Source organism: Argentina silus (assembly GCF_951799395.1).
Source record: "Argentina silus genome assembly, chromosome: Y".
Taxonomy (NCBI): Eukaryota; Metazoa; Chordata; class Actinopteri; order Argentiniformes; family Argentinidae; genus Argentina; species Argentina silus.
In genome coordinates this window covers 41,051,369-41,195,547 of record NC_139654.1, presented here as the reverse complement: position 1 = coordinate 41,195,547, position 144,179 = coordinate 41,051,369, and the positions used below count along the sequence as shown (strand labels likewise).

The 144,179-nt window shown below is 43.6% G+C and overlaps 1 protein-coding gene, 1 long non-coding RNA gene and 1 pseudogene across 3 annotated transcripts; 2 read left to right on the top strand and 1 right to left on the bottom strand.

Moving 5' to 3' along the window:
* Nucleotides 1-23,518: 23,518 nt before the first annotated feature.
* On the top strand, nucleotides 23,519-24,826 carry LOC310824126 (uncharacterized protein; the record flags this gene model as incomplete). Its single annotated transcript, XM_083696972.1, has 2 exons — nucleotides 23,519-23,759; nucleotides 23,960-24,826. The coding sequence occupies 2 exons, from the start codon at nucleotides 23,519-23,521 to the stop codon at nucleotides 24,394-24,396; spliced, it is 678 nt and encodes a 225-aa protein (XP_083553098.1). The 3' UTR covers nucleotides 24,397-24,826.
* Nucleotides 24,827-54,431: 29,605 nt separating this feature from the next.
* LOC310823823 lies at nucleotides 54,432-58,159 on the bottom strand. The gene is made up of 3 exons (XR_014554970.1): nucleotides 58,071-58,159; nucleotides 57,470-57,748; nucleotides 54,432-56,667 (listed from the first exon to the last, which is right to left on the bottom strand). It is a non-coding gene; the product is annotated as an uncharacterized lncRNA (long non-coding RNA).
* Nucleotides 58,160-67,423: 9,264 nt separating this feature from the next.
* On the top strand, nucleotides 67,424-132,016 carry LOC310824125 (cytochrome P450 3A30-like; annotated as a pseudogene). Its single transcript has 15 exons — nucleotides 67,424-67,428; nucleotides 74,686-74,785; nucleotides 74,914-75,027; nucleotides 75,506-75,594; nucleotides 75,705-75,853; nucleotides 76,140-76,267; nucleotides 76,390-76,465; nucleotides 76,658-76,818; nucleotides 79,552-79,771; nucleotides 79,975-80,137; nucleotides 84,668-84,701; nucleotides 109,155-109,315; nucleotides 112,097-112,316; nucleotides 112,519-112,681; nucleotides 131,969-132,016. The product of its transcript is annotated as a cytochrome P450 3A30-like (transcript).
* Nucleotides 132,017-144,179: the final 12,163 nt, after the last annotated feature.

The following is a 144,179-nucleotide window of genomic DNA, read 5'->3' as shown; positions in this document are numbered from 1 at the left end:
CAAGTGCTGTTGATTTTGCTCTCTCCTATGCACTCAACAATTCAAAAAGTAGTCTTTCAACATACACTAATCTCAAAGACCCCCCCCCCCTCTCTTGCTCTTTTCCTCCAGATAAGAGTTAATGATGACACAGGTCCTCCTTCACCTCCACATCAAAAGGACAGAGGAGTGACAGAGGAGGAGGGGAGACACAGCCTCCTGTCCTAGTCATCCCCATGCCCCTACCACTCATCCACCCCATATCTATCCATGGAGGAGTTTGATCCTCATGTGTTTGCATGAGCTCCATTTACCAAGTGGAGTCTGGCTCACAGCAGATAGGGAAAAGGGGGCTACTGTTGAGATCATTGATGTTTTTTGACATGTCCATGAGAGGAGAGAGAGACCACAAGACGCTATATGAAAATAAAATCCCTTTTGGCTCTAGAGATATTTCAGTGATATGCTGCTAGTGGTGAGGTGATAAGAGATCTATTTTTTCACCTTTTGGTGTGACTGTATCTTCTCAGACTTGCATTAGTGGTCCTTGGGGACTACGTGGCGTGACATAGCAGACTACAAGAGGACAGTATCATTCCTGGTATTAACTTTCCCCGAAGTCATGTCGTATTCATTTCATTCCTAATGACAGGGACACCCCCCTCCTCCTCTCCCCCCTACACTGGGGCATGTCCCCTCAGCTCTGTGCCCAGTTGCTGTAAACTGTACCAACCTTCCTTTTTACTGTTTTTAGATCTCAAACTCTCTACGTTACTGTACATGGATACAAGCTACTGAGGAACTCTTCACTCACAAATAAGCAATTTCATGGTTGGATTGAGAAGAGACTGCAAGGCACAAAAAATATATTACTTTTATTCCGTTAGCCCAGCCAGAAGATTGTGTGCACATATGAAGTTGTGGCTTGGATTCTTGGATGGAAAAAGAAGTAAACTACAAAACAAAAGCTGAAAATAATTGTTTTTTGTATTTATTTATTTTTAAAAGGACTTCTATGGACTATTTTAAATGTAAAAATGTGTACAATTATGACCAACACTGCATCTTAAAGTAAGAGCAATCTTCACATTTCCTTGTTTTTTTTCTCCTGCTTTCTACATCATACAATCATGTATTAACAGAAACTACGAAAAAATAAAAGACTGCAAGGTATCCCTAAAATATTTATGTAATCTGTATTTTTATTATTTTTGTCTAGACATTATATTTGTATTATATTATTAAGAGGAAAATATGGCTCTGTTGAAAACATGGATAGTTCTTTTAGATGGGAGATTTAAATTTGATTGATCTACTGTTTAAAATGAAGGGAAAGATTAAAAATGTGTTGAAATTAGTTGGGGAATATTGGCCAAAACCACAAAACTGAAAATGTTGAAATATCATTAAAGAAGCTTGCTGGAAACACTGATGATGGTTGAGCATTATTCCCTTTAGGTCAGGGGTGTCCAAACTTTTTTTAAAGAGGGCCAGATTTGATAATGTGAAGATGCTCGGGGGCCAATGGTCCCTTCTGACATTTTTTTTAACAATAAAAGTTACATACAAATGCACTGTTCTATAACTATTTTATTTTCATTGTCACAATTATCATTTTTTTAAATTGCAATGGAACCAAATGTAAGCCACTCAAGGCGTGAACAAATCTAAAAAAGAAATACAAAATTCTGCCTTTCTTTCACATCTGGAGTCAGATAACATAGAACAAACTGTATGGAATACCTTAAACTTCCATTTAGTTGATAAAAATCTTAACCTCATGTTCATTTTAAACATGACTTATTATGAGTAATGCAAAGTCTGTTAACATTTAAGTTTAAAACATATGACTTGCTCTTGTCTTTCACAAGATCATTCAGAAAGTAATATTTTTACAGGTACATAACATCAGCAGGCAAACCTATTCAAAAGTTTAATACAGTTATAAATATATGCACTTGGACTTATGGCACTATAAGTCCAAGTGCATATATTTATAACTGTGCTTTTGGCTTTTCACTGTTAATAGTGGCAGATGTTACCATTCAAAACACTCCGAATTTCAGATTGACCAAGAAACAGGTAACTTACTGACACTAATGAGAAGGGTGACAATGAGATCTGGATTTCAGTAGACAAGGCCAGGTCTGGTTTGAGGGCAGTGGTTGAGATGTGTAAAATGTCACTGTGGGGGGACATGCAGCGTTCGGCCTGTAGAGGGAGCTACAGGACCGTGGCCGGGGTTGTGTCGGCGAGACTTTTGTTGCACACCTGCTGCGAATTAAGTCTCGTCGGCGAATGTTTAAGATGTGTGTGCTTCTGCCATTTCAGTAGGCGAGCTAAGCTGGAGAAGGCGAGGCGATCGAGGAGAGCCGAGAGCTGAGACGGGAGCGAGAGACGTTTTGACGAGACTGGAAAGCCCAAACACTTCCAACGGAATACTTTATGAATAAACGGGACCAATTCCCTTATCGTGATACTGCGTCTGCCTCTGTGTATAAACGGACTTTGTTACATTGGCGCCCAACCTGGGACACAGAATAAAGGCAAGATGGACACGCTAACAGCGGCAATATCGAGGATAACGCTCGTCCTCGAGCAACAGACGGCCCTGCAGCAGACCCAGCAGGCGACGCTGGAGGAGCTGACGGCGGCGAGGGTCGCGGACAGGGCCCTCCTCCAGGACTTCACCAGGGCCGGCGGGCACCAGGTCCCCCCAAGGTCCAGCTGCAGAAGATGGGGGACCTGGACGACCCAGAGGCGTTCCTCGCGGTGTTCGAGGGGACAGCGAGGATCTCGGGGTGGCCGGACCGAGAGTGGGCCTACCATCTGCTGCCCCTCCTGTCAGGGGAGGCGCAGCTCGCGGCCCACAGTTTGCCGGCGGCCGCCCAACGGGATTACCAGTCCCTGGCCCGGGCGATTCGGGACCGCCTGGGCCTGACACCGGAGGAACACCGGCGCCGGTTTCGGGCCATGACAATGGAGGAGGGGTGCCGGCCCTTCGCCTTCGCCCAGCGGCTGGGGGACAGCGCATGGCGGTGGCTGGACCCCGAGAACAACTCGGCGGTGGAGGTCGGGAACCGGGTGGTAATGGAGCAGTTCCTCGCGGGGCTCCCGGCCCGCACCGCCGCCTGGGTCCAGTACCACCGCCCCCAGGACCTCAAGACAGCCGTGGGACTGGCCGAGGACCATCTCTCCCTCCCACCGCGGGGGCCACAATGACCAACCCCGGCCCCGCGGCAAGGGGGGGGGGGCCAACGCCCAGGAGGAACCGGAGGAGCAGAAGGAGAGAGGCCGGCGCCTGCCCCGAGGACGAGATGGCAGGGGCCCACCTATCCGGAACCGACCCCGGCCCCACAGGGAGCACCTCGAGCGACAGGGGGGGTGTGTTGGCGGTGCGGACGGCCGGGCCACGTGCAGGCCGAGTGTCGGGCGATGGACGTGGGACAGGTCGTCCGCATCGGCGACATACCGGGCCCTCCCCCCGGACCAGGAGCGGCGTATCGTATTCCGGTAAGGATACAACATGATACGCACCAGGCATTCTTGGATTCGGGCTGCATGCAGTCCATGATCCAGGAGCGCCTGGTTCGGCCGGGGGCATTGTTGAAGGCATCGAGGGTGCGGGTGAGGTGTGTGCATGGGGACATTCACGAATATCCGGTGGTCGCTATCGAAATTCATTTTGAGGGGAAAAACCATAGTGTACAGGCGGCGGTTAGCCCACGCCTCACGCATCCCCTGATTCTAGGTGTGGATTGGGAGGGGTTTCCTCAAGCGGTAAAGAGGGCTACCGGGATGCGTGCACGACAGCTAGGGAGGTGTGTGGCGTGTAATGTGCTCTGTGCCGAGGCGGCGCCTCGCGACACTGCCGGGGAGCCGGAGCCTCACCCCGAGACTTCCCCGCCGAACTATCCGCGGCTAGGCGACTTCCCCCTCGAGCAGTCTCGTGACGAGACCCTAAGATCAGCCTTTGACCAAGTGATAGCAATTGATGGTACTTTGATACGGCCAGACACGGCGCGCGCCCACCCCTATTTTGCGATTATCAGCGACAGGTTATATCGAGTAAGTCGTGACTCACATAGTCAGGAGGAAGTAACCCAGTTGCTGGTTCCCCGCAGCCGCCGCGAAATGGTCTTCCAGGCGGCTCATTTCAACCCCATGGGGGGCCATCTAGGGTATGACAAAACACTGCACCGTATAATGGCTCGATTTTATTGGCCGGGGATTCGGGCAGAGGTGCGTAGGTGGTGCGCTTCCTGTCAGGAATGTCAGTTAGTAAATCCCCCGGCCATTCCACGGGCCCCCTTGCAGCCCTTACCATTGGTCGAGAACCCGTTCGACCGCATTGCGATGGATATTATCGGGCCATTTGACCGGAGCACACAGGGTTATCGATTTGTGTTGGTCTTGATAGATTACGCCACCCGATACCCCGAGGCAATACCTCTGCGCAATATCTCTGCCAGGAGTGTAGCGCAAGCATTGTTTCAAGTCATCTCCCGCGTGGGAATCCCGAAAGAGATTCTCACCGATCAGGGCACTAATTTTATGTCACGCACCCTCAAGGAACTGTATGGCTTGTTGAACATCAAGGCGATTCGAACCAGTGTTTACCACCCGGCCACTGACGGCCTTTGTGAGCGGTTCAATCGGACCTTGAAGTCAATGATCCGGAAGTTTGTCCACGAGGATAGTCGGAATTGGCATAAATGGCTAGATCCCCTGTTGTTTGCGGTGCGGGAAGTTCCCCAAGCTTCCACCGGGTTTTCCCCGTTTGAATTACTCTACGGGCGTAAGCCCCGGGGTGTCCTAGACCTGCTTAAAGAAAATTGGGAGGAAGGGTCTAGCGACAGGAAGAGCGAGATCCAGTACGTCCTCGACTTGCGCACAAAGCTCCACGCCCTAGGGGCTATCTCACGTGAGCATTTGCTGCAAGCCCAGGAGCGTCAGAAACGCCTGTATGACAGGGGGACTACCCTACGAGAGTTTACACCGGGAGACAAGGTGCTCGTACTGTTACCCACCTCCAGCACGAAATTACTCGCGAAGTGGCAAGGGCCGTTTGTGGTCACACGTCGCATGGGGGACGTGGATTATGAGGTTGTACGCTCGGACCGGGGGGATAGCTTGCAGGTGTATCACGTCAATCTCCTAAAAAAATGGAACGACGTGGTCACGGTTGCTCTGGCTACGGTAATTCCGGAGAGAGAGGAGTTCGGTCCGGAAGTCCCAAAATCGAAAGTTAGCACTCCGGTCGATATTGATAACCATCTCTCTGCTAGCCAGGCCGCGGACGTTGCAGATTTGCAGCTTAAGTTCGCTGACGTGTTCTCTCCCCTGCCCGGTCGGACTACGCTCATCGACCACCATATAGAAACGCAGCCGGGTTTAACGGTGCGCACGCGTCCCTATAGGTTGCCGGTGCACAAACGAAACGTTGTGTGCACGGAGTTGGAAGCCATGCTGGAGCTGGGTGTGGTCGAGGAGTCCCGCAGTGATTGGTGTAGCCCCATCGTGCTTGTCAACAAGCCAGATGGGGCTATACGGTTCTGTGTGGATTATAAACGGGTTAATGCGGTCTCCAAGTTCGATGCATATCCGATGCCCCGGGTCGACGAGCTCTTGGACCGGCTTGGTACGGCCAGGTACTTCACGACATTGGATTGCACGAAGGGATACTGGCAGATTCCACTCTCGCCGGTGTCCCGGGAGAAAACGGCATTCTCCACTCCGCTCGGGTTATTCCAGTTCACCGTGCTCCCTTTCGGGTTGTTCGGAGCCCCAGCCACTTTTCAGCGCCTCATGGACCGTATTCTGCGGCCGCACGCCGCCTATGCTGCGGCCTACCTAGATGACATTGTTATTCACAGTGACACCTGGCCGCAGCATGTGCGGAGTGTGGCTGCTGTTCTGCGGTCCCTGAGGCAGGCGGGGCTAACGGCCAACCCGAAAAAGTGCGTGATCGGGCGGAGGGAGATCCGGTATCTGGGGTACCACTTGGGACGGGGGGAGGTGCGACCGCAGATTGAAAAGACTGCGGCCATCGCCGCCTCTCCCCGGCCCAAGACAAAGAAGGAGGTGAGGGCCTTCCTGGGGCTGGCGGGATATTACCGCCAGTTCGTACCAGGGTTTTCAGAGCTGGCCAGTCCCTTGACGGACCTCACCCGGAAGGGAGCCCCGGATCCGGTCCAATGGTCGGGCCAGTGCCAGGGGTCGTTCGAGGCCCTTAAGGGGGCTCTTTGTGGAGAAACGGTCCTGTATGCGCCTGATTTTAACCTCCCTTTCTCCCTACAGACGGACGCGTCGGATAGAGGGCTGGGAGCAGTGCTGACCCAGCGCGTGGAGGGGGCCGACCGGCCGGTGCTGTACCTGAGCCGCAAGCTGTCGGAGAGGGAGGGCCGGTACAGCACCGTGGAGAAGGAGTGCCTGGCCATCAAGTGGGCGGTCGGCACCCTCCGCTACTACCTGCTGGGTCGCGCCTTCACCCTCTACTCCGACCATGCCCCCCTCCAGTGGCTCCACCGCATGAAGGATGTAAACGCGAGGATCACCCGGTGGTACCTCGCGTTGCAGCCCTTCAACTTTTCCGTCGTGCACAGACCGGGGGCGCAGATGGTCGTGGCAGACTTCCTCTCCTGTGCAGGGGGGGGGGAGTAGGCCGTCGGGTCCCCGGCCTGTGTCGGGCGGTGGGGGTATGTGGGGGGACATGCAGCGTTCGGCCTGTAGAGGGAGCTACAGGACCGTGGCCGGGGTTGTGTCTGCGAGACTTTTGTTGCACACCTGCTGCGAATTAAGTCTCGTCGGCGAATGTTTAAGATGTGTGTGCTTCTGCCATTTCAGTAGGCGAGCTAAGCTGGAGAAGGCGAGGCGATCGAGGAGAGCCGAGAGCTGAGACGGGAGCGAGAGACTTTTTGACGAGGCTGGAAAGCCCAAACACTTCCAACGGAATACTTTATGAATAAACGGGACCAATTCCCTTATCGTGATACTGCGTCTGCCTCTGTGTATAAACGGACTTTGTTACAGTCACGTAGGTGGAAGTCACTTAGTCTTGACCTCAAGCAGTTCTTGTTTAAGTTCATGACAGATAACGTCTGCTCACACAAATATGTATATGTATAGGGCTTTAGAGCGAATAGAATTGATTGCCTTTACCACGGGTTTCATAACATGATCAAATTTGAGATGTTTTGCGCAGAGAGCCTGCTGGTGAATTATACAGTGGAGTATAATAGCGTTACCTCCTTCTTCGCTGACTTTGTTGCAGATCAATGTAGACAATCCACTTCGTTCACCAACCATGGCAGGCGCACCATCGGTAATAATCCCACTAACTTTACTCCATGGTAGTTTCATATCGTCAACAGCTGTACAAACAGAAACGAATAAATCCGTTCCTTTTATGTTCATGTCATCGTCAACTCCTCTCAAAAAAATCAGTAGCTGCGCAGTGTCAGATGCATCTGTGCTTTCATCGCAGGCTAATGAAAAATAATCAAAAGTCACTCCCCTGTTGTCTCTGAATATCTGATGATAGGTCCTCTATTCTCTGTGCCACAGTGTTACGAGCCAGGCAAACATTAGCAAATTCTTGCTTCTTCTCGGGGCAAATGTTCTCCACCATTTTCATGACAGTCTTTGATAAACGTACCCTCTGTGAAAGGTTTGCCATATTTGGCGATTAACATGGCCACTTCGTAGCTTGCTTTGGTGACGTTTTCATTTGACTCACAGGCCCGCGTGAAGAGTCGCTGTTGTGAGGCCAAAGCAGCTTGGAGTTGCTTCACTTTTTCAGCGCGCTAACTCCCTGTTACCTTGTCGTATGCGTTAGCATGTTTTGTCTGGTAGTGTCTCTTTACATTGAATTCCTTAAACATGGTAACAGTCTCTTGACAAATTAGACAAACACAATTGCTCCGATTTTCAGTGAAAAAATATTGTAATTCCCATCTCTCCTGGAAGCGTCGGCCCTCACTGTTAACTTTCCTCTTTTTATTTACAGGCGCCATGGCAGAAACTAGCGAGAAGTGTTCACAGCAAGGTCACAGAGCCATATAGAGTTAGAGTTCACCATGCGGTGAAAGGAGAAATTGCATTTTGAACCTTTTATGATTTATTTATTCAGTTTGACAGTCCTAGCGGGCCATAAAGAATACATTATAAAACCGAAGCTGCGGGCCGTGTGAAATCTGACGGCGGGCCGTGATTGGCCCGCGGGCCGGACTTTGGACATGCCTCCTTTAGGTAGATGTGAATATTACCTGTAAGTTAAAAGGCAGATGTTCATGTTTTATTGTTTGGGTACTGCAATGAATGTATACCTCCTACTCATAGTTCTGTAGATAGTAAAGACTACTTCTCACTACAGTAAGGCACTCACTGGAGCTAGGTCTTTCGCATACGATCAGCACAATCTGCAGCGCAGTAGACAATGAGCTTTCAGTTTAATGTTTGATTTAGCTACAGTGACAGCAGTAAACCTTTCATCACAAGTATTTAATTCCCATCTCTTGCTCTTCTTGTTACTTTTCTTCTTCTTGAAAAGTTTGGGGTCGGTGGATGTGCTGGTCTACCTGTGGACTGCGGGGCCGGTGAGCGACGCGATATGTGAGCTTCGTGCAGCATATCGCCCCCCAGTCCGTCCCTGGGTGTGATGAATTATTCAAACACTGACATAAGCACGCTATGGACGCTATGGACGCAGACATAAAGTTTACTCAGTTGACTTTGCTCAATCAACACAGGCACATTGTTGTATTCAATGAATATCATTGATTTTAAGGATACACAGCTCAGTTTCAGAAGACAGGATACTAGAAGACAGGACTACTGAAGAAGGTGAGTTCATCATTATCTCGATGTATAACTTTGATTAGTGTTAATACAAGAGGAGGGTTTGCAAAACTTAACCCTAAAGTAAGAGGGGAAGGGTGAAACTTGTTCTGCCCACACTCTTGAAAATGTGCAGCACTCCAGTAATATGCCATCTGTGATATGCCATCAGCTATCAGACAGGGCCCAAACCAGAGGGCTCAAACCAGACAGGGCCCAAACCAGACAAGGCCCAGCCCAAACCAGACAGGGCCCAAACCAGACAGGGCCCAGCTCATACCAGACAAGGCCCAGCCCAAACCAGACAGGGCACAAACCAGAGGGCTCAAACCAGACAGGGCCCAGCTCAAACCAGACATGGCCCAAACCAGACATGGCCCAAACCAGACAGGGCCCAGCCCAAACCAGACAGGGCACAAACCAGAGGGCTCAAACCAGACAGGGCCCAGCTCAAACCAGACATGGCCCAAACCAGACAGGGCCCAGCCCAAACCAGACAGGGCACAAACCAGAGGGCTCAAACCAGACAGGGCCCAGCTCAAACCAGACATGGCCCAAACCAGACAGGGCCCAGCCCAAACAGGGCCCAAACCAGACAGGGCCCAGCCCATTCCCCTATTCTATTTGGATGGCCCAAAAAAAGTGTTCGTCTCTAAAGCTTCCTAAGCCTTGTACTTAAACCTGTTCATCTGTCACTTCTTTAATCTGTCTTATTTAACAATGTGTCTTATTTAAAGGTACACTATGGAAGTTTTAATTACAAATTCTTTACCTCATGTTTTGTTTTGAGTGTTGAGTGTGTAGTTATCATACTGCTCTGATTATCAATCAATTTCTTGCCTGATTGAACCAGACAATCCTTCGCTGATGCCCATAGACATGGAGACGGGCACCCCTTTCTGTCCAATGAGGTAATCTTTGGATATGTTCAGACTATTTAGGGGACCCCTTTTGGCTCAAGAGCACCCCCAGTGGTGAAATATTCAATTATGTAACTTCAATGGATAAATGTTTACATGGAGTGCACTTGATGTATCAATGTATGTCTGGAAAGAGTCAAACTTCCCCAAACACCATTGACGTAAACACGCATGCCGGAAGTATTCTTGATCACTGCTACACCCCCTTCCGTCATGCCTACAAACCCCTCCTTCGACCTCCGTTCGGTCAGACCACTCCTCCATCCTGCTCCTGCCCGCCTACAGACACAAGCTGAAACTCCCGACATCCACCATGAGAACGATCCAGATTTGGTCCAAGGAGTCCGAGGCTACAACACTACCTGGACGACGCGGACTGGGACATCTACCGCAAGATGAATGATGACATCCACGAGTACGCGCAAGGAGTCATGGGATTCATACAACATGGAATTCAGGAAGTTGTCCCCACAAAGACTGTCCAGCTGTTTCCAAATCAGAAACCGTGGATCCGGTGACATCACCAGCGACAAGAAAGCCCGCTACGACCTCTGCAGAGTGATCAAGGTACCCAAACGGGAATACAGCAAAAGGATAGAGTCACAACTATGCAGCAACAACTCATGCAGCATGTGGTAAGGGCTACACACCATCGGACTTCAAAGCTCTCTCCCGGACGAGCTGAATAGCTTCTACGCCCGCTTCGAGAACTCCAACGCCATTCCACCAGAGAGGACACACACCGCGGTCAGCGCTGCCAGCGCTCTGGTCATCACCGAAGCAGAGGTGCGCAGGCAGTTCGGGCGCGTCAACATCCGCAAAGCGGCCGGACAAGACGGCTTCCCAGACCGGGTGATCATTGTGTGCGCAGCGCAACTGGTTGGTGTGTTCACGGACATATTCAACCTCTCCCTCTTTACAGGAACAGTCCCCTCCAAGTCATCCACCATTGTCGCAGTGCCGAAGAAGAACAAGGTAGCATGCCTAAACGACTGGCGCCCTGTCGCTCTCACTCCCATCGTGAGCAAATGCTTTGAGAGGCATGTCAAGGCCCAGATCTGCAGCATGCTCCCTTGCACCCTGGATCCTCACCAATTTGCCTACAGGCAAAACAGATCCACTGACGACGCCACTTCATTACCCATAAGGCCGGTTGTAGTTTAGACTTTAATACCCATAAGGCCTGTCGTAGTTTCGACTTCACTACCCATAAGGCCTGTCGTAGTTTCGACTTCACTACCCATAAGGCCTGTCGTAGTTGAGACTTCACTACCCATAAGGCCTGTTGTAGTTTAGACTTGCCTGTTGTAGTTTAGACCTGTCGTAGCTGCAAATGACGGGGATCAGATGCATCACAAGGGTTTTGGTGTCAATGTTAATGGAAACATGTGGAGGCTTATGTTGGAGAAATCATTTCATTTCATTTAGAAAATAAAATACGCTATAGAAGCTATTAATAGTAGATATTTATTTAACTCACAATCCATACAATACAGTATATCTCGCAATAGTTATACAGATGTGTGTAGGCCCTGTCAATAGTTATACAGGTGTGTGTAGGCCCTGTCAATAGTGGCAGTATGCAGTTCTTTCATGGCAATCTTAGCATTAGCATCCGGGGGGATATAGGCTGCCGTGATAACAGTGGATGTGAACTCTCTGGGCAGATAGAAAGGTCTCCACTGAACCATGAGAAACTCGAGGTTAGCTGAGCAGTGACTCTCGGTGATGGTAGTGACCGTGCACCACGTCTTGTTCACATCAATGCACAAACCTCCACCTCTGGTCTGACCGGAGTCCCCTGCTGTTCTGTCTGCTCGGAGGACGTAGCGCCCTGCTAGCTTAATAGCATTGTCGGGTACCTCGCTGTTGAGCCAGGTTTCCGTGAAAACCATCATGTTACAGTCCATAATCTATTTGTGTGTGGTGATCCGCAGCCGCAGTTAATCCATTTTGTTCGCCGAGGAAAAGCCTTGGTAGTGAGAGTCGATGTGGAGTTAGCTTGAGCCTAGCTCTCAGCACACCTCGGCTACCACGCCTGTGTTTACGTTTCCTAGCCGGTCTGGGGTTACTCCCGGTCGGTGTAGCGGAGGTAGCTGCTCCCGCTGTTTTGGCAATCTCAGGTATTACGTTGATAAAGATGTCTGGAATGCAGGAACCGATGTCCAAAAGTTCTCGTCGGCTGTACGATATGTACGCTAAACTGTTTTTAGCGAGAATACTTGACATAAACAAGCAAATAACCACTAATTCGCAAACTCTGGTTTGCTCCAAATTTGCTCCAAAACCACCTGCTAATAATTCTGAATAAGAATTGGAGACTCACTCAGCCTTCTCTTGATCTAGATTCTAGACTGACAACAATGAATCATCCTACCATCTACCCCACATGTTTGGTCTGGTGATCAAGAAAATGTCTGTCAGCTCTTTTAAGACACTGAAAGATAGATCTTTGTCTAATTCTATGTGATTACGGCAATTATAGGTTAGGCCTATGTGCAAGGGGGAGATTGAGTGATTGCATTTTGATGCTTTTTTAATTTTTTATAATGATCTGCCGTTCCGTCTTCAAAAACCATGTCATCCGCCCGTGAAACAAAACCGTCGACAAATACTGTGTTTAAAGATAGTGTATATACTATTGATCTCCTTTTCGTAAAGTGGTGCATGATGTCTTGACGGCACACCCTCTTCTCAGTTTAGAATCAAATGTTTGCAAGCAATTGTCTTCTGTAAGATGAATCTTTTTCAGCTGTATAGCGGTAAAGCAATCTTAATTGCAGTTTTCCGAGATAATTCCCTGCCTTCTGTGTATCAACTATTGTATTGTTTTTATTGTAAAGTGGCGGATGCCTCCTTTCCTTAACTTTATATGCAGTACGGTCCGCTGCGAACTTTATTTACGGCCAAACCACCCTGAACACGCCCTTAGTGCAAAGGAGTCTGGGAAGCCTGCAGCCAGCGGAAGCATTGGAGTTTGTTTGTTTGAGTGAAAGTTAGTTCAGTTTTTTGTGTATTCCAACAGCTTGTGCTGTTTGGGGGGGTATTTGTCGACGGTTTTGTTTCACGGGCGGATGACATGGTTTTTGAACACGGAACGGCTGACAATAAGGCACGGAAAATGGAAAATGGTCAATTGAAGGAGGGTGTGCGTTTGGAGGGGAGAGCGGAGAAAATGAGAGCGGAAAATAAGCAGTGAATGCGGAGGAAGACGAGACAGGTGGAGAGAAGGAGACAGCGACGGAGGGGCCGAGCTACAGCAAAGACTTGACAGTGTCAGTCGAGCTGGTGGGAGAGGACAGGATAACGATGATGGAATTACTGAAAACGACTAAAGATATCTGTGGACTGGTCTTGGGATGTCGATTTACCGGAGTTAATAAATATGAACTGACGAGGAGTCACCCCAACGGGAATAAGAGACTGATGGATGGTTTCAAAATGAAGAACACAAGGATTATGGCGAAAGATTTAACCACTGATGAGATGGTGGTTTCGTTCTTGGGACTGCCGGTTTATATCACGGACTGGGACATTTTTAAAAAACTTTTGGACTGGGGAGTGAAGGCAATTTCGCCTATTTAGAGGAGGATGTGTGAAGGCACTCGTTTTGTCAAGGTAAAGTTCACGGAAACTGTTAAGTCCTTACCGTATTCAACGAGATTTGAAACAGAGAAGGGTGCCGAATATTTTCGGGTGACACATGACAGACAAGTGAAAGTGTGTCGCATGTGTTTACAGCCGGGACACATTGATAGATAGATAGATAGATAGATAGAAACTTTATTTATCCCAATGGGAAATTCAGGTTCCAAGTAGCATACAGACATAGGGGTATCACACATAACATACACATACAACATACAACATTAGCAGCATTTTATACAGGCGAGGTGCAGTTGTAAATGTCTTTGCAGTTAGGTGAGGTGCAAAAAGGTAAGGCAGACAGTGCAATTATAGCATTAAATACTAAAAACTAAATACGGGCTACATAAATATGGACTATTTAAAAGTGCATTTAGTCCAGGCTGGTGGAGGGAGGTAGGGGCTGTGTATGAGACCTAGCATAGCTAGTAAACATTGTAGATAATGAGGTGAAACAGTGACATGATACATGATAGTGATATGATACAGAGGGTGGAGGTTATGCAGAGAAGTCCATCTCTTTGCCCTTGATTGACCTATTGTAGAGTTGTATGGCTCTGGGGACAAATGATTTAGTCAGTCTGTCAGTTTTGCTTGTCAGTGCTCGTAGCCTCCAGCTGATCAAGCTCTTCTGCTGGATGATGGTGTGGTACAGTGGGTGACCTTCATTGTCCATGATGGTGAGCAGTTTGCTCAGAGTTCTTTTTTCCATTACTGAAGTGATGCTCTCCAGTTCAGCTCCCACAACAGAGCCAGCTTTCCTTACCAGCCTGTCCAGTCGCTCGGCATCCCTCTTCTTAGTGCTTCCTCCCCAGCACACCACTGCATAGAAGAGAACGCTGGCGACCACAGACTGGTAAAACATCCCTAGGAGTTTGCTGCAGACATTGAAGGACCGCAGCCTCCTCAGGAAGTACAGCAGGCTCTGTCCCTTCTTGTAAATTCAATGTTGGCCGCATGGCATTCCTGTGCAGGTGACAATGGTAATTTTTCAAAACGACAAGGATATTTAAACACATGATTATTTGTTTGGCCTCTGCGACAGACCTCATCGAAATGACACTTTAGGGTGTACATATCAAGTCTTCCCAAATGGTCTAGCGGATAGGCATCTGCTTTGTAACGCAGGGCGGCCCGGGTTCGATTCCCGTCATGGCAAATGATTTTTGTAGAAAAATAAAATGAGTCCCGACGTGTGCAACAGAACAGTTTGAAATCTCGTTACATTTGCATCGTCATGAACATGACTTACATCAGGCTAACTCATTTTTTCTTTGTTCATTTTAAGTGTAGAAACAATATTTCGTTTGTGACCATTTTTTTCTGCCGTTTTGACAACAGGCTCATGACTAAAGAACACACGGCTGTCTGCTGATTGACGCTTGACTGTAGATTTTCGCTTTGTGTCAAAAGGACTCCCTAACGCACACTTTTTCAAAGTAGGTGAATTCATCAGATCTGTTTGAAACATTGCATTTTATCCATGCACGACGACTGCTTAGATACTCGCAGCACAGTTGCCCCATATAAATTGCCCATGAGCGCGGAGCTTGTCTTTGTCACTGTAGCAACTTTGCTCCATCATGGGGAGAAGCCGGTTCGATGCCCCTGTAAGCACATGTTTCTCTAATTCCTTTGTTTCAGGCAAGCCACTGTGACGTCAGACGCCTTTACGCATACAGCTTTGTGATGCTTAGACAGTAATAACATAATTCATGTTTACATTTCTTTAATTTTCGACGCATTGTCGTTATTCGTGACGCATCAATGACCAATTGATTATATGGCAATGCAATGAAAAAAGCGTGTGGAAAACAGTGTTAATGACAGATTTGAGAAGCACATTTCTTCAATGTTGGCCGCATGGCATTCCTGTGCAGGTGACAATGGTTTTTTTTCAAAACGACAAGGATATTTAAACACATGATTATTTGTTTGGTGTGCTCTATGGCCTCTGCTACAGACCTCACCGAAATGACACTTAGATATCTTAGGGTGCACATATCACGTCTTCCCAAATGGTCTAGCGGATAGGAATCTGCCTTGTAACGCAGGGCGGCCCGCGTTCGATTCCCGTCATGGCAAATTTTTTTTGTAGAAAAATAAAATGAGTCCCAACGTGTGCAACAGAACAGTTCGAAATCTCGTTACATTTGCATCGTCATGAACATGACTTATATCAGGCTAGCTCATTTTTTCTTTGTTCATTTTAAGTGTAGAAACAATATTTCGTTTGTGACCATTTCTTTCTGCCGTTTTGACAACAGGCTCATGACTAAAGAACACACGGCTGTCTGCTGATTTTTTTTTCTCCCACATTCTTCCTTACTAAATTCTCAAAGACCGCCCATACATTAACCCTCTTCCCCTCAAACCTCGCCATATTCCTCCTCACATAGATTGCATACCTTGCATTCGACAACACAAAATTCAAACACCCCACATTCAATCCCCTCTTCCTATCACATAAACCGAATAACAAAAACCTCCTCCACTCCTGCCTCGCCACCAACTCCACCCCCCAGTGCTCCTCCACCAATCCCCTCAACCTATCATGAAAACCCACCACCTCTATACAATCAAATAACAAATGCATCAAATTTTCATCACTCACACCACACACATCACACACCCTTGACACTAACCGATCCACCTGGTGCAACACTACCTTCGTAAACACCCTATTGTGCCTAAGCATGAAATCAAAATGAGTGCACTCTATGCTATTGTACTTAACCGCTACATTCCTCCAAATTTTCTTCACGTCCAACCCCTGAAACACCTGCACCCACACCCTCTCAGCTGCCGGCTCCCTCACTCTGCTTTCTAATAAATTCCAATAAAACTCCCTCACCTTTACCCCTGAAAAATCCCTCTCTGTCTCCCCTTGCCCTACCCGTAGCTTTGGTAAACTAGCCTGTTCCACTACACCTACCTCCCTATCCATCCTCCTATTCCACTCCTCCGGTACACTCAGTTTAATCTTCCTATACATATTTACTATCATTCCTCTTCTAACCCCCTCATCCTTCTCCCAAACCAGGTCGACAATTGCCTGTTCTGGCAAAAAACCAGGCACCACCTCATATCTATAATCCCTCACTTTAATCAGACCTGCCCTTCTGAAACAAACCATATCCAACATCCTCCCTTCACTTCTCAAAACCGGATTCAATAAAACCGGAATATTCAACATCTCTCCACTCCTCACACACTCATACCTTACCTTAACCAAAAACTCCCCCCACGCCCCAAACACCTCTTTGTAAAAATCTGGCACTCCCTCATACATACCTGCCTTCATACACATCAATAACCCGAAATCGCCACACCCCCCACACCTTTCCACCCACTCCCTAAAATACCCTTTCCACCCATGCCCTTCCTCCCCATATAGAAATCTTTTCACTCTCCTTACCCTCAAAGCCCTCATCTTCACCTCCAAATCCACCAACCTCAACCCTCCTCTCTCATAATCCGCTATCAACACATCATAAGCAATTTTCACACCTTTCCCCCCCCACAGAAAATCAGACACTAACCTCCTACATTCCTTTAATACCCACTCTGGCACATTCAAAACACTTAACACATACACAAACTTTGACATCAACAAAGCATTCACCACCACCACTTTTCCCCTCAGTTTCAAAGCTCTCATCTTCCAAAAATTCAAAGTGGTTTTGATTTTATTCATCACCTCAGCCCATGTAAACACACACGCCTCCCGCTCATCCCTCCCAAAATAAACCCCCAAAACCTTCATCCTGTCGTTGACAGTTTTCAAATCAAAAGTGCAATTCCCAACCTCCACCCGACCCAACACCATCATTTCCGACTTTTCCACATTTACCTTGGCCCCTGAGGCCCTCCCAAACACATTCACACACCCCATAATTCCATTTACACTCCCCATATCAAGCACCGTACAAGTTGTGTCATCCGCATACTGGTGAATTACACTGACTCCTCCCCCCGGCATATCCACACCCCTAATATCCTTCTGTGCCTTGATATAAGCCGACAAGGGTTCCACTGACATACTGTACAACAGAGCTGATAAAGGACAACCCTGCCGTATAGATCTGCCCAGGGGGAAGGAGTCAGTGAGCAACCCCCCACATTTTACCCTGCTCCTAGCATTTCCATATAACAGACGTATCCATTCCCTCATACCAACCCCAATCCCAAACCTCTCCATTGCTCTCAACAAAAAAGAATGCTCCACCCTATCAAAGGCTTTATTAAAGTCTAAACATAACACCACTCCCCCCCTCCCCCTCATATCCTTTAACACATCTCTCAGTGTAGCCAATGTATCCGCCACATCCCTCCCCGGGACTCCATAGGCCTGTGTAGGTGCAATTATGCTCGCCATAACCTTATTCAATCTATTTGCCAAAACCTTTGCTAATACCTTATAATCACTGTTCATCACAGACAGTGCCCTATAATTCTGTAACCTGGTTTTCTCTCCCTTACCTTTATATAGCAACGTAAGCACCCCCAGGCCCATAGAATCCGGCATCACCCTCGTGCTCTCCATACATACATAAACCTTATACAGTATTGGAGCCAGGATGTCAACAAAACCCCTGTAAAACTCAGCTGTCAGCCCATCCGAACCTGGACTCTTATCTAAATTCAGCCCCATTATCGCTATCTTTATCTCCTCCACCCTCAAGCCTGAGTCACACATCTCTGCATCTTCTGCTGACACCCTGGCTTCCAACACACCCAACACCTGGTCCATGCAGTCCCGATCCACTCCCTCTGAAGTATATAAATCCCTATAAAACGATTCCATCGTTTCCATAATCCCCACCAAATCATTCACCATCACCCCTTCCTCATTTATCAATTCCCCAATTCTACTTTTCTCCTTCCTTCTCTTCTCTAACCCCAAAAAATATGTTGTGTTCCTTTCCCCCTCCACCACATACCATGCTCTACTCCTTACCGCAGCCCCCTCACACCTTTCCCTCTCCAAACCCCTCAACTCCTCCCTCACCCCCAGATACTCAGAAATATCATGCCCAGGTATGTTATCAATCTTTTCCTGTTCCCTCCCCAACCTCATCCTCAACTCCCTCTGCACCCTCACCCTCTCTCTCCCCAACCGCTTTGCATAGGCCACAGCAACCAATTTCAATTTATCCTTCAGTCCCTCCCACCACTCACACACATCACTCTCATATGCCCTATCTAACATTGCCAACCTCACACATTCCCTCACCCCCTCCCCAAACCCCTCCTCCTTAAGTAAACTCGCATTAAAACACCATGACCCCCCTCTTCCCCCTGTCTGTACTGCCCCCAGCCGGAAAGACAGCGCATCATGGTCGCTAAATGCCACCAAACGATATCCCGCCTCTCCCACCAGGTGCACTACCTCCCTCTTCACCAAACATAGATCAATCCGTGACTGTTTTAACACCCCCATCACACTCTGCCGTCTGGAGAACCCTTGAACCCCTGGATTCCCCTCCCTCCACACGTCCACCATTCCACTACTATCCATCAAGTCCATCAGTTCTGTCCTGGATGTATCCGCCCTAAAATTCATCCCCCTTGACACGTCTAATCTATCTAGCTTAACATTGTAATCACCCAACATAATGCAATTCCCCACACAGTGTTGCTTAATGGTCTCAAAAAAAACTTTCCTCTCCACCTCCTCGTTTGGAGCATAAATAGTGTACAGTGTATATGCACCAATGCTTGGTGCTCAAATCCCACACCCACCACCCTTCCATCATCATCACCAAATAAAAACCGCTCATTCTCCACCACCCCTGTCTTAATCATAACCGCCACCCCACAAGCCCTCACAGTCCCAGTGCTGACAAAAACCTTTCCCTCCCACCTCCTCCTCACTCCCTCCATCATGTCATCAGTCCAATGAGTCTCTTGCAGGCACACAATGTCCTCTTTACATGCGGCCAACACCGTCTCCAGCTTGCCCATTGACCTGAGACCATTAGCATTGATTGTAACTATAGAGACCGTAGCCATCAACAATTGCCAAAGTAAGATCATGTGCATCATCTCCGTCCACCGCCATGCCTCTTCCCCTTCCCTTTCCCTACATTCTCCACTGTGTTACTCCATGGCTTAGCCCTTACCCTCTCCACTTCAACAATACTTACATCGTCCTCACCCTCTTGTCTCTTCCGCTTGTCGTCCATCGCCCGGTCTCCTGCCGCATCCCCCCTCTCATCTGTCCCAGGTTCCACCGCTTTCGCCTCTCCAACCCTTGGAAGCCCCTCCGGAGCTACTCCCAAATCCACACCTTCGCCTCTCACATCGCCCTCCACACCATCCAGCTGCCCATCTCTGCCTGCCGCATCCAGGCTAGCACCAAGAATCTCCTTGTCCCCCAGCGATCCAGTCAGCGGCTGCGATCCAGCTACCTCTTCCTCCCCCTGGGTCTCCTCCACGATCAGCTCGCATTCCTCCCCGCCCTCCTCCAACTCCTCCTCGACCTCCTCGCTGTCCTCCTCATCTTCTCTCTCTCCATCTCCATCTCCCTCCACCTCCATCTCGTTCACCGTCTTATCCTCGCCCTCTCCTCTCCTTCTCACTCCAGCACCGTCCTCCCTCCTCTCATGGCACTCCCTGGCGTAATGCCCCTGCACGTGACATTTGTAGCAAACGAAATCAGGACAATCTCTAAGAACATGTCCGGGCCTGATACATAGTCTGCATACTCTCTCCTGCTTATCGTGGATCACCCTGAAGTGCTCCACTCCTTCAAGGGTTATAAACTTCGTAGAGTAGGGCAGCGACCTCACCGTCTCCGTGAATTTCATCTTTAGAAACCGTGTTCCGTCTGCAATGTCCGTCCCCGGCCACATCCTTCTCTTTATTGGAGACGCCGCTGACACTCCCCACTCCTTCAGCCTCTCCAATATGACTCCATCATTCATATAAACTGGCAGATTTAAAAAGGAGACCACCATCTTGTCCACCACCAAATCCTTTGCCAGAATGTTTGCCTCCTTTATCTTAAATCCATCCAACAACTTCTCCTTCCCTCTCATCGAAGTCAGGGTCACCTCATACTTCTGGTCTCCCTTGAAGCGACACCCCTCCACCTTCCCACACACCACCGTTATTCCTCTCAATAGCTCCATCATCGAAATCTTCTGTTTCCCCTGAATCTCCACCGCCACCGTTAGCTTTTTCTCGTACTTTTTCTCTTCATTTCCCGTTTGTCTATTATCCTTTCTCATAGTCGGTTCAATCACGCCGGTCGACGCCATGTTATCCATTTTTCAATCTCCGATCCCCGAACAGCACAAGGCTGTCGGGGAACTCACTTAAACTTAGAAAAAAACAAGTAAATAAAGATTTCACTTTCCTAAACGCTCTCACTAGCTTCTCTCTTCTCTCTCACACTCCTCCACGCACACTCACTCCAAACACTGTGATTGGCAATCGCTCACAGCTGTGTTCAGGGTGGTATGGCCGTAAGCGACATTCCCAGCCATCTGCACTGTATATATAACGTCAAGGAAAGGAGACGCCCGCCACTTGACAACACAAACAATACTGCAGTTGATACGCAGAAGGCTGGGAGTTATCTGGGGAAAAGACCAAAACTGCAATTAACATTGCTTTACCACTCCACAGCTCATAGTTCATAGTTGTCAGTCTAGAATCGAGCTCAAGAGAAGGCTGAGTGAGTCACCAATTCTTAGCAGGTGGTTTTGGAGCAAACTGTATAAACTGTTCAAAACAGCAATATGAAACTGGAGCTGTACTAACAATATGAAACTGTTCAAACTACAGTGGTGCTACAATAGTACACCCTACTGGTCGAAATAAGGAAAAGCTTACTGCACCGGGTATTCCCAGGCAAATGCTCCTCCAAGTCCCTATCCGATCCTCAACCGACCAATGGTTATGCGCCGTTTAGTAAAGTTGATGCAGTGGTTATGCGCCGTTTAGTAAAAATGATCTCTAACCCACCAATCATTATGCGAGGAATTTCAAACGTCATCTAATTTATACGGCTCCGGCGGCCACTATCGGTGAATCTCATTTACGACGTCCCTGTTACTCAGGTAAGTTTCATCCTCTTCATCCTTTGCTAGTTAGACATTTGTTAGGCATGTATAAAGCTGTGCCGATTTTGTCAAAAGATAAAATATTGTCTGGAAATCAGCAACTGACCATACCATCGTTTGCGGGATTTGGCTTGTTAATGTGTAATGACAACGTATTGACAACCTGTCAGTAGGCTAGCTGGCTAGCGCTAACAGCTAACGGGTCCCATAAAAAGTGTACCCACACACTTAGAACAACGCTTTCTTAAAGGAATAATCCATAATACGTTGCAATTATTTTGAGTTGGGGGCTATCAACAAAGTTTTCTGTCATGGTTCATCCGCCCCCCCAAGCCGTGTCATCCGCCCCCCTCCCCGCCACCAGTGTGCTGAACGAGCGGGGCCAGTTCTTGACGACAGTGGTGGTGGCAGCTGAGTCCGAGGGGTGCTACGCGCGCATGGCGAGAGGTCTCATTGCCCGGTTTCGACGTGCCAATGCTCCTGCGCCAAAAGTCTTGCAGACAACTGCTGTCGGTAAGTTTAATAACAATTCCATTGAAACCTATGATGAAATTCATAATCCAAGTGATGTACATATCAGTTAACTTCATATAATTTTTTTGCAAGACACACATGGATAACACAGTTATAAAAACATGTAACACATGTACACAAAATGTTGATATAATTTCATTGACAGCGGTTCATCCTTCCTGGAGAATCTGTTTGGTGACTGGGTTGCAGAGGGGTACTGTGGTCAGACTGGACATCCGACACCGGCTGCACCGCTGGGATGCTGTTGTCATCAAACAGAGCCACGCCAAGTATGGGGTGTTCATGAGTGCCTTGGCAGGTGCGGTGCTCGCCTACAACAAGGCGGACATGATGCTCCTAGTCCAGGCGGTCAGGAGTGGCAACCAAGAGCTGTACGCCAGGTATTCGGACGAAGAGATGATGGCGTTCCTCAAGCCTCACCAGGTCAGGTTGTATGTCAGGCGCATTACCCGTGGGGTTGTGGTAAGTGTGATATTGATCCATGTTTGAATTTCATGAATAAGAAGCAAACATACTTGCTTATTTGTCAATATGGATTCAACTGTACTGGACTAAGGTGTCACTCAGATCTAGTTTTGAAAATACATGTAAAATCATTAGGAGTAACGACTGATTTAACACTGTGACGGCCCGCTGGCCTGTGCCTTTCCCTTCACCATATTTAACCCTCTGTTTGCCCTCGTTGTTTCTGTGAGTGTTCCAGGTGTGCAGACTCTACCTGTGTCATGCTGTTTCCTTTGTTTTGCCTTTGCTATCTTTTGTCTTTGTCATTTGGTTTTGGTGCAGACGTTTCGCACATTTGTTTGTTTGATAATTGCACCATATGGGAAAATAAAGCCAGTTTTGTTATTGGTAAAACCTACTCCGTCCATCAGTTGTGTTACACTCATTCTAGTTGTGACAACACTCAAAGCTGAGAATATATATGTTACAGGAGACCGCTTTGGTGATTGAGTCCATCATTGCAGAGTTCAGGGGACCAGCAGGCCTTGACATTGACGGAATCCACCTGTTCAAGTCGACAGAGGCAGTTGATGCTCACTGGGCAACTGCAAGCAAGCATCTCAGTTGCATGCAGGTGGGTTCATGTCTTTGCAGTCATCGTGTGTCATTATAAAACCATTCAAACTTGTATGGCAAAAATTTCAAAGGACACCAGAATAAATAAGGAACTTGCAATTCGTTGTGCTTTACAGTATCCCCCTGGCATACAGCTCTATGTTTCTGTGAAGGTGGTGGTGCTGAATGGCGTTCGGCTGAACAAGCACAGGTGCCGGCGAGGCAGTAACTCTTTGGAGGGGTTGCACGCACACCTGTACAATGCCATTCCTTCACAGAGATGTGGGATTATGCCATTCCAAGTGAGTAATTAAAAAAAAAAAAAAAAAAACACTTCGATATAGCGTAGTTTCAATGATGCATTTTATTTCACAGTTTTAGTCATCACTTCTAAGCATATACAATAACAGTCAAAATGGTCATGTGTTTCAGGTATACCTGATGGCCTTTGCTGTGCAGTGGAACAACCGCATGGCATCACTCCGGGTTGCTGGTGGTCAGACGTCGTGCATGGACGTGCGACAGATCCAGCGCATCAATCAGCAGGCCGAGGTTCTCTTCGGCAAGGATCACGTCCTGGAGCCCAACTTTGCTGCTCCAATGCCCGTCCCTGATGCGTACGAGCACCCAGACGAGGAGGAGCTCCTTGGCGTGGAGGATGCCATGTGCCAGTCCACCAGCTTCACTGCTAGGGACTACTATGTCCAGAAAGGTACAGTACTTAATCACACACTTACGCAAGGTTATCCATAGTTTTTCATGCATATTCTAGCAATGACGACAAACATGGTATAAAGTTAAGTTTTAAAAAGCAAAGAAGCAAAGAAACCGTGCATATTATTGAATGAATCCACAAGTGGTTGTTGTAACTACGCAGACACATTTGTGATTAGTACAATTACATATTTGCAGTTGAGGAAGAGCAGTCTCGTGAGGAGTCGGAGTCGGAGTCGGTTGAACAGGAACAAGGTGAAGATGAGGAGATGGCAGACGAGGGTCTTGGCATGTCTGCAGAGTCAGAGGAGGATCCTATCCACAGCGTCTGTAGGAAGCATGCCGTCCTAACCCAGGCAGAACAGGTGGAGGAGGAGGATAGTCCTGCTCTGCAAGATGTGCTTATGAGCCAGAGACATCTGCATCTGCCAGGAATAGAGGAAGTGGAGGCACTGGCCTTGCTGCTTCTAGAACTGGCAGACAACAGCGACCTCCACCTAGTGCCAGCCGACCTCAGGCAGAAGATCGCCACCGCCGCCAGCTCTCTTCACGAGCACGACAAGACCGCCGCCCTATTCGTCAAACAGTATGAGTCCAGGTGGGGCTACACCTTGTTTGGTCGGTGCCTTGTTTGAGTCAAAGTGTTTCAAAGTGTTTTAGCAAGTAGAGCAATACAGTCAGCCTATTTATTTATATTGTAGTTAAAAATGCACTTTGTTGTATCTTTTTTATACAAACATGTTCTGGTCTATGTCCAATATCCGGTCCAATCTAACCTCTGTTTCAATCTAACACAATTCATTTACATACCCTTTATTGTTAGTTTATGTTCAATTAATCTGTGTTTTTGTCATGCGTGTCCTCGTGCCGTTTTTTTGCGTGCATGTCCTTGTGATGTTTGTATGTCTTTGTCAGCTCCATGTTTAACTAAATGTTTGCAAATGTTTGTAAATGTTTGTCTCTCATCATCTCACTCATGGCCTGTACCTTGACGTGGTGAGTGGGCTTTCAACTAAACAGGTCTGCCTACTTGTGTTTGTGTGTCATAAAAATAATATATCTGTGCCCCATACATGGAATCTGAGTGCATATGTAGTAAATGGAAAAATGTGCATGTTGAAACCTTTACATTGGGTTCTTTGTAAATTTTGAATGCATTTTCGTTTCACAAAATGCACTGTTCTCATGTCTTATTCAGTAACTGTTGGTGACCATCTGCGGCATTTTAGCAACCACACTCTCGCAGTTCGTTGGGACGAAACACATTCTAGTTAAAGAATAAAACTGTAATACTATTTGGTAATTTGTGAATAACACTTTTAAGTAATAGTATAAATAAAAGTATTATAAAAGTATTTCAAGTATTTTGGAGTCTCTGTATGCTTGGGTTTCAGAAAAAAAGAGGAGGGTGGGACATGTCAAAAATGATTGTAGGTCAAACACCTAGAGTATAAGCTCTAATAAAATACTTTTACCAACACCCAGTTTATTAATTATGGGCTGTATGGTGAGTAGGATGGTGGGGCATATCTCATGTCACACATCATAACACGAGGTGCAAGCATTCATAAATGGTATGGTTTGTATGATCAGTTTCCCCTTATAAAGGGGAAATACACTATGCTATTTTTTGGTCAAAGCAATGCATCAATGGTGATCAAGTATTATAGACTACAATTTAATCTGACTCCAATAAGATTAGTAGGTTGACCTCGAATGTAGTTTATCAACTAATAACACATGAGTAAGGCTAAGAAGGGCTACGGAGGAAAGAGATATGAATGGTGGTTTATTTAACAGTTACCAATAACCTTAAATGTAACCAAGTAAACCAAATGAAAGAAATCAAGTTACATAGGTTAAAACCGGATAAAACAGAGAAGTTGTCTTTGTGTCTTCTCCCAGACTCAGAAGTGTCAATATGCATTGCTAATTAGATTGTGCTGACTGCACCCCCTGGGTGGTCATTACAATGAGTCGTGTGAATGGCTCAGATGTCTTCCAGACAAAGTGAGAGTGCATTAAATACATTCTTACACCCTTTATAGTTCAGGCCAAAAATGTAATAATTGTACACTTTTCCACCTAAATATATAAATCTCATCAATCTACATCAACTCAAACTATACAAATAATGCAAACAACATTCAGCAGCCAAGTGGATTTCAATCAATTCTTATACATGACATTTCTGTAAATAGAACTTCAGGCCAGTGAACACCAGGGGGCATCCTTCTTTCTGATCATTTTTGATCCGATCCCAGGTTGAGCAATAGGGACTTGGGGGGGTCATGGGCCATTCCCAGGCGGTCTCCCATCCAAGTACTAGCCCGGCCCGACTCTGCTTAGCTTCCGAGATCGGACGAGATCGGGCGCGCTCAGCGTGGTATGGCCGTAAGCGAAGGAACCAGCCCTCTGCACTGTATATAAAGTCGAGGAAAGGAGACGCCCGCCACTTGACAACACAAACAATACTGCAGTTGATACGCAGAAGGCAGGGAGTTATCTGGGGGGGAAAAAACACCCAAACTGGAGCTGTGTTCACACTACAGCACTGTTCAAACTACAGTGGTGATACAATAGTACACCCTACTGGTCGAAATAAGGAAAAGCTTACTGCACCGGGTATTCCCAGGCGGTCTCCCATCCAAGTACTAGCCCGGCCCGACTCTGCTTAGCTTCCGAGATCGGACGAGATCGGGCGCGCTCAGCGTGGTATGGCCGTAAGCGAAGGAACCAGCCCTCTGCACTGTATATAAAGTCGAGGAAAGGAGACGCCCGCCACTTGACAACACAAACAATACTGCAGTTGATACGCAGAAGGCAGGGAGTTATCTGGGGGGGAAAAAACACCCAAACTGGAGCTGTGTTCACACTACAGCACTGTTCAAACTACAGTGGTGATACAATAGTACACCCTACTGGTCGAAATAAGGAAAAGCTTACTGCACCGGGTATTCCCAGGCGGTCTCCCATCCAAGTACTAGCCCGGCCCGACTCTGCTTAGCTTCCGAGATCGGACGAGATCGGGCGCGCTCAGCGTGGTATGGCCGTAAGCGAAGGAACCAGCCCTCTGCACTGTATATAAAGTCGAGGAAAGGAGACGCCCGCCACTTGACAACACAAACAATACTGCAGTTGATACGCAGAAGGCAGGGAGTTATCTGGGGGGGAAAAAACACCCAAACTGGAGCTGTGTTCACACTACAGCACTGTTCAAACTACAGTGGTGATACAATAGTACACCCTACTGGTCGAAATAAGGAAAAGCTTACTGCACCGGGTATTCCCAGGCGGTCTCCCATCCAAGTACTAGCCCGGCCCGACTCTGCTTAGCTTCCGAGATCGGACGAGATCGGGCGCGCTCAGCGTGGTATGGCCGTAAGCGAAGGAACCAGCCCTCTGCACTGTATATAAAGTCGAGGAAAGGAGACGCCCGCCACTTGACAACACAAACAATACTGCAGTTGATACGCAGAAGGCAGGGAGTTATCTGGGGGGGAAAAAACACCCAAACTGGAGCTGTGTTCACACTACAGCACTGTTCAAACTACAGTGGTGATACAATAGTACACCCTACTGGTCGAAATAAGGAAAAGCTTACTGCACCGGGTATTCCCAGGCGGTCTCCCATCCAAGTACTAGCCCGGCCCGACTCTGCTTAGCTTCCGAGATCGGACGAGATCGGGCGCGCTCAGCGTGGTATGGCCGTAAGCGAAGGAACCAGCCCTCTGCACTGTATATAAAGTCGAGGAAAGGAGACGCCCGCCACTTGACAACACAAACAATACTGCAGTTGATACGCAGAAGGCAGGGAGTTATCTGGGGGGGAAAAAACACCCAAACTGGAGCTGTGTTCACACTACAGCACTGTTCAAACTACAGTGGTGATACAATAGTACACCCTACTGGTCGAAATAAGGAAAAGCTTACTGCACCGGGTATTCCCAGGCGGTCTCCCATCCAAGTACTAGCCCGGCCCGACTCTGCTTAGCTTCCGAGATCGGACGAGATCGGGCGCGCTCAGCGTGGTATGGCCGTAAGCGAAGGAACCAGCCCTCTGCACTGTATATAAAGTCGAGGAAAGGAGACGCCCGCCACTTGACAACACAAACAATACTGCAGTTGATACGCAGAAGGCAGGGAGTTATCTGGGGGGGAAAAAACACCCAAACTGGAGCTGTGTTCACACTACAGCACTGTTCAAACTACAGTGGTGATACAATAGTACACCCTACTGGTCGAAATAAGGAAAAGCTTACTGCACCGGGTATTCCCAGGCGGTCTCCCATCCAAGTACTAGCCCGGCCCGACTCTGCTTAGCTTCCGAGATCGGACGAGATCGGGCGCGCTCAGCGTGGTATGGCCGTAAGCGAAGGAACCAGCCCTCTGCACTGTATATAAAGTCGAGGAAAGGAGACGCCCGCCACTTGACAACACAAACAATACTGCAGTTGATACGCAGAAGGCAGGGAGTTATCTGGGGGGGAAAAAACACCCAAACTGGAGCTGTGTTCACACTACAGCACTGTTCAAACTACAGTGGTGATACAATAGTACACCCTACTGGTCGAAATAAGGAAAAGCTTACTGCACCGGGTATTCCCAGGCGGTCTCCCATCCAAGTACTAGCCCGGCCCGACTCTGCTTAGCTTCCGAGATCGGACGAGATCGGGCGCGCTCAGCGTGGTATGGCCGTAAGCGAAGGAACCAGCCCTCTGCACTGTATATAAAGTCGAGGAAAGGAGACGCCCGCCACTTGACAACACAAACAATACTGCAGTTGATACGCAGAAGGCAGGGAGTTATCTGGGGGGGAAAAAACACCCAAACTGGAGCTGTGTTCACACTACAGCACTGTTCAAACTACAGTGGTGATACAATAGTACACCCTACTGGTCGAAATAAGGAAAAGCTTACTGCACCGGGTATTCCCAGGCGGTCTCCCATCCAAGTACTAGCCCGGCCCGACTCTGCTTAGCTTCCGAGATCGGACGAGATCGGGCGCGCTCAGCGTGGTATGGCCGTAAGCGAAGGAACCAGCCCTCTGCACTGTATATAAAGTCGAGGAAAGGAGACGCCCGCCACTTGACAACACAAACAATACTGCAGTTGATACGCAGAAGGCAGGGAGTTATCTGGGGGGGAAAAAACACCCAAACTGGAGCTGTGTTCACACTACAGCACTGTTCAAACTACAGTGGTGATACAATAGTACACCCTACTGGTCGAAATAAGGAAAAGCTTACTGCACCGGGTATTCCCAGGCGGTCTCCCATCCAAGTACTAGCCCGGCCCGACTCTGCTTAGCTTCCGAGATCGGACGAGATCGGGCGCGCTCAGCGTGGTATGGCCGTAAGCGAAGGAACCAGCCCTCTGCACTGTATATAAAGTCGAGGAAAGGAGACGCCCGCCACTTGACAACACAAACAATACTGCAGTTGATACGCAGAAGGCAGGGAGTTATCTGGGGGGGAAAAAACACCCAAACTGGAGCTGTGTTCACACTACAGCACTGTTCAAACTACAGTGGTGATACAATAGTACACCCTACTGGTCGAAATAAGGAAAAGCTTACTGCACCGGGTATTCCCAGGCGGTCTCCCATCCAAGTACTAGCCCGGCCCGACTCTGCTTAGCTTCCGAGATCGGACGAGATCGGGCGCGCTCAGCGTGGTATGGCCGTAAGCGAAGGAACCAGCCCTCTGCACTGTATATAAAGTCGAGGAAAGGAGACGCCCGCCACTTGACAACACAAACAATACTGCAGTTGATACGCAGAAGGCAGGGAGTTATCTGGGGGGGAAAAAACACCCAAACTGGAGCTGTGTTCACACTACAGCACTGTTCAAACTACAGTGGTGATACAATAGTACACCCTACTGGTCGAAATAAGGAAAAGCTTACTGCACCGGGTATTCCCAGGCGGTCTCCCATCCAAGTACTAGCCCGGCCCGACTCTGCTTAGCTTCCGAGATCGGACGAGATCGGGCGCGCTCAGCGTGGTATGGCCGTAAGCGAAGGAACCAGCCCTCTGCACTGTATATAAAGTCGAGGAAAGGAGACGCCCGCCACTTGACAACACAAACAATACTGCAGTTGATACGCAGAAGGCAGGGAGTTATCTGGGGGGGAAAAAACACCCAAACTGGAGCTGTGTTCACACTACAGCACTGTTCAAACTACAGTGGTGATACAATAGTACACCCTACTGGTCGAAATAAGGAAAAGCTTACTGCACCGGGTATTCCCAGGCGGTCTCCCATCCAAGTACTAGCCCGGCCCGACTCTGCTTAGCTTCCGAGATCGGACGAGATCGGGCGCGCTCAGCGTGGTATGGCCGTAAGCGAAGGAACCAGCCCTCTGCACTGTATATAAAGTCGAGGAAAGGAGACGCCCGCCACTTGACAACACAAACAATACTGCAGTTGATACGCAGAAGGCAGGGAGTTATCTGGGGGGGAAAAAACACCCAAACTGGAGCTGTGTTCACACTACAGCACTGTTCAAACTACAGTGGTGATACAATAGTACACCCTACTGGTCGAAATAAGGAAAAGCTTACTGCACCGGGTATTCCCAGGCGGTCTCCCATCCAAGTACTAGCCCGGCCCGACTCTGCTTAGCTTCCGAGATCGGACGAGATCGGGCGCGCTCAGCGTGGTATGGCCGTAAGCGAAGGAACCAGCCCTCTGCACTGTATATAAAGTCGAGGAAAGGAGACGCCCGCCACTTGACAACACAAACAATACTGCAGTTGATACGCAGAAGGCAGGGAGTTATCTGGGGGGGAAAAAACACCCAAACTGGAGCTGTGTTCACACTACAGCACTGTTCAAACTACAGTGGTGATACAATAGTACACCCTACTGGTCGAAATAAGGAAAAGCTTACTGCACCGGGTATTCCCAGGCGGTCTCCCATCCAAGTACTAGCCCGGCCCGACTCTGCTTAGCTTCCGAGATCGGACGAGATCGGGCGCGCTCAGCGTGGTATGGCCGTAAGCGAAGGAACCAGCCCTCTGCACTGTATATAAAGTCGAGGAAAGGAGACGCCCGCCACTTGACAACACAAACAATACTGCAGTTGATACGCAGAAGGCAGGGAGTTATCTGGGGGGGAAAAAACACCCAAACTGGAGCTGTGTTCACACTACAGCACTGTTCAAACTACAGTGGTGATACAATAGTACACCCTACTGGTCGAAATAAGGAAAAGCTTACTGCACCGGGTATTCCCAGGCGGTCTCCCATCCAAGTACTAGCCCGGCCCGACTCTGCTTAGCTTCCGAGATCGGACGAGATCGGGCGCGCTCAGCGTGGTATGGCCGTAAGCGAAGGAACCAGCCCTCTGCACTGTATATAAAGTCGAGGAAAGGAGACGCCCGCCACTTGACAACACAAACAATACTGCAGTTGATACGCAGAAGGCAGGGAGTTATCTGGGGGGGAAAAAACACCCAAACTGGAGCTGTGTTCACACTACAGCACTGTTCAAACTACAGTGGTGATACAATAGTACACCCTACTGGTCGAAATAAGGAAAAGCTTACTGCACCGGGTATTCCCAGGCGGTCTCCCATCCAAGTACTAGCCCGGCCCGACTCTGCTTAGCTTCCGAGATCGGACGAGATCGGGCGCGCTCAGCGTGGTATGGCCGTAAGCGAAGGAACCAGCCCTCTGCACTGTATATAAAGTCGAGGAAAGGAGACGCCCGCCACTTGACAACACAAACAATACTGCAGTTGATACGCAGAAGGCAGGGAGTTATCTGGGGGGGAAAAAACACCCAAACTGGAGCTGTGTTCACACTACAGCACTGTTCAAACTACAGTGGTGATACAATAGTACACCCTACTGGTCGAAATAAGGAAAAGCTTACTGCACCGGGTATTCCCAGGCGGTCTCCCATCCAAGTACTAGCCCGGCCCGACTCTGCTTAGCTTCCGAGATCGGACGAGATCGGGCGCGCTCAGCGTGGTATGGCCGTAAGCGAAGGAACCAGCCCTCTGCACTGTATATAAAGTCGAGGAAAGGAGACGCCCGCCACTTGACAACACAAACAATACTGCAGTTGATACGCAGAAGGCAGGGAGTTATCTGGGGGGGAAAAAACACCCAAACTGGAGCTGTGTTCACACTACAGCACTGTTCAAACTACAGTGGTGATACAATAGTACACCCTACTGGTCGAAATAAGGAAAAGCTTACTGCACCGGGTATTCCCAGGCGGTCTCCCATCCAAGTACTAGCCCGGCCCGACTCTGCTTAGCTTCCGAGATCGGACGAGATCGGGCGCGCTCAGCGTGGTATGGCCGTAAGCGAAGGAACCAGCCCTCTGCACTGTATATAAAGTCGAGGAAAGGAGACGCCCGCCACTTGACAACACAAACAATACTGCAGTTGATACGCAGAAGGCAGGGAGTTATCTGGGGGGGAAAAAACACCCAAACTGGAGCTGTGTTCACACTACAGCACTGTTCAAACTACAGTGGTGATACAATAGTACACCCTACTGGTCGAAATAAGGAAAAGCTTACTGCACCGGGTATTCCCAGGCGGTCTCCCATCCAAGTACTAGCCCGGCCCGACTCTGCTTAGCTTCCGAGATCGGACGAGATCGGGCGCGCTCAGCGTGGTATGGCCGTAAGCGAAGGAACCAGCCCTCTGCACTGTATATAAAGTCGAGGAAAGGAGACGCCCGCCACTTGACAACACAAACAATACTGCAGTTGATACGCAGAAGGCAGGGAGTTATCTGGGGGGGAAAAAACACCCAAACTGGAGCTGTGTTCACACTACAGCACTGTTCAAACTACAGTGGTGATACAATAGTACACCCTACTGGTCGAAATAAGGAAAAGCTTACTGCACCGGGTATTCCCAGGCGGTCTCCCATCCAAGTACTAGCCCGGCCCGACTCTGCTTAGCTTCCGAGATCGGACGAGATCGGGCGCGCTCAGCGTGGTATGGCCGTAAGCGAAGGAACCAGCCCTCTGCACTGTATATAAAGTCGAGGAAAGGAGACGCCCGCCACTTGACAACACAAACAATACTGCAGTTGATACGCAGAAGGCAGGGAGTTATCTGGGGGGGAAAAAACACCCAAACTGGAGCTGTGTTCACACTACAGCACTGTTCAAACTACAGTGGTGATACAATAGTACACCCTACTGGTCGAAATAAGGAAAAGCTTACTGCACCGGGTATTCCCAGGCGGTCTCCCATCCAAGTACTAGCCCGGCCCGACTCTGCTTAGCTTCCGAGATCGGACGAGATCGGGCGCGCTCAGCGTGGTATGGCCGTAAGCGAAGGAACCAGCCCTCTGCACTGTATATAAAGTCGAGGAAAGGAGACGCCCGCCACTTGACAACACAAACAATACTGCAGTTGATACGCAGAAGGCAGGGAGTTATCTGGGGGGGAAAAAACACCCAAACTGGAGCTGTGTTCACACTACAGCACTGTTCAAACTACAGTGGTGATACAATAGTACACCCTACTGGTCGAAATAAGGAAAAGCTTACTGCACCGGGTATTCCCAGGCGGTCTCCCATCCAAGTACTAGCCCGGCCCGACTCTGCTTAGCTTCCGAGATCGGACGAGATCGGGCGCGCTCAGCGTGGTATGGCCGTAAGCGAAGGAACCAGCCCTCTGCACTGTATATAAAGTCGAGGAAAGGAGACGCCCGCCACTTGACAACACAAACAATACTGCAGTTGATACGCAGAAGGCAGGGAGTTATCTGGGGGGGAAAAAACACCCAAACTGGAGCTGTGTTCACACTACAGCACTGTTCAAACTACAGTGGTGATACAATAGTACACCCTACTGGTCGAAATAAGGAAAAGCTTACTGCACCGGGTATTCCCAGGCGGTCTCCCATCCAAGTACTAGCCCGGCCCGACTCTGCTTAGCTTCCGAGATCGGACGAGATCGGGCGCGCTCAGCGTGGTATGGCCGTAAGCGAAGGAACCAGCCCTCTGCACTGTATATAAAGTCGAGGAAAGGAGACGCCCGCCACTTGACAACACAAACAATACTGCAGTTGATACGCAGAAGGCAGGGAGTTATCTGGGGGGGAAAAAACACCCAAACTGGAGCTGTGTTCACACTACAGCACTGTTCAAACTACAGTGGTGATACAATAGTACACCCTACTGGTCGAAATAAGGAAAAGCTTACTGCACCGGGTATTCCCAGGCGGTCTCCCATCCAAGTACTAGCCCGGCCCGACTCTGCTTAGCTTCCGAGATCGGACGAGATCGGGCGCGCTCAGCGTGGTATGGCCGTAAGCGAAGGAACCAGCCCTCTGCACTGTATATAAAGTCGAGGAAAGGAGACGCCCGCCACTTGACAACACAAACAATACTGCAGTTGATACGCAGAAGGCAGGGAGTTATCTGGGGGGGAAAAAACACCCAAACTGGAGCTGTGTTCACACTACAGCACTGTTCAAACTACAGTGGTGATACAATAGTACACCCTACTGGTCGAAATAAGGAAAAGCTTACTGCACCGGGTATTCCCAGGCGGTCTCCCATCCAAGTACTAGCCCGGCCCGACTCTGCTTAGCTTCCGAGATCGGACGAGATCGGGCGCGCTCAGCGTGGTATGGCCGTAAGCGAAGGAACCAGCCCTCTGCACTGTATATAAAGTCGAGGAAAGGAGACGCCCGCCACTTGACAACACAAACAATACTGCAGTTGATACGCAGAAGGCAGGGAGTTATCTGGGGGGGAAAAAACACCCAAACTGGAGCTGTGTTCACACTACAGCACTGTTCAAACTACAGTGGTGATACAATAGTACACCCTACTGGTCGAAATAAGGAAAAGCTTACTGCACCGGGTATTCCCAGGCGGTCTCCCATCCAAGTACTAGCCCGGCCCGACTCTGCTTAGCTTCCGAGATCGGACGAGATCGGGCGCGCTCAGCGTGGTATGGCCGTAAGCGAAGGAACCAGCCCTCTGCACTGTATATAAAGTCGAGGAAAGGAGACGCCCGCCACTTGACAACACAAACAATACTGCAGTTGATACGCAGAAGGCAGGGAGTTATCTGGGGGGGAAAAAACACCCAAACTGGAGCTGTGTTCACACTACAGCACTGTTCAAACTACAGTGGTGATACAATAGTACACCCTACTGGTCGAAATAAGGAAAAGCTTACTGCACCGGGTATTCCCAGGCGGTCTCCCATCCAAGTACTAGCCCGGCCCGACTCTGCTTAGCTTCCGAGATCGGACGAGATCGGGCGCGCTCAGCGTGGTATGGCCGTAAGCGAAGGAACCAGCCCTCTGCACTGTATATAAAGTCGAGGAAAGGAGACGCCCGCCACTTGACAACACAAACAATACTGCAGTTGATACGCAGAAGGCAGGGAGTTATCTGGGGGGGAAAAAACACCCAAACTGGAGCTGTGTTCACACTACAGCACTGTTCAAACTACAGTGGTGATACAATAGTACACCCTACTGGTCGAAATAAGGAAAAGCTTACTGCACCGGGTATTCCCAGGCGGTCTCCCATCCAAGTACTAGCCCGGCCCGACTCTGCTTAGCTTCCGAGATCGGACGAGATCGGGCGCGCTCAGCGTGGTATGGCCGTAAGCGAAGGAACCAGCCCTCTGCACTGTATATAAAGTCGAGGAAAGGAGACGCCCGCCACTTGACAACACAAACAATACTGCAGTTGATACGCAGAAGGCAGGGAGTTATCTGGGGGGGAAAAAACACCCAAACTGGAGCTGTGTTCACACTACAGCACTGTTCAAACTACAGTGGTGATACAATAGTACACCCTACTGGTCGAAATAAGGAAAAGCTTACTGCACCGGGTATTCCCAGGCGGTCTCCCATCCAAGTACTAGCCCGGCCCGACTCTGCTTAGCTTCCGAGATCGGACGAGATCGGGCGCGCTCAGCGTGGTATGGCCGTAAGCGAAGGAACCAGCCCTCTGCACTGTATATAAAGTCGAGGAAAGGAGACGCCCGCCACTTGACAACACAAACAATACTGCAGTTGATACGCAGAAGGCAGGGAGTTATCTGGGGGGGAAAAAACACCCAAACTGGAGCTGTGTTCACACTACAGCACTGTTCAAACTACAGTGGTGATACAATAGTACACCCTACTGGTCGAAATAAGGAAAAGCTTACTGCACCGGGTATTCCCAGGCGGTCTCCCATCCAAGTACTAGCCCGGCCCGACTCTGCTTAGCTTCCGAGATCGGACGAGATCGGGCGCGCTCAGCGTGGTATGGCCGTAAGCGAAGGAACCAGCCCTCTGCACTGTATATAAAGTCGAGGAAAGGAGACGCCCGCCACTTGACAACACAAACAATACTGCAGTTGATACGCAGAAGGCAGGGAGTTATCTGGGGGGGAAAAAACACCCAAACTGGAGCTGTGTTCACACTACAGCACTGTTCAAACTACAGTGGTGATACAATAGTACACCCTACTGGTCGAAATAAGGAAAAGCTTACTGCACCGGGTATTCCCAGGCGGTCTCCCATCCAAGTACTAGCCCGGCCCCCCATCCTAGTACTAACCCGGCCCGACCCTGCTTAGCTTCTGAGATCGGGTGTGTTCAGGGTGGTATGGCCGCAAGCGAAAGTCCCAGCCCTCTGTACTGTATATAAAGTCAAGGAAAGGAGACGCCCTCCACTTGACAACACAAACAATGCTGTAGAGGCCTTTACGGAGTGCTTGCTACAGTGTAGCGTAGCGCGAACCGCGTACTAGTCGCACAAGTGACGCAGAAGCATGTAGAGGCCTTAAGTGTGCTCATCCATCACTCACTCGTTAACAACATGGCTTCGCTACTTTTCACAAAAGTATAAAGAAAAGGAGGAAATGAAATGAAATATATGTAGTCGGTCGTTCTTTTGCAAGGGGGCAATGGGTGGGGCACGGGTATGCAAGTAGCAAGCCCCTTACCTTGACTATGACAAAGTAATTAATGCTAATGTAAAAATATATGAAACATTCGCCAATTTGATTAATTTAGATGGTCACCCCTCACCAAACCACTGCTGCTCCAGATGGTTTGACATCATCTCAAACTTCCTTCACTCAGTTTTTTCTGTATTATTTACAATATTGCTGTGAAAAGTGTATGCTTGTTATGTTAAGCAATAAAAGCAATGCCAGTTATGTTCTTAAGAATTGTCTTCTTTCCTCCAAAAAGTATAGATAATGTTATCAATATAATATAATAATCTACTCCTTAAGCAGTATCGATAATGGTATAGAATCGATAAAATCCTAACGATACCCATCCCTAGTTATGAATAGCTTAATTCATAACCACTTATAAAAATGCGTTTTGCATAAATTGTCTGCCAGGCAATTAAAAGGGACAGGCATATTTGAAACTTTGCAGCTGCTTTAATCATAATGATTAGTCAGGCTGCTCAGTATTATTGCAGATTGGGACCTACATAAATCTACTGCATATGTATGCATGTATGCTTGTTTTGGCTTACATCTCTTACATAACTTTCCAGGTATACTTACGAAATATCTGGGACAGCCCACCAATGCACAACCCGGGGGCCCTGCTATTGGGAAAGGAGACAAGGTACAGACCCTCCATCTGCATAACAGCCTGCAACAGGTGGGTCGAGTCAAGTTTATTTATTTACTGTGAAATTGTGTGTTGAGTTATTATTATTGCATATTACAGTTGCACTTTTATTACCAATAACTACATTGATTTTGCCTGCAGGTGAATGGACACCAATCATACCAGCAGCCCCATGTTTAAGTACAACACAACCTACAGATGGAGAGACATCCACCCCATCTACCTCCACTGAAACACAGCCTGCACCACGTGAGCCCTGTGAATTGCACAATGCATTAGCACTTTTATTACCAATATATAAGTTATATGTCTAAGCAACACACACACAATGGGTATATAACTATATACATCTGTGTTTGACTTTACCTGCAAGTGAAAGGACACCTATCATAACACCAGCCCCATGTTTATGTACAACCATCCACTCCATCTACCTCCACTGAAACATAGCTTACAGCAAAGTCCTCTAGGACTCTAGTAAGTCCTCTAAGGCAGCACCTATAGTTCCTGCTGACTGGCCAGCCCTGTCTGATAAGGTGAGAACAGAGTTTGTAAGCAGAAGACCCTATCAAATAAAATCTGAATTAACTTTTCCGAAAAGAGAGAATGGAAGAAGTTGCCACCACCACAACTTTTACAGCACACTAGTAAATGGGGGAAAAATCATGAAAAGCTGTCTGGAAATATAATAAAGAAAATGTTTGTTCTAAAGCAAGTGTGGTTTGTGTTTTTGCTATCATGTTTAGATTTGAATGGATTACTGTATGTTTGTAGTGGGAAGGGGGTGCGGGGTTGATGAGATAGTGAGGTGGCAGCATCAGAGGGCAGGTTGGAGGAGTTTGGGTGGTAAGATATGCAGTGTGCAGGGAGTGTGGTATGCACACATAAGGAATTTTGTGGCATACGCGCACAGAGGGGCCTCTGGTATGCAGCGTGTAATGTGTAAGGAACTTCAGCGCACGCTGAGGGGGGGCGAGGCTACATATCTCGCCTATGACTCCAAAAAGGAAACCCCATGTGAAAAAAACAATACACTAAAGCATATTAGAAACACATGAATGTGTTTCTGTACGGTTTTGGGGATTGTTTATGGTAATTCTACATATCTATTTTGCTTTTGGCCTGTAAGGATTGGGATGGATATGTTACACTCGAACATCAGCGGAACCAAATGACGGCGCTCAGAGATGGTGGGGGGTTTAGCCCGAAGGCGTATTTAATAATAGAGGGGGAAAAGGGGTAGGGGAGAGAAGGATAATCCAAAAGAGTAATCGTGGGTCGGTCCAGGGTTCGGCAGGCAGGCGGGTAGTCGGACGAGCAGGGGTGTTCGGCAGGCAGGCGGGTAGTCAGACGAGCAGGGGTTCGGCAGGCAGGCGAGCAGGGGTTCGGCAGGCAGGCGGGTAGTCAGACGAGCAGATGTTCGGGAAGGCGGGAGGTCCAGTAGTCGGGGAGGGGGCTAGGTCCGTGGAGGGGTCGACGAGGGGAAACACCAGGGAGGACGGAGTATCTGGATAAGCTGTTTTGGGATCAATGTTTGGGGGCAACTTTCTACCAGGAGTGCCTTGACATAGTGCATCCATTCATGTCATGCACTTATCGAGAGTGGTTGTTGGGGAGGGAGTGGGAACCCAACAAATCCCACACTTTACAGTAATTCTTGTGCTTTAATTATTTAAGTATTATTAGGTTTATAAAAAGAGCAATTGAAGTAACAAGCTTGTTATGGGAGTTATTGTAAATTATCCTAAGTGTTGACATGTCAATTAGATAGGAATAAAACAGTATGTCATATTTTTTGTCTTTTATTTATCTATCTGTGATTAGCTGGGGGATGTTGTAGTAGATGTAGATTGTGTGATCTTCAGTATCAAGGGTCAAAACACAGTATGTAAAACATATATCTTGTACTATTTTGCAGTACCTCGTCTAAAGCGGGCATTATCTTTAATATACAAATGTTTATAAATGACCTGCTACAAAGATTCAGTCCAGATTAGTAGTGCCATGTTTTATAAGCCCCATTACATTAGCCTAGTTTGTATTTGCATGTCTCCAACACAGGAAAGGTAGACCAAAAACGTTTTGCTACATTTTGTCATTGTAGAGGTGGGCTATCGCAAATAGTTTAGAGGCAAGAGCTGTGAAGGATGTTTGAAAATACCCATCCTTCTGTGGTTGAAATTAATGACAGCGCTGACATTTGTGTTCCCTCCTTGTAACAAACTAATCACTCAAATTAAAATTGTTTGTGATTGCAGAGCTTCGCATAATCAGCGTGCTAGATAGACTTATACATATTACAGAATATCTCCTAAATGTAACAGTTTATTAGATAGCAGGTTAGATCATGAATTACAGGGAGATGAAGAGTGGAAATTGTTTAAATATCATGTTATCTTAACAGGGACCAACTTGTGTTTTTACAATATCCTTGTCCACCGTCACACTTTTTGTAATAGTCATCAAGCATTCTCTCATATGCACAGCAGCAACGCACAACAGTGTGGAGAAACGGGGGAAATATTTTAGTTGTAATTTGGCTTTGATAATGCAACCTATGGATTATAGAATAAAGTTATGAATGTTCATGCAATATAGGCTGGGTAGAGAAGATACAATTTTCTGTCCCATGCCTCTACTGTATGGTTGTGACAGAGACGCTTATATGAGAGTAGTCTAATGTCCCGCTTCAGGTTTTTACCACCAAGCCTACTTGTATTTCAATTTGAATACATTTACTGAAATTTCTAAAAACCTGTTTTCACTGTCATTCTGGGGTATTGTGTGTGGATTGATGGCAAATTCTTTTAATTTAATCAATTTTAAATTGAGTCTATAACACAACAAAATGTGGAAAAAGTAAAGGGGTCTGAATACTTTCCGAAGGCACTGTAGTGTGTTTGTCAGTGGCAGAGCTGGTGCATATTCAGTATCAGTGTGGGTCACATGTTGAAAGTGTAAAGCATGATTCCAGTGGATGCAAGTCTATGACTATGATAACTTTGCTCTGTTATTTCCTGGGGTAAACCACCAAATTAACAACAACAAAAGTCTAGGAATCGTGCAATGATAAAAAGGATCTTTGCAGGCTGAAACAACCATATGTAGATAGTTCTGGTGAGCAAACATATCAATGTGCTGTGGCGCCCGCCCCGTGCCAAAGCCCATGCGCGAGTGTGGGAAGGTGGTAAATGGAGTGTATATCTCGCCTCGCTTTGTCTCTGCTGTTTCTGCTGTCCCTCTCTTGCCCCGTGTTGTCTTTGGCAGGACCATGTATGGAGTTCCTGCGCCCCAAGGGGCCACAGCTGCAACCCGTGGAGATAATCACCGTATGCCCATACATGGAGTTCCTGCTCGTCAAGGCACAGCTGAAGGGCATCAGCAGGAGCAGCAGAGACCGTACAAAAGGAGCCAACGGAGCACCCAGTGGAGGGAGTTGCTACGGCGAACCAAGGAGCAGTTGATGAGAGAGAGAGAATAAGCCAAGTCACCATTGTCCAGTGTATGACCCCTGACCATAGGAGAGACCCCTTGGAAGCCCGACCCCGAGAACGTCCGAGAGCCCGCTACATTGCCAACCTTCGCCTGTCTGACTACCCCGCTGCCGCCCCGACCTGGAACGTAAGAGGACCACCCACCGTGTACCGAACCCCCCTGCTATCTTCACGACACGACGCCTTCTCACCCCCACCCTCTCTCTATCACTTCCCTCTCCCCGCTAACCGAATAAATATCTTTGATTATAATTCTGGTGTGGACCTCTCTGCTTACACTGTGTTTGGGTCCGTGACGCGCCCGCACACCCCGGCGGCCGTCACAGTGCATATCTTATTTTTTTGGCATTGGTTCATATTCATATTTGGATTGGGTAATACAAGACCCACCACATATTTCACTGGGGGATTCCTAGGCCTCCCCTCGCATACCAAAGGCCTAGGAATCCAAGGGAACAAAAAAGGATTTGTGACTTGGGGATTTTCTCAGAGAGAGGGATTGCTTAGCAGTGTTAAGATGGGGAAAGTAGTAGCATGCCGGTTTGCCTCTGGTTGAAGAACATCAGTGTCTCATCTCAGGTATGTAGGTATTGATAAACATTTTTTTATGAAGAAGAACTGCAATGATGGCTCAGTAACTTTACGTCATGTTTTTATTACTGTACCAAACTTAAAGGTTTATGATCGCTTTCCCTGTTATTGGTTATTATCACTAAAACCTATAGTTTTTTAAAACTGGTGTACTGTTTGAGCCAGTTATCGTGTTCTCGCGTAACCAATCACACACTCCCAAAGACCAAAAAATCTAGTGTGTCCTAAACAACAATTTTCAAATGCAATGCTTTTTTTCGTTTCACACGGTTTTGTTTATTTAAGTTGATGGACTTTTGCATTAGACATCACTTCCCCTCGGTGTGTGTCAAGATGGTTTTGTTCACATTGTAAATTTCCATTATCACCCAGTTACCTCAACTTGAAATCCTCAAGGAAATGCTACAAGATACCAAAAACGTTTTATTATTTTTTTTTTTAATCTTTGCTTTCAAGCACATAATGTACGTTGATGTATTTCCACTGTGCACATTTTCTACTTTGCACAATTTGTACAGCTGTAATGAAACTGTTGTAAGTGTGCAAATAGAAATGTTCCACATTGTGTGGACAATAAAGTATTTATGTACTATACTATTTCTATTCTATTAACACATGAACCCAACCCTAACCGCACCCCCGGATTTTTCCCGGAAACCTTGTTACTGTTACTAGGTCTGATTGAATATGTATCCAGTAAAGTTTGTCTCTTTGTGGGTATGGAGTGTCCCTTTGTACTAAAAGTATCTGCTCACTGCACACACCAGCAGTGGGACCAGTGCGGGCAGAGGTTGCAGCACACCTCTTCTTGTGGGGGTTATGCTCCCCACAGAGACTACAAACTGTGGTTTTGGCAGAGGAGGAAGTGGCTTGCCTGTGGTCTAATAGAAAAAAAGAGAAAAAACAACTTATTTAATTTAAAAGCAAATCATTAAGTACACGAAGGTGATGCCATGGGTGGTGCAGCAGAGGCAGAAGGAGATGATCTTTTATTCTCGGTTGCAGAGGGGAAAGGTTAACTCATGTTAAACAGAGCAAGTTAGGCAAAAAGCATACATGACAACCACTTTTTACTTGTACATGAATAAGTGTAGAGTACACCTTGCTACAAATGTCTACTTTTCCACCTTACCTTTGGAGGAAGCTACCGAGGTGGACTTCCTAGTGGTCTGGGCTAAAAATGTTAAAATTGTTAGACATAATTTATTACATAAACAGATGAATGATAACTTCATTATACAATGTCATGTGGTTACCTTTGAAGGTTTCTGTACCTTCACAGGAGGTAGGATTCATGCCGGAAGAGACAGTGACAGTGGCATGGACACAGGAGGTGGGAGAGGCAGTGGTCCCAGAGGAGTTTAGACAGGGTTGGTGGTGTCTTCCTAGGTGGTGGTGGTGTGAAGAGTCACCGATGGTGGCTTGGAGGAGTTGGTGGTACCAATGGAGTTAAGGGGTGTTGATGGCATGACCTGGGAAGTAGGCACATAGCCTGCTACTGCAGCTGGGTGCCCCTATGGTTGTTACACAGAAGGTCTGAGGAACCAAACGACGGCACACAGAGAGCCCGAAGGCGTATTTAATAATGGTAATAGTGAACGGGGACAAGTGGATAATCCAAAGAGAGTAGTCGAAGTTCGGTCCAGGGGTCTGCAGGAGAGCGGGCAGTCAGACAGGCAGGAGGTCGGGCAGGTAGACGGGTAGTCGGACAGGCAGATGGTCGGGAGGCAGGGAGGTCCAGTAGTCGGTAAGGGGGCTAGGTCCGTGGAAGGGTCGACGAGGGAAAAACCAGGGAGGACGAGGTATCATGGACACAGTACGATCTGGCACTGGAGTGGAGTTCAGGCAGGGTTCTTATAGGGCGGTGATTGCAGATGGTTTGCAGGTGTGCTGAGGGGAGACAGGAAACAAGTGCGCTGTCGACTGGGAGCTGGACGCTCCAGCGATAATCGTCTGGGCCTCAAGGTGGCGCCAGAGGGATGGTTAGGAGGGGGAACCATAACAGTGGTGTTGCCATTGTCAGGGTCCCAGCAGAGGCAATGACGGCATCTATGGTTTGGTCGATGGCAGCCCTCTCCTGCCCCCTCTCTCTTGTGAGGGCTGCCCACTGCTACTTGCCCTTTCCAGGATAAGTTCTGTTTATTCCTCGTCAGTGATGGCTCTGGCAGTCACAGGATACCTTCTGAGATCCCTCTGCCATGGTTAGTGAATGGCAGTGAGGGTCTTCGCCAGGACCTCTGGGATCAACCCTGCTGCCACTAGCGGGTGCTGCCAGACAGGTGATGGGACGAAAGGTCTGTGACTGCAGATGAGGACAAGCTGGTGGATGGCTCTTGGCTGTCTCCTGGAGAGGCGGTGGTGGTGGCACGGGGCCCTGACAGGAACCAAGACGGCATCAAACGTGACCCGAGCTGATGGGTCAAAAGGAAAGATGCCACACTTCTTAAAACCTTCCACCACAACACGCCGGTCCTTGCACTGCTGGTACGGGTAGCGGAATACCTGCTAATCAAGTTTGAGTTCTTGAAATGGCTGAGGTGTCCGGTTACCTTGGAGAACTCCTTCAGCGGCCCAAAGACTGACATTTTCAGCGGTTGCAACACATAGGTGCAATGTGGTGGAAGGCAAAGAAGTATAAGCCCTTCCCTTTTAGCCGCCACAATCACCTCCAGGAGACTTTTCTGTGTGTCAAAGACCAGAAGGAGAGGGCTCTCCATGACCACATGTTTCAAAATGCTGGAACCACTTCCTGAACATCTCCTTGTCGATGTACCCTGATGGTGACTTTCCATACAGGGCACTGGGGGGACCTCCCTGTGTGTAGGGGTCGCTGGCGAATTCTTTTGCAAATATTATAAATGGCGGAATGTCATCCCCAGCTGTGTTTAAGCAGGCCATGACAGAGATGTGGTCTCTGGTCCCCGGTGACTGGTGATAGGGATGTCTACAGCCCTCAGGGACCAGTACTCTGTGCCTGCTCCTGTCCAACTGAAACCCTGACTCATCGCAGTTATAGACTTGTCTGTGTTTCTTCCTCAAACCGCTCTCCTCCAAGGTCTTCTCCAAGAGCTGGAAGTAGGTGTCCACCATCGGCTGCGTGGTGTACTCTGCTCTCCACCTGATTAAGATATGCTGAGCCTGTCTTCATGCCCGCCTCATGCTGAGCCTGTCTTCATGCCTCTCCCTGAACATTTCCCACCACTTCTTCCTGAGTGGTGGGATTCTCTCCCCTGGGTGCCTCTTCTGGTGTATGGCTGTACAGCAGCCGGGCCTTGGTCAAGGAGAACCCATGGTGCGTGCAAATACTGCAACAGAGCTTCCTCATCCTCTGGTGCAAGTAATTTAGCAGGGCCACTGCAGCAACCATGAGTCACCCGGCCACTGATCCTGTCCAACAGGGTCTGCCGCGACACTCCATGGACCTATGCAGAAAATAGGAAATTAATAGTGTGCATATATATATATATATATATATATATATATATATATATATATATATATATATATATATATAAATTCTCTCTCTCTCTCTCTCTATATATATATATGTAATTTGTGGTATGTTAGTGTGATGACAATTTATCATTATGATAATTGGTTTCACAAACTGAAAGCAATACCCACCTTTCTATGATGAAATGTGATTTTTATCTGTAACAGAGGTTGACTAAATAGTAACTAAAAAAAGTTGTCGCAAATGTCACATTTTAAGATTCGCAGCAAGTCCCGCATTACTTTAAAACATGATATATTTTAAAACTCACAACTTAGCTAAATGTTAATGAATTGTTATGAGAGTTGGTAATCAGATACCTTGGGGTTATGCAGGAGAGAATTTACCGTTATTTTTCTGGTCTTTTTCAAATGAATGTAAACAGTGAATGAAAACAGCTGATCGTGGGCATAACTGATAATAGGGGGTTAGCTAACTGCAGGTGCAGTTAGAGAGGAATAGAAAAAAAGCCATGCAACACTGCTTACCTGCACACTCTGAAGGTCTTGACCGAAACATCAGTGATTAAATGCAATGATTTTTTTAGTTTTTCTTTACAGTATGGATAGTGCCAACAGAGAGAATCCATGTGAGACTGACCAAACAAAAATTGGCCTGGTGGAATAGAGGAGTGGGCAGAGTATGATCATCCAGTCATGAGGTTAGGGGCAAGTGAGTATAAGTAGACTAATTAGACTAATACTATAATTAAACGGGCAATCCGGAATACAAACAACAACACAGTGGTAACCACTCTCAATTATATGGTAAATTTAAAGACAATTGCAGGGTTAGCAATCCCACACCCAGTGAAGAGATCAAAGGACAACAGATAGTCTTAAAATATTTGAAGAGTGCAATAAAAGAGGGGTCCTCGCACCTAGAGGGTGTGAATACAATGAATACAATAAGTACAATGGATTAGCAGCCAGGGATAGATGAATAATTAACACAGTTGTAAACAGCCAGGACAGATGGCTTGTGTAAACAGCCTGGGCCAATTGATCTTTCAACAGACTGACCGATGCCAGGTCAGGTGGGAGTAGCTCCCTGGATGACGAAATGTAGTTCTTGAATGTTATTGGTGTATGTAGACAGGAACGGGTGTTCAACTTTGCAAATCTGAACCGGCTTCTTTCTCTGTGAATAAAGTCTCTGAATGAATCAACAGCTCTGGTTAACGGTATTTTATTTCAAAATACTATTATTTAAATTCTACGACAATTACATAGACATATATGACAGCTATGGATGCAAGGACTGACCATCCATGAGATCAAAATGATAGTTTTAACCATGTTTTGAAGCTATACAGTTTTACAATTGCATTGTTTACATACAATGGAGTAAAACTAATTTATATTTTGGGTTCTGATGGGGTAAAATAGTTGAACTAAGGGTAAAGGTTAGGGTTAGGGTCATGAGTGATTTATACATTTCATCCCAGATTGCCCCTTTAAAAGTACACTATGGAAGGTTAATTGTTAAACGATTAACCTCAGACTTTGAGCCTTGGCTTTACGGTTATCATACTCCTATGATATAATACAAATAAATATATTGCCTCATTAAACCAGACAATCCTTCGTTTTAGGCTAAAAACTTTAGAAAGAAAGGCTGATGCTCATGGACATTGCAAGGTGTGGCCCTTTCGGTAAATATTTAGCTTGAAAACATTTTTAACCTTGGGGAGAAACATCCACCGTAAATTCAGGGTGATTCTACTAACAGAGTTAATTTGTGACCTGTAATATTTACATGGCAAACTTAACCTTGGGGGCAAAATACAAGTGAATGACGAAATACAGTATATAGCTTGAAAACGTTGTTATTCTTGTGGCGAAACAGTCCTCTTAGAATAGTAATAGACATGTTTACCATTAATTATTTATCAGTCCGGCCTGTCTCCAAAATGGACAAGAGTGTCTCCAGTTATGTTTACATTCTGCAGTTTATGACACTTGAATGATTTGATGACGAATTTGACACTTGATACTACTCCAGGAAGCAAACTTAGACTTTCTGTTGCCAGTTAGGGGGATGAGTTTGTTATTGTGTAATGACCTGGCTGGGGTGCATGTTTGTGTGACTCCGAGGGTGAGAATCTGAGGCCGTGGAGAAGGAATATCTCTAGCCGATGTGGTTGCTCCCTCTCAGATGCCAGTCAAAGAGAGTCAGGAGAGGGTCAAGGAGATGGCAGTGGGGTCATACATACAGGAGGAGGTCAATTATGTGGTTAGCCCTCCAGGCCAAAGGCATGACCCTTTTGGCTGAAGAGCATTCTCAGTTGCAAAATCTTCCATAACATACTATCATGTGTTGAAACTTTCATACTCTTATGAAAGTTTATAATAAAATAAAAAGAAAGTTTATAAGTTTAAAATATAAAGTTTCAACACTTTAAAGTATTTGTACGTATGCGTTTGCTCAAAACCATTTTCTCAGTGCATGTTAATCATTTATCAGGGGGGAGTTTACATTCCATAATCTTTCACTGTCAGAATGTTGAAAGGCTCAGTGGCAAGTTCTCTCAGTGTGTCAGCCCCTGGATAGTCTTTTCGTGGGTGAGTTAACTCATTAATATGTCAAATTTCCTTCTTTGTGCCAATGAAGAGTATGTATTTAGATTCAAAGCCCTAACAGTTGCGTGGAGACTATTTGTTTTCAATTTGATCCCCTACTCTAAGGAGGTGTTTGACCAGTAAAATGTCTGAAGTGTTGAATTGTCTGTTGGACATGTGGTTTGTTGTGGGAACTGTAATAATCTGGATATGCCAGTGCATGAATATAGTTTTGGTTATTTAGTCTCTGAATAGTCTAGACTTGTTAATTGGGTTGATTATTAAGTGTTGTGTATTAAATTAAACATTTGAATTTAATTTTTTTCATACTTTTGTTTTGTTTGTATTTAAAGTTATCAGTATAATATTCTCTTCTCTATGCTCAGAAGTTGGATGTACTTTTTGAGTCATGAGTAAAGTTACTAGTGTAGTAAGTGTCTTACAATGTGTGATTTTATTTTATTTATTGAATTGCACACACACACACACAATTACAAATGAACGACAAAATGAAAAGCCTCCTCTATAAAGTAGTAAAAAAAAGAAAAAACAAATTTGAGGTGTGCACAAAGTACAGGCAAATGATAATTTTTAGATGTGATTTTATTTTTGGCCTTTTAATAATGAATACACTATGAATGGGATTTTCTTCGGTGAGACAATCACATACAAATCTGCATTTATAGACTCACTTTGCTGTACGTCTTGTGTTGATTTAATTTCCAGCCTTTTAGCCTGTGGCTTACCGCACAGCAGGGTTGCCAGGTCTGGCTAAAAGTTATTCCCCATTAAAAACCTCTAATGTTGCGAAATCGCTCCATACATATTTTTATAGTGTGTGTGAGTGTAATTGTGTTGTGTAATCATGGGCAGTACACAGCATTCCAGGACCATATACTATTATTTCTAAATCATAAAGCGCTTCTATTGTATGTTACGTAATGCTAATTGATCACATGTATGCTATCTAAGGCTGGAACACCAGCAGTCAAACACTGTTCAATGAAACCAGCACTGTAGGAAACCCACAGTGCAAAGAAATCCTGTCCATCCAAAACCACATGTTCATTTGGTCTTGGCAGTTTGCAGAGTGGAAAATGTTTCTTTCCATAGTGCAGGTTTGAATGAGTTTGCGGTTCCCAGTGCACATTTGATAGAAGTTTAATTCGATCATGGACCAGAGTAAGCAGTTGTCACATGCGTGATCATTTCAAATGACAACACACTCAATCTTTCATTCTAGCTGCATGTGCACGTATAATTATTCCCACTGAATAAGGGCTAACATTTCCAAACCATAACACACTCTTATTCTATGTTATTGGTCGTAGGGATATAAACATTTACACTGTTCAGTTTTCTTGGAGCATGACATTGAGAGAGGAATTGGCCATGCAGGCCACCAAAGCAAGTTGACTAATAGCTTGGTTAGTCACCTAGTTGCCCCTGGCTACACTAACTGTCCCCTAAGCTAATAGATCTCATGCCTAATCTTCATTCATTTCTTTGTCAGGCTAGAACAATAAGGTAAAACATTATAGTAAAACATAGAAATAATACAAACAGTCATTCACCACACTCTATCCTGTCCATGGTGTAACAGATGGCTTAAGGTGGACCCAAGTGTAGAGAGACAGGACTCAAGAGTTACCAAACTCAAATGTAGCTTTACTTTAAACCGTCACAGGACGGACGGACGGACGGACACAGGTACAGGTACAGGTACAGGTACAGGTACATCCATGGAACATTAGTTCACGACTGATCGACAGGTGAAGCAAAAAAACCAGGTTTATAAGCTTGCAGAATAACAAGACACAGGTGAGGACAATTAACTAAAAGAGAAGAATAAGGAAAACAATGAGTAGGGGAAGCAGCAGGATGAGGAGGACTCCTCACACATGGACAATTACCTACATATTATCACATTACAATCACAATTTATGTGTTACACAATGATCTCAAACCATTGATTTTCTCATGGAATCCCTATAAAATGTGGCCTCTTCTTGTTGTTCCAATAACAATGTTTAATGGGTTGCAGTGTTCCGTTGTTGCATGGTAGATCAGAATTAATGGGCTTGCTTCAGCAAGTCCAACTATTGTTATTGCTCATACTTATTCTTCTTATTATTAGTGGGCTTGCTTCATGGTTGGGCCTCTCCCTGGTAGAGAGCAAGCTGCCTTCGTCTTCAGTTGTGCAGAGCTGGTTACTGCTCTGTTGTTAAAATTGAGCAAAAACTCTTCATGCCTTTCTCCTGTCATCAGGAGGGTGGGTGTGTTTGAAATGTGTGCTGGTCCCAATGTAAGGCCTGTGCTGGCCATTTGGCACCTTCTGATGCCATTGTTTAGGGTCTATTGAGGGGTATGCTGACTGCCAAACATAGGACCTCAAAGACATATTCATCAGAGCTGTGGTTGTGTGCCAGGGTTTACAACACACACACACATCCTATAGATACCCCTAACACTTTCTATGAGACACACACATATAATGCATTATCATTTATTATAAAATAAATATATTTTAAAAGTACAGAGAGCATTAGTTTACCATTTTGTCATTGTACTGTGGTCGTCAGGTGATCAAATGACTCTAGTTACTATTACATATTATCAATAGCCATGCCACAATTTCCTAGACATTGCACTGTAGAATGCATTTGTGTATCTATCCCAAAAGTCAGAATTGTGTTTGCACAATAAATTAAATTAATTTATTGTAAATTAAATAATACATTAAAACCACACATATGGCAGACACATTAACAGTTCATATACTGACAATAGTGTTGCTTCACCATTAAAAGCTTCGATTCTATTTTCCATAGAACCAAAGTTCAACAGTCAGTGCAAGCTCTGCTTTTTGTGCCTTGTATTATACTACAGTTTGTGTTTCAATGACGAGGGGACTTATAGAAGTCAAACGTATTGGTCCTATAATAATATTACTACTCTTCTACTTAGAGTTTGCTGAGATTGTAAACTATCCTAGGCCTACAGCTGTCGCTCCTGTCTCTGGATGTGCTTGCCCAATGTAGTTTATCTTCAGAACAAATGGCAAAACAATTCTTCTTTAGGAGTTTAGGTGCACAATGTTTCTAGTATGCTTTTCAGATTTTGACCATGCATGCGTACCTGCATATTGCTTATGTGAACCCCTCTTAATTTGTAATATTTATACTATATTGTATTGATATTGCAGACCTAAATCATATTTTTTCACATTATAAAAAGTATCACATTAGCTTCAGTGATGACTTCTTTGCACTGGTGTTTTGTCTTGGAATATACTAGTATATATATATAGTAGTTTGTATAGTGCTATTTTTTTACAATCTTGTACCTTTAACATTTTTATGATAAGATAATATCATTGTGTGCTGTCCTGTAACATGGATATGTCATTAACACGAGTCGTCAGAGGTCCACAGGGTAGTATGTCAGAGTTTAAAAGCTTCACGCGACGACTATTTACCATGTTTTATTTCAGGTAATTAACCTTGGCAAAACATCCACCAGGAGGCATCGTTGAGGAGGAATTTGAATGGATATGCTTACAGTGTGTTTTCGAGGCCTTTCTGTGTTTACAAACATTGCCGCCTGATGAATTATGTGAAGAGTAGCTTTTGAGTTGTTGTTTCAATTTGGAAAAGGGCATATTATTGTCTGGTCGGAGAAATTATGTTCTTGGATAAACCTTAATTTTGAATAAATCAATCAACTCTTCATCAAATGTGAAGACATGAAATATATGTGGCAGTGTGTCTGCGAAATTGCATATTAATTAACTCATAGCGATATAATGTTTCTCAGTTGATTCCGCGCATTTCTATAGGCTATATGGACACAGCACGCTCACAAAGCAAAGAGCGCAGTTTGTGACATTAATTTTCCACTCTGGCACTGCAAGTTCACGTTGAACATATTTCACATGATTGAAATGAGAGCTTTTATGAATCAATCAAAAATGTTTACATGCCATTTACAATGATGAGAATAAATCTGAGAAGTCAAGGGATAATGTCGAACAGGCAGGTGAGGGACATTAAGCTGTCATGTTGACATGCTTTTATTCATATTATTCTGTAGGCTATAGCCTTATATATAAAACTCACAACTGTTAATCTGTTAACAAATTACATTCACTGTTTTACTGCCCATATCCAACAAGTCATTTGTAGTTGCCTACTGTCTGTATTTGGCTGTTCTTTTTCGACCCTGTCCATCATATCATGTATCATAATTGGCTACAAACTATGTGTGCTTCCTTGAGCTCCGTTTACAACAAGCTCAAATCGTTTCCCAAACAAAACAAATGTGTGACAATTTATCTAGCCACTAGACAGTCTTTGAGAGACACAATTTGAATGCTGAGTACAGTAATGTTCTTCATTTAACAAATTCTGTTAGTTCATAGAAGATTGACATGCAAACATTGATTTTACTGTAGGCAAAATTATGCATATTTTAGAAAACAGGTAATCAATTCCATTTTACATCACGGAAATAATAAAATGGTTGTGTTCATTTATGGATTTCAAATTATTTTTAGGTTACCCAGCTTGGAAGCATGGGTTTTAGGAGTAGTCTAACCAGTGTGATATCAAAGCGCAAGTTGCTATCGGTATATTAAGGAGTGAGCTAAGACAGAAAGACTTGTGTTCTCTATGACAACTGCATCGTAATATGGCAACATACGTGGGCTAACATTAGACAGATCACAGAAGCATGACAAACATCTCTGCTGCCATAAGTGGGGCAATCAGGATGATGGGGGTTCTGTAATTTATACTGACAGAACAAACTGTCTTTTAAAATTTCGGTGATGGGCAGTGGATTACAAAATAGGGGGGGAAGGTGTGGAGTGGGGGAAGGTGAGCGAATTTGTCTGTTGGAAAATTCATACAGTCGCCATACGTTCGCAACAAAGTAATGTCTGCTAGTTGAGAGAGCCATCCGCTTGGCCAGCTCGCAAGTTTCTTTCCATGTAATGTTAGGGAGGCCTACTGCAATCCCTTACTGTTAGCTGGTTTAGGCAGCTAGCGGTGGTGCATCTCTCTGCTGTTTGACTAGTCAAAAAGTATAAAAAATTAACTTCAACTGTCAATAGTGGATTTGTCAGTTATCAATGGCTGGTACATTTTTATTTAATATCCGCCAAATATTAAATCATGATGCCAGTTATGATAAATGTTTGAAATGTAGTATCTTTGAGTATTATGAAAAGCGCTATACAAAATAATTGCATTATTATTATTATTATTATTGTTATTATTATTATTACATTGAGTGGACGAGAGAAGGCTGCCCTTGCTGAAAATTCACATAGTATTATGATGTTTTTAATGATAACAACTGTTTCAACAACAATTTTTCTATCCAGTCTCAATCCCACTGAAACCCAAAATCTTTACTCCTGTCTGGCATGAAAATCCCTAACTTCATTATTAAAGTCGACTCAGGCTTATTCATGTCAGATTGCGCTAAAACTTGTCTGTGCTGAAAGAGAATGTGTGACAATGTTATGAGTGGATAGGAGTTTGTCCCATTGCTTGGTCCTCATTAAAATAACCTGATATTTTAACCATTTCGACTCTGTAATTCATGAGCTGCTAAAAAAACATCCTTCAAAGCTCTTGTCACCGCCTTGTGGTGGCTTTCGGCAGCACTTCAAACCTTGTGTCTCCTCCAGCAGCGCCATTGAGGTAGACCACCGCTGGGATAGTGGCGTGAACCGATTAACCACTGGCCCACTGTATAATAAAATAAGTCATTGTGAAACCCATGTCCCACTCCTTCCCTGACTTACCCTGTTTTTAACATAATACCGTTGTTACAATTTCAAAATGGTCCTTACAATGGCCAAAATGGCCCACCCAAAATGTGGTCCTCTGTGGCTCAGTTGGTAGAGCATGGTGCTAACAATGCTTAGGTTGTGGGTTTGATTCCTGCTGGGACCATATATACTGAAATGTATGCACTCACTGCAATGTAAGTCGCTTTTGGATAAAAGCGTCAGCTAAATGGCACTGTTATGAACAGTTTACCCATTTCAGCCTATTAGACCTTATTGTTCCCCACCTGTGTGTGTACAGTATATGGGCTACAGAAAAGGGCACGAGATCCATGCGCGTGGAGATGGACAAATTTGTCACGATTACAGACATTTGGAACACTTTTGCATATAACTCAATTGCTTGTTATAACCAAGCAGAAAACATCAATATTTGTTTTGAATGTGGTTTGCATGGTGGAGTATAAGAGCTGCTGGATTTGTCTGTGGACAGACACATTTGCGTAAAAGCGCATAGCCAATGAAAGAAGAAGCGATTTTGTTCTTTTTTTTACACTAGCAAATTGTACAAACCTTCTTGCACATGTCATTATTGCTTCAGATTTGTGTTCTGCTTTACTTGTTATCAAGTATTGGTGCTTCACATTTTACTGTGTTATTTGTACTGTACAGTTACACCAATTATATCTGTCGATAAGTTATATTCAATATGTAAGCTTTTATTTGCTCTTTAAAATACAAAATGTGGTATTCCAATGATTCTTAAGTGCTGACTAAACTACTGACTACTTTTGATCTGTCCCATGACCACCAGGAACAAGACAGATGAGTGCAGATGAGGTCGAGCTATCACCTCAACTCCAAACTAACCCTGAAATGCTTAGGCTCAATGGGATTCCTCTCAAGTAGACCTAATGTTAAAATAAAGCAAGGTTGATACTGAATTAAACAGGCTGAGCCATGGGCTACGAATATAGTAATGTCCCTCACACAAACAGTGCTCTCATCATGACTACCATATTACCCAAAACTGTGGGCTGATTTCAAATAATGCTATTAAAGCAAGGTTAAATCACTACATCCACACAAATCAAAGAATCAGTCATGTAAATCATCAAAGCTTTATAGGGCACGTAATGTGGGTTAACTGGACGCCAGACTCTGTAGGACAGATGACTAATAGCTCCTTCGGTTTACAAAAATAATATACATTGATTGATGCTTGAATACTATCCCTGGGCTCCAAATGAATCAAATAAACACAACAACATGGCCTTCAAGAGGCAACAATCCCTCGATAGCAAGAGATGGGATGGGACAGGAGAGAAAATCTTATTTTGGAAACAAAACTTTTCTGTAAGCACATTTTCCCCATGGCACTGAGTACTAGGCGTGATTCGAACAGTATAGGCAGACAGACAAACTATGCGCCTCTCATTCTCCCGTTTATCATGACTTCAAACTGGCTCCCAACCTACCCAAATATGTGGGCTTCATTTAAATAAGTATATACAATGCCCTCCATAAGTATTGGAAGGAGGAAGCATTTTGTCTTCTTTTAGCTCTATATTCCAGTTTTTATACAACAGTTTGGATTTTAAATCAAACAATTACTACTACTACGGTCAAAGTAGAGATTCTCAGGTTTAATTCAATTTAAACATAGTCCCCCTATTTCAGGGCTTCAAAAGTATTGGAAAAATCATATAATGTCCAATAAATATTCAATTGGATTTAAATCTGAAGATTTACTTGGCCAGTCAAGAACTTTCCGCTTTTTGGCCCTGAAGACCTCCCTATTTGCTATGGCAGTATGTTTGGGGTCATTGTCTTACTGTATGATGAAGTGCCATCCAATGAATTTTAGAGCCATTTGTTTGTACTCGAGCAGACAATATGTTTCTTTACACTTCAGAATACATTCTGCTGCTGCTGTAACATCATCAATTAAGACAAGTTAGCCAGTTCTTGTGGCAGCTATACATGCCCAAACCATAGCACCATGGCTCACAGATTACGTGGTATGCTGAAAATCTTGCAATTGCTGAGCTCACCAGTGCTTTCATTCTTTGTTAATGAAGTTACAAACTGTTGATTATGGTAAGTCTAAGGTTTTGGCTATGTTTACAGATTTTTTCATTGACGTCTCTTTGGTCCTCATGTTGACAGACAGCAATAGCAGACTTCAAAGACAAATGCAAGCCGAGAATCAAGACTAGACATTGACAGCTCTCTTATGCCTGCACAAATTATGACGGAACACACCTGACTAACCAGAAACACCTGTCAAGCCAATTAATACTTTTGGTGCCCTGAAATAGGGGGACTATGCATAAAAGGGTTGTCATTTCTAAATGGTCAAACCAATCTTAAAAAATTAAACATTGAATTAATGTTTCAAATCCAAACTGTTGGAGTATAGAATACTAAAAGAAGACAAATGCTTCCTCTCTCCAATACTTATGGAGGGCACTGTATATATAAGTGTAGCGCCCCTTTGCTGGTCTGAGCAATTAATAGGGGTGGCTAACCTGAATTCTTTAAATAAAATGGTATCTCTACCTATTATTGTATGTTTACTTTGTCTATTATATATTAACACAGTCCCACCAATTACTTGTCTTTTATTCAAATCAGTCCTCTTTCATTTATATTAAATCCCCAAAATAGAGTACATGAAATTAAATACAATAACTCTTAACATGCACATACAAATATCAAAATGTAAATGGTAAACACTGTAAACCTCAATTAAAAGAAATAAAACCTATTCTAAAGCCGGCAATGATAACTACGACAACAATACCAAAGTCCAGTGCGTTGCAGGCCTGGCGCGTGTAGCTTGCGTGCGTTGTAGCTCACCTAAAATGGCGGCTCCTTCACTCCCACGAGATAGACGACACACCAAACTCCCAGTTCCGTAAGCCGGCAGCCTCGCGAAGCTCCTCTCTCGGCAACCGGGGTAGTTCTCTCCAACGGCAGGACTCTTTGGTACTACTGTCTCTCCCGGTGGCTATCGACGTTTGGAACTCCCTTGTTGGTCGAACACACAGCCCATAAGCCTCCGAAGGAAAAACTAGCTATCTCACTTCTGAGCTAGGCTAGGCTAATCCAGTTGGTTGACCGTCGGAACGGTTACTCCTCTACAGAGAAAGTGTTCCTAAACAGGTCATACGCCGAACGTAGTACTTTGTAGAGTTCACGGGTTGTGTACTCGCATTACCTTGTTCTAAACAAGAAATAAGTGGGCTACCTATTTCCACACTATTAGATTTCACAGCCAGCAGTATATTACATCCGTTCTCTTTCTTCGCCTTCTCCCAACTCACGTCTCCTTCTCCTCCACCTCACACCTGACCTCCAACTCACTTTTTCATTGGCTTATGAAAATAAACAAAATGCACAAACGTTATATTTGAATATTTTCTCACAGAAATCAAAAGTAAATTCTTTTACAATATTGCCAGCATTGTGAACATAGTATAGAATAAAACAAAATACATTTCACATCATGTAAATAATTCAACACATGAACTTAACCCATGAAACTCTATTCATTTTGCACAATATCCAATACCAAACATAGTAATAGTTTTACCCTTTTTAGTCCTATGTATTCTATTAATGAACTTATTCTATATATACTATTTATTAATTAATGAACTTTTAATAGTTAGGCCTAATTTCCATAGGGCTACAGATATATATCTTAGCCAGAATGAGCCAGTGGCAGATTACTATTGGGTATGTGGAGAAGGCAGGCTAATGGCGGCATTACCCGCTGATTGGTCAGGAATATGTGCTAGGGTTCGGAATTGGAATAAATATCATGACTTTAAAATACCTCTCCGCACGTTTTAAAGTTTGATCAGTCTAAATAGCTTGAACGCTGTAGGAGGAGTAGCATACCAAAAAATCGGAAGAATTGGAATAATAATGATAAGAAAAAGAAGAATAAGTATGAGCAATAACAATAGTTAGACTCTCTCTGAACCACTCAATATTTGTTGTGAAACAACACAGCACAAGTCCAAAATGCATGTAGGTGACTAGCAAGCTAGCTAGTTCAAGCTAAAGCTAACAATGCTACCATTGCTACTAACTGACAAATAGTCATGCCATTACCCAGATACATTTGTTGACTGTGTCTACTACTGTAAAATGTAATTAAACGTCACATACCCGCTTCGAAGTCGCTCTCGCTGTCCTCCCAACGGGAGCCCTGCAAAAAAGAAAAACAACAACAACAACCTGTCGTAGAAACGGCTGCCCCAGTCCACGCACAGCCAATCCTGAAAAACACGAAGGCATTTTTCAGGCCTTCCTTGCTAATGCTAGTGTCGTAGAATTTAAGTTATAATACTTAAAAATAAAAATACCGTTAACCAGAGCTGTTGATTCATTCAAAGACTTTATTCCCGCAGAACATGAGCCGACCCCGTTATCTCCTCAGTCACCTGTCTTTATAGATTTCACACAGGTTAACGCCTTCTATTCAACGTGTTTCTGATTCCTGTCTACATACACCAATAACATTCAAGAACTACATTTCGTCATCAAGTTGTCTAATCAGGCCTTTTGTTCTGACTGTTTGACTTTGTTTATTACTTAATAGTCTTAGTCTTGAATGTTAGTCTTGGTTGCGATAAAAGTTTCCTCTGCACAGCCTCAGCTTTTAACCCACTAACAAAACGGTCACGGAGTGCATCATTAAGATGTGCACCAAACTCACAATGAGTTGAAAGTTGCTTCAAAGCTACTATGTAATCAGACATAGACTCACCGTCTTGTTGAAAACGTTCCGCGATGACAAGCGGTTTCGACTTGTAATGCTCACTGAGCGACTCGCTTAGCTCCTCGTAGGTTTGTGTGTTAGGTTTTTCAGGACTGACTAAATTCTTTGCTAAGTCTGTAGGCATCCGCTCCGATTACCGACAGAAACACGCTGACCTTTTTGTCAGTGTCCACCTCGTTTGCGATCATCCACTGTTCCAGTCTTTCCAAGTAAGATTCGAAATCTTCCTGTCCTTCTTTGTATTCAGCTAACGCACCGATTTGGAAACTAGCTATCTTGCTAGCTTGTAGTCGCCTTTAGCTACTTAGCTTCCGTTTGCTAGCCTCTTTCTTTCGAGCTACAAAGTTCGTTTATTGCGTTCTACTTGCTGCAAAGTTGTCTCTCGTCACTGAGATCATCTTTCATTAGATATCCCATCCTCGTCGCCAAATTGTAATATATTTAGAGTTATATATATTCACGGTTTCAATAACGGAGACCGAACATTACGTGGATGCTCGTTTACTGATCAATTTTAAGACAGAGTACAGCGCATGTGCACAACAGCTAAGGACTCTTACACAGCCAATAGGGAAAGCCCTTATTAATACATTGGAAACACAAAGTTGTAATAATGCCAATACATTACAGTGACGTATTTTTGTGTACATTACAGTGACGTATTTTTGAAAAGTGTTGAAAATACATGTCATGCATCAGTATTACAGAATAATTAGTGCTACTGACAATTGTCGTTGCTAGGATTGCGTGTTTCTTGTGCCATTTCCCCAGCAACGTGTGTGTAAGACTAGAGTGGTAGGTTAGAACAGAGCCAAATAAGGTGTAATTAAGCCATTACAACAACAACAATCAAATGACCACACAAACCTGACATCACTGTCCTGCCCTCCCATCAGGCAGAATATCTAGCATGTGTGTGTGAGTGTTGTACATAGTCAGAAGGTAGTCCTAGATGATGTACCAGGAAGAACGAAACCCAGATAACAATTCCCAAACCTATCACTAGGTAACATAGAGTAGGCCATTAGAACACAAATCCAATAAGTGTTGTTCAATATGCTTCAGCTGGGTAGTTGAGACCTAGTGACTTTGGAGTCTGCTATTGATGTCTGTCAACATGAAATCTGTCAAGAAATCTGCCTTATTTCACTCTATGAGAAATAGAAATAGAAATTCAGTAAAGTGTCTTATTGGTCAATAATGGTCTGTAATGAGAGTTGGTGTCATTACAGATTCACACAAAACAAACTCAAGCAGTAGTCAGTCACCATTTCAAGTTATATTTAATAGTCTAGGACAGTTCAGATTAAAATACATGTTCATCTGGGTTTAAAGGTGAGAGCATAAAACCTCTTCTGATAGAGAGGGACTTCAGAAATGTAATTGGATATAGGGCCATCGCAGATTTTGTCCACAGCCACTCCCATGGCAGTCATAAAAAACAATTCAAAAAAACATTGCTAATGCTTATATGTGAAACACCAAATTTCCTGATTCATGGCTCATTCTGAGAATTGGAATCATATACCAGCTATATACTAACTATGTATAACTTTGGTTTGTGGTCTCACTGAGGTCCAGCTCTCCACCCAGGGCACTGCAGAAGGACACAGCACGCCTCACCGCCCCCCTCTCACCTCTCACAGGGACCAGGTACAGGAGCTGCAGGAGGAGGGCTTTGCTGGAGCTGAGGGGAGACAGAGGAGGGAGCGTACATTGTACAATGAGAAATCCTCCTCATCAGAGATCAGTGTGTCTGTCCTTACGCCAGACGGACTGTGTCTAAGTGGAATAGCTGGTCTAGTCTGACCTCCTCTACCTCACAGTCTTAGTTAAAGCTAAAGCTAACAATGCTACCACCGTTGCTACTGACGGACTAACAGTCATGCCATTACACAGATGCATTTGTTTACTATGTGTCTACTGTAAAATGTAATTAAACGTGACATACCTACCACCGAGGCATTTCTCAGTACCTTTCGTTGCTAATGCTCATGGCTTAGTTATGCTAGCTCTCAGAAAACCAGCGGGTTCTCCTCAATGTAAACATCAACAGAAGTGTGTTGCTGTGTAGCGCTGGATCAACCATTCCATAGAATGCTGCTCATGTTCTATTTCTCGAGGTCACATGGTAACGCATTTTTGAAAAGTCTTTATGATGCATGTCATCTATGATTATTATGAATTATTTTCAAAATGGTGTGTTGCTATGCAACCTTTCAATATAGAACATTAGCAACATTCTATGGAATGTTCAGTCCGCTCCAGATAACAACAGACTTCAGTTGATGTTCACATCGACACAAACCTGCTGATTTTCTGAGCAAAACGGACTGAAAAATGCCTCGGTGTTTTTCAGGATTGGCTGCGCGAGTGCTGGACTGCGGTCTGCCGTCTCGATGACGGGTTGTTCGTGTTTTCTTTTTTGCAAGGTTCGCGATCGTGAAGAGGAAAGCGACAGCGACTTTGAAGAGGGTATGTGACATTTAATTACATTTTACAGTAGACAGCTGGCAGAACATCAGGTTAGTTCATTCACTTCAATAGTCTCACATTGATTACCTGTGCCTGTATTGGGTCCTTCTTTTTAATATCATTGCTATTTTGTTGTAAACGTTTTTGTCTTTTGTTAGATTAGCCATGTCAACTCATAGGCATCCTCTATGAGCTGGTTCTGTTTGGGGTGATGGTGGGGAGGCCCCTGGGGGTGGTGAGTACTGTTCTTATACTGAAGACTGTTACAGGGTGACTTTGTTGACAAGTTCATATGACTCTCTGCTCTCTCCTCCTATGTTTGCTGTTAGCAACCTGGTGGTTTTGTGGAGCGTCTGTACTCTCTCCTACACTCCTGCCTGCCTGCCAGCAACATGAAACCAGAGGCTGAGAGATGCCTGCTGCACCTGAAGGTACAGACAAGTTCTGATGTTGTTACTGTTCCTTCTCTCTAGTATTTAGCATCCAATCTATTGTTCAGTTTAAATGAGTACTGTGAACTAGCAGTAACTCAGAGCCTTACCTCAGGGCGGGCTGATGATGCTTCTGGACGACATGTTTGGTCAGGAGGTTCCCTGGTACTTCAACACGGAGTCTCTGGTCGTTGGAGTCTCGAGCCTCCTGGAGCACCACCTTCAGCTTCTCATGGCGTCCTTCTGAGGGGGCACACACACACACACACACACACACACACACACACACACTTGCTATTAAGTAATCGGAATAAGTCATTTTAAATGATTGGAAGTAATTTTATTCTTACCACTAAAGTTGCACTCCCCCTCCCCCTCTCTTTCTCTTTTTTTCTCTCTTTCGTTTTTAGGAATTCCACAGGGTCAGACTCCATCGGTAACCGCAAAGGATACTTCAGTGAAATCCAATAAGTATTCTAGTTAAAGTTTAAATAATAACCTCACATGCCTTCTTGTTATGTCCCCTCTCTCTCCTTTTCCCCTCTCTCTCTCTGATATGCAGGGCCACAGGAGTCTCATTGTCTTTACTTACAGACACTTATTACATATATTTGCAAATAAATGAGTGATGGAGTATCTCAAATTGATTTAATGTCTCTGTGTTTTCTTTTCTTTTGGTGACACTTAACACTAAGGTTTCCTTTTATAATGGGTTTATAATTCAGTTTGCACATTATAAGCATGTGTTGCATTTATAGCATTAGTAACAGTGCAGCCACATATTTTCAAATTATTTGAATTGTCACTATCTATGAATGAATCATTAAAGAGAAGCTACGGGATATGGCAATAACTATTTCTGTATTATTTAACCTCTTATTTTGTGTCTAAATTATCAATGCATAGTTTGTACAAATATAATCAATTGAATCACTGTTTTCTCATTCAGCCACAGACTCCCTAGTTTATCATCGCCAACTTTAGAAGCAGCATTACTGTTAAGTGTGTCGATGTCACTGGTCTACGTGGAATCCACACACATACGCACCACACTGAGGGCATGTAACAGGGACCCGTTTCCAACTCATTAGCGCTACATTGAGAACTGTAGGCTGAGATTATAGAAATTATCTCGTAGAATCACTTTAATAGTCAAGAAACTACTCAGAAATCATACCACAATTAAACTTGAAAAAGTTCCAGAAGAAACATTGTTTCTCTTTAACAGAGCAATATCCAAGACTGCGTAAAGAGGGAGAAAAATATCTTTCTTAAAGATCAGATTTTAGTAAATAGATATTATTGCACACAATTGGGCTATAAGAATCTCAAAGACAGAATCAAAAATTTCACTCTCTATAGTAGTGATTTTGGTGTCTAGTGTCAGAGGAACATATTTCATCCCCACATTAAGTAAACACAACTAAACTAATTCATATGTAATGTCCTCCAACTTTACATCAAGAATAAAGACACACTGTGTACTCTGTACCAGTATAGTAACACTACTACTAGAATATATGGACTTGCAATGGAATTTGGCCTGGGAGGGCTACAGGTCCTAGGCCCCCCATTCCCTAGCATCTGATTTCATGTCTCTGCATTGTGTACTGGTTATGGCATGGTACCACTAGGTGAAAGGTCGAGAGGCACATAGAATATTGTACAATTCCAACAGTCCCCTCTTTGATTATTTTTAAACAAAGTATAATAATCAAGAATTACCAAAATGAATAATAAAAACATGAAAAAATATAAAAGTAACAACAGGAAATATAAAAGAACCACTTTCCTCATCTTACTAGTGAGTGAGATCTGCTTGTCCTATTTCACACATACAATACGTTGAGTTGACACCATGAGCATGCATGATGTACGGGACTGAGTGAGCGCTGCAAAACATGTTTGTCTACTGATGCTGTATCTTGAACCGTCATCTGCGTTTAACTCACTCACTGCCAAAGAATTCCGGTACACTCACCACCTGGAGTGCCAAGTGTTTTATGTGGTATTCACCTAGCAATAATACTTGGATTGGCTACAAAATGAAGAAGTCGCCCTTGGTGCTCTAGAATGTTGACAATTTGGGTCTCTGGGACTTTATTCCTGGTCCTCTGTGGCTCAGTTGGTAGAGCATGGCGCAAACAACGCTTAGGTTGTGGGTTAGATTTCTGCTGGGACCATACATACTGAAAAAAGTATGCACTCACTGCAATGTAAGTCGCTTTGGATAAAAGCGGTAGCTAAATTGCATATATTATTATATATTAGTCTCATTTCCCAACATTTCTCGTGATTACGTAGTACCATTAGCCAATTTATCCATCTTCTCTGCCAAAGTCCTGATATCAGTCAGGGCATAGTAAACACCTACAGGAGCTACAACAGAGAGAAGAACATGTTGAATACCTGTAGTGTGAGACAGTTTGAATATTACATCAGTCTTAAGTAAACGTCTAGTGTACTGTCCTTAGATAGCCACAAACAGAAAATAAATTAGACAGCCAAAAAATTTGACAGACACGCAAACACAAAATAAATATAACATTGAGTGCTAAAAACAACGCATTAAATGCAGAGCAGAATAATTAGTGCTATTGACAATTGTCGTTGCTAGGATTGCGTCTTTCTTGTGCCATTTCCCTAGATTCACGTGACCGTACCTGTTTTCAATTAGTGGCATTTTGGTTAATAAAATGGAGAGCACGCTCCGAAGTTAGCTCTGGCTTAGAGTTAGAGTAGTAACATAGAGTAGGCCATTAGAACACAAATCCAATAAGTGTTGTTCAATATGCTTCAGCTGGGTAGTTGAGACCTAGTGACTTTGGAGTCTGCTATTGATGTCTGTCAACATGAAATCTGTCAAGAAATCTGCCCTATTTCACTCTATGAGAAATCCCATAGGAATGGTTTTCGTCCTGTGGAGAGATAGAAATAGAAATGTAGTAAAGTGTCTTATTGGTCAATAATGGTCTGTAATGAGAGTTGGTGTCATTACAGATTCACACAAAACAAACTCAAGCAGTAGTCAGTCACCATTTCAAGTTATATTTAATAGACTAGGACAGTTCAGATTAAAATACATGTTCATCTGGGTTTAAAGATGAGAGCATAAAACCTCTTCTGATAGAGAGGGACTTCAAAAATGTAATTGGATATAGGGCCATCGCAGATTTTGTCCACAGCCACTCCCATGGCAGTCATTAAAAAACAATAAAAAAAAACATTGGTAATTATGTGAAACACCAAATTTCCTGATTCACGGCTCATTCTGAGAATTGGAATCATATACCAGCTATACACTAACTATGTATAACTTTGGTTTGTAGTCTCACTGAGGTCCAGCTCTCCACCAAGGGCACTGCAGAGGGACACAGCACGCCTCACCTCCCACAGGGACCAGGTACAGGAGCTGCAGGAGGAGGGCTTTGCTGGAGCTGAGGGGAGACAGAGGAGGGAGCGTACATTGTACAATGAGAAATCCTCCTCCCTCCTCCTCATCAGAGATCAGTGTGTCTGTCCTTACCCCAGACGGACTGTGTCTAAGTGGGATGAGCTCCGTGCTGTGTCCCTCTGCTCCTATGCTGACAGGTCCACAAAGGAGGAGCAGGAAAAATCCAGCCTGTGCTGCAGAGCCCTGAGCTGCTCTGCTGCTGCCCCCTGCTGGATGTGTGAGGCAGTGCAGCAGTGGAGGAACCTCAGCAGCAGCCTCCTGTCAACACTGCAGCAAGGGATACAGGGTCAGCTGTACCTGGTGGAAGACCTCATTGATGAAGATGATGTTGTCCCGCCAGCCGGACAGCGTGCTGCTGTTGGAGTGGCTCTTCTCTGGCTCGGCAGGCCCGTTGGGCTCCCCCTCCTCTCCAGTCCTTCTCCTTCCCCTGGAGAATTGCACAACTTTTTTTTATAGATTGGTGTTACAAATTCTTTAGCTGAGTAGTTTTACTGAGTTAATACCTATGTCTGATCTAAATTTCATGTGAATGGCTGCAATGGAAATATGTTGAATTAAACATTTGTTGATGTGTTGAATACTTATTTTCCCCCACTGTATATACACACTCACTGAGCACGTTATTAGGAACACTATACTATACTCGGTAGGGCCTCCCTTTGCTCTGAAAACAGCCTCAATTCTTTGTGGCATTGATTCCACAAGATGTTTATAACATTTCTTTGACTTTCTGGTCCATGATGACATGATTGCATCACGCGATTGCTGTAGATTTTTCAGGTGCACTTCCAAGCTGTGAATCTCCCGTTCTACCACATCCCAAAGGTGTTCTATTTGATTCAGATCTGGTGGCTGGGAAGGCCACTGAAGAACACAGAACTCATTGTTATGTTTCTGAAACCAGTTTGAGACGACTTTTGCTTTGCGACATGGTGCATTATCATGCTGGAAGTAGCCATTAGAAGATGGGTAAATTGTGGGCATGAAGGCATGCACATGGTCAGCAACAATACTCAAATAACCTATACTAATCTTTACTTTGCTACAGCCATCGCTGGCTGACATTGTCATTCACTGCCATCAACGGAAATCAATGTTTCCCACATTATATTTCATGCCAACGTCAATCAAAAGTAACCTCAAACCAAGTACTGTAACAAAGTGATGAAGGCTTATCAAAGGTTACAGATGCATAGTCTTGAACCAAAATAAGAAAAACATACAATAATGATTGAATGGGTGGACTATGGCTTTAAAAGACCCAGAAAACAACCAAAATATCGTATGATGAAAAGAAAGAGATTCCCCAGACTGATGAAGAATAATGGACAGATGCCAAAAATAGAAATGAGACATTTTTTTTAATATACTGTGAAGAGGAGGTGAAAGTAATAAAGGGAGTGGAGAAAACAAGGGAACAAAGCTTTAGTCACAGTGAAAAGGTAATTAGTGAACAGGAGAGAAGTGCCATCACACTTACTTGAGATTTTTTGATCATTTTGAGTTACAATTCTAGTGTTTCTTTTTTGTTCATCTGGTTCACTTTCTTACCTCTGTATCTATCTACAGTTTTCCCGTCTTTTCCAAGGGTAAACAGACCCGAGTTCAATACCCAACAGCCACACTTGGCAGAGTAGACAGCGAACACAATGCAAAGGTGGGCTAATGGAAAACTGTTTTGATAGATTCAACAGTTTAGATTGTAGATTCATTGATAGGTTGGTTGATTGATTTACATTGAGCAGGACCTCTCTCTTTATGTTCCTTCCTCAGATGTCTATCCACAGCTGGACAATGGTAATTTGCTGAAATGAACTGTGTATTAACAGTCAGGAGAATTCAAAAGGTAAGAGGAGACTAACAGCAAAAATATGTATAAAAAGTAGCTTGAGTAGAAAAAATGTGAAACAATAAGCCTACAACAAAAACCAAGTCACCAGCGTGGCTGAAGCCATATTTATTTTGAATGGCCATACCTGAATAAAGTATTCATGCAGTAAGTTATGGTTTATAATGTTTGTAGAGCGCACACATACACTCACCGGCTTCTTTATTAGGTACACCTTGCTAGTACCGGGTTGGAATCCCTTTTTCCTTCAGAACTGCCTTAATTCTTTGTGGCATAGATTCAACAAGGTGCTGGAAACATTCCTCAGAGATTTTGGTCCATATTGACATGATAGCATCACGCAGTTGCTGCAGATTTGTAGGCTGCACCTCCATGATGTGAATCTCCCGTTTCACCACATCCCAAAGGTGCTCGATTGAATTGAGATCTGGTGGCTGTGGAGGCCATTGGAGTACAGTGTCACTCATTGTCATGTTCAAGAAACCAGTTTGAGATGATTTGAGCTTTGTGACATGGCACGTTATCCTGCTGGAAGTAGCCATCAGAAGATGGGTACACTGTGGTCATAAAGGGATGGACATGGTCAGCAGCAATACTCAGGTAGGCTGTGGCGACAAAGAAAGAAACAAACCTGTTCTGTCCTCATACATAGCTGAACACCTCTAAACACCTCCCAAGAGTCTGGAGACAGAATGTCAGTCTGACTTCAGGTTTATTGACTTAGAAAGAGTGAAACTGAGAAAGAGAAACAATAATCAATGATATGGTTTCACATCCACACATTGCCTTGCCATACATCACAGAGATGATCTAACAAAGAAATAGCGACATATAGCTACAATGTGTTGTATTAACATTGAAATATAGTATCCTCTCTTAGCTAACATAACCAAGAATACCCAATGTGTTCTTATATAATGCTAGTATGGTCTCACATGAAGAAATAAAAGGTAAGTTTACATAATCACCATGAAAGCCAATAGTACAAGCTAAACTAGCATCTTCCACAACACAAACACTTGTCTACAGTGGGATATTACTGATAGTCCTTTCGGTCCCTGCACTGATGGACACTATGAAGAATTATGGAGAACTCTCTGGTTATCAAATCAACCAATCAAAATCAGAGGCAATGATGTTAGTTGGACAATGGCCAATTCAAATGTCAGGAAGGCTTGATTTCCACTGGTCTCAAGGATTTAGATACTTGGGAATTACTATAACAACTGACCTATCAAAATTGTTTAAAGCCAACTATGGGAAATTGATGGGCCACATAAAAGGGGACCTTACAAGATGGGAAATTCTACCACTCAAGAATAGAAACGATAAGAATGAAGATTTTGCCAAGATTGCTTTTTCTCTTCCAATCACTACCTATCTATGTTCCTGCTTCCACCTTTACTATATTGGATAAATGGCTGTCCAAGTTTATTTGGCAAAGCAAGCGACCCAGACTTAAATTTAAAAGACTACTCTGCCCAAAAGACAGGGGAGGCCTGGACTTACCTAGCCTGAAAAAATATTATTGGGCAGCCCAACTCAGATCAATGATTGCTTGGATATCCCAAGACACTGACACTATATGGGTGGGAATGGAACAGAGTGAATGCCCAAATTTGCCTTTAGATTCAATACCATTCTTAAACCAAGACATATGGGGGAAAAAGAAAATTGCTAATGTATGGAGCAAGAACACCTTAAAAATATGGTCAATCTTGAGGAAAAAACTACAACTTCCCATGACCATTTCCAGAGCTATAATGATAGCAAACAACTGTGAGTTCTCTCCATCTAGGCTGGACAAGGGATTCCTAAAATGGAAGGAAAGGGGTTTAGTGGTTTTGGACCAGCTGTTTGACGGAGCAGTCCTAAAATCATTTGAACAGCTCAAAGAGGAATATGATTTACCAAACCAAGACTTCTTTAGGTACTTACAAATTAGACACTATCTACAAAGTCATAAAGAATGGGAACAGCTCTGTTCCTTACCAACAAAATTGGAACACCTCTTCATATCAACAACTAAAGGAATAGTGAAGACAAAGTTCATATCACATATTTACAAGATATTGCAGGAAGAGTTAAAAGAAGATAACTTAGATATTAAAGAAAAATGGGAACTAGAAATGAACACAATAATCCCAGATGAGCAATGGGAGACTTCATGCAGACAGGGACATAGGATATCCAGTAGTCCAAACTGGAAGGAATTTGGATGGAAAATGAAAATGAGATACTTTAGAACTCCACTTATAACATCAAAATGGAGCAACACCTCAGATCATTGCTGGAGGGGTTGTGACTTGGTGGGAGATCACACACATATATTTTGGGACTGCCCAAAGATATCAGAATACTGGCAAAATGTACAAAAAGAAATAAAAAAATGTCTCCATATAGATTTACCTCTTAAACCATTACACTTTATACTAGGGGTACTGCCAACTGATCTTGAAGAGAACAGTCAAACATACTTGCTGAGAATCCTCTTTTTAATAGCGAATAAGGTAATCACAGCCTCCTGGCTGAGGCCACACCCTCCAACAATTACACAATGGAGGGAAAGAATCCAAAACGTTTACAACATGGAATATACAACAGCATTATTACAACTGAAAGTAGATGTATTCCTAAATAAATGGTCATCCATTGCCCTACATTTTCATTTGATATGATTGAAATGCAGATTATTATTATATATTTTTTTAAAGATTATTGTTACTGTTATTATTATTGTTGTTATTGTTATTATTATTGTTGTTGTTATTGTTATTGTTGATGATGATAATGGTGATAATGTTGTTGAACATTACCTTATAATTTACCAAATGTAATCTATACTGTATGTATGTGGTATTGCTGAGATAATGATCATACCTCACATATATATTGGTTAAGATGAAAGATATCCATGGACTGTTAACCTTTCTGTGGACTTACCCGCGGCACCTTACTGTACCATCAAAAAGATTTGTTGTGACATACTGTATGACTGCAATTTATAAAAGGAAATGATAATAAAAAGTTAAAAAAAGAAATAAAAAAAGAAAAGTGTACTGTAGTAGTATTGTTGTAGTTGGCTACACCTCAGCCTATGATTCTCATGGGGCGTTAGATTGTCTCTGATAGAATCCTACGGTTCAGCTCGACATTCAACGACGATTTTCACCTTCTGAGCTAGCAGGCTAACCTGTGAGCTCTCAATTCTTTGTTATTGTTGAACCCTAGCTCAACAATAATTCCTCAGGTTATTATTATAACTTGCTAGGTCACATGTGTAGGCTACAGCTAGCACTTGGGACAGTCGGCTAACTAAGTTACTTGTTGTTTCCGGACAGCTGAGAACCTTGGCTAGCTTTGACAAGTTAATATTGAGAAATATTAGCACCCTGTTTGCAGGAGGGTTGGCCACCTTGTGTTTGTAGCCCTAGGACTACTGAGCACTTTCTAGTTTGACATAATTCCTAGCTAGTTACCTCGTATAATGATCTAGAACATGCCAGTTCTCTCTAGTGTGGGACCAGTGCCATATCTAACTATGCGGGTACCAGTTCCCTGTGGTAGCACGATGGTATAGCAATGCTGAGGTGTATTGTACCTGCTTGTTGCATCGTGCGCTGTATCTAAACTAACCCCACAACTAAGTCAACTAATAAACATGGGCTACGCATATCTTAAACATGCCTGTGTGTGTGTGTTTGTGTGTGTGTGTGTGTGTGTGTGTGTGTGTGTGTGTGTTTGCATACATGTGTTTTTTCGGGGATGCAGAGAAAGTCTTCCAGCTGTTCCAATGAGAACATCCATCCATCCATCCATACATAGACCTATGCATTTAATTCTGGTTTGTTTATAACTAAGAGGAAGACACAGTTATCATCAAAAACCACTAGTTATCATCAAAAATGATGGTCACAGTTTGCTAAAAAAAGTACCTAAAAAGCCTGCAGAGGTCTGCCTAAGTTTGGGGAAAAAAGGATCTGCCCAAGATTTACAGCATACCACCTCATCTGTGAAACATGGTGCAGGGGGTGTTAGGTTTGGGCATGTATAGTTGCCATTAGAACTTGTTAACTTGTCTTAATTGATGATTGTACCTGCTGACGGCAGCAGCAGAATGTATTCTGAAGTGCACAGAAACATCTTGTCTACTTGAGTGCAAGCAAATGCGTCCAAATGCATTGGATGGCGCCACACCATACAATAAAACAATGCCATAGCCAAAACACTGCCATAGCAACGAGTGGAAAGATCTTGATTGGCCAAGTCAATCTTCAGATTAAAATTCAATTGAACATGCATTACATTTCCCTAATGATAAGAATTTAGGCAAAAAGACCTCAAAACAAACAACTGAAGATGGCTGCAGTACAGGCCTAGCAGAGCATCACCAAAGAAGATGCTCAGCGTCTGGTAGGGTTAAATACTAGTGGATTGTCCACTAAATACTAAACATGACTGCTTCATTTGGACATTTGATAAGTCTGTACCATTACTTTTGGGTACACTGAAATCGGGGGACTATGCATAAAAAGTGAGGTAATTTTTGAATGGTGAAACCAATGTGTACACAAATACCATCAAATAAAAGCTAAAAATCTCTACTTTAACCTTGTAGTAATTGTTTAATTTCAAATCCAAACGTTTGGAGTATAGAGCCGAAAGAACAAAAAAAAATGTGTTGTCTCATTACTTACACAGGCAGGGGTTTGGGAAAGTGAACAACATTTGACGGTGAATACATACTGTATGTCAAACCCCAGCCTGACCACTCCGTTCTTCCACCTCGGCTGGCCGCCTCTAAGAGGATGCAGTGGTCGCGCTCGTTGGTCACGGCTTTTCACTGTCTTGGCGCCCCGGTGGTGGAACGAGCTTCCCAGTGCGGTCAGGACTGCAGAGTCACTATCTATCTTCTGCCGTAGATAGAAGACCCATCTCTTCAGGCTACATCTGGACTGTCCCTCCTAAAGACCTCTTCACCTTCCACTACCCACCTGTACAGTTCCTCTACTGTAAAGCATTTTTAAAAAGCATTGTGACTGCCAATGGCCCCTGGTCCTAGCATAGTTTTGTTTTTCTTATTGTAGTGGTGTCCGTGTACACAGAGGCAGACGCAGCGGTGTAGTGAGGGAAAGGTCCCGTTTATTCATACAGTCAGTAATCGTTCAATCAGAGTTCGTTGGCTTTCCAGCCTCGTCAGAGCGTCTCTCTCTCTCCACTGTCCGCTCTCCTCGCCTTTCTCGCCGTTTCCAGCCTAGCTACCGAAATGGCAGAAGCACACACATCTTAAACATTCGCCGACGAGACTTAATTCGCAGCAGGTGTGCAACAAAAGTCTCGCCGACACAACCCCGGCCACGGTCCTGTAGCTCCCTCTACAGGCCGAACGCTGCATGTCCCCCCACACTTATGATGACTGATGTATAGATGATTCACTTACTTGAGACAAATGTACTTGTTGTAAGTTGCTTTGGATAAAAACATCTACTAAATGTCAAAAATGTAAATGTAAATGTGATGAAAATGGGTGAAGTGTCTAGCCCCAAATTTACAAAAAATGGTTTGGGCATAAACCCAATATTTTCATGTTTTATTAATTTTTCCAGAGAACAGATTGGTGTTGAATTGTGGGATATATGAAGGATTGCCCCTTTTAAAAGGCTACCCATTTTTAATTGGCAATTATGGCACTTGAAAGTAGCCAAATATCCCTCTGATAAAAAAAAAACCCTAAAAACTTGACATCAAAGATGAGCATGGAAATTAACAGGCCATGTAGCAATTAAGTTTGTTTTATTTTCTAGTGCATGAGGTTATTCGCAGGTTACCTAAATGTTAACCTCGTCCCCAGGCTATTGCTCACAGCGCATATAAGTCTGGAATAACGACGACTCAAACCTGGCCGTAGGGTGGTTACTGATTAAAGTATTTGTTATTATTTGATTTCAGCTAATAACACGGCTGCAAGGTGTAGCTTTTTATCAGAAATGTGTGGAATGTGCTGTGGAAGATGATTGATGCGAGGTAAAGCCCATGGCTATGCCCCGTCCCCATTTTTGACGCTCTTGCTCTTGGCTTAATGAAGGCCAATGAAGTTTAACGCATTGGTCCAACAGACCTTTTGGGCATTTGGGCAGAAGTGTCTGGGAACGAGACTACTTAAATCTTAACATAATATTAACATAATCTTCAGCAGTACATGCTAAGCACAGTGTATCTATGAGAAGATATTCAGCACTTTGCTCGTACAAAAGTCCTACAATTCCGAAGCGAGTATAAACCAAGGCAATAATTAATATTAAATACATTTAACTACATTCATAAAGTTCTTCATAACCAACATCAGGGAGATGTGACCAGAGAGGTGGTGAGTGGATCCTGGCTATAAGGGCACACTCTTGCCAACACACATTCTGGTGTGACATGTGCGATGTCTTATTGATCTATGTTGCTTTGGCTGTCTCCACGTGTGGATCATTGTAATCAGGGGTGGGGCTGGCCTTTTAAACACCTGTGCTTTGTTTCATTCAGGGAAAACAAAGAGATTTTTAACATTTCTTTTAAAGAGACAACACACATTTTCTGCCATGCCTCTATCAATTGATTTGGCTTTAATCAATGGTTTCTTCTTGATGTTGTGTACATGTTTTCATGCCTATGTCACCTTTCAGAGGAAATCAAGGAACCTATCCAGATCTGATGTCGTATTAGATCAGTCAAACCCTGTCAGAACATAGTTTGCTTTTTGTGAGATTATTTTCTTTTCTTTTGTCTAGTATTGGTATACATGGTCGAAATTATGCACTCATATTTAGTATTTGGTTGACACTACTTTGTATGCAAACCGTCTGGGACCCATTGACCCCACCAGGTGCTGGGTATTTTTTCTGGTGATATTCTGCCAGGCCAGCCATCTTCAGTTTTTGAGGTCTTTTTGCCCATAATCTTACCTTCAGAAAATGAAATGCATGTTCAATAGGATTTAAATCCAAAGATTGACATGGCCAGTCAAGAACTTTCCACTTTTTCGCCCTGAAAATCTCCCTAGCTCCAATGGCAGTATGTTTTGGGTCATTGTCTTACTGTATGATGAAGCGCCATCCAATGAATTTGGAAGCATTGCTTTTACTCGACCAGACAAGATATTTCTGTACACTTCAGAATACATTCTGCTGCTACTGTCAGCAGTAACATCATCAATTATGATAAGTTAGCAAGTTCTAGTGGCAGCTATACATGCCCAAACCATAGCATCCCCTCCACCATGTTTCACAGATGAGATGGTATGCTGTAAACCTTGGGCAGATCCTTTTTTCTCCAAACTTTCCTCTAGCAATCACTCTGATAATATTCACCTTATCTGTCCACAAGACTTTTTTCCACACCTCTGCAGGCTTTTTAGGTACTTCTTAGCAAACTCTAACCTGACTATCCTTTTTAAGGATAACTAGTGGTTTGCATCTTGCAGTAAAGCCTCAGCCATTTGCGATTGCTGAGCTCATCAGTGCTTGATTTTGGCAAGCCTAAGGTTTTGACTATGTTTCAGATTTTTCAACTTTCACCATTTGTCAATTGCTTTGCTATTGTAATGTATCTCACACCTTGTCCTTTGTTGGGAATGATATTTAAGGAGAGGGACAGCGAGATATTCTTTGAGTTTTGGGTTAGGCCCATCACGGGCATCATTCTCCCGCGTTGGGGAAAAATAAAAAAGTTTTTATTTCAAATCCAAAAAGAAGAAAAAATGCTTCACTGTCCCATTACTTACGCACGGTACTGTATAACCTTTTGTGGAAAGGGTTCTACATGGAACCCAAAAGGTTTCTTCAAAGGGACAGTGGAAGAAGAACCCTTTTTGGTTCTAGGTAGCACTTTTTTTCTAAGAGTGCAGGATCTGTGATGGGTCTGTCTGTCTCTATCCACGGTATATTTGCTTGAATGCCACAGCCTATTTAAGTATTGTTGCTGACCATGTGCATCCCTTCATGGCCACAATTGACCCATCTTCTAATGGCTACTGCCAGCATGATAATGCACCATGTCACAAAGCAAAAGTCATCTTAAACTGGTTTCATGAACATGACAATGAGTTCAGTGTTCTTCAGTGGCCTTCCCAGGATCTGAATCCAATAGAACACCTTTGGGATGTGGTAGAACAGGAGATTCACATCTTGAAAGTGAACCTGAAAAATCTGCAGGAATTGAGTAATGCAATCATGTCATCATGGACTAGAATCTCAAAGGAATGTTTCCAACATCTTGTGGAATCAATGCCATGAAGAATTTAGGCTGTTTTGAGAGCAAAGGGAGGCCCTACCCAGTATTAGTATAGTGTTCCTCATAAAGTGCTCTGTGAGTGTATATCTAACTATCTTTGTTTTTGCTGGTCTGTAGGATCTATGATGGCCGTCAGCCCATCCTGTGTATCATGGACACAGCCATGATCAAAACCATCCTCATCAAGGAATGCTACTCCCTTTTCACTAACAGGAGGGTAATAAATTGAAGTTGTTGTATGGGGAAAAAAACATAAGGGCTCCTTAAATAGATAATATCATTGTTATTATAGCATTATTAATAGTAGGTTAATCTTGCAGCATATAATAATTATAATTTTTCTAGAATATCTATCTCAACGGGCCTCTGTATGACGCCGTGTTTATCGCTGAGGATGATGCATGGAGACGGATCCGCAGTGTCCTGTCTCCCTCCTTCACCAGTGGGCGAATCAAAGAGGTACAGTCCCATCTCTCCTCTCCTTCTTTCATTCATTCCTTTATACAACACAAATAAATGAATGACTAACAACTCTGACGCGTGTGTGTGTGTGTGTGTGTGTGTGTGTGTGTGTGTGAGAGAGTGTGTGTGTGATTTGTACTATGTGTATAGTGTGTATTCATTGTTGTTTGTTGTTGTGTGAAGCAGCAACTTTAATTAATTAATCCAAGACAAATTTTCATCCAGGACAATAAAGTATATTTGATCTTATCTTCGATAAGTTCAGTGGTCAGATGACAGAGTATAGAATAATAGTTCATCTTTGGAGTCACTTATTCTTTGACTATATACATAATGTATCCTGTATGGATGTATATTCTCAGGCTATATAAACATTAAAATAATTCCTGTTTCAAACATGATATTAATATATGTTTTGCACATATTAATCCACGTATCAATCATGATATTTTTCCATGTATCCTTCCCAACTCAGATGCTCAGGATCATGAAGCAGCACTCTGGTAACTTGGTCAGCAATCTGAAGAAGACGGCTGATAACGATGAGCCCATTGAACTAAAGGAGTGAGTATTTATGTCCGAGACGATAAGGTGAATTTGTAATTTCAGTGAACTCCCCCTTTAATTTTGTGGTTGTGGTTCTGGTGGTCAGAGATTGTGTGGTTGTGTTCCAGGTTCTTTGGACCATACAGTATGGATGTGGTCATCAGTACTTCATTCAGTGTCGACATCGACTCCCTCCACAACCCCTCCGACCCCTTTGTGACCAACATCAAGAAAATGCTCAAGTTTGACATCTTCAGCCCACTGTTCCTCACAGTCGGTACAACTGCCCCCATATAGCTTTCAGTCATTTTGTGCTTAATAAATGAAGCTATTGATTTCATTGATTAGACTGACATAAACCACACTGCCAATGGTTTGCGCTCTACTCATTTGACAAACACATGGGCCCTGTCCAGAACCAACCTCTAGTTCCTAAATGCTGGACACTTGGAGATCTGAGTGGATTGGATACAGAACTGTCTAGGGATAGAGCCTAGGAGTTGTTTCTGGACAGGGCTGTGCATTGAATAGGATTGTAACCGTGGCATTTCCTGTCCGTCCAGCATTCTTCCCCTTCATGGGTCCTGTTATGGCAAACATGGAGGTATCCCTATTCCCTGCCTCGGTCACAGATTTCTTCTACGCTGTCTTTCAGAAGATCAAGTCCAATCGCGTGGCTAGCACCAGGAAGGTATGTAAATATAACTGATCAAATATACGATCTTCAGCCAGTATTGTGTAATACAATTGTAGAGATTTGGTAGCATCTGGTAGTTCTCATGTGATTTTGATCTGACGTAAGCCTGCTTCCAGAGTCGGGTAGATTTCCTGCAGCTGATGATAGACTCGCAGAAAGACAGCAACTCAAAGGGAGAGGAGCAGAGTAAAGGTGCCTGCCTTAAACACACACACACACACACACACACACACACACACACACACACACACACACACACACATCCACACACACACACACACACACACACTGTATACTAGCATCTAACACACACACATACAGTACCTGCCTCAAACACCTATACCTACAAACACACCTACCACCCCATTTCTCCCATCATCATAGGATTGAGTGACCATGAGATCTTGTCCCAGGCAATGATGTTCATCTTTGCTGGCTATGAGACCACCAGTAGCTCTCTGTCCTTCCTGGCCTACAATCTGGCAACCAACCCTCACATCATGACCAAGCTGCAGGAGGAGATAGACACTGTGTTTCCCAACAAGGTAACCCCTCTGCAGACTCCTATATAGTACTATTCATGTGGAACAGGTGATAGTGACAGTGACAGTGTGATAGTGACATGATAGTGACAGTGTTTTAGAGGGTACTGATGAGTGTGTAACCCCTGTGCACTGCAGACTCCTACAGATGGTTAGATAGGTGACAGTATTTTGCAGTGTGCTAATGTGTCTGTAGCATCCCTGTGCAGACTTCTGCCCAGTATTATTCATTTGAAACAGGAAGTAGATAGGTGTTGTTGGAATCTTCAGAATAGTTAAAAGGCCAGTACCTGAGGACCTGAGGGATCTACAGGGTATATACCTTAAAAGCATGTCTGACATGCAGTGGTGTGCGTGACCATAGAATGATTTCTAAACTAATACAATTATCTTAAAATAAATTATAAAACTAACAGGTAATCAGTGCAGAGACTTGTGTGATATGTGCTCTCCATCTGACTCGTGCTGCTGCATTTTGTATCATTTGCCAAGAGCTTTCTTTGGTCGACCAGACAGGAGAGTGTTACAGTAATCAAGGTTGCTAGTAATACAAGCATGCATTCGTCTCTCAGTGTAAGCCTGGGAGAGGAAAGGTTGCACCTTTACAGCTGTGTTCTGTAAAGGTCCATGTAATATTCAAGCTTCCTAAAAGCTTCCTAACGGTTGTAATGACTATCTTTAATCGGTAGCGATCAGGGAACAAGATCCCTTATAATAAATACCTTATGAATAAATATTTCATTTACGAACGCTGTTTTGGTTCGGAAAACACGCTTTTTAAAATGCAGTGTCCTACCTGACATTCGGTTTGCATATAAACATGTTGTGAGTGCCAGGGGTGTTCTAGGGGAGTAGACTGACCTTTCTCTGGTGGCTGCCTCTCCCAATCGTGTGCGCATGCAGAAACACAACAGCTAATGTCCAACACTGCAAGTTCATTTTGGGGGGATATATTAATATTAGGGAGGATGTTGTTGTTTGGACAACTTCAGACAGAATTTCTCCACGATGGCAGATTTCCGGCAAACTTACTTACTCTTCTTTAAGTGATTCAAATATGTTTTAGTCACATTCTTGATATGGGTTTCAAAATTAAGATCTGAGTCAATGGTAACACCTTGTTTTTTTGCCTGGTGCTTAGTGTTACTGTAAGTAGTGTCTTTAAGTGTGCAGACAGTTTGACCAGGACAAGGACAAAGAGCATTTTGGCATCAGCATTAATTAATTAATTCTAAGGTCATTAAGAACCTAGTTAATAACTTAACAACATAGTGCTATCTCAGTGCTATGATCGGCACAAAAGCCAGATTGGAACATGTCAAAGGTACAGTTGGGAAGAAGGAGATTATTTAACAGTTTGAACACCTTTTTTTCAAGAATTATTATTTTTTTGCTTAAAAAGGGAAGGTTGGAGATTGGCCTAAAATCGCTAAGGACTGAAGAGTCTAAGTTACTTTTCTTCAGGAGGGGTTTCACCATGGTAGTTTTAGGTGCAGATGAACAGACCCCCACTTTGCTGAGCATTTCTGTATGACCACTGCAAAAGAGTTCATAGTGCTTCCATGTGGTGGAAGGTGGGGTAACAAGTCATCAAACACATCTTCTCCTCACCTAATATTGGTTCTCTTATCTCAGAAGTATGTTGCAAATTCCTCACATTTGTAGGTGGAGAGCAGATCACCAGGTGTCTTGTGGGCGGGATTTATAAGGCTGTCAATCGTTGAAAAGAGCACTGTTTAAGTTGTTATGATTCATTATCAATTTTGAGAAATGATCCCGTCTGTCTTGGCGTTTTTTTATTGCCTTATTAAAAGCAGAAAGATGCTCTCGGAGAATATCAAGGTGGACCTGCAGTTTTTGTCCGCTCAGACTTTCTGCAAATTCTTTTAAATTTGGCCACAGCCTTTTTCAGTTTGACTGGTGCTACAGAGTCGATAGTTGCCCTTAGTTTGGTGTTGAAGCTGGTTGCTAAATCATTATCACAGGAGGAAGCTGTTGATGGTGTACTATTCATATTCATATTCATCATGAAATTCTCATCTGCTCAGCGACATGGCTAGATAAATAATAGAGAGAAAATATATTTTTTCCCCACTTCTAATAGACTGACATGCATTCATGTTTAGCCAGGTTTCAGATAAAAACATTACAGTGCAGCTTTCGCTCTGAGATAAGATCAATAAAGGTTTTGCCAGATAGGGACCTAATATTCAAAAGCACCATGGTAATGTTCTCTGGGCTGTTCGGTGCTGCCCGGCCACAGTTAATGGAATGGATACCAAGTTATTCACATTTGAACCACCTGACAGTTTTCTTGTAGTCTGTCGACTGTGATAGGAAATAATAGACTGTAGCACATTCAGTATTCCAAGCAGTCAATCCACTAAAAGCAGCCCAGTTTAGTGGCATTCTGACTTCTGATTGATCCTTGTGTACATCTATCATTTACATTGTTCAGTGGAATCTAAATGTATTTTCTTCTAACTATCAAGATAACATTATTTAGCGATTTTTTTTGTACACACGTACATTGAAAGTAATGGCGTTCTGTATGCGGGTGTCATGAAATTAGGCTATGCAGATTAGAATAAGTATAGTACTGTGTTCATTTCCCCCCCAAAAAACACAAAAAACTAACAGCTCTTCAGATTTGTGACGAAAAAGAGTTAGTTCTGGGCTACGGCTACGTGAACGACCAATCACTAGTGCTCATGTGAGTGTAATATCCCTGTGCAGGCTCCTATCCAGTACGAGGCTCTGATGCAGATGGACTATCTAGACAGCGTGATCAACGAGTCTCTCAGGTTGTACCCCATCAACTTGAAAGAGTCGCCAAGAAATCTGTTGAGATCAGCGGCATCACCATCCCCAAGGGTATGGTCGTCATGATACCCATCTGGACCTTGCACCGTGACCCCGATGTGTGGGAAGACCCAGAGGAGTTCAAACCAGAGAGGTAATGGGCCACATCTTAACCACAACCACAATATCAATCACAACAGCAACGATAAGAGCAGTGTTCCACAAACAACCATAAAACAAACCTAAATGCGACGACCAAACACAAACAGGTTTCTTCAACCATGTATAACCATCATATTACTGTGATTTAATTGATATGTTCTTTAACCCCTCCTCCTCTGAACTCTCCGTGTGTAGGTTCAGTAAGGAGAACAAGGAGAGCATCGACCCATACACCTACATGCCGTTCGGGTTGGGCCCACGGAACTGTATCGGGATGCGATTCGCTCTGGTATTGATGAAACTGGCGATGGTGGAGATTCTACAGAGGTTCAACATCACCGTCTGCAAAGAGACAGAGGTGAGACAAAATAATGATACAATGATTGTAAATATAATTTTGTACCTATGACTTTGTTGCGTTTCTATATGTAGCAGAGGTGATTTTGGAATCACACTCGCGTGATGAGGTAGCCCTGCCTGAGACATGTAAACTGAAGTGTCGCCCTCAGACCTTGAGGATGTCCTCTTGGCTTAATAGTAGCGTTTGTGTCTTCCACATGGGAGACCCGGGTTTGAACCCCCATACTACAATTCTGTACTTGCGTACTGCATGAGTATGTACTCCCCATTTAATTTCCCAGATTGCATTTTTCAGTACTAGGCGCCAATCATCCTCAGTATAGGCTACCTACTAAATGATGGAAGTGTGAGATTTAAAAAAAAAGCTATTTGTATTTCTGCAAAACTCCCTCGAGACTTCATAGGGCCATTTTAATGTATGTCGACCCAAGAGAGGTTGTCCAGGAGTTTGAGTTTATTTGAATTTATAGTGCAATGCTACCCGAACGTAACAGTGACACTGTATTAGGTAACATTCATAGTGTAACGCTGACATCTGTTTTACTCGTTCCTTCATACTTTAACTGTGTGTCAACTCTCACCAGATCCCCATTGAGATGGACCTGTTCCGCTGCCAGGAGTCCAACGACAACCAGCTCAAAGCAGACAGCCAGGGATGAGGACCTGCCCTGCTGCAGGTCTCTCAGTTATTATGTTACACATAGATCTAGGATCAGCCCCAACACTGGCTACTTTCAAAAATGGGCTTAAAAAAAAAAAGGGCTTCGCTTTTGCCTTAAATTGAAACTAAATTGGCGCTAATAATTGCACTGTGACCCTAAAATGCACTGTGACTTTTATTCTTTTTTTATGTCTTTTATGCGTTTTTATTCTAATTTTTCTTTCATGCTCTTTCCTTTTTATCTATTTTACGTAAAGCACTTTGAATTGCCTCTGTGTATGAAATGTGCTATATAAATAAACTTGCCTTGCCTTGCCTCGCCTCGCCTCTGGGCTCTGCTGCTACTGTATGCTGCTCTCTTTGTATCTGTCTATTAGTGGAGGTCCAGGACTAGTTGTACAGAGACAGTTGTTGTCTGTCGTCTGCAGTGCAGGGATTTGCATGTGACTTGTGTATGTTTTGTACTCGTCTGGTAGTGGGTCTCTATCATCACGCTAAAAACGTGTGTATAATCACAAACTAAATCATAACATGAGAATGAACAACATGCCATCAAAACATGACAATAAATAGGTGTTAGATTAGATTCAACTTTATTGTCATTGTGCAGAGTACAAGTACAGAGACAACGAAATGCAGTTAGCGTCTAACCAGAAGTGCAAAAAAGCAGAAAAGTGCAATGTGAACAATATATACAGGTAGAGCAGTATAAGCAATATATGAGCAGTATAAGTAGTGCAGTATAAGCAGTATATGAGCAGTATAAGCAGTATATGAGTAGTATAAGTAGTGCAGTATAAGCAATATATGTATTAACAGTAACATTATAAGCAGAATAAATATAGAATGCAGTATGAACAGTATAAGCAGTATATGAGCTGTATAAGTAGTGCAGTTACCAATGTATTGGGTCTATCTATGGGTATCGTAGTGCAGCAGTAGTCAAAATGTACCTGCATTTTATCGGTTGAAGTGCCATCTCATCTGTCATAAGATTTGACTTGTAAAACTGAAAAGTAGGATACAACTAATAGCCTAAATGTATAAACACAGACCACAACCAAAAAACAACATGGGAAAATCGTTTACGCATCCTCTGCAGCAGGAACAGTGCAGAGAAAAAGTATGTACAGTAAACCCCATAACTGAATACACTTCATACGCTTCAGCGCGACACAGAACGCCTATACTGCAACAAAGTAAAAAGATGAGACAGACACGTGTCTTCAATAACTTGCATGTTTAATCAAAATACAAGCATTCGGCACATCGTTAACTTGTAGGAAAGTTTAATCAGGTTTTATCAATTGTATTATTTTAAATGTGAAATAAATAGCATCAGTGCAGAGGCTATAACACACTACAAAAGTCACATTAAATCACGGAAAGTAGGCTAGGCTAATTAACGGAACTATATGATTATACAGCCGGAGCCCAGTCCAGGGTTCTGAAAGCGACAAGTAACAAGTGTGCCCATCAACTGTCTAGATATTAGGCCTATACGTAACATTTAGTCCTCCACTTTATATCACAGCCAGTATAACGTTTAAAATGACTACAAAACAAAAGCAATATAGTCTACAGTGAACGGCGCATTGTCCATTTGTCATACATGTCCAAACAGACCCGCTCACTTGAATAGGAAAGTAGCGCGGCGGTTCGTTGCTTCAGCAAACCTCTCGATGACTTTACTGTTGAAATCCATCTGTCCCTGGATCAATGCATTTTCAATGGAAATCATGTCAAGGCCGTTCAGTCGCTGGTGTCTGTTCTGTTCTGACAGATGTATAATGTCTTTGAATCCAGCCGATGCCCAAATAGTCTCCACCAAAAATCATACATGGGAAACAGAACAGCGCATGTTTCGAGGTGGTAGCGGTTAGCCATCTCTTTTTGTCAAACCATTCCTGTTGGCCCTAAACGTTTTATCTCCAACTTCTCTTCCAAATGCAATGTACTAAACCGCATGGTCAACAAATAATCTACACGATTCATTGTGAAAACTTTAGCTAGCTAGCATTAGCGATAGACGTACAGTAGATGAACTGAATTGCTTTATGATTATTTCCTGTCATGTCAGACCACGTTAAAAACATTAGCGTTTAATAGTTTTTCGCCACCTGTTGCTAGGCAGAATTCATACCCAATATAATTTGCGTGAGGTTTTCCCTGCTTACGCCAAACACGCTCACGTTGTTCCCCTCGCAACGATGGGGCAGAGTGCTCCGCTGCCCCACAGCAGAAAGACGGGACAGGGAGCTCAGTCCGCACACACTAGTAATTACTAGTAATTAGTAATTACTCCAAAAACAGCACTATACGAATTATGAGTCAAGTTTTATATATTTATACACACCAATTTCACCATTTAATCTATTTTGTATTAAATATAAAATACTTATTATTATTACTAATAAAAAATAGGACTAATAATTGTTTCGTATTTGTAATGTACTTTATGAGACTTTATGTTTGTAATGTACTTTATAAAGAAAAAAAACCTGTATATCCCTATGGGGGGACGTGCAGCGTTCGGCCTGTAGAGGGAGCTACAGGACCGTGGCCGGGGTTGTGTCGGCGAGACTTTTGTTGCACACCTGCTGCGAATTAAGTCTCGCCGGCGAATGTTTAAGATGTGTGTGCTTCTGCCATTTCAGGAGCGAAGCTGGAGAAGGCGAGGCGAGCAGCGAACGGAGGCTGGAGAGCCCAAGCAGAGAGCCCTATCACCGAGGCTGGAAAGCCCAAGCAGAGAGACCTATCACCGAGGCTGGAAAGCCCAAGCAGAGAGACTTATCACCAAGGCTAGAAAGCCCAAGCAGAGAGACGTATCGACGAGGCTGGAAAGCCCAAGCAGAGAGACTTGTCGACGAGGCTGGAAAGCCCAAGCCCTATTGATCACTTGTTGTGGAATAAACGGGAAAGTACTTCCCTTACTGTGAACGCTGCGTCTGCCTCTGTGTATAAACGGACATCGTTACAATCCCCAAATTTGATTCTATGCAATATGTTTTTTCAAATGTTGTATTTGTCTTGTAGGCTACTTTTGTGTAAGCCGTATATTGTGGGTAAAATGCACTATAAATTCAAATGAACATAAACTTAAATGTGTATTGCAGTGGAATCCTAACTCGAGATCCGCGTGTAAATCGAATCAATTTCCCATTGACATGAATGCAAGATTTACGCGCGCGGATTTGGAGTTAGGATTCCACCCAAAATGCGTTGCTATTGGTATCATTATGACGTTGATATGTACACAGAATTGAGAATGTTCTGCAATAATACACAAAGTTCTTGAACTTTTAGTTCAGTGGCATAACGAGCTAAGACGCAACCTGAACCTGTGCAATCAGTATTACCAGAGTGAGATATAAAGAGATTATAACCGGAAGATTCGGCGCTTATACACAGCCTACTGACTGAGGTAGGCTAATGTAGGCCAGAGATGTAGTATAGTTGACATATAGTATAGTTTTATAACACTTGTATTTGTAAATACTTGAGACGGCATAGGCCGACTACCTTTACAGCATTTGGACAAGGGACGCGTAAAAATGTCACTGAGAGATATCTGTCACTAGGAGATGATATTCCCATTAAGTCGAATTCAGCGTTGGATATTTCTATATGCCTAAAAACTCACATCTTTAGAAAGGCCTTCCTTTAGGTCCTGTCCTCTTGTTGTTGTTAGTGTTTTGTTTGTGTTTTTGTTTGTGTGTCTATTGCACTCAACTGCACAGGCTTTGAAATTGTCGGCTACAAATGAAAAACACATTCCAAATCAAATATATTTGTTATTATTATTAGAGACCTAAATGCATGAATTGAATTAGGGCTATTTTAATTTTGCGGTCTTCTGCTTGTTAGTCTATAGGCTCCTACCTGTACCAGGCGGATTCCAGTTAATGAAATGTGCCCATTATATGGCCACTGATATTTGACCTGTTGGCCACAATTGTAGGCTATATTTCAAGGCGTGTCAACAAACATAGCCAGCCAACCCACACTGGATGCTTTTGCTGACTCTAACATAGGCCTCTGACAGGACCAAGTCACTTCGAACCATTGCATCGAACGCTGATAAGAGATGTTAGGCAGTGAATTACCATGATAGTCATTCCAAACCCATTATGACGCCAGCCGAACGCACATTATAGATAATAACATTTCTTTGCTGCCAATCGGTGTACTGGTATTTGTTGACTGATTCAGAAGGGCAAACTCAAAGATTGTTATCCCTTTCTCATTTGGGGAATCTTTCTGACATTCCTGTTGCATTATAGTATGGGTGTGTGGAGATTATTTCAATCATTTTTGTTTGTGTTCTATCTACTGTAGGTGCATAAAAACAATGGAGGTGAAAATATATATGAGTATTGAGGATTAAGACAGAGAAGGCAGAGTTTGAGAAAAAGATAGAGGAATATGAGAAACAAAAGAGAAAGGACCAAAAAGTTAGGCAGAGGGAGGAGGAGATCCTGGCCAGAAAGGCAGAAAGACTGCAGGAGGACAGGAATGAGTTCAATAGGGAGAGGGAGGAGATAGACAGTGGGATCAAGATCCTCATGATGGAGATTGAGAAAGAGAAGGAGTCCTCAAAGGAGATACTTAGAAAGGCTGAGAAGGCAGAGGCAGAGTTAAATATGATGAGGAAGGAGAGCGTGAAAATCCAAAGAGACGGGCAGAAGGTGGAGCAAGAAATGCTCAGGATGTGGAAGGAGAAGGAGACATTTCTCAAGGCCAAGAAACAGACGGAGAAAGAGATGGAGAAAAATATGGTGGCAGTCAAGAGGAGAGAGGCCCTGGTGATGGAGGCCGAAGAAAGACTTAAACTGAGCAAGGAAAAAGAGAAGGAAGAGCAGGAGAAGGAGACCTCAAAGGAGATGCTTAGAAAGACAGAGAAGGTCGGAGCAGAGTTGCAAATGATAAAGAAGGAGTGGGTGAAAATCAAAAGAGACGGGCAGAAGGTGGAGCAAGAAATGCTCGGGATGTGGAAGGAGAAGGAGACATTTCTCAAGGCCAAGAAACAGATGGAAAAAGAAATGGAGGCAGTCAAGAGGAGAGAGGCCCTGGTGATGGAGGCCGAAGAAAGACTTAAACTGAGCCAGGAAAAGGAGAAGCTAGAGCAGGAAATGGAGACCTCAATGGAGATGCTTAGAAAGACAGAGAAGGTCGGAGCAGAGTTGCAAATGATAAAGAAGGAGTGGATGAAAATCAAAAGAGACGGGCAGGATGTGGAGCGAGAAATGCTCAAGATGTGGAAGGAGAAGGAGACATTTAAAAAGGATAAGAAACAGATGGAGAAAGAGATAGAGGCCATCAAGAGGAGAGAGGCCCTGGTGATGGTGGCTGAAGAAAGAGCGAAACAGAGTCTGGAAAAAGAGAAGCTAGAACAGGAGAGGGAGACATTGAAGAAGGTGAGCATGGTGACGATTAGAGAGATGGTAGAGAACCTATAGACTAAGTAGATGAAGGTGATTGTTGCTAGTTTTACTATAGCATTTAGTCCATGACCTTCAACTCTCAGTTGAATTTGTCCAATTCTTGTCTCACCTTGCACTCCCCTCTGATGTTACTTTTTTAATTTCAGATGAACGATGGCTCCAGATATGCAGATATGCCCCAACCCTCATGTTCTCTGATGGCTCAGCTGGTACACAATCAGGCAAACCAGGGGACGAGCGTTTCTGTCAAAAGCCTTGTTGATGTGGCCCTGGCTGAGAGCGTGTGGGGGTGCAGAGATAAGACAGGGGACTGCACATGCCGACACCGTTAGCCTGGAAACCTCAACACAATTGGCCGCTATTTAGGGATACATAGCAAATCAATTTATATAGTTGTCTTAAGTTCAATAAATTAAGTTGAACATTAAATTAAATTGACTTCCTTTCTCTACCACTGTGACTGCTTGTGGCATTTATTATTATAGAAAGTCTTACTTGTGATGACCGTGATGTATGTAGCTGAAGATGAATGTAGCTATTTATTTTAAGTCGCTCTGGATAAGAGCTTCTGCTAAATTACTCAAACGTAGGCCTAAAGTACATCCGTAAAATAATGTATCCATTTCCTGTTAACCATCTCTAAACCCTAGATGGCAGTATTTACTCTTACACCAGAAACGTGACCAGTTGCACGTGTGGATGCAGAAGAAATAGCCTCCCAGTCTGTTTCTGCAAGGAACTTCTAATTTATGGATTCTGTACATTGTTTTATGTTGAGAGTCTTGTCAAGTCTGAATATCTTAGAGTTGGGGTTTGTCCTCTACCTCCAAATATAAACGAGGACAATCACTTTGTTTTTCATACAGGTACCACTATTGTATGTATTTCTGTAATCTATGTTTCTATTACTTTACCATACTATGAAACTAATTGAATATGTTTTTAAGCGTCCAAAAAGCATTGATACCATTTCCAAGCACTCCAAGAATCATTTTGCGTTGCTGCTGCAGCAGCTGCGCAATGTCAACACTTTACACACGCACTGGTGTAGCATGTAACATTAAAATCCATCAACTTCATATCACACCATTGATGATTGGTGAACTTGTTGGATCAGTTAAGGCCTGTGCCAGAAAACAGTACACACACCAATCACACAATGGGACTATAACAGGCACATACAGTGCATTCTGAAAGTATTCAGACCCCTTCACTTTTTCCGTATTATGTTATGTTACAGCCTTATTCAAAAATAGATGAAATTATTTTTTTTCCTCATTAATCTACACACAATACGCAATAATGACAAAGGTGCTTCAACAAAAAACGTAAAGGGTCTGAATACGTATGTAAAGGTGATATTTCAGTTTTTTATTTTGAATAAATTAGCAACAATTTCTAAAAACCTGTTTTTGCTTTGTCATTATGGGGTATTGTGTGTAGATTGATGAGGAAAAAGGCTGTAACATCACAAAATGTGGAAAAAGTGAAGGGGTCTGAATACTTTCCGAGAGCACTGTACTTACATCTTGATTTACAGAATCACACCTCGTACACACTTGCAAGTGATAGCAACGCCTATCACCTGTCCCAATAAAGGGATGCTACAAGCGCACCATTTCATCCTTTCCACTCTTCACTCTCTGACTGTCTGAAGTGTACTGTAGTTGTGTTGTTGTAGCTGGGTACACCTCAGCCTATGATTCTCATGGGGCGTTAGGTTGAAAAGTGTACTGTAGTTGTGTTGTTGTAGCTGGCTACACCTCAGCCTATGATTCTCACGGGGCGTTAGATTGTCTCTGATAGAATCCTACGGTTCAGCTCAACGATGATTTTCACCTTCTGAGCACCTGTTAACTCTCTGAGCTAGCAGGCTAACCTGTGAGCTCTCAATTTTTTGTTATTGTTGAACCCTAGCTCGACGATAATTCCTCAGGTTATTATTAGAACTTGCAAGGTCACATGTGTAGGCTACAGCTAGCACTTGGGACGGACGGCTAACTAAGTTACTTGTTGTTTCCGGACAGCTGAGAACCTTGGCTAGCTTTGACAAGGTAATATTGAGAAATATTAGCACCCTGTTTGCAGGAGGGTTGGTCAGCTTGTGTTTGTAGCCCTAGGACTACTGAGCACTTTCTAGTAATTAATAATTTACTAGCTAGTTACCTCGTATAATGATCTGGAACATACCAGTTCTCTCTGGTGTGGGACCACCATATCTAACTATGCGGGTACCAGTTCCCTGTGGTAGCACGTGGGTGTAGCAATGCTGAGGTGTGCTGATATTATACCTGTTTGTTGCATCGTGCGCTGTATCTAAACTAACCCCACAACAAAGTCAACTAATAAACATGGGCTACGCATATCTTAAACATGCCTGTGTGTGTGTGTGTGTGTGTGTGTGTGCGTGCGTGCGTGCGTGCGTGTGTGTGTGTTTGTGCGTGCTTGCGTACATGTGTTTTTTCGGGGATGCAGAGAAAGTCTTCCAGCTGTTCCAATGACAACATCCATCCATCCATACATACATAGACCTATGCATTTAATTCTGGTTTGTTTATAACTAAGAGGAAGACACATTTATCATCAAAAACCACTAGTTATCATCAAAAAGGATGGTCACAGTTTGCTAAAAAAGAGTACCTAAAAAGCCTGCAAAGGTCTCGTAAAAGATATTGTGGACAGATGAGATGAATATTATCATGGACTAGAGTGACAAAAGTTTGGAGAAAAAAGGATCTGCCCAAGATCCACAGCATACCACCTCATCTGTGAAACATGGTGCAGGGGGTGTTAGGTGTGGGCATGTATAGTTGCCATTAGAACTTGCTAACTTGTCTTAATTGATGATTGTACCTGCTGACGGCAGCAGCAGAATGTATTCTGAAGTGCACAGAAACATCTTGTCTGCTTGAGTGCAAGCAAATGCCTCCAAATGCATTGGATGGAGCCACACCATACAATAAAACAATGACCCAAAACACTGCCATAGCAACTAGTGGAAAGATCTTGATTGGCCAAGTCAATCTTCAGATTAAAATTCAATTGAACATGCATTACATTTCCCTAATGATAAGAATTTAGGCAAAAAGACCTCAAAACAAACAACAACTAAAGATGGCTGCAGTACAGGCCTAGCAGAGCATCACCAAAGAAGATGCCCAGCGTCTGGTGAGGTTAGTGGGTTGCAGACTTCAGGCAGTTATTGTCCACTAAATACTAGTGGATTGTCCACTAAATACTAAACATGACTGCTTCATTTGGACATTTGATAAGTCTGTCCCATTACTTTTGGGTACACTGAAATAGGGGGATTATGCATAAAAAGTGGGGTAATTTCTAAATGGTGAAACCAATGTGTATACAAATACCATCAAATAAAAGCTGAGAATCTCTACTTTAACCTTGTAGTAATTGTTTAATTTCAAATCCAAACGTTTGATAAAGTTCTTCATAACCAACATCAGGGAGATGTGACCAGAGAGTGGATCCTGGCTTTTAGGGCACACACTTGCCAACACACATTCTGGTGTGACATGTGGGATGTCTTATTGATCTATGTTGCTTTGGCTGTCTCCATGTGTGGATCATTGTAATCAGGGGTGGGGCTGGCCTTTTAAACACCTGTGCTTTGTTTCATTTAGGGAAAACAAAGAGATTTTTAACATTTCTTTTAAAGAGACAACACACATTTTCTGCCATGCCTCTGTCAATTGATTTGGCTTTAATCAATGGTTTCTTCTTGATGTTGTGTACATGTTTTCATGCCTTTGTCACCTTTCAGAGGAAATCAAGGAACCTATCCAGATCTGATGTCGTATTAGATGAGTCAAACCCTGTCAGAACATAGTTTGCTTTTGCTAGATTCTTTTCTTTTCTTTTGTCTAGTATTGGTATACATGGTCGAAATGATGCACTCATGTTTAGTATTTGGTTGACAATACTTTGTATGCAATAACCGTCTGGGACCCATTGACCCCACCAGGTGCTGGGTATCTTCTCTGGTGATATTCTGCCAGGCCAGCCATCTTTTTGCCAGGTCTTTTTGCCCAAAATCTTACCATCAGAAAATGAAATGCATGTTCAGTAGGATTTAAATCCAAACATTGACATGGCCAGTCAAGGACTTTCCACTTTTTCGCCCTGAAAATCTCCCTAGCTCCAATGGCAGTATGTTTTGGGTCAATGTCTTACTGTATGATGAAGCGCCATCCAATGAATTTGGAAGCATTGTTTTTACTCGACCAGACAAGATATTTCTGTACACTTCAGAATACATTCTGCTGCTACTGTCAGCAGTAACATCATCAATTATGATAAGTTAGCAAGTTCTAGTGGCAGCTATACATGCCCAAACCATAGCATCCCCTCCACCATGTTTCACAGATGAGATGGTATGCTGTAAACCTTGGGCAGATCCTTTTTTCTCCAAACTTTCCTCTTGCAATCACTCTGATAATATTCATCTTATCTGTCCACAAGACTTTTTTCCACACCTCTGCAGGCTTTTTAGGTACTTCTTAGCAAACTGTAACCCGACTATCCTTTTTAAGAATAACTAGTGGTTTGCATCTTGCAGTGAAGCCTCAGCCATTTGCGATTGCTGAGCTCATCAGTGCTTGATTTTGGCAAGTCTAAGGTTTTGACTAGGTTTCAGATTTTTCAGCTTTCACCATTTGTCAATTCCTTTGCTATTGTAATGTATCTAACACCTTGTCCTTTGTTGGGAATGATATTTAAGGAGAGGGACAGCGAGATATTCTTTGAGTTTTGGGTTAGGCCCATCAAGGGCATCATTCTCCCGCGTTGTCCTTGATGCACGTTAACGTATGGTTAAAACTTACAGACGTATGTTGTTTTAAATTGTGTTAAATTGGTTATTTTGTTGATACTCTATTCTCATTCTTCCTATGGGCATTAATGTGATGTTGTGCGCTCGATAAAGGTTCTGTTAATCAGGGCTGGCTCTAGCCATTTTGGTGCCCAAGCATTTTTCCTTCTTTTGCATTATCAAATGTCTAAATTAAGCACTCATGTTTAGTATTTGGTCCCCAATCCTTTGTATGCAAAAGTGCAAAAGTCTGTGACCCATTGACCCAACCAGACGCTGGGTATCTTCTCTGGTAATGCTATGTTGCAGCGACTGTTGTTGTTTTTTTAGGATGTTTTGCCCTAAGTCTCCTCTTGAGCAAATGAAATGCATGTTCTATAGGATTTAAATCTGGAGACTGACTTGGCCAGTCAACAACTTTCCACTTTTTGGCCCTGAAAAATTCCCTAGTTCCTATGGCAGTATGTTTTGGGTCATTGTCCTGCTGTATGATGAAATGCTGTCCAATGAGTTTGGAGCCATTTACTTGTACTTGGACTGACAAGATGTAAATAAATGATTCTCAATTATGGTGAGCACTCTTTGGTTATCCACTGGAAGTCTTCCTTGGCCTACTAGGTAATTTGCGATTTCTGAGCTCACCAGTGCTTTCTTTCCTTTTAATGAAGTTAAATGAAGTTCCAAACTGTTGATTTTGGTAGGTTTAAGGTTTTGGCTATGTTTATTTTTTTTCTGATATTTCAGCATCATAATGGCTTCCCTGACTTTCAATAACATCTCTTTGGTCCTCATGTTGACAAGACACCAATAGCAGACTGCACAAATTATGTGACGGAACACACCTGACGAACACACTTGTCAAGCCAATTGTCCTATCACTTTTGTGTAGCCTGAAATAGGGGGATTATGCATAAAAGTGTTGGAATTTCTGAATGATAAACCAATATGTACATTATATAAAAAATAAAAATCTCTACGTTTTTATTTCAAATCCAAACAGAAGAAAAAATGCTTCACTGTCCCATTACTTACGCACGGTACTGTATAACCTTCTGTGGAAAGGGTTTTACATGGAACCCAAAAGGTTTCTTCAAAGGGACAGTGGAAGAAGAACCCTTTTTGGTTCTAGGTAGCACTTTTTCAAAGAGTGCAGGATCTGTGATGGGTCTGTCTGTCTCTATCTACGGTATATTTGCTTGAATGCCACAGCCTATTTAAGTATTGTTGCTGACCATGTGCATCCCTTCATGGCCACAATTTACCCACCTTCTAATGGCTACTTCCAGCATGATAATGCACCATGTCACAAAGCAAAAGTCGTCTTAAACTGGTTTCATGAACATGACAATGAGTTCAGTGTTCTTCAGTGGCCTTCCTTGTCACCGGATCTGAATCCAATAGAACATCTTTGGGATGTGGCACAACGGGAGATTCACATCTTGAAAGTGCACCTGAAAAATGTGCAGGAATTGCGTGATGCAATCATGTCATCATTGACCAGAATCTCAAAGGAATCAATGTCACGAAGAATTGAGGCTGTTTTGAGAGCAAAGGGAGGCTCTACCTAGTATTAGTATAGTGTTCCTAATAAAGTGTTGGGTGAGTGTATATCTAACTATCTTTGTTTTTGCTGGTCTGTAGGATCTATGATGGCCGTCAGCCCGTCCTGTGTATCATGGACACAGCCATGATCAAAACCATCCTCATCAAGGAATGCTACTCCCTTTTCACTAACAGGAGGGTAATACGCTAAATTGAAGTTGTTGTATGGGGAAAAAAACATAAGGGCTCATTAAATAGATAATTTCATTGTTATTATAGCATTATTAATATTCGGTTAATTTTGCAGTATATAATCATTGTTATTTTTCTAGAATTTCTATCTCAACGGGCCTCTGTATGACGCTGTGTTTATCGCTGAGGATGATGCATGGAGACGGATCCGCAGTGTCCTGTCTCCCTCCTTCACCAGTGGGCGGATCAAAGAGGTACAGTCCCATCTCTCCTCTCCTTCTTTTATTCATTCCAACAACACAAATAAATGAATGACTAACAACTCTGACGTGTGTGTGTGTGTGTTTATGTGATTTGTACTATGTGTATAGTGTGTATTCATTGTTGTTTGTTGTTGTGTGAAGCAGCAACTTTAATTGTCTAAGACAAATTTCCATCCGGGACAACAAAGTATATTTAATCTTATCTTAGATAAGTTCAGTGGTCAGATGACAGAGTTTAGAATAATAGTTCATCTTTGGAGTCACTTATTCCTTGACTATATACATAATGTATATTCTCAGGCTATATAAACATTAAAATAATTCCTGTTTCAAACATGATATTAACCCATGTTTTGCATATATTAATCCATGTATCAATCATCATATTTTTCCATGTATCCTTCCCAACTCAGATGTTCGGGATCATGAAGCAGCACTCTGGTAATTTGGTCAGCAATCTGAAGAAGACGGCCGATAACGAAGAGCCCATTGAACTAAAAGAGTGAGTATTTCTCTCCGAGAAGATAAGGTGAATTTGTAATTTCAGTGAACTCCCCCTTTAATTTTGTGGTTGTGGTTCTGGTGGTCAAAGATTTTGTGGTTGTGTTCCAGGTTCTTTGGACCATACAGTATGGATGTGGTCGTCAGCACTTCATTCAGTGTCGACATCGACTCCCTCCACAACCCCTCTGACCCCTTTGTGACCAACATCAAGAAAATGCTCAAGTTTGACATCTTCAGCTCACTGTTCCTCACAGTCGGTACAACTGCCTCCATATAGCTTTCAGTCTCAATCATTTTGTGCTTAATAAATGAAGCTATTGATTTCATTACACTGTGGAAACACTCTATGAGACCACCAGTAGCTCTCTGTCCTTCCTGGCCTACAATCTGGCAACCAGCCCTCACATTATGACCAAGCTGCAGGAGGAGATAGACACTGTTTCCCAACAAGGTAACCCCTCTGCAGACTCCTATATAGTACTATTCATGTGGAACAGGAAATATGATAGTGACAGTATTTTAGAGGGTACTGATGAGTGTGTAACCCCTGTGCACTGCAGACTCCTACAGTATCTATTACTATTGCTTTGGAACAGATGGTTAGATAGGTGACAGTATTTTGCAGTGTGCTAATGTGTCTGTAGCATCCCTGTGCAGACTTCTGCCCAGTATTATTCATTTGAAACAGGAAGTAGATAGGTGTTGTTGGAATCTTCAGAATAGTTAAAAGGCCAGTACCTGAGGACCTGAGGGATCTACAGGGTATATACCTTAAAAGCATGTCTGACATGCAGTGGTGTGCGTGACCATAGAGTGATTTCTAAACTAATACAATTATCTTAAAATAAATTATAAAACGAACAGGTTATCAGTGCAGAGACTTGTATGATATGTGCTCTCCATCTGACTCGTGCTGCTGCATTCTGTATCATTTGCCAATAGCTTTCTTTGGTCGACCAGACAGGAGAGTGTTACAGTAATCAAGGCTGCTAGTAATACAAGCATGCATTTGTCATTCAGTGTCAGCCTGGGAGAGGAAAGGTTGCACCTTTACAGCTGTGTTCTGTAAAGGTCCATGTAATATTCAACCTTTTTAAAAGCTTCCTAAAGGTTGTAATGACTCTCTTTAATCGGTAGCGATCAGGGAACGAGATCCCTTGAAATAAATATGTCATTTACAAACGCTGTTTTGGTTCGGAAAACACGCTTTTTAAAATGGAGTGTCCTACCTGGTTTTTGCTCGAATGACTAGTTCTGTGACATCCATATGTCCGCAATGCATTTCACCAGGAAATCAATCAAACTGTTTGACTGGTGCTACAGAGTCGATAGTTGCCCTTAGTTTGGTGTTGAAGCTGGTTAATAAATCATTATCACAGGAGGAAGCTGTTGATGGTGTACTATTCATATTCATCATCATGAATCTCATCTGCTCAGCGACATGGCTAGATAAATAATAGAGGATGCAACAGGAGTAAGACCCTTTGTAATCACTAGGTCCAGGGTGTGGCAGTGGTTATGGGTGAGCCCAGTAACTCGCTGAATAAAGTCCGTAGAATTCAAGAGATTCATCAAATCCATGGCTGTCGAGTCAGTCTCATTGTCCACATGTAGGTTAAAATCACCAATGATAATAATCTTAGCATAATTTGAATGAAAGGTAGATGGGCCTTGGATGAAACCGTGATCTTTACATTTCTCATCCTTGTCATCAGGTGTCTTTATCACTCATTACTGTGCAACAGGAGGCTGATGGAGGTAGAAATGGGAGGACAGCTCATTGTAATTAGAGCTTGACAGACATATCTGATATTGGCCTTAAAGAAATATCGGGGAGTTATTCACCATGTTATATATAATATAGAGGAAACTGGACAGCACTTATTATGGATCATTTAACACAATTACACATGACACAACTGTGTTAACAGAGACACAATACGTCCTGCTCCTGTACATGTTTGTATGTACTGTACATTTTCCCCTATGTCTGCTAAGGGCTTCACTGCTTTTTCCACTGTTTATGTGGCACATAATATATTTATATGTAATTGGCCACTTACGTAAATGTGTTATTTTATATGTATGCACTTTATCTTGCATGTTTACAGACTCCCCCCATTCAATTTCACGCATTTCTATTTGGAGTATAAAAGGCACTAGATCACCTGCGGGTATATAAGCTGTGGCTTGCGCTGCGTTCTTCAGTTGGCAGTTAATACCTGAACCAGTAAAGACTGAGGACCAGACGACTCACTAGTGTGTTTTCCATTTATTCTTAAGCATAAGCATTAATACAGTTTGTCATTAATGTAGGCTTTCTATTTAGTGTACCGTTAGGCATAGTAGCATATGAAGTTTGTAGTTTGTTAGCGGTAATTGCGCTAGCTTGGTATCCTAAACGAGGACGAGTTAGCACTAGCTTGCCGTTTACGATGAGTGGTTGTTGTCAAATGACACCTGACAAAACATGTCGAAGGGAGTCTGGTGTAACGTTTGCCTGACTCCACTGATACAGATGTATGTGTAGGATTTAATGTTAGAGTGTTTTGTAGTTTACATTTTCTTTGTTTTTCTTCGTTTTCTCCTAACGGTTAAGAGAAGGTAGACGGTTAGAGCCAGAGCCCGAACCGCTGATGAACAGCGCTGTAGTTTACCGTTGCCAAGGCAACCAGGCAGCTCACAGGTTGTACCATATTTCTAAATCATTATTTTGATATAATACTGAAATGTTGATATTATATTGTTATTGTTTTACATTGTAATTTGTATTGTTCCAACTAAGTTCAGTTGGCAGTTATGTTTTCCATTTATCCCCCCCCCTATACTAACCCTAACCCCAACCCCACCCAGAGACCTCTTCATCCCCGCTACCCCCCTTGTACAAGTTCTCTCCTGCTAATACAAATAAAATGAAATAGCCGACTGCCTATGGCCCCTGGTGTGAGCATTGATTACTTTGTCTTATGATGACTGTTGGATAGATGATTCAATTACTTAAACAAATGTATTGTTGTAAGTCGCTTTGGATAAAGGCGTCTGCTAAATGCCATGAATGTAAATGTAAATTACAATGGAGGGCCATGTCCAGAAACGACCCCGAGCCCCTACCACTGATCTATATACCTATATCTATGTCTGTGTTTTGTCTATTAATTAATAATATGATGATGATTAATCCCAACGACGTATATTTTCCAAGAAACAACATGAGCATATCTGTAATCAAATAAATATCTCCTGCGTCATAATGCTGTTGTCTTGATGACGCTGCTAGCAATGACGTAAATTTATGTAAAAGTCACTTTGGTCACTTGAACCTCCAGTTGTTGTCAAATAGCCTTTGCTGATTGTCATTTGTAATGTGGTACGCTCATTAGTGGAAATAGATTCAATTACATTTCAACACAATGGAGAAAAACTGGTGGGACCCGCCGCAGGTAAGTTTGCCTTGCTCTATTTTAGTTTAAATAAACGGGAATACTTTACATTAAATTGCCCCAATACTTGGGCCAAATGTCCAAGGACGTAGGATGTATCTTTCGAGAGGGGGTGCTGCCTAAATGTTGTGTAAAGGGCTGTGCCATGGCTGCTGGTGGGCCGGTCGATCTGTGGGCTGCGGGGCCGGTGAGCGACACGATGTGTGGGCTTCGCGCAGATCCACCCTACCTTCATCGAATAAGCACTAGGCCTACAAGCTCCTGTATATTTTCAGCCTACCTCAAGTCCGTGAACTGCCTTCAAGTAAACGCAAAGCTGTAAGAAGCAGGGCTGAAAATTAATCAAATTTAATCAAATCAAGCTCTATCATCCGTGGTGACAACATGTTACTGTACACTTGTTTGTATTCGTATGTTATCGTCCAGTCAAAGTAGCCTACAATTCAAAGCAACATTTCCCCCACAATCAGGACCTAGACCTACTGCAAAGAAATACTCTTAATTGGCTACACTTTGTTGTTAGATCGCTGTGAAGTAATTCATCCGACTCGGCAGACAGTTTGATCCCAACATCAAGTCAAATCGCGGTAATTTCGGTGAGCGCGCAATTCCAAAAACAGCTGTTTGTCAGTGAAAGAGCAGCGTAACAGCCTAAAAAGTGAAACGGGACGAGCTCAATCGTTGTTACAGAGAGAAATGTGGCTGCAAAATCAACCATTTTAAAGATCAACATTAAAACGAGACAGCTTTATAAATAACCTATAGAGGATGGACTATCGAAGAAAGATGATTGACAGAACAATATCAAAATGGTTAATTTGATGTTTTCAGGTAGGCCCTATCTAAAATATAACCAAACATAGTTGGCACTAATAGGTCTTAATCGACAGGACCTTTCCTTAAGTAAGTCGTAAGTTGACTTTGCAAAGGGCCTACAATTACTTACTGTACAGGCCTACATGATTTGCAATATAAATTGTGTCGGATATGTTGAATAAAAGGTAGATGTAGGCCTTTTTTAAAGGCAAAACTAGAGAGCCCCTTTTGGGGAATTGGGAACGCAACAGCCTATTCTTGAAATCATTGTGAGGTACCGCAACCTCTTTGCGAGGGAAGCCTGTTATCTAACGCAATCATATTTCTTGACGTTTCCCTGTCATTGTGTCTGTCATCTCCATCAGGAAGTTTCAAAGCCCTATGCTACTGTATTTGATAACTACCCACTCACCCCATTCAGGATGGCTAAACATAGACAATATGTAAAGATCACTGGAGACAATTGAATGGTTTTATACTCAGAAAAGACAAATACATTCATAGAGACATTCTCGAGACTGCACCTGTAGTGTGTTCACTGTATGTCCACAGGAGTGTAAAGAGGATCAGGCTGCCCTGATGATGGAGGCAGCAGGACCGGCAGCTTTCGCAGCCTACACCCCACTCCCACAGAGGACATCAAGACGGGCCAGGCACACGAGAGAGAGGGCCAGAGTGGCTAAAGAAAGAAAGGAAGAGAAGGAGGGTTGGAGGAGGGAGATGGAGGAGAGAGCGGAAGAGGTGGAGGGAGCCCAAAACCTTCTGCATAAGGTGAAGGAGCACACCGATGCAGAGAAGGAGAGGCTGAAGGAGGAGAGAGAGAGGGTGGACAAGGACAGAGAAATGGTGGACAAGGACAGAGAAATGGTGGAGAGGAAGAGGAAGATAGTCAACCATCTTAAAGATAATATGGAGAGGAAGAGGAAAGTGTTGGATAGAGACACTGAGAAAGTGAATGAATGCAATGCAATACTCAGTCGCATTCAAAAGACGCAGGAAAATAACAAAAAGGATTTGGAGGAGAGGATTGTCCAGTTGGAAATAAAGGCGAAAGAGGTGGAGGAGGTGGAGAAAGTGACAAAGGAGATGGAGGAGACTTTCCAGAGGGAGATGGAAAAAACAAGAAATGAGATGAAGAGGAGAGAGAAGGAGGTGGAGGAGAGAGAGAGGGTGGTGCAGAGGAGAGAGAAGGAGGTAAAGAAGAGCGAAGAGAGATTAAAGATGAGTGAGAAGGAGACCGAAACAATGGAGGTGATGAAGAGAAGGGTAGAAGAGGTTGACAGAGAGATGGAGAGAATCCTAGAGGAGAAAGAAATGGAGGTGAAACAAGTGAAAGAGAGGATGGAGGTGATGAAATGGGCAGAGGAGGAGAGAGAAAAAGACAGGAATGAGAAGAAGAAAGAAAAGGATATTGAATGGATGAGAAAGGAGTTGGAGGTGATGAAGAGAGTAGAGGAGGTGGAGAGAGAGAAGGAGAAAATCCTGGAGGAGAAAGAATGCGACGTTAAACGTGTGAGAGAAGAGATGGATGTGATGATAAAGAATATGGTGGAAAGGAGGGAGAGGGAAGTGAAAGAGGAGATGAGGATGAAGACAGAGATGGAGAGAGAGAGGGAGAAGATTGAAAAGGAGAAAGAAAAGGTTATTGAATGGATGAGAAAGGAGATGGAGGCGGGTATGAAGAGAGAAGAAGAGATGGAGAGATAGATGGAGAGAATCCTGGAGGAGAAAGAAAGGGAGGTGAAACAAGTGAAAGAGAGGATGGAGGTGATGAAATGGGCAGAGGAGGAGAGAGAGAGAAACAGGAGTGAGAAGGAGAAAGAAAAGGATTTTGAATGGATGAGAAAGGAGTTGGAGGCGATGAAGAGAGTCGAAGAGATGGAGAGAGAGATGGAGAGAATCCTGGAGGAGAAAGAATGTGACGTTAAACACGTGAGAGAAGAGATGGATGTGATAAAGAATATGTTGGAAAGGAGGGAGAGTGAAGTGGAAGAGGAGATGAGAAAGATTACAGAAGATGTCGTGAAGTGGATGAAGACAGAGATGGAGAGGGAGAAGGAGAAGATTGAGAAGGAGAAAGAAAACGATATTGAATGGATGAGAAAGGAGATGGAGGCGGGTATGAAGACAGTAGAAGAGATGGAGAGAATCCTGGAGGAGAAAGAAATGGAGGTGAAACAAGTGAAAGAGAGGATGGAGGTGATGAAATGGGCAGAGGAGGAGAGAGAGAGAAACAGGAGTGAGAAGGAGAAAGAAAAGGATTTTGAATGGATGAGAAAGGAGTTGGAGGCGATGAAGAGAGTAGAGGAGGCCGAGAAAGAGATGGAGAGAATCCTGGAGGAGAAAGAAATGGAGGTGAAACAAGTGAAAGAGAGGATGGAGGTGATGAAATGGGCAGAGGAGGAGAGACAGAGAAACAGGAATGAACAGGAGAAAGAAAAGGATATTGAATGGGTGAAAAAGGAGTTGGAGGCAATGAAGAGAGTAGAAGTGGTCGAGAAAGAGATGGAGAAAATCCTGAAGGAGAAAGAAGATGACGTTAAACGCATGAGAGAAGAGATGGATGGGATGATAAATAATATGGTGGAAAGGAGGGAGAGGGAAGTGAAAGAGTTGATGACAAAGATTACAGAAGATGTCGTGAAGAGGATGAAGACAGAAATGGAGAGAGAGAAGGAGAAGACTGAAAAGAAAAGAGTAATGGCGGCGAACCTGGAGTTTGCCAGAGAGAGCATGGAGAGGGCTTTCCATAAAGGGAAACAAAATACAGGTATGCCCTCCATTATCTGCTTACAGTGCATTCTAAGGATGATCCTTTTGGCTTCTCAAATCACCTCAAAATAATTTAGATTTTATCTATACAAATGATAAGACAATTTTTCTCTTTCAGATATTTCAACACAGAGACAATTCTGGAAATCCACAACTATCTCGAACTTACTACCACAATAACTACCCTGCATACTACCACTATAACTACACTTGCCGTTTCAATTCTCTTTCATTAAAGTCATATTCAAAGGCAAACTGTGTGTCATGTTTGAAATGCTGTATTTTACAAGTTGCATAGCTGTAAACTATGTTGAGTGATGATGAGTTTAGGAAGAAAAGGTATGTAAAAAATGAATACTCCTGCACACACGATTGTTACCTCTGCTTATTTATTGTGTCGACGTTTCGGTTTATGACCTTTATCAAAACATTTTTATCTGTGAGGTCTGTATTCCTAACACCACAAAAAGACAAAGTGGTGGTGTTTGTGTTTTTTACATTTACAAGTTGAGGAAGAAAAAACATGGCACATGTATGCACATGGGTTAGATTAGAAACAATCTGGGTAAACCTTAATTTGAAGAGGTATGCATGAGGTCTGTTATGTTTTTCTCTATATGCCATAATATTGATTACAATGATCAACATATTTGTACCCTGAAAAGAACCCAAACTGAACAAGTTCCCCATTATAAGTACCTGGGCATTTAGATAGATGATACACTTTTAAAATACATGTTGAAAAAGTGATCAACAGTTTGCGAGTTAGACTTGTACTTGTTTTGTAAAGAAATGTCTTGCTTCACCTTTGATAATAGGAGGAAGATTGTCTTGGCAACGCTCCTCCCTGTCCGTGATTATGGTGACACAATTTAAAATCACACGACAGCCTCAATTCTTAAACCACTAGACCCGATTTATCACTCTGCTCTGCAGTTCATTTGTAGGCATGTTTTCTGTACCCACCATTGTCTTTTGTATCTGTCTGTGGGTTGGGATTCTTTGACGTTGAGAAGGGCTTATCATTGGATTTCATCTGTATATAAAGCAGTTCTTTTAAAACTCCCATTTTACCTCACATCATTGCTTTTATGGCGACTTATTGGCGATCAAACTTGCAGCTTGTTACTATTTAATGTGCTACAAGTGATTACAGAATTGAGAAGAACTTTTTAGCTGCTGTGCTCCTCAGATATGGAATGATCTTCAGGCTAGACTGAGGTTGGAGCACTTGGTCCCTTACACTTGTACCATCATCTGCTTTTTAGTGGACAATATATGCAATAAATACCTTTTTTACACAAACATCTTGAATCAGAATGGGTCAGCCCTAGCCTCTTACACAAACAGTGTCAGAGTCAATGGGTACAAAACTGGAGCAAACGTGTGTATACCAAGATACTGTACCTCGACTCCTTTCCATTCCAAAAGAAATGTGTCCCTTTCCCTTCACTCAAATGTTGTGGATGACATGTACATAAAGCCACACACTGATGCAGGTGTGATGTTATGAGAGCTTTAGCATTTAGCATTTCCTGTGTCCAGGCGTTCTATTCACTTCTAATAGGACAAATGAAGGTACACTTGCCTCATAAGGCTCATTCTTGTTTCATTTGTCCTATTAGCTCCTACTGACCTCACTTTACACAGACACAGAGGAGGAGAGACTCAAACTCATTAGAAGTTTATTACTGGATCAGTTTACAAAACAAAACAAAACTGCATGGAGCGTACAGTACAGCAGAGCTTGGAGTACCAGACATGAACACACACATCGGAGCTGTCACAGTGGTATACCTTGGATCACACACACACAGACACACAGACACACACACACACACACACACACACACACACACACACACACACACACACACACACACTCACTCTCTCTCAGGGCAGCATGCGGATAGCTCCATCCAGTTTGATGACCTCTCCATTGATCATGGGGTTCTCAGCCAGTGATGTCACCAGGTGGGCAAACTCTGCAGGGTCTCCCAGGCGCGAGGGGAAGAGCACTTGGCGGGCTAGGAATGAACGCACCTTCTCAGGTAAACCCGCCAGGAGAGGAGTGGAGAACAGACCTAAGGAGAGGGAGAGAGAGGTTGTCTGATATGGAGAGGAAGGGGGTGGGGGGGGAGTGTGTGAAAGAGTGCGTATGTATGTGTGTGTGTTTACTGACTGGGTGCGATGGTGACCACACGAATGTCCATGGGTGCCAGGTCTCGGGCGATTGGTAGAGTCATCCCAACAATACCCCCCTTAGAGGCTGAATACGCAGCCTGACCCACCTACAGAGAGAGAGAGTGAGAGTGAAGGAAGGGGCTGTTGAGACAGTGTTTGTGTGTGTGTGTGTGTGTGTGTGTGTGTGTGTGTGTGTGTGTGTGTGTGTGTGTGTGCGTGCGTGCATGGTGCAATAGAGGTCTTGGCGATCTGTTGGTTCTTGTGTGTGATTGGCTGATGGTACTGCAGCATGTTGACCTCTTCCTCACTGCAGGGTCTACTACAGTTGGAGCAGTCAGAGAGCACAGCCTGGGCCCCTGCAACCAAACATACACCCTGAAATATGGTTTGGACAAAGGATCCCAATGTCAAGATAATATTGCTGTAGGGAGGCTACTCTATGACACAATACCATGTGGAAATGTCAATGATTTTCTAAAGATGAGTGGATAGTGGATAGTGGATAGTGGATAGTGGATAGTGGATAGTGCCTGGTGGGGTCGCAGACTTCAGGCAGATTGTTGACCTAATACGAAACATTAGTACTTTATTTGGACATTATATGATACTTTTGAAGCCCTGAAATAGTGGGAGTATGTTTACAAATGTTTTTTTAAAAACCCATTGAATTAAAGTTGAGAATCTCTACTTTGACCCCATAATAATTGTTTGATTTCAAATCCAAGTGTAGAGCTAAAAGAACAGAAAATGCTTCCTCTTTCCAATACTTATGAAGAGCACTGTATTCATGTTAATCAGTTGCTTCATTACTGTAATATGTGATGTTGTTTTGAACTAGTATTTTGAAATTCTGTTTTTAGGAGCCAATGATATAAAACAAGTGCATACATGTAAAGAACATAACACATTTTTAGAGGAGTTCAAATATGTAAAATTCAGTATTACTCGAAAGAAAATATTTGCCCAAAAATATTTGCCCCATAGTCCTTCTTGAATCAATGGGTCTGCAAACTATTAAAACCCGATAGGGATCAAACAGGCAGCAACTATTAGCAGGATGTTAAGATAAAGGCCGACAATAACATCACTGAGTTTTGCCCTCTGCGCAGGGATCCCCTTTCAATCATTCACTAGCCATGGCTTCAACTTCACCTCTCACATACTCTTTCGCCTGTGTTTCATGATCTGAAACACAGGTGTCATGACGGGATAAAATAATCACTTCAGCAGACGTGTCCGGGGTTACTCAGAAGAAGCGATTGAACCTGTAAAGATGGGTTACCTTCCGTACTTCTCCACCGAGACATGAACTCTCCTTGCCTTACTCATCACTCTGATCGTAGTGTAAGAAGTTTTAATAAAAAATATTATTTGTTAGTTAGTTAGTTGTGATAATACATACAAATGATAGTATTGATAATTACAGTTATCTAACAGTTTCAATGATACCTATGACTTGATCGTTTTGCTTTTGTTTCAAGTCAGATTGTTGATTTATATTTGTTCCGACCAGGTATGGATACTGGCCATATGGAATATTCAAAAAACTAGGCATTCCTGGTCCTAAACCCATCCCTTTCCTCGGGACGATAATGGGATATAAGAAGGTTTGTAGAGATTAAGCCCATAAACAACAACATTGTAGACTCATCCATGATGTGTGTTGTTGTGGTGAAAGCCATGGGAGCTGAATATGAATTGTTTTACCCAGAAAAATGGGCAATAAAGCTTTTGAACGAAAACGAAAAGAGAGGAGTGCGAGCCGGTCTGTAGTGGAAAAGGGCCATCATAGACTAAGCCACAATTCAGGTTTATGACAAGCATTTATGAACTGGCTATTTTTTTGTTTTGTTTTTTTGTTCCCAGGGTGGTTTCACCAATTTTGACACAGAGAGCTTCCAGAAATATGGGAAACTGTGGGGGTGAGTCTGCTAAACTGATCCTGGTTATTGTTAACTATGATGGATATATATATCTCTCAGTGTCTACAGTATACACTCTTAAACCAGGCGGATTTTCACAAACACAGACGATCCAACCGACGAAATGGTCTCATACACCAAGACAAATGATCTGTCTTGATGCAAGTACACTGCCCAAGCAACAATTTCATGCTTCCACATTAATAATTTGAATCTGTTATTGAGCGATTTAAGTTTTAAGCTTTTAAGTATTCTGTAGTATGGTCCCAAACACAACTTGTGTGTTGCCAATGTTTGACAACATCCTGGATTCTCATTGGTTGAGGCTCCTATATTGCCTCTGAGCACGTCTCAAACTGCATGAATAAAGAGGAGCCACGACATGTCAGAATTCAAATCGGAAGTGATTGTGTCTTCCCTCCATGTCATTGAAAGGGCAAAAATGTAATTAAAAAAATAAAGAAAAAAAGGGTTCTAAAAGGATTCTTTGGTTGAATAACTCTTATGGGTTCCATTTGCAGTGCCCTGCGTAAGTAATGGGACAAGCATTTTTTCTTCTTTTGCATTATGCAAATGTCCAAATTAAGCACTCATGTTTAGTATTTGGTCCCCAAATACTAAACATGTATTTGTATGCAAAAGTGCAAAAGTCTGTGACCCATTGACCCGACCAGACGCTGGGTATCTTCTCTGGTAATGCTCTGCCAGACCTATATTGCAGCGATTGTTGTTTGTTTTTTTAGGATGTTTTGCCCTCCTCTTCAGCAAATTAAATGCATGTTCTATAGGATTCTATAGGATTCACTTTTTGGCCCTGAATAATTTCCTAGTTGCTATGGCAGTATGTTTTGGGTCATTGTCCTGCTGTATGGTGAAATGCCGTCCAATGAGTTTGGAGCAATTAAGCAATTAAGTTGTACTTGGACTGACAAGATGTTTCTGAACACTTCTGAATTCATCTTCATCAAAGGAGACAAGTGAGCCAGTTACAGTGGAAGCCATACATGCCCAAGCCATAACACCCCCTCCCCCATATTTCACAGATGATGTGGGATGCTGTGGATATTGGGCAGTTCCTTTTTTTCTCCACACTTTACACTTGCCATCACTCTGGTACATGTTTTTCCAGAACTCTGCAGGCTCTTTTAGGTACTTTTTAGCAAACCGTAACCTGGCCAGCCTGTTTTTGTGGCTAAGTAGTGGTTTGCACCTTGCAGTGTAGCCTCTGTAGTTCTGCTGGTGAAGTCTTCTGCGGATGGTAGTCTCTGACTCATTGACGCCTACCTCCTGGAGAGTGTTCCTAATCTATGGGGCAGTTTTTTTTTGTTTGTTTTTTTAATTATGGTGAGCATTTTTTGGTTATCCACTGGAAGTCTTCCTTGCCATTTGCGATTTCTTAGCTCACCAGTGCTTCCTTTCCTTTTAATGAAGTTCCAAACTGTTGATTTTGGTAGGTTTAAGGTTTTGGCTATGTTTCATTTTTTTCTGATATTTCAGCATCATAATGGCTTCCCTGACTTTCAATAACATCTCTTTGGTCCTCATGTTGACAAGACACCAATAGCAGACTGCACAAATTATGTGATGGAACACACCTGACGAACACACCTGTCAAGCCAATTGTCCCATCACTTTAGTGTAGCCTGAAATAGGGGGATTATGCATAAAAATGTTGTAATTTCTGAATGATAAACCGATATGTACACAAATAACATCAAATAAAAGATGAGAATCTCTACGTTCTCATTTCAACTCCAAAAAGAAGAAAAAATGCTTCACTGTCCCATTACTTTCGCACGGTACTGTATAACCTTCTGTGGAAAAGGGTTCTACATGGAACCCAAAAGGTTTCTTCAAAGGGAGAGTAGAAGAAGAACCCTTTTTGGTTCTAGGTAGCACTTTTTTTCTAAGAGTGCAGGATCTGTGATGGGTCTGTCTGTCTCTATCTACGGTATATATCCGCTTGAATGCCACAGCCTATTTGAGTATTGTTGCTGACCATGTGCATCCCTTCATGGCCACAATTGACCCATCTTCTAATGGCTACTTCCAGCATGATAATGCACCATGTCACAAAGCAAAAGTTGTCTTAAACTGGTTTCATGAACATGACAATGAGTTCAGTGTTCTTCAGTGGCCTTCCCAGGATCTGAATCCAATAGAACACCTTTGGGATGTGGTAGAACGGGAGATTCACATCTTGAAAGTGAACCTGAAAAATCTGCAGGAATTGAGTGATGCAATCATGTCATCATGGACCAGAATCTCAAAGGAATGTTTCCAACATCTTGTGGAATCAATGCCACGAAGAATTGAGGCTGTTTTGAGAGCAAAGGGAGGCCCTACCCAGTATTAGTATAGTGTTCCTCATAAAGTGCTCTGTGAGTGTATATCTAACTATCTTTGTTTTTGCTGGTCTGTAGGATCTATGATGGCTGTCAGCCCATCCTGTGTATCATGGACACAGCCATGATCAAAACCATCCTCATCAAGGAATGCTACTCCCTTTTCACTAACAGGAGGGTAATACGCTAAATTGAAGTTGTTGTATGGGGAAAAAGGGCTCCTTAAATAGATAATATCATTGTTATTATAGCATTATTAATATTAGGTTAATCTTGCAGTATATAATAATAATAATTTTTCTAGAATATCTATCTCAACGGGCCTCTGTATGACGCCGTGTTTATCGCTGAGGATGATGCATGGAGACGGATCCGCAGTGTCCTGTCTCCCTCCTTCACCAGTGGGCGGATCAAAGAGGTACAGTCCCATGTCTCCATAAACCTCTCCTTCTTTCATTCATTCCTTTATACAACACAAATAAATGAATGACTAACAACTCTGACGCGTGTGTGTGTGTGTGTGTGTGTGTGTGTGTGTGTGAGAGTGTGTGAGAGTGTGTGTGTGATTTGTACTATGTGTATAGTGTGTATTCATTGTTGTTTGTTGTTGTGTGAAGCAGCAACTTTAATTAATTAATCCAAGACAAATTTTCATCCGGGACAATAAAGTATATTTGATCTTATCTTCGATAAGTTCAGTGGTCAGATGACAGAGTATAGAATAATAGTTCATCTTTGGAGTCACTTATTCTAAGTGACTATATACATAATGTATCCTGTATGGATGTATATTCTCAGGCTATATAAACATTAAAATAATTCCTGTTTCAAACATGATATTAATATATGTTTTGCACATATTAATCCACGTATCAATCATGATATTTTTCCATGTATCCTTCCCAACTCAGATGCTCAGGATCATGAAGCAGCACTCTGGTAACTTGGTCAGCAATCTGAAGAAGACGGCTGATAACGATGAGCCCATTGAACTAAAGGAGTGAGTATTTATCTCCGAGACGATAAGGTGAATTTGTAATTTCAGTGAACTCCCCCTTTAATTTTGTGGTTGTGGTTCTGGTGGTCAGAGATTGTGTGGTTGTGTTCCAGGTCCTTTGGACCATACAGTATGGATGTGGTCGTCAGTACTTCATTCAGTGTCGACATCGACTCCCTCCACAACCCCTCCGACCCCATTGTGACCAACATCAAGAAAATGCTCAAGTTTGACATCTTCAGCCCACTGTTCCTCACAGTCGGTACAACTGCCCCCATATAGCTTTCAGTCATTTTGTGCTTAATAAATGAAGCTATTGATTTCATTGATTAGACTGACATAAACCACACTGCCAATGGTTTGCGCTCTACTCATTTGACAAACACATGGGCCGTGTCCAGAACCAACCTCTAGTTCCTAAATGCTGGACACTTGGAGATCTGAGTGTATTGGATACAGAAGTGTCTAGGGATAGAGCCTAGGAGTTGTTTCTGGACAGGGCTGTGCATTGAATAGGATTGGAGTCACGTATCATGGTATTTCCTGTTCCTGTTTGTAACCGTGGCATTTCCTGTCCGTCCAGCATTCTTCCCCTTCATGGGTCCTGTTATGGCAAACATGGAGGTATCCCTATTCCCTGCCTCGGTCACAGATTTCTTCTACGCTGTCTTTCAGAAGATCAAGTCCAATCGCGTGGCTAGCACCAGGAAGGTATGTAAATATAACTGATCAAATATACGATCTTCAGCCAGTATTGTGTAATACAATTGTAGAGATTTGGTAGCATCTGGTAGTTCTCATGTGATTTTGATCTGACGTAAGCCTGCTTCCAGAGTCGGGTAGATTTCCTGCAGCTGATGATAGACTCGCAGAAAGACAGCAACTCAAAGGGAGAGGAGCAGAGTAAAGGTGCCTGCCTTAAACACACACACACACACACACACACACACACACACACACACACACACACACACACACACACACATCCACACACACACACACACACACACTGTATACTAGCATCTAACACACACACATACAGTACCTGCCTCAAACACCTATACCTACAAACACACCTACCACCCCATTTCTCCCATCATCATAGGATTGAGTGACCGTGAGATCTTGTCCCAGGCAATGATGTTCATCTTTGCTGGCTATGAGACCACCAGTAGCTCTCTGTCCTTCCTGGCCTACAATCTGGCAACCAACCCTCACATCATGACCAAGCTGCAGGAGGAGATAGACACTGTGTTTCCCAACAAGGTAACCCCTCTGCAGACTCCTATATAGTACTATTCATGTGGAACAGGTGATAGTGACAGTGACAGTGTGATAGTGACATGATAGTGACAGTGTTTTAGAGGGTACTGATGAGTGTGTAACCCCTGTGCACTGCAGACTCCTACAGATGGTTAGATAGGTGACAGTATTTTGCAGTGTGCTAATGCGTCTGTAGCATCCCTGTGCAGACTTCTGCCCAGTATTATTCATTTGAAACAGGAAGTAGATAGGTGTTGTTGGAATCTTCAGAATAGTTAAAAGGCCAGTACCTGAGGACCTGAGGGATCTACAGGGTATATACCTTAAAAGCATGTCTGACATGCAGTGGTGTGCGTGACCATAGAGTGATTTCTAAACTAATACAATTATCTTTAAATAAATTATAAAACTAACAGGTAATCAGTGCAGAGACTTGTGTGATATGTGCTCTCCATCTGACTCGTGCTGCTGCATTTTGTATCATTTGCCAAGAGCTTTCTTTGGTCGACCAGACAGGAGAGTGTTACAGTAATCAAGGTTGCTAGTAATACAAGCATGCATTCGTCTCTCAGTGTCAGCCTGGGAGAGGAAAGGTTGCACCTTTACAGCTGTGTTCTGTAAAGGTCCATGTAATATTCAAGCTTCCTAAAAGCTTCCTAACGGTTGTAATGACTATCTTTAATCGGTAGCGATCAGGGAACAAGATCCCTTATAATAAATCCCTTATGAATAAATATTTCATTTACGAACGCTGTTTTGGTTCGGAAAACACGCTTTTTAAAATGCAGTGTCCTACCTGACATTCGGTTTGCATATAAACATGTTGTGAGTGCCAGGGGTGTTCTAGGGGAGTAGACTGACCTTTCTCTGGTGGCTGCCTCTCCCAATCGTGTGCGCATGCAGAAAAACAACAGCTAATGTCCAACACTGCAAGTTCATTTCGGGGGGATATATTATTATTAGGGAGGATGTTGTTGTTTGGACAACTTCAGACAGAATTTCTCCACGATGGCAGATTTCCGGCAAACTTACTTACTCTTCTTTAAGTGATACAAATATGTTTTAGTCACATTCTTGATATGGGTTTCAAAATTAAGATCTGAGTCAATGGTAACACCTTGTTTTTTTGCCTGGTGCTTAGTGTTACTGTAAGTAGTGTCTTTAAGTGTGCAGACAGTTTGACCAGGACAAGGACAAAGAGCATTTTGGCATCAGCATTAATTAATTAATTCTAAGGTCATTAAGAACCTAGTTAATAACTTAACAACATAGTGCTATCTCAGTGCTATGATCGGCACAAAAGCCAGATTGGAACATGTCAAAGGTACAGTTGGGAAGAAGGAGATTATTTAACAGTTTGAACACCTTTTTTTCAAGAATTATTATTTTTTTGCTTAAAAAGGGAAGGTTGGAGATTGGCCTAAAATCGCTAAGGACTGAAGAGTCTAAGTTACTTTTCTTCAGGAGGGGTTTCACCATGGTAGTTTTAGGTGCAGATGAACAGACCCCCACTTTGCTGAGCATTTCTGTATGACCACTGCAAAAGAGTTCATAGTGCTTCCATGTGGTGGAAGGTGGGGTAACAAGTCATCAAACACATCTTCAGGTCTTGCCTGAGTGATCCTCCTCACCTAATATTGTTTCTCTTATCTCAGAAGTATGTTGCAAATTCCTCACATTTGTAGGTGGAGAGCAGATCACCAGGTGTCTTGTGGGCGGGATTTATAAGGCTGTCAATCGTTGAAAAGAGCACTGTTTGAGTTGTTATGATTCATTATCAATTTTGAGAAATGATCCGGCTTGGCGTTTTTTTTATTGCCTTATTAAAAGCAGAAAGATGCTCTCGAAGAATATCAAGGTGGACCTGCAGTTTTTGTCAGCTCAGACTTTCTGCAAATTCTTTTAAATTTGGCCACAGCCTTTTTCAGTTTGACTGGTGCTACAGAGTCGATAGTTGCCCTTAGTTTGGTGTTGAAGCTGGTTGCTAAATCATTATCACAGGAGGAAGCTGTTGATGGTGTACTATTCATATTCATATTCATCATGAAATTCTCATCTGCTCAGCGACATGGCTAGATAAATAATAGAGTGAAAATATATTTTTCCCCACTTCTAATAGACTGACATGCATTCATGTTTAGCCAGGTTTCAGATAAAAACATTACAGTGCAGCTTTCGCTCTGAGATAAGATCAATAAAGGTTTTGCCAGATAGGGACCTAATATTCAAAAGCACCATGGTAATGTTCTCTGGGCTGTTCGGTGCTGCCCGGCCACAGTTAATGGAATGGATACCAAGTTATTCACATTTGAACCACCTGACAGTTTTCTTGTAGTCTGTCGACTGTGATAGGAAATAATAGACTATAGCACATTCAGTATTCCAAGCAGTCAATCCACTAAAAGCAGCCCAGTTTAGTGGCATTTTGACTTCTGATTGATCCTTGTGTACATCTATCATTTACATTGTTCAGTGGAATCTAAATGTATTTTCTTCTAACTATCAAGATAACATTATTTAGCGATTTTTTTGTTTATTCATGTACAACAAAAAAGCAAGTCTCTATTACACACGTACATTGAAAGTAATGGCGTTCTGTATGCGGGTGTCATGAAATTAGGCTATGCAGATTAGAATAAGTACAGTACTGTGTTCATTTCCCAAAAAAAGAACACAAAAAACTAACAGCTCTTCAGATTTGCGACGAAAAAGAGTTAGTTCTGGGCTACGGCTACGTGAACGACCAATCACTAGTGCTCATGTGAGTGTAATATCCCTGTTCAGGCTCCTATCCAGTACGAGGCTCTGATGCAGATGGACTATCTAGACAGCGTGATCAACGAGTCTCTCAGGTTGTACCCCATCGACTTGAAAGAGTCGCCAAGAAATCTGTTGAGATCAGCGGCATCACCATCCCCAAGGGTATGGTTGTCATGTTACCCATCTGGACCTTGCACCGTGACCCCGATGTGTGGGAAGACCCAGAGGAGTTCAAACCAGAGAGGTAATGGGCCACATCTTAACCACAACCACAATATCAATCACAACAGCAACGATAAGAGCAGTGTTCCACAAACAACCATAAAACAAACCTAAATGCGACGACCAACACAAACAGGTTTCTTCAACCATGTATAACCATCATATTACTGTGATTTAATTGATATGTTCTTTAACCCCTCCTCCTCTGAACTCTCCGTGTGTAGGTTCAGTAAGGAGAACAAGGAGAGCATCGACCCATACACCTACATGCCGTTCGGGTTGGGCCCACGGAACTGTATCGGGATGCGATTCGCTCTGGTATTGATGAAACTGGCGATGGTGGAGATTCTACAGAGGTTCAACTTCACCGTCTGCAAAGAGACAGAGGTGAGACAAAATAATGATACAATGATTGTAAATATAATTTTGTACCTATGACTTTGTTGAGTTTCTATATGTAGCAGAGGTGATTTTGGAATCACACTCGCGTGATGAGGTAGCCCTGCCTGAGACATGTAAACTGAAGTGTCGCCCTCAGACCTTGAGGATGTCCTCTTGGCTTAATAGTAGCGTTTGTGTCTTCCACATGGGAGACCCGGGTTTGAACCCCCATACTACAATTCTGTACTTGCGTACTGCATGAGTATGTACTCCCCATTTAATTTCCCAGATTGCATTTTTCAGTACTAGGCGCCAATCATCCTCAGTATAGGCTACCTACTAAAATTTAGTAACTAAATGATGGAAGTGTGAGATTTAAAAAAAAGCTATTTGTATTTCTGCAAAACTCCCTCGAGACTTCATAGGGCCATTTTAATGTATGTCGACCCAAGAGACGTTGTCCAGGAGTTTGAGTTTATTTGAATTTATAGTGCAATGCTACCCGAACGTAACAGTGACACTGTATTAGGTAACATTCATAGTGTAACGCTGACATCTGTTTTACTCGTTCCTTCATACTGTAACGACCCTGTGTAAGGCCCGTTAGCAGCTCCGCCAAGGGAGTTAACTCTCTTGGTGTTGTGGCTAGCGCGGCCGGTTTGTAAGCGGAAGGTTGCGAGTTCGATACCCGCTTAAGGCAAGCTGCTCTGCCCCGCCGTTCGCTACATTGGTGTTAGAAGTGGGATGGCGCCCGTGAGGCCATCGGAGAGGCGTGTCCACGTGAGAGACTTGTATAGTGAAGCGTGAGGGCACGCTCTCCCGAACGGAGGGGATAGTGTAACGACCCTGTGTAAGGCCCGTTAGCAGCTCCGCCAAGGGAGTTAACTCTCTTGGTGTTGTGGCTAGCGCGGCCGGTTTGTAAGCGGAAGGTTGCGAGTTCGATACCCGCTTAAGGCAAGCTGCTCTGCCCCGCCGTTCGCTACAATACTTTAACTGTGTGTCAACTCTCACCAGATCCCCATTGAGATGGACCTACAGAACACTCTGATGCCCATACGGCCCATCAAACTCAAGCTGCTGTCCCGCTGCCAGGAGTCCAACGACAACCAGCTCAAAGCAGACAGCCAGTGATGAGGACCTGCCCTGCTGCAGGTCTCTCAGTTATTATGTTACACATAGATCTAGGATAAGCCCCAACACTGGCTACTTTCAAAAATGGGCATAAAAAAAAAAAGGGCTTCGCTTTTGCCTTAAATTGAAACTAAATTGGCGCTAATAATTGCACTGTGACCCTAAAATGCACTGTGACTTTTATTCTTTTTTTATGTCTTTTATGCGTTTTTATTCTAAAAAAATTTTCATGCTCTTTCCTTTTTATCTATTTTACGTAAAGCACTTTGAATTGCCTCTGTGTATGAAATGTGCTATATAAATAAACTTGCCTTGCCTCGCCTCGCCTCTGGGCTCTGCTGCTACTGTATGCTGCTCTCTTTGTATCTGTCTATAAGTGGAGGTCCAGGACTAGTTGTACAGAGACAGTTGTTGTCTGTCGTCTGCAGTGCAGGGATTTGCATGTGACTTGTGTATGTTTTGTACTCGTCTGGTAGTGGGTCTCTATCATCACGCTAAAAACGTGTGTATAATCACAAACTAAATCATAACATGAGAATGAACAATATGCCATCAAAACATGACAATGAATAGGTGTTAGATTAGATTCAACTTTATTGTCATTGTGCAGAGTACAAGTACAGAGACAACGAAATGTAGTTAGCGTCTAACCAGAAGTGCAAAAGGAGTGCAATGTGAACAATATATACAGGTAGAGCAGTATAAGCAATATATGAGCAGTATAAGTAGTGCAGTATAAGCAGTATATGAGCAGTATAAGCAGTATATGAGCAGTATAAGTAGTGCAGTATAAGCAATATATGTATTAACAGTAACATTATAAGCAGAATAAATATAGAATGCAGTATGAACAGTATAAGCAGTATATGAGCTGTATAAGTAGTGCAGTTACCAATGTATTGGGTCTATCTATGGGTATCGTAGTGCAGCAGTAGTCAAAATGTACCTGCATTTTATCGGTTGAAGTGCCATCTCATCTGTCATAAGATTTGACTTGTAAAACTGAAAGGTGGGATACAACTAATAGCCTAAATGTATAAACACAGACCACAACCAAAAAACAACATGGGAAAATCGTTTACGCATCCTCTGCAGCAGGAACAGTGCAGAGAAAAAGTATGTACAGTAAACCCCATAACTGAATACACTTCATACGCTTCAGCGCGACACAGAACGCTACATTGAGGTGACCTATACTGCAACAAAGTAAAAAAAATGAGACAGACACATGTCTTCAATAACTTGCATGTTTTATCAAAATACAAGCATTCGGCACATTGTTAACTTGTAGGAAAGTTTAATCAGGTTTTATCAATTGTATTTCTTTAAATGTGAAATAAATATCATCAGTGCAGAGGCTATAACACACTACAAAAGTCACATTAAATCACGGAAAGTAGGCTAGGCTAATTAACGGAACTATATGAATATACAGCCCGAGCCCAGTCCAGGGTTCTGAAAGCGACAAGTAACAAGTGTGCCCATCAACGGTCTAGATATTAGGCCTATACAGTGGGGGAAATAATTATTTGATGGTACTTTATGGTATGAGTATGGTACTTTTATTTTAACAAATAGAGACAGAATATCAACAAAGAAGTCCAGAAAAAACACATTATATAAAGTTATAAATTGATTTGAATTTGATCCCCTACAAACCAGCAAGAATTCTGGCTCATACAGACCGGTTATATGCCCATGAGGCACACAGATTACTCCTGTCACTTTAAGAAAGTACTCCTAATCTCTGCTTGTTATGGGTATAAAAGACACCTGTCAATAGAATCAATCTCTTCCATTCCAACCTCTCCACCACCATGGGCAAGACCAAAGAACATTCAAAGGACATCAGGGTAAGAGTTGTAGACCTGCACAAGGCTGGAATGGGCTACAAGACCATCAGCAAAAAGCTTGGTGAGAAGGAGACAACTGTTGGTGCAATTATTAGAAAATGGAAGAAATACAAAATAACCATCAATCGCCCTCGGCCTGGAGCTCCATGCAAGATCTCGCCTCGTGGGGTAAGGATGATCATGAGAAGGGTGAGGATCAGCCCAGAACTACGCGGGAGGAGCTTGGTAATGATCTCAAGGCAGCTGGGACCACAGTCACCAAGAAAACCATTGGTAACACACTACACCGTAACGGATTGAAATCCTGCAGTGCCCGCAAGGTCCCCCTGCTCAAGAAGGCACATGTGAAGCAGTGGACCCATCTGAAGTTTGCCAATGAACACTTAAATGATTCAGAGAAGGCTTGGGAGAAGGTGATGTGGTCAGATGAGACCAAAATTGAACTCTTTGGCATAAATTCGACTCTTCGTGTTTGGAGGGAGAGAAATGCTGAATGCTACAATCCCAAGAACACCATCCCCACTGTCAAAAACAGAAGTGGAAACATTATGCTTTGGGGTTGTTTCTTTGCTAAGGGTACAGGACGACTTCACTGCATTGAGGGGCCAATGGACGGGGCCATGTACCGTAAGATCTTGGACAAGAACCTCCTTCCCTCAGCCAGAGCACTGAGGATGGGTCGTGGATGGGTCTTCCAGCATGACAATGACCCAAAACATACGGCCAAGACAACAAAGGAATGGCTCAAGAAGAAGCACACTAAGGTCATGGAGTGGCCTAGCTAGTCTCCAGACCTTAATCCTATAGAAAATTTGCGGAGGGAGCTGAAGATTCGAGTTGCCAAGCAAAAGCCTTGAAACCTTCAGGATTTGGAGAGGATCTGTAAAGAGGAGTGGACCAAAATCCCTCCTGAGATGTGTGCAAAACTGGTGACCAACTACAAGAAACGTCTGACTTCTGTGCTTGCCAACAAGGGTTTCTCCACCAAGTACTAAGTCATGTTTTGCTTGGGGATCAAATACTTATTTCCTTCGATCAAATGCAAATTAATTTATAACTTTATATAATATGTTTTTCTGGACTTTTTTTTTTGATATTCTGTGTCTATTTGTTAAAATAAAAGTACCATAAAAATTATAGACCGCTCATTTCTTTGTAATCGGGCAAACTAACAAAATCAGCAGGGGATCAAATAATTATTTCCCCCACTGTACGTGACATTTGGAGATGTGTTAACACGATCAAAGAAAATACGCGGGAGAGGTCCACAGTTTGAGGCGAAAAAAGACAGGGTTCCCAGAGGAAAAATTAATAAAAATGAGTTCCTCACAAAACAAGGAACCCAAAACCATTTCAATGGAAACGATCGGACTTTACCTTGGAACGTAGCGGATGTATGAGCGCGGCTTTGGAATTATTCAAAACAGCGCCCGCTCTAACACGATCAAAGAGAATACGCGGTAGAGGTCCACTGTTTGATGCGAAAAAATACAACGTTCCCAGAGGAATAAAAACGAAATAAAAATGAAATATCCCATTGTTCCTAACAAAACAAAGAACCCAAAACCATTTCAATGGAAACATCGGACTTTACCTTGGAACGTAGCGGACACATGAGCGCGGCTTTGGAATTATTCAAAACAGCGCCCGCTCTAACACGATCAAAGAGAATACGCGGGAGAGGTCCACTGTTTGAGGCGAAAAAAGACAGGGTTCCCAGAGGAAAAATGAATAAAAATGAGTTCCTCACAAAACAAGGAACCCAAAACCATTTCAATGGAAACGATCGGACTTTACCTTGGAACGTAGCGGACGCATGAGCGCGGGCTTTGGAATTATTCAAAACAGCGCCCGCTCTAACACGATCAAAGAGAATACGCGGTAGAGGTCCACTGTTTGATGCGAAAAAAGACAACGTTCCTAGACGAATAAAAACGAAATAAAAATGAAATATCCTAGTATTCCTAACAAAACAAAGAACCCAAAACCATTTCAATGGAAACGATCGGACTTTACCTTGGAACGTAGACTGTTTGTGGAACGTAAAGTAGTGTACCTACTGAACTCGAACACTGCACCTACGTGACAACCTACCAACCCCTGCAACCCCTGCACCCCCCCCCCCCGGACAATTGCACTATTACTCCCCTCCCCTGCTCTTACTCAATACCACTGCTCTTCTGTACATATGTCCATACTGTTCATATTTTCTTAATACTACTGTTAGTACACTGCACATATCTGTACATACTGTGCATACCTGTTTATACTGTTCATATGGCATTCCATATTTATATTTATTCTGCTATCTACCTTATGTTACTGTTAATACATATATACTGCATTACCTATACAGCTCATATGCTGCTACACTGTTCATACTGTAACTTATTTATTCTGCTTATAATGCTACTGCTTACTCATATACTGCTTACACTGCACTACTTATGTTATACTGCACTACTTACTGCTCATATATTGCACTACCTGTATATACTGTTCATTGCACTTTCTGCTATTTTGCACTTCTGGTTAGACGCTAACTGCATTTCGTTGTCTCTGTACTTGTACTCTGCACAATGACAATAAAGTTGAATCTAATCTAAAAAAAATGTTTTCGCTGACTGGCGGCACAAGGGTGTGGGTTGGGTGGAGCTCCGCTGTTTGAGGCGAAAAATGACAAGGTTCCCAGAGGAATAAAAAAAAAAATTCCTTTATGCACCTGACACCATAAACAAAGTACCTTCTGGAAAAATAAACTTCTTCTAATCCAAGCCAGCTCTGTGATATTCTAGAAGGTCAGAGTTTAGCAGTTAGCACAGTAACATTGTTGCGAAGAGGTCAGATGAAGATAAGATATCTTTGAAAAAAAAAGTATAAATATGATCAGACTTTTTTCTGATAAAATAGTTGTTTTTTTGTTCAACAGTACCACTTTGTCTGTTTTTCCATTTTCTTGAAGCATCTGCACTCGATTTCCAGCCAGCATCATAGTCATGACAGTGAAAGTGTCCAAACAGGTGACCTGAAAAAATATCAAAAGGGGGATGAGGAGAAGAAAGCGGATCTCCACACTGATGAAACATGGGCAGATGAAGAAGATACTAGCGAAAGAAAACAAAAACATGGAGAGGAAAAACTGTCTGTGGAGTATAAGGCAGCTATTAAAGAGAATGACAACATTTGGATGAACTTTCGTTCATCTTGGTCTAATAATGGAAATAGTCTAGTCGTGGTGTGGGCCAGGAGTGACTGCAACCTATAATAAGCCTTCTTTACTTTGCTACAGCCATCGCTGGCCGACATTGTCATTCACTGCCATCAACGGAAATCAATGTTTCCCACATTATATTTCATGCCAACGTCAATCAAAAGTAACCTCAGATTGTTATGGAAATCTTTCAGTGAACAACAATAAACGATGTTTGGTCTCAGTTGAGAGTTTTAATGCATATAGAAAGTATTATACAACGTTGGTCAGCTGGATCAGCATTCCTTCACCAACAGTGTGGATTGAGATACTGATGCTGTGGCTGAGGAGAAGACCATCCTTAACTCCAATGCTCATACGTCATAGGTCTAGGGGTAAACATATCTTGCACCTGTTTGCTGACCAAGAAGCTGGGAAAGAAGCGTAGGCGTTGTGAGCCACTATCTCAAACCTCAGCCTGCAGTTAGGAGTGTTCCAAGGTCACATAACATCTTTGATACAAGAGAAGGAGCAGTCGGTTTTGGTTCTTCCTCAGTCACATAATTAAAAATAACAAAGTACATTGGGTCACAGAAAGGTCAATACATTTAATATAAAACTAAAACAAAATAGTACAAATATTTTTTGCCATTACAAAACCAAGTACTGTAACAAAGTGATGAAGGCTTATCAAAGGTTACAGATGCATAGTCTTGAACCAAAATAAGAAAAACATACAATAATGATTGAATGGGTGGACTATGGCTTTAAAAGACCCAGAAAACAACCAAAATATTGTATGATGAAAAGTAAGAGATTCCCCAGACTGATGAAGAATAATGGACAGATGCCAAAAATAGAAATGAGACATTTTGTTTAATATACTGTGAAGGGGAGGATCAGGTGAAAGTAATAACGGGAGTGGAGAAAACAAGGGAACAAAGCTTTAGTCACAGTGAAAAGGTAATTAGTGAACAGGAGAGAAGTGCCATCAAACTTACTTGAGATTTTTTGATCATTTTGAGTTACAATTCTAGTGTTTCTTTTTTGTTCATCTGGTTCACTTTCTTACCTCTGTATCTATCTACAGTTTTCCCGTCTTTTCCAAGGGTAAACAGACCCGAGTTCAATACCCAACAGCCACACTTGGCAGAGTAGACAGCGAACACAATGCAAAGGTGGGCTAATGGAAAACTGTTTTGATAGATTCAACAGTTTAGATTGTAGATTCATTGATAGGTTGGTTGATTGATTTACATTGAGCAGGACCTCTCCCTTTATGTTCCTTCCTCAGATGTCTATCCACAGCTGGGCAATGGTAATTTGCTGAAATGAACTGTGTATTAACAGTCAGGAGAATTCAAAAGGTAAAAAACCAAGTCACCAGCGTGGCTGCGGGGCTGAAGCCAGATTTATTTTGAATGGCCAAACCTGAATAAAGTATTCATTCAGTAAGACGAGTTATGGTTTAGAATGTTTGTAGAGCACACACATACACTCACCGGCCACTTTATTAGGTACACCTTGCTAGTACCGGGTTGGACCCCCTTTTGCCTTCAGAACTGCCTTCATTCTTTGTGGCATAGATTCACCAAGGTGCTGGAAAACATTCCTCAGAGACTTTGGTCCATATTGACATGATGGCATCACGCAGTTGCTGCAGATTTGTAGGCTGCATCTCCATGATGTGAATCCCCCGTTCCACCACATCCTGCTGGAAGTAGCCATCAGAAGATGGGTACACTGTGGTCATAAAGGGATGGACATGGTCAGCAGCAATACTCAGGTAGGCTGTGGCGACAAAGAAACAAACATCTGTTAATACTTATAGACACCTGCTCTGTCCTCATACATAGCTGAACACCTCTAAACACCTCCCAAGAGTCTGGAGACAGAATGTCAGTCTGACTTCAGGTTTATTGATTTAGAAAGAGTGAAACTGAGAAAGAGAAACAATAATCAATGATATGGTTTCACATCCACACATTGCCTTGCCATACATCACAGAGATGACCTAACAAAGAAATAGCGACATATAGCTACAGATGTTGTATTACACAGGTAAAGATCATTTTATGCCACGTCCTACACATTTGGGGTAGTCAATAGTCCTAGGAGAAGCACACCTGTTAACCATCTCAATTCCATCTCTCCTTTCAGTCATAGGGTGAGGGTTAGGGTAGGAGTTTCTCATAGAAGTCTGTCTGTGTGTGGTAATGCTGATCTGCACTATGACTGCAGCCTTTTAGGAAGTGAATAGGTTGGTTTCACATACACTAAAATATGTGTACTTCAAGTAATCTTGTCTGTCTACAAGAGGGCAGCATATCATCATTTCAGATCTGCGATCAATGAAGGGGCCCAACAGTTTAAATAAATCATATTAATATCTATTGTTAAAGTTGAAGGGTTCTCCCTCGACAGACTCTCTCTCAATGTGAAGAATTACTTTGATGTATTTGAAAATAATCTTCTACATGCAGATGCATCATTTACTACTATGTAGTAGTTGTCATTCACTCATGGCCTGTCTGAAGGTGTTGAGCAGGACAGGTCTCAGCACTCATCCACTCATGGTCTCTGATCCAGCACTCCTGTCTCCTTTCTTTCTCTCTATCTTTAGGATCGATCCGCATTAGCTGCCGCCATTAACAACCACATATACACTCACTGGGCTCTTTATTAGGAACACTATATTAATACTGGGTAGGACCTCCCTTTGCTCTTCAAACAGCCTCAATTCTTCGTGGCATTGATTCCACAAGATGTTTCAAACATTCCTTTGAGATTCTGGTCCATGATGACATGATTGCATCACGCAATACCTATAGATTTTTCAGGTGCACTTTCAAGCTGTGAATCTCCCGTTCTGCCACATCCAAAAGGTGTTCTATTGGATTCAGATCCAGTGACTGGGAAGGCCACTGAAGAAAACTGAAGTCATTGTCAAGTTCATGAAACCAGTTTGAGACGACTTTTGCTTTGCAACATTGTGCATTATCATGCTGTAAGTAGCCATTAGAAGACGGGTAAATTGTGGCCATGAAGGGATGCACATGGTCAGCAACAATACTCAAATAGGCTGTGGCATTCAAGCAATGATTGATTGGTATTAATGGGCCCAAAGTGTGCCAAGAAAACATTCCCCACACCATTACACCACCTCCACCATGAGAATGTGTACATGTGTGTGTATATATATACTGTTTTATATATTTGTATTCATTATACTACAGCATTTATTATACTCCAGCACTTTCATATTAATATGTGTCTCTGTGTGTGGTTTACATAAATGTGTATATATTGTGTGGTTTTCTCGAATTGTAGGACATCAGCACTTATTACCTTCTATCTTTTTCTAAAATGTTTGTTAATATATCGCAGCACTTACGCATGCCCACTTTATTATGGGGGTTTTACGTCCTGTTATCTATAATTGTCTCATCACTATGCTTATTACTAATTTATTACTATCCCCAGCATTTTCTTTTTATCTTATAATTGTTATTATCTACTTATATAGGCAGACCTGCTATGATTTTAAAATCAACACCTCACTTTGCACTTTCGTCCACTTAGCACTTCTTCTCCTAAAGCATTCACACCCTGATGGCTCAATAGCGCTCCAACAAATTCTTCTTGACTGCCCTCTAGTGTCCATTTTTTGGCAGCAGCACACACAGTCCACCCTTCAGACCCACTCAGGCCTAGATAAATGCACCACAATAACATATAATAAAAAAAGGGTTAATGGCCCCTGTACTGGCCGAAGGAAGAATAGAGGGGGGGACTAGCTCTGATGGGGGTGGGTGTGTCCAGGCTGTGGGCTACTGTAAATGTAGCTGTGCACACCAGTTCTTGAATATGTTGTCTGCTGTGGTGCTGGTCCAGTGTGTGTTGTCTGGTACAGTGAAGAGAATGTGTCATGGGGTATTTCTAATAGGTTGGAAAGGTGTGTAGTGATGTAGCTGTTTAGGATCCTGAGGTTGTGCTGTCCTTCCTGGCTAAGTTGGCGTGAAAAAATTGATAACTGGAATGTAAATGTTTGCATTGGGGTATGTCTCTGTGGCCTGTTTGTGAATGGTTGCTAATTGTTTCAGTGATGTCTGTGGCATGGGTCATGGTCTCTGTTATTGATGTCCACTGAGAGAACCACTATGCGGGCATGGGGTGGATGGGGGCCTTTTCCAAAACTTTGGTGAAATGGTAGAAGCAGGCCCCAGGGTAACTGTCAATTTATATGTTGGGGTTGGTGAAAGGGGGAATTTGGTTCAGGTTACAATCCCCCAATATCAGTGTCGGTTTGTGGCCCTCAAAATTCCAATCTGTCACCTTATGTTGTAGTCTGGCTTTGTGATACCAGGGAGTTTTAGATTTTTCCTTCACACTGTCGTCACCTGTTGATGAAAGGAGGAAAGGTGAGATGACATCATCAGCGTGTATGGAGATGTGACTGTGTAGCTGAAGGGTGCACATGGTTGTTAAAGGGATAGAGATGGCTGCTACAGAGGCCCGAGGTTGACGCCTCGCAGGACGGCAACAGAAAGGACTGCAGGGGGAAGATAAAGACATCAGGAGATTTACTAGAATATGTGTTATGCATTATAATATATTAAGATAATACATCATAATTATCATTATTATAGAATTATAATTACATAATATAATTCCAGGAGATTGTCCCTCTCCTTCTCCTGACTGCACACACACAATCTCTATTTTCATCCTGAGAATGAGTGTGTTCAGTCAAATGTCTAAGAATGTGTCTTCGATGGAATGATACTGTCCGTCCACTAGAGGGCAGTCCAATGCAACTCATCTCATCTCATAGGGTCATTCAGATCAACACTGCATTCAAAAGCAAGTGGTGACCGTGAGGAAATCAAATAAGCATTACACTATGTATGTATATGTATTTCTATCATATCTTTCTCCAGTGAAAATACAACATATGAATTGTAGGTTTGTTTCGTTTGTTTAATCTGGTCCGGGTCCTTATCGTGTAAAAACGTTACTCTTCATACTTTTAGACAACATTAAACAATAACAACACCGAGCCCATGGTACTTCTGCACATCTGTACCTGGTGGAAGACCTTGTTGACGAAGATGATGTTGTCCCGCCAGTTGGACAGCGTGCTGCTGTTGGAATGGCTCTTCTCTGTCTCGGCTCTTCTCTGTCCCCCTCCTCCCCAGTCCTTCTCCTTCTCCTTGAGAATTGCACATAACTTGATTTATAGATTGGAGTGTTACAATTTCTATTGTGGCTTCTTTTAACAACATAACGAAATAACAAAAACACTCCTTTCAAATAGCCACTGTCGAAGCTGGAGCGGGGTTAATAACACACAATCCAAGATAGAGAAAAAAGCGGAGATCAAAAGTTAGAATTCAAACCAAAATAGCATTTATTATGCATTAACGTTCAACAAAAATATTCTCTGTGGCTCTTCAATGCCATAAATTAAATATATTGACCCCGAATTGTTTCTTTCAATTTGTGACAATAACTTTTGTTAGTTTGCAGTAGCTTGTGGTGATTGTTTGTGGTCAAAAAGCTATTCCACTTCCCCATCTAACTCAGATTCTCTCCAAAAACAGGTGCCGCGGCTTTCCACCAATTAAATAGACACCTCCCATAGCAGACCCAGAATCGAAGAAAAAAGAAGAAGAAAATAATAGAAAAAATAATTCACAGGTTCTTGACAGAACAAAAGCATAGATGTAGAGTAGTAGACCGTACATGAAGAGTTTGACTGTAAGACATGGTTATGGTACAGTATAGCACCGTGCTTTGTTAGTCTACTGGGGTAGGCCAGGGCAGTGAACTCACAGGTCCTCAGGGCCTCCTCGGCTTTAGACGGGGGGATTCCAAAGGCGTCAGGTTCCTGGTGGTTGACGGCGATGCCCTGGTGTGACCTCTCCTGGAGGAAGGGTAGTCTGTCTACCAGCTCGCCCTCTAGGAAGGCTCCTTCTTCCACCTCCTCCTCCTCCTTTTCCTCCACCACCACCTCCTTCAAATCTTCCTCCTCTCCCCTATCTGGCAATGGCAACTCTTCCTCCTCCTCTGATTTTGGAATGGATTGGACCCTGTGGGCGGGGCTTGCAGACCCAGAGAGGAAGTGACTTCTTTTTCTAAGGGACACAAAGATGTTGGTGGAATCTATGTTCTTTCAGAAGTCAGAATTAAAGCTCATACCTTCAGTCGATAAGTGCACTACACCAGAAAGTGAGCAAGTGTTTTGAGCTGGAGGGGGTGGGTTGGGGGGTGTTAGGTAAAGGGGGCGGAGGTGCAAAAAAGGGAGGTGAAAGAGAAAGCAGTTTTAAAAAGACAAGGTTTAAAAAGTGTGCAGGTGAGGCGAAAAACACATAGGGGGCTTGTAGGAGAACCTCACCACAGGAACATACATGAATTGTAGTCGTTGTGAAATCGTAGTAGTCTATGGTACGTGTGTACTTGGCTATGCTCTCAAGCAGTAGAGGATACTTGGTCAGCCTCTGCATCTCCACAGGAATGATGTCCTTCAGCTGCAGTCGGCGACACTGGCGGTTACTCTCGGTTATTCTCCGCCGTACCGTGGTGGGCGGACAGAGAGGCGGTCGAAATCCACATCAACCTGCTCAGACAATAAAACTATAGGACACTGGTTAGAAGACCCTAGCCTACCTAACTTGCGGTTACTTTCCTGATTCAACTTTGTGTCTACCTTCTTGATTCAACTTGCTTTACCTTCCCTGGCTCCCCCTTCCCCCTTCCTCTTTCATCGTTAGCTGCTCCGCCTTTTTCTTGTTGTGACCGTCTAATTGTCAAATTGTTCAGCACAAGTCTGAAGAGACGATTATCAGGGTTGCCTTTTATACAGTTTAAACATAATGGTAGGCGCCGCCAAGGCTATCGGCTGATGGGCTTGTGCTTACATGAGAGAGGGCGGGAGAGAATGAACAATGGGGAGACTTTCTTACTGATCAATCAGCGCTTTCTTACTGATCAATCGGCATTCAACATTTCACACCTATCGGCAAGATATGTCTGTTCCCCCATTACTGTGCTCCCTCACCACTCCCTCCGAAATCACCGCTGTTCATATGGTAAATTATACAGTGCTTCTCAGAACAATGGCTATAGAACTTTAGAGGTGTGGCAAGAGAAAATGTAATCACAGTATTTACACAAGTTGTATCATATGAAAGTGTATAACCTGAAAACAGTTAAATCAATGTATTTGGTAAAAAAAAAGCTCCTTCTTCGAGCCGGATTTGAACCAGCGACCTAAGGATTACTGTTATTGAACATACAGTCCTGTGCTTTACCAACTGCACCAGGGCTGGGGAAGACAAGTTTGTCTGTTAAGGGGGGGTAAGAAGGTGTGAAAAAGAGGGAAAAGAAAGAGAGAGAGAGAGAAATTGAGGCTTCTTTTCCATTATCTACTAGTTTATTTGTCAGTATGTAGTCTAAACGACTAAAGAAAAAGAAAAAATGACGCCTTTTCCGTTTTTTGAATAGGGGGAAGAGTGGATTCGAAGGTCACCGGTTCGAATCCCACCAGCACCAGAAATAAAAACAGGCAAAGTTTCCCAAAGTGTTGTTTTGTGTAAATTCAAGATCCCTTGAGCCAATATGTTGCTTCTTGTGACATAACAAACAGACGTTTATGTACACTCGCTGTTGTTTGACTGCTATGGGCCTACAGGTCTGTTACTTGTGTGTGTGTGTAACTTTGTTTATGCATCTGAAATTATCAGTTATAAAATTATCAGACCTCTGTTTCTTTCTCTTATGGACTGCATCACTCGCTATTAGCAATGTGTCAAATTGATTGAATAAAACTCAGATAAAAGATTCATATTTGAAAATAGAAATGTTTTTATTGAAATAAACACAAAAAACCTGTGAGCTGCCTCCTACACATTGGGCAGCACACCCTGACCTTCCACAGATGGTAGGGCATCCTCGCCAGGAGCCTGTGGGTGAAGAAGTGCTCTGGTGTTGGGGCCTGGTTGTAAATGAGCACTGGTATCGGTGCTCGTACCAGAGCTTCAAGTTTGGCCGCAGCCTCTGGTTCTCCCACAGAGTGGAGGCAATCATTGGCTGGCTGCTGAAGACATACAGATACAACAAGAATCGATACCACTGATAATGGGATCCTTTTTCAGCATGACAAATATGCTCAATGTCATGGCATATACAACCTACCTTATATCTGTTTAATCTGTTGGTGTATTTCTCAGACAAACTTCACCTTCTGGTAGAGAGCATACCACCTCTTCTGACTGGGGGCTGGCCTGTCCTCTACATCAGAGGGCCAAACCCCAGTGGTGGCAGAGGTCTTGAGGCGAGACAGCCACTCACTGTCCTGTCCCCCATGGCCCTGTGCTTCTTGGTCGCCATCTGAGGCCAACAAGAGGAAGAATGTCAATCTAACTGTCAAAGTCTGTCATGGGACGAGGAGCAATATATCTAACTGTGAAAGTCTATCATGGGACTAGTATAATCAATGAAATCTGTCTACCTGTCATCAATCATAAGCCTTTATCACCATACACTTAATTGTCAATAAAAATGGTTATGAATCAAATCAATCTGTCTAGAATGGATCACTCTCTGCACTTAACGGTAAAATGAAAAGACACAGCGGACAGTTTCAACATTTCGCCAGCAAACAAGTGACAAAACACATATTTCATCATCGGAGATCTTATCTTAGTGATTCAACTAATATAAGGAAGTTATTCAAGTTGGTTTTAGTGACTTGACACAGATTTTCAGCAATCGTACAGCTAGCTTACCTTAGGTAGCACTCGAACTCGCTCGTATCCGTCTCTCGTTAACAGCGAACTCATAGTGTGTTGTTATAAACTGATTAAAGTATTAATTCAGCATATCATTTCCATTGATCAAATCAATATATCATTCAATCAAGTTTTCAGCGAACGTAGAACTAGCGTCTGTCTCTCGTCAACAAACAACGAGAGCTGCAAGTGTGTTGCTATGAACTGATAAGACAAGAAAGTATTAATATATATAAACAATTCCATTGATCAAATCAATATATCAAGCCAGGTTACCGGTGTGATCTGAGCAGTGTGACAAAAGCCCACAGTTAGCCAAACGTCACCCGCCCACAAAATGGCGCACAAATGGAATGGAGCGCTGCGATTGGCTCTGCTAATGGGCAGTAATGGCGCACTAACGGAATGCGGCGTTGCGATTGGCTCTGCTAATGGACACTAATGGCGCACTAATGGAATGGGGCACTGCGATTGGCTCTGCTAATGGAGCTAATAGAAAATTTATCAGCCTTACGTGCTCTGTTTAGCGCCAGCCGGGCCACTTGGTATTGTCGAGAGCCTCCTTGAGACCGAGGATTATTGGAATAATCCCCCTTCTGAAGCTCTGAGTGACATTCCCAGGTGGAAATGCAGGTCGGGAGAGGGCCAGACTTTCGACAGGGGACATAGCAGAGAGGGAGAGAATAGAGATTAGTGTTGGCATGCCAGAGACCACTCAGTACACCAGATGAATTAGTCTGACCCTCTGGTGTCTTTAAACTCAGGATGCCACTACCTACCAGTCAATTAAAAAAAAAAAAAAAAACATCAAATCAAATCAAATCTACTTTTTTGTAATATATTTAGAGTTATATATATTCACGGTTTCAATAACGGAGACCGAACATTACGTGGATGCTCGTTTACTGATCAATTTTAAGACAGAGTACAGCGCATGTGCACAACAGCTAAGGACTCTTACACAGCCAATAGGGAAAGCCCTTATTAATACATTGGAAACACAAAGTTGTAATAATGCCAATACATTACAGTGACGTATTTTTGTGTACATTAGTGACGTATTTTTGAAAAGTGTTGAAAATACATGTCATGCATCATTATTACAGAATAATTAGTGCTACTGACAATTGTCGTTGCTAGGATTGCGTCTTTCTTGTGCCATTTCCCCAGCAACGTGTGTGTAAGACTAGAGTGGTAGGTTAGAATAGAGCCAAATAAGGTGTAATTAAGCCATTACAACAACAACAATCAAATGACCACACAAACCTGACATCACTGTCCTGCCCTCCCATCAGGCAGAATATCTAGCATGTGTGTGTGTGTTGTACATAGTCAGAAGGTAGTCCTTAGATGATGTACCAGGAAGAACGAAACCCAGATAACAATTCCCAAACCTATCACTAGGTAACATAGAGTAGGCCATTAGAACACAAATCCAATAAGTGTTGTTCAATATGCTTCAGCTGGGTAGTTGAGACCTAGTGACTTTGGAGTCTGCTATTGATGTCTGTCAACATGAAATCTGTCAAGAAATCTGCCTTATTTCACTCTATGGGAAATCCCATAGGAATGATTTTCGTCCAGTGGAGAGATAGAAATAGAAATTCAGCAAAGTGTCTTATTGGTCAATAATGGTCTGTAATGAGAGTTGGTGTCATTACAGATTCACACAAAACAAACTCAAGCAGTAGTCAGTCACCATTTCAAGTTATATTTAATAGTCTAGGACAGTTCAGATTAAAATACATGTTCATCTGGGTTTAAAGGTGAGAGCATAAAACCTCTTCTGATAGAGAGGGACTTCAAAAATGTAATTGGATATAGGGCCATCGCAGATTTTGTCCACAGCCACTCCCATGGCAGTCATTAAAAAACAATTAAAAAAAACATTGGTAATTATGTGAAACACCAAATTTCCTGATTCACGGCTCATTCTGAGAATTGGAATCATATACCAGCTATACACTAACTATGTATAACTTTGGTTTGTAGTCTCACTGAGGTCCAGCTCTCCACCAAGGGCACTGCAGAGGGACACAGCACGCCTCACCTCCCACAGGGACCAGGTACAGGAGCTGCAGGAGGAGGGCTTTGCTGGAGCTGAGGGGAGACAGAGGAGGGAGTGTACATTGTACAATGAGAAATCCTCCTCCCTCCTCCTCATCAGAGATCAGTGTGTCTGTCCTTACCCCAGACGGACTGTGTCTAAGTGGGATGAGCTCTGTGCTGTGTCCCTCTGCTCCTATGCTGACAGGTCCACAAAGGAGGAGCAGGAAAAATCCAGCCTGTGCTGCAGAGCCCTGAGCTGCTCTGCTGCTGCCCCCTGCTGGATGTGTGAGGCAGTGCAGCAGTGGAGGAACCTCAGCAGCAGCCTCCTGTCAACACTGCAGCAAGGGATACAGGGTCAGCTGTACCTGGTGGAAGACCTCGTTGATGAAGATGATGTTGTCCCGCCAGCCGGACAGCGTGCTGCTGTTGGAGTGGCTCTTCTCTGGCTCGGCAGGCCCGTTGGGCTCCCCCTCCTCTCCAGTCCTTCTCCTTCCCCTGGAGAATTGCACAACTTTTTTTTATAGATTGGTGTTACAAATTCTTTAGCTGAGTAGTTGTACTGAGTTAATACCTATGTCTGATCTAAATTTCATGTGAATGGCTGCAATGGAAATATGTTGAATTAAACATTTGTTGATGTGTTGAATACTTATTTTCCCGCACTGTATATACACACTCACTGAGCACGTTATTAGGAACACTATACTATACTCGGTAGGGCCTCCCTTTGCTCTGAAAACAGCCTCAATTCTTTGTGGCATTGATTCCACAAGATGTTTATAACATTTCTTTGACATTCTGGTCCATGATGACATGATTGCATCACGCGATTGCTGTAGATTTTTCAGGTGCACTTCCAAGCTGTGAATCTCCCGTTCTACCACATCCCAAAGGTGTTGTATTTGATTCAGATCTGGTGGCTGGGAAGGCCACTGAAGAACACAGAACTCATTGTTATGTTTCTGAAACCAGTTTTAGACGACTTTTGCTTTGCGACATGGTGCATTATCATGCTGGAAGTAGCCATTAGAAAGTGTGCCAAAAAAACATTCCCCACACCATTACACCACCTCCACCATGAGAATGTGTACAGGTGTTGCTAATAAAGTGTTTGTTGATTGTATATATAATATTTAATATATATCATTTGTATTTATTATACTACAGCATGTATTATACTTCAGCACTTTCATATTTATTTGTGTCTCTGTGTGTGGTTTACATATGTATGTATATATAGTGTGTGATTTTCTCGAATTGTAGGACATCAGTACTTATTACCGTCTACCTTTTTCTAAAATGTTTGTTAATATATCACAGCACTTACGCATGGCCACTTTATTATGGGGGTTTTACCTCCTTTTATGTATAATTGTCTTTTCACTATGCTTATTACTAATTTATTACATGTCCCCAGCATATATATATATATATATATATATATACTTGTTATTATCTATTTATATAGGCAGGCCTGCTATGATTTTAAAATCAACACCTCACTTTGCACTTTCACACACTTAGCACTTCTTCTCCTAAAGCATTCACACTCTGATGGCTCAATAGCGCTCCAACAAATTCCTCTTGATTGTCCTCTAGTGTCCATTTTTTTAGCAGCAGCACACAGTCCACCCTTCAGACCCACTCCGGCCTAAATGAATGCACCACAATAACATATAATAAAAAAAAGGATGAATGGCCGTAGTGGTCGAAGGAAGAATAGAGGGGGGGTGGGGCGGGGGCTCTGAGGGACTAGCTCTGATGGGGGTGGGTGTGTCCAGGCTGTGGGCTACTGTAAATTTAGCTGTGCACACCAGTTCTTGAATATGTTGTCTGCTGTGGTGCTGGTCCAGTGCGTGTTGTCTGGTGCAGTGAAAAATGTGTCATGGGGTATTTCTAATAGGTTGGGGAGGTGTGTAGTGATGTAGCTGTTTAGGAAACTGAGGTTGTGCTGTCCTTCCTGGCGTTGGGGTATGTTTCTGTTGCCTGTCTGTGCATGGTTGCTAATTGTTTCAGTGATGTCTGGCATGGGTCATGGCCTCTGTTATTGATGTCCACCGAGAGAACCACTTTGCGGGCATGGGGGTGGATGGGGGCCTTTTCCAAAACTTTGGTGAAATGGTAGAAGCAGGCCCCAGGGTAACTGTCAATTTAAATGATGGGGTTGGTGAAAGGGAGAATTCGGTTCAGGTTATAATCCCCCAATATCAGTGTTGGTTTGTGGCCCTCAAAATTCCAATCCGTCACCTTGTGTTATGGTCTGGCCTTGTGATACCAGGGAGTGTATTGCAAGGAGGTGTATGTGGACGCTGTGACGCCGGCCTGATGGGAATCTCGACTGGGCAAGTCCCTGACGGTGTAAGTAGAGGGTTCAGAATGGGCCTGTTTGGGAAGTTTAGCTTTCTGCCCAGTTTTAGGTTTTTCACTCACACTGGCGTCACCTGTGGATGAAAGGGGGAGAGGTGAGATGACATCATCAGTGTGTATGGGGATGTTACTCTATCTGTGTAGCTGAAGGGTGCACATGATTGTTAGAGGGATAGAGAAAGCTGCTACAGAAGCCCTAGGTTGGCTGCAGTCTCTGTGGTGGACCTCCACAGCAGCCTCTATGGTCCTGTGTCTTGTTTGAGACATCATCTGTGTATGTGAAGAAGTAAGTGCATGTTTGAGACAACATCATCTGTGTGTGTGTGTGTGTGTGTGTGTGTGTGTGTGTGTGTGTGTGTGTGTGTGGTGTGTGGTGTGTGGCGTGTGTTCGGTCCTCACCTGTACATGCGTGCTGTCCATCTCCGTGGTGAGCAGCTGCTCTGGGTCTCCTCCACCTCGTCTGTCGCCGAGCACGAGTCTAGTATGGCCTTTCCCCGGCCTGAACACCATTCCCAACGTTACCCAGTTAAGCACAGCAGGATTGGCCCGAGGTTTGAGAGCAACCTTGGTGAATCACCACGACACTGCGAGAAAGAGGAAAAGCTTAGCAGCTGGGGGCCCAACCTGACGAGGGACACCGCGGCTGCAGATGTTCCTGAAACAAATTTATCTTTGATCTATCCCTCAAATAGGTGCAACTGCATAACTGCTTTTAACTGAATATGTGTAACTGCATAACTAAATAAGAGGAATTAGAATGCAAGTGCTTGACCCCGTGTCACTATATCTGCTTAGGCCTCGTTGTAAGAGTAGGCCCGCTAACAAAGGAAGTGCTAGAATTAATCATATTTAACTGTGTATTCTTGCTCAGAGTTGATTGCTGAGACAAGGCAATATATCTTTGGAAAGTTGACGTCATGTGTACAAAGGGCAACGGCTGTAGGAGAGAAAATGGGAAGTGAGACCCGTCTAAAGGTCAGGTCAGGTGATGGAAAGTCCCCAGCTGGACAGTGCCATGGCGTCCAAAATCAAGTAGAAATATGCTGTGTGAAGTGTGATATTATTAATATAAGGAATATAGCGATTTGCTGGTTTTTAAGGCTTTTAACATGATTAATTACTATATGTTATACGATAGGAAAGTGCGTTGATAATGGAGCCTGGAAGCCATACTGGTTGGGGGAAGGGATAACGGCCTCACCACAGGGTTGCTACATTTGGAGCTACAGCAGCCCCCACCTTCTTATCTTTTGACTTCTGGAAAGGAAGCATGGCAGGCCTGCTGTGTACCAACCAGAGAACCAAACTATGTGAAGTGTGTAATAAGATGTGTAATAGTGTAATAGATGCACTGTAACCAAGGCATAGATGTACAACAGATAGAGAAGTTCTGCATGCAAAACATAGATATGTACTGTGCAAGCAGACCTAGACCCACAATATCCAGATATAGACAATGTCCAGACATAGACCCAATGATTCAGGCTTGGACCCAGTGATTCAGGCATTGACGTAATGTCCCAGACAGGGAGGTACCTTAGCCAAGGTATAAAACATGCTTTTTGGGGCATTTCGCTGGGCGCGCACCCCCGCTGCAGAGCGTAATACTTGAGGCATTGGAGCAGGATTGAGTGTGTTGGAGACCAAGCCCGGAGCTCATACTCTGATCATATTCTGACTTACGGATTGCCACCGCCGAACAACTTTTTGGAGACGAGTTTTCTTGATAAGTATTTGGAAATCAGTTTAGGGAATAGACCAAAATTTGAGAACTCCACAGCTTCTCTTTCAGCACGGGGCTTAACCCTTATCTGTTGGGGCTGTGGCTTTAGGATTTCACTCTGAGGAGCATTTATCATAGGTTTTCACTCTGAGGAGCTATTATTATAGGTTTTCACTCTGAGGAGCATTTATCATAGGTTTTCACACGAAGGAACAATTATTATAGTTTTGTTGTTTTCTAAGGATTATTGTTTTAAGAGGAACCCCCTTGGATATAGTATTGTTACAGGAGTTCTCATCAGTTTCACAGATAATATTGGACACAGGATTTCAGGATCAATTGGAGTTCCGGAACATTGGGAGTTCAGGATCGTCTAGAATTCAGGATTCTTCAATCAATACCAAAAGAAAATAATTTTAGTAGTTTTCTGGATTTTGCCTGTCAGGGGCAAGGCTGAAGCCCTGCGGGGAATCAGAGCCTCTTGGCTGGGTAGAGGAAGCTCGAGCTGACCACAAACACGGCGGATAGAGGAAGCGGGTCTAACTCGACGGGGTTTGGAATCGAAGCCTCTCTAAATCTTCACTGATCAGTAGTAAGACATGCTGATAGGTTTTTATTATTTTCAATTTATATCATTTTACTATTATCATGTTAACAATTAATCAAGCTGTCTGTAACCCCATTTATTGATATTTTAGCTATGCTGTAATGCTTTGAATTATTAATTAAATATCATATCCTGCATTTAAAGCAACAGTTTCAAGAAATTTAATGATGTATTATCATTTTACTCTAAATTGTAGAACTCAGTATAAGTCATATTACTCTTCCTGGTAATGTAAAAAGTTATAGGCTACTGTGCATGTGATATCATAGGATCTGAAAGGTTATATCTGGCCCCTTATTTTTACCTCCATTGGGTATATTGTCCATACCGATAAATCTTTTATCCGCAACCACACCAACTGGCACTCATTAAGGTTAGAGCAGCCGTCAACCATAGAGGTCATTTGCTTCGATGCACGGTTTTATAGGGGTGACTTTTCAGTGCATTTGGAAGGGAGTGAAGGAAGATTTGGGGGAACTATGGGATTTTTAGGCTGTTAACAGCGGAGTGAATCTAACCACTACCAACCTACACCGGACCCCTATGGTCCAAACCTGTTACTAGAGGGTTGGTACCGGAGCCCTGTACTGGGCTATGAGTTCTGGTTTGTGAATTTTATATTTTAAACTGGAACTCAACTTTTGCCGGGAGACAATTTTGGCGCCCAACGTGGGGCTCTCAGGAGGAGCTATAAGCCCGCATCCTTCAAGCGGCACAGCTTAATCTTGGCAGCTCTTGACCTAGGACTGGAAACCTCAGGACTCATTCGGGATTCAGGATTACTCTCAGGAAGGGAGGATACATTGGATATTCATTGGGGACCCTGGAGGAACAGTCTTGAGGAACGTCGACCCGGGAAAGTAAGGAGGAAGGAGAGAGAAAAAGACTGGGAGCACCCTGGTAAGGGGGCTCAGTCGAGACCAAGTGTGCAAGACCGCTGGGAACACTCCGGAAACAGAGCCCTGTCTGCATGCTAACCACAGGTAGGAACACCCTTGAAAGGGCTACCTAATCTAGCAGAATAGCCTACAAACCCTCCACGGCCGGCTTAGTGGTAACTAGGAAGGGGGAAGAGCCAGCCTGAGAACGCCCTGGTAAGGGATAGCTCGGCCTGAGTTATTGCGACATTAAAGGGAATTTTAAGGGGAAGTAACGGTGACCAAGGCTTCCCTGTCCCGAAGAAAACAACCCCAACAGCAGTATTGGATCCGGCAACAGCCCGAGGAGATACTTTGAGTAAACCTGGGGAGCTAAGGCCACGACAGCTGGCTAAGGACTCCAGGTATTTCTGCTACCGACCATACCTAGACATACACGGTCCAAATATTCCTGGTAAGGAAACTACTGAGGAAGAGGAAATATTGAATACAGTAAATCCAGCAACAGCCTGGACAAGTATGTAAGTAAGAGACGGGTCTAAACAAAGAATTCTTTAGTCTAAAAAAATCAGTCACCGGCCATACGACAAGAAGAGTGGGACAGAAACTGGACTAGCAACCCAGTGAGGCTGGACTAGCGACCCAGTTACCTACCATTGTCAACACGAGTTGCAGGGGGGCTATTTAGGACGAGGATCTCAGTCTAAGACCTGTCGCCTGCCATAGTCAAGGAGAGCTGCACAAGGAAATACCCACTAACAATGGAGGAGGAAATTGCACCACAAAGGAGACCCGGAGAGGGTAGTATTGTGAGTGACACCCATTCTCGTATCTCGGACATAGAGACCCCTGAAACCATGGAGGGGGAAATCACATATGTGTTGCCTTTAGTGGACGGATGGGAGAGCTGGGCACCTGAAATATGGGACTGGATACAATCAATAATAAAGAAGGGAGAGACACAGGAGAGGATGGATATACCAGGGAAAGTGAAAAGCTATCAGAAAGGTAAAGGAGCATATGAGGTAAGATACAGGACAGAACATCAAACTGATGGGAGGTTACTAATCTATCCCAGCCCGCTGGAACCAGATGCCCCATCAGCGGTGCAGGACTGGCTGGAATGGTGGATAGAGGTGTTGAAACAGTATGGAGGAAACCCACAATACAGGTTGGCCTGCTTGGCAAGTCCACATGAGAAATGGGACTCCATTATTAAAATGGTGGCTAATTCGTCAAAAGTAGATTGTTTACTGAGAGTGGCAGCCACTAGGGCCGCCGTCAGGAAACCCAGCACATTAGGACTGAGAGAAATTATCAAGAGCCTGGAACAGGACATGAAGGGGCCAGGAGACGGATGGCTGCACGCCACTGGGGGGGGGGGGTGAATAGTTTAAACGATTCAGAGGAGGACCTGGAGGAGGAAGAAGCCCAAATTGAGGTTAACAAACCTCTCACACCCCTCAAAATCAAAGTCTTACCCCCTTACCCACAGCCTGTGCCCACCCCTACACGGGAGGAGTCCACACCTGGACCAAATTTGGACCTAGCAAATGAAATTCAGAGGTTGCAAATAGGGATCAGGAGGCTTTCAAATGCCAGAGAGCTTAGGCAGGGTGGAGCAAAACCGCTTGAGGACCTAGACCCAGGAGCAGGGAGAGAGGTAGGCTCTCCTCAATGGATTAGACAGGGGGCAAAGCCTAAGACCTTGTTAAGAGAATTACTTTCACCTTCAAAGGACCAAGGAGGAGGTGAGGATGTGCTCCAGGAGTCCCCAGAGGAAACATATAATAACTTACCTCGTTTAACACAAGGGCTCATGACCACATTGGGGCCACTGGGGGAAAATAATGTATTAACACGAAGCTACCCAAGGGGGACCTTGTGCTCATACGTGGGAGAAGTGTGGGACATCCAAGCTGATGGACTGGCTGTACGAACTAATCATCATCTTAAACCAGTAAACAAAGAGTTCGCTAAAAACCTCAATCGCCAAGCTGGAGGCGTGCATGTAAAGGCGCGAAGGAAGCATCATCAGAAAAGGGAGAGATCCCAAAGTATGGGGGAAAAGTTTCAGAGGATAATTGATGGAGGAGGTCTGCAGGCCCTGCGGTAATATACAGTAGTGTGGGACCACTGGAGGGGTTAACACCGGAAATAATAGCATACTTTGCCACGACGGATGTGCTAGGAGCGGCACGCGAAGTAGGGATGAGAAGGATAGTGGTAAGTCTAGATGCTATAAGAGACAAGGGACATAGTGTTGTCCCCACTGATCAATGGCGGGAATGTCAAGAACATCGAGTTGAGTACCCTGTACAACGGAGGAGCACTATTCAAAAGACTCGTTCCCTAGGAGGAGAAGGTGTACAGCCCACGCTAGGGCCCCAAGAGAGGCGGACATCTATGCCAAGCCTTAGGGCTCTCCAGGAGGAAGAGTGGGAGTCAGGAGCAAGAGTGTTTCATACTCCGGTCAGTAGCTCCACCCCCAGAGAACCGAATAGAAATAGGACTCAAGTGTCAATGGACCAGGAAGATAATACTCCAGGCCAGGAACCAAGTCAAGGGAGACTGAGGGTGAGACATTCGGGAGGAGACCGCCAAGCAATAAGGAGTAGTTTAGGAGATGGACTAACCCCCATACCCGCTGAGTATATGCATGACAGAGCTGAGGAGGATGAGGAGGAATAGTCCTTCCCAGGAATGAGTGGTCTCAGGTACAGGAGAGGAGAACTCTGAAATCTGGGCAGTATAAGAGACAAGTATCAAAAAAAGAGGTAAGGCTGATAGACCCTCTGAAGGCTTCCGAAAGACTGGCTAGGGACATAACCTTGGGAACTATTGAGACGCGAGATGGAAGGAAGATCTATGTACCCGAGGTGGGCCAAAAGACAGCCAGAGTGCCTAAAGAGTGGGGTAAGAATGAAATGAAGGTAAAGTTGGAGGTGATGCTCCCACTAAGAGAGGTGGCAAACATTGTCAACATGCCGCCCTACCCACGAGTCATGAAACATCAGGACCTAAACCTACCATTTAAAGGAGCTTATGTGGGGATAGCCCATGATGTGTTACTGAGGAGATGTAAAAAGGGAGCAAAGAAATACCTGGATGCATGTCTGAAAAATGAGGCCAGAGAGGAAGGTTTATTGGATGAGTACTCAGAGGAGGAGGACGAACCGAACCCAACACCCCAAGTTAAAGCAGTAACATTCCTTGGAGCGCCAGCTGAAGGTGGTGTGAGCCGAGGCACAATCACGGGGGATATGGGGGGAGCAGAATGTAACTTATTAATGCCATTCCTTACACCTGGGGGGGGTCAGGCTCAAGGGTGGCCTAACCCAGGTGGAGACCCTGTGGGAGACCACACTTATGGAGGAACCTACTCACTGGCCACAGGACAGACCCCAGGCGGAGGCCTAGGTTTACTAAGGGGAGGAGTGGATCCCATGAAGGAATTAAAATGCATAGACCTACTAGTGCCGAATAAAAAACCGGAGGAATCAATGAAAGAGTATTTAATAGCACAAAAATTGTGGTTGAAACGAGTAACTAAATCAAAAAGCACGGACCTACAGACAGCCCAGCAAATATTCGAACACTTCACCAGAGGAGAAGCAGAAGATGAGGAGGCTCTGATACAGGTAGCTAGGAAACAATTGAGGGAGAACACCTCCTTATTGACCATCTGGCAAGGACTCAGACCCCTAATCCTGCCAAAACGCTGGGTGAAAGTGTTAATCTCTATAACCAAAGGATATGCTGGAGAGATGGACTTTATAGGGTTAAGTGCACAACACTCCACTCAGAAGGAAATAGATGCCACTATTATCAGGTGGGAATTGATACATGAACATTATGAGCAGAAAAGGAGACGTGGGGAAAAGGCCAGGGCATATTCAGCTTCCACCACTCAAAGGGATTTATGGAGCGAGAACTCACCCCGGGATAGGCCTGTAGCTCAGCAAAACACCTGGAGTGCACCCAACAGAGAGATGGGAGGCCAGCAAGGGCCTAACAGAGAGACCCCGGATAGGAGAATGGATAATCCACACAGAGGAGAATACACCCAAGGCAAAGTAACAGATGGGAAATACACTAGACAAGACTCGGGGGGAAATGCAAATGCCCCGGGCGATTATATAAAAAAGAACAATGATCAGAAACCAGCCCCCCACCAGTCCCGCCAGTTCAAGGGACCAGGGGGGGCGAAACAGTAATGGCTAACAGCTTGCAGGTCACATTGAAGTATGCCTACTGGGTGGGGAGAGACATATACACTGACATCTTAGGTGTCCCCTACCTGGTGGATACTGGGGCAGAGGTGTCCATGACCTGTAGGAAGCTAAAAGCTAGGGGACATATCAAAGTAATGTTGGCGGATGGTACTATGAGGAGAGTGCCGTATGGAATTTGTAATGGAATAGTATGGATGTTAGGCCCTCAGAATCTTATCACAATACAGGACATGGAGGAAATACATGGAGGGAATAGGCAACGGACCCCATTAGGTAAGAGGTTACAACAGTTACATGCCAGGATGGTAAAAGCAGGCCCAACAATGCCTAACTGGTATAAATCAGTAAACGTGCCGGAGGTCATAAAAGAGAAAATCAAGGAAAGTGATCTCTCTGCCCAAGGGAAAGAGCAGCTGGGTCAGATGTTGAATGAGACGGAGGTAGCATGGTTTAAAAATGACTGTGGGAAATTGAGTATACACACACAATTGAAGGAGGAGTACACCCTGAAGTGAGACAGTATCCATTAAATCCAGGAGCAATACAGGAAATGGATGTAATAGTAGAGGAGCTCTTGAAATTAGGAATCCTTCGGTTTGAACCTAATCCCATCACTAACAGTCCTATCCAGGCAGTGAAAAAGCCTGAAGCAGCTGGAGGAGGCTGGAGGCCTGTTATCAACTTTAAGGCCTTGAATCGACGTACAATAGCTAACAAAGCCAGCCTAATTAATCCACAAGGTACATTGAAGACTCTAGCGGTCAAGAAATACAAATCCTGTATCGACTTGGCTAATGGATTTTTCAGTTTGCCTCTATCCCGAGTTTCACAGGCCAAAACAGCCTTCACACATAGAGGACAGTCATATGTATGGCAGGTCTTACCACAGGGGTATAAAAACTCCCCTAACGTCTTCCAATCAGCTGTGATGAATGTTTTAAAGGGCATCGAGGCAGCAGTGTACATAGATGATATATTCATAGCAGATGACACAGAGGAGGAACACCTGGAGCGGCTGCAACAGGTGATGAAAAGACTGACAGAAGCAGGCCTAAAGCTAAACTTGAAAAAGTGTCAGCTGGGGAAATTCAAAGTTAACTACTTGGGATTTGAGGTGTCAACTACTCTGGGATTGTCTGAAGGATATAAGGAGAAACTGGCACTGATACAACCCCCCACCACAAAAAAGGAGCTTCAACGCATACTAGGACTCTGTAATTATGTGAGAGACCATGTAGAGGGCTATCAAAAATATGCACGGCCTCTATATAACAAACTAAGGGATGAAAAGGACTCTGAAGGGAAAGTAAGGCCTAGCAAATGGGTCTGGGAAGCAAATGACCAGGAAAACCTGGAAAATCTACGTAAGGTCATACTCACAGCAGTTAGACTCGAGCCCAGAAGCCTCGAGGGCCGCCTGGAAGTGGAGGTGCACTGTGAGGATGAGAATGCAGTAGTAAGAGTTAAAAATGAAGGAGGAGGATTAGTAGCATTGTGGAGCTACGTGCTACCACCGGTAGAGCGTAAATACCCATATGAGGAAAAGGAGTTGGCAGTGCTGGCTAAGTATTGGAAGCACATAAAAGAGCTGGCTCAGGGTCAAGGTATAAAAATAGGCACACAGAGCCAGGTACACCGTTTTTTAAGGAAAGGAACCGTGGAAAGCACTAAGGCTACCAACACCAGATGGGCACGATGGGAAGATATCCTACTAGACCCAGACCTAGAAATTGGGCCTATAGATGCTGTGAAACATAAACCAAAACAACCAAAAACACCCGAGTCGGTGAGTGAGTCATATGAGTGGGAATTATACACGGACGGCTCTAAGAAAGGAGGAGATGAGTGGGCATACTGGGGATACATTCTCAGCAATAATGGCAAGGAGATGTTTCGAAAAAAAGGTCGAGTAGCCGGCACGGCTCAAACCGGTGAAGTAGCTGCAGTATTGGAAGGACTACTGGAGTTAGAACAAAGGAGAATAAAAAGGGTGAGATTAATCACTGACAGTTATTATTGTGCACAAGCTCTAAAGGAGGATTTGGACATATGGCAGGAGAATGGTTTCGAGGGAGCTAAAGGCAAGGAGGTAGCTCACAGAGACCTATGGATGAAAATAGCTGAAGTAAAGCTAAAAATAACAATGGAGGTGGTGCACCAGCGAGCACACACCACACAGGGGGAGCATTGGCGGGGAAACGCGGAAGTGGACCGCTACGTGCAACTTAGAAGAGTTATAATGGTCGGTAGTAGAGCGTGGGGGGACTCACCAAAAGGAAAGGTGGTCCCACAGGAGAGCGTGACAGAGGTAGTGCAGGCTATGCATGAAAATGTAGGCCATGCTGGTCTGCTGCCCACACGCAAAGAATTGGAGAAACTGCGACTGTGGATCCCCGAGCGCCAAATCCGTAAAGTCCTAAAAAGCTGCGATGTATGTGGTCAGTATAACGCAGGCAGACGAGGGCAACGGGTGGCCGGGCAAAGTATGAAAAGCACCGTCCCGTGGGGATCTGTCTGCATGGACGTAGCAGGACCCATGGGGGTGAATGGAAAGAAGGGAGAAAAATATCTCCTCGTATTAGTGGACTCAATGTCAGGATATGTGATAGTAAAGGCCGTCAGAAGGGCCAATGGGAGCAGCGTGGTGGGAATGCTTGATCAGACCTGTGGGAGTTTGGGAGTGCCGAAGGAATTGAGAACAGACAATGGGTCTCATTTTCGTAATAGCCAGGTGGACACCTGGTGTCAGCAAAAGGAGGTAATAAGGATTTATTCACCCCCATACACACCCCAAGCAAACGGAGTGGTGGAGAGGACAATAGGTCTGGTAAAAGGATGGATTGCTAAAAATGCTAACTCAAAGGAATGGAGCATGAAGGCGTTAGAGCTGGGGGAGGCTCTGAATGACAGATGTCGCGAGGGCCGACCCACTCCTGCTGAAGAGTTAAACCGACGCCCCTTCCGATCAGAGGAGGTCGGGAGAGGCACTCTAACGGATAAACCACTACCCAAACCAAAAGTGATATTCAAAGTAGGACAAAGAGTCTGGATCAGAGCCAAATACCACCCCACTGACGCGGCAGTGAAAACAAAATATGAGAAGTCAGACGTAGTTGCACAGATACTTGACAGTAACACCGTGTTATTACAGAACGAGGGGATCCAAGGAGTGGAGCAGTCGAAACCAATTTTTTAGTCAGATAAGAACTAGGATTCCAAAATGGCCACGAATGCACAGAACCTACCACCCTAGGTCCGTGTGGCCACGGTTAAGGGGGTGGTTGTTACTAGGAGAGACGCGTATGGGCTCAAGGCAGGTAGAGCCCGCCACCTATTACAACTAGCAAAGGATGGCTTCTTAACACATGAAAAGGAGGCGCTGGAGTGGAGACGGATTGGAAACGTATGTGCAATCTGTTGGGAACCAACCACTCTGGAGGAGATATGGTCTGGGCCTGGTAAGGACAAACCAGTAAGAGTGGAAATTAGAGATGCTGCTATGACCGAATTATTGATGAAACCAGTAAAGGTCATCGAAGCCTATGTGTGTGGAGAATGCCGGTGCAGGGACCTGGGCCGGATGAAATTCTTTGCACAATAGGGAAAAGAACGGACCATGAATCAATCTTCTCACCGGCACGACAACGGAAAGGATAACGACAATGACCTGCTACATAATAGGAACATGTTTAATAACCACGACAGGACTGATAGCAGTCCTGGCTATTCTGTATTCCTATGGGACTGGACCATGGGAAGAAACCAATGAGCGAGTATATTACACCAGTACAAAGAGATTCAGCCAAACATGCTGGCTGGCGGAGCAGAGAATGGTAACCCTTCCCGACTGGGAGACAAACCGTCAAAAAAGGGGTAAGAACAGTACCATCCCTGCGTTAAGAGAACTATTGGCATTATGGAATGAGATGGAAGATGGGGGAAACCATGTACAGGGGTAGGCAGAGGATAATTCCACTACCCTGGATAATGAAACAATGGAGGTTCTGACCCACTGGCTGCAGATACTGGAGAATGAGACGGCAAGGCAGGATGCCTTGGAGGGGGTAGAGCCGGTGGGAGTCGAGGACAGGAACAGGAGGATTCTTTGGTCCAGAAAGAGGATGTTCAGAGCCGGGATTCAGGCCATGGAGGGGGTGTCGCCGAGCGCGAGTCTAGTATGGCCTTTCCCCGGCCTGAACACCATTCCCAACGTTACCCAGTTAAGCACAGCAGGATTGGCCCGAGGTTTGAGAGCAACCTTGGTGAATCACCACGACACTGCGAGAAAGAGGAAAAGCTCAGCAGCTGGGGGCCCAACCTGACGAGGGACACCGCGGCTGCGGATGTTCCTGAAACAAATTTATCTTTGATCTATCCCTCAAATAGGTGCAACTGCATAACTGCTTATAACTGAATATGTGTAACTGCATAACTAAATAAGAGGAATTAGAATGCAAGTGCTTGACCCCGTGTCACTATATCTGCTTAGGCCTCGTTGTAAGAGTAGGCCCGCTAACAAAGGAAGTGCTAGAATTAATCATATTTAACTGTGTATTCTTGCTCAGAGTTGATTGCTGAGACAAGGCAATATATCTTTGGAAAGTTGACGTCATGTGTACAAAGGGCAACGGCTGTAGGAGAGAAAATGGGAAGTGAGACCCGTCTAAAGGTCAGGTCAG